The 128,799-nt window shown below is 35.9% G+C and overlaps 7 protein-coding genes across 10 annotated transcripts in view; 3 read left to right on the top strand and 4 right to left on the bottom strand.

Moving 5' to 3' along the window:
• Window positions 1-190, top strand: part of LOC141436576 (E3 UFM1-protein ligase 1 homolog) — a 9,889-nt gene extending 9,699 nt beyond the window's left edge. The window contains 1 exon segment of the mRNA XM_074099579.1: window positions 159-190. Coding sequence (XP_073955680.1) covers window positions 159-190 — 32 coding nt within the window.
• Window positions 191-883: 693 nt separating this feature from the next.
• LOC141436204 (E3 UFM1-protein ligase 1 homolog) lies at window positions 884-5,817 on the top strand. Of its 3 annotated transcripts, none has more exons than XM_074099089.1 (7): window positions 884-940; window positions 1,206-1,306; window positions 1,742-2,727; window positions 3,436-3,877; window positions 3,954-4,412; window positions 4,490-4,701; window positions 5,669-5,817. In XM_074099089.1, exons 1-7 carry the CDS (start codon window positions 899-901, stop codon window positions 5,785-5,787), a joined length of 2,361 nt encoding a protein of 786 aa, XP_073955190.1. In that variant the 5' UTR covers window positions 884-898; the 3' UTR covers window positions 5,788-5,817. The 3 variants fall into 3 exon arrangements, with proteins under 3 accessions (XP_073955190.1, XP_073955192.1, XP_073955191.1); XM_074099091.1 differs by having other exon boundaries at window positions 888-1,030; XM_074099090.1 differs by having other exon boundaries at window positions 888-1,062.
• Window positions 5,818-8,605: 2,788 nt separating this feature from the next.
• mgr (prefoldin subunit mgr) lies at window positions 8,606-11,041 on the bottom strand. The gene is made up of 4 exons (XM_074099628.1): window positions 10,804-11,041; window positions 10,316-10,558; window positions 9,139-9,293; window positions 8,606-8,787 (listed from the first exon to the last, which is right to left on the bottom strand). Exons 1-4 carry the CDS (start codon window positions 10,873-10,875, stop codon window positions 8,700-8,702), a joined length of 558 nt encoding a protein of 185 aa, XP_073955729.1. The 5' UTR covers window positions 10,876-11,041; the 3' UTR covers window positions 8,606-8,699.
• Window positions 11,042-12,016: 975 nt separating this feature from the next.
• Window positions 12,017-12,805, top strand: Ggamma1 (guanine nucleotide-binding protein subunit gamma-1). Its single transcript, XM_074099627.1, has 2 exons — window positions 12,017-12,152; window positions 12,241-12,805. Exon 2 carries the CDS (start codon window positions 12,332-12,334, stop codon window positions 12,542-12,544), a length of 213 nt encoding a protein of 70 aa, XP_073955728.1. The 5' UTR covers window positions 12,017-12,152; window positions 12,241-12,331; the 3' UTR covers window positions 12,545-12,805.
• Window positions 12,806-16,566: 3,761 nt separating this feature from the next.
• Drep1 (DNA fragmentation factor-related protein 1) lies at window positions 16,567-19,519 on the bottom strand. The gene is made up of 2 exons (XM_074099626.1): window positions 18,860-19,519; window positions 16,567-18,235 (listed from the first exon to the last, which is right to left on the bottom strand). The coding sequence occupies exons 1-2, from the start codon at window positions 19,336-19,338 to the stop codon at window positions 18,121-18,123; spliced, it is 594 nt and encodes a 197-aa protein (XP_073955727.1). The 5' UTR covers window positions 19,339-19,519; the 3' UTR covers window positions 16,567-18,120.
• A 24,124-nt stretch (window positions 19,520-43,643) lies between these two features.
• LOC141435964 (D-beta-hydroxybutyrate dehydrogenase, mitochondrial) lies at window positions 43,644-95,518 on the bottom strand. Of its 2 annotated transcripts, none has more exons than XM_074098778.1 (8): window positions 95,411-95,518; window positions 79,318-79,451; window positions 74,914-75,093; window positions 60,210-60,413; window positions 57,755-57,908; window positions 53,145-53,332; window positions 49,460-49,633; window positions 43,644-46,523 (listed from the first exon to the last, which is right to left on the bottom strand). In XM_074098778.1, exons 2-8 carry the CDS (start codon window positions 79,426-79,428, stop codon window positions 46,365-46,367), a joined length of 1,170 nt encoding a protein of 389 aa, XP_073954879.1. In that variant the 5' UTR covers window positions 79,429-79,451; window positions 95,411-95,518; the 3' UTR covers window positions 43,644-46,364. The 2 variants fall into 2 exon arrangements, with proteins under 2 accessions (XP_073954879.1, XP_073954880.1); XM_074098779.1 differs by lacking the exon at window positions 95,411-95,518 and adding an exon at window positions 95,301-95,319.
• A 17,990-nt stretch (window positions 95,519-113,508) lies between these two features.
• Window positions 113,509-114,751, bottom strand: LOC141436123 (phospholipase A1-like). Its single transcript, XM_074098982.1, has 2 exons — window positions 114,531-114,751; window positions 113,509-114,446 (listed from the first exon to the last, which is right to left on the bottom strand). The coding sequence occupies exons 1-2, from the start codon at window positions 114,670-114,672 to the stop codon at window positions 113,509-113,511; spliced, it is 1,080 nt and encodes a 359-aa protein (XP_073955083.1). The 5' UTR covers window positions 114,673-114,751.
• Window positions 114,752-128,799: the final 14,048 nt, after the last annotated feature.

The following is a 128,799-nucleotide window of genomic DNA, read 5'->3' as shown; positions in this document are numbered from 1 at the left end:
CCCTGCAGAGGGACCGCACCGCACCACTGCAGGGCTACTACGAAACTCGAAGTTCATGTCGTGTGGTCCCTCTGACACTTAAACTATTTAATACGAGAGCGAGAGGGACGGTACGATACGAACTTCGAGTTTAGAGTTTCGTAGTAGCCCTGCTGCAGTGCGAGCGCGGCGCGAGTGCCATCCGCTTTAGACACGCGTCTGTGAACTTTTTTGTGCATTAATGAAGCCATAAAAAAATAGTTATTATAACTGTTCAGTGGACGGTTGCTTAAATTAAATAATCGTGAATTTCGCCAATAACGAAATCGTCCCAAGATATTTTTCTGTGTCAAATTTATAATATAACAATGCCATTAAAATTAAAATATGTTAGTTATTAATTTATATTTCCATTCATCCCGTTTCATTCTCAAAAATAAATCAAACAACTAGCTACGAGTGCCACTACCACGATAGTTTTTTGGATCTTAGAGCGACCGCCGAGCGTAGGTATGAAAGTGAAGTACATATAAGAGATTGACTTCGAACTAAGTATCTGTGTTTTGTGGCCCAATGTACATTGAAATAATTTTATTGGTAAATTTAAGAAACAAAACATTGAACAAGCTATCTTAACTTCTGTGTGCTAACAAGTGAGTTTCCAATCAAAAATTTTTTTATTTGCCACCTGTCTTATCCTATTCTTTATTCTCTTTAAAAAAAAAAACAACCAAATAATCCTAACCATAGAAATATTCATCCTCTGACACGATTTTGGCTTTATTACATGCGAATACGATTACGAATGTTCAAAAAATGGTAAGAATAATTCACAGAAAAACAAATATGAATTAAGTACATCCCTAGCAAATCCCTAGATAAAAGAAAAATTGTCCAGTGACAGATATTCAGCTGACAGATGTCATCCTATCCAAGGCCACAAGGCCAGAGAAGGCAAGGGGTACGTGGAAAGTAGAAGAGAAGATCAACATTTCTTTGACTAGTTCAACCTATTCTATTACTCCATATTGTTAATTTAACGAGCAGTCAGGTATATATACTGTTTAGATCTAAACAAGATATGTAAGTACTTGAAGAATGAGTAATGTGATTGTAGCTATCACCTTTTGACTATTTATATGTACATGTTCGTACTTAAACCTGCTCCAAGAAAGCAATACGCAGCTGTGAAGCATACTTCAAGCCCAGTTTTTTCTCTATTTCAGAAAGTTACAGCTCCCATCATGGTACCATCATCAGATTGGGACGAAATTAAACGATTAGCGGCTGATTTCCAAAAGGCTCAGCTGACGTCTACAGCTCAAAGGTAAAGTACAACAACTAAACTGATTTGTTTACAATTCCCTCGTACATACACTACCGTATCACTGCACTGCAGAGCAATCTGTTCCTTTATTACAACAGAAAAGGAGGGGAATGTAACATAAATTTTTTATCGAAAATATAAACTGAAATAAGTATAGATGCATAGAAAAACCTGAAAAATAAGACCAGCACTGGGAATCGAACCCAGGTCCTCGGCATTCCGTGCCACGTGCTGCCGTGCAGTGCTGGTCTTATTTTTCTGGTTTTTCTATGCATCTATATTTCAGTTTATATTTTCCATATGGGTTTTACGGGATGACCGTAAAAGTAACAAAAAAATTGGAATTGAAATAAAAAATACAAAAGATTTGATTTTTAACCAAGTATAATATACTCAAAGATTCTTGCTTAAATAAATCATTAATTTTCTTTGCAGGCTTTCAGAGCGAAACTGCATAGAAATTGTGACCAAACTGATTGAACTGAAGCTAATTGATGTTATTTTCACAAATGATGGCAAGGAATATTTAACCAGTCAGCAGCTTGTGAGAGAAATCAAGGATGAGCTTGATGTGCATGGAGGAAGGATCAACACAGTTGAGCTTGCTAAGGAGCTCAATGTTGATCTCAGCCAGATCAATACTAGCATTGTTGAAATTACTAGAGGTAAAGAAGTGCAGCTAGTTTCTGGCTATCTGATTGCGTCATACTATTTAGAGAAAATTGCAAGAGAAATCAATGAAAAACTCCAACTCCAAGGACAGTTGTCAGTGGGAGAGTTGACTCTGCAGTATGACTTACCAGCCGAACTGCTTCTGCACAGTGTACTGGAGAAGTACTTAGGGAAACTTATATTTGGAAAACAAGATTCTTCTGACCCCAGAACATTTTACACTGAAGAGTATATTTTAAGAACTAAAGCTAAAATAAGAGGGGCATTAATGGGACTTCTAAAACCTACCCCAATTACTGTTATTGTCAATCATTGCAATGTAGCAGAGCGCTTATTCCTGTCATTATTTGACCAGGTCAATGCACCTGGGATGCTGACTGGCCGACAGACTGGGGCTCTCTATGTGCCATCTTCTTACACAAAATCTCAAAATGATTGGGTCATGAGTTTCTTCAGGCAAAACAACTATCTTGAGTATGATGCATTATCTCGCTTAGGTATTTCTGATCCAAAAGGGTATGTTAAAAGGACACTACCAAATGAAGACCTCACATTCCTTAGCAGCTGTGTACTTGGATCGCAGATTAAACAGCAACTTGAAACGGCTCTGGAAGAATGTGTAGCATCTAAAAGCTATCTGGATGTTGTATCCCTACTGCCTTCTGTCTTATCAGTTACTGATATTGAAAATATATTGGATACATTGCTGAAAAACAATGCAAAGTCAACTGTCGTCTTTGAAAATACTGGTAAAATTTTACAACTTGTTTATTTCCGAAATGTTACAATTGTCTCTTGTTTAGGTCAATCAACTTTTTCTTGTTTGTTATTCTGTCCCATTGTCCAAAAACAACAGTGACAGTATTAAAAAAAACTGTTTAGAATAATACTATTATAGTGCATTCGCATTAAGATAATAGTGACTCATCAGTGCACCTGCAGACTAAAGGCGTATTCATGCTGTGGTTCAAAAGGAAACTATTTATTTCATAAAAGCAATACTATTATTTTATTTCACATTATTTTCAAATATAGAATAACATAATTATTTTAAAATTTATTCAGAATCGTCATGTTTCATTCACATTTATATTTAAAGGAGTCTGTTTCGGGAGTTCCGTAACATCGTCTAAGTCCCACACGTTTTTTTCTTTACTAACCATGTGTTCACAGCATTTCTTCCATTTGTTTGTGTTGTTTGTTGTGTCTATTGTTGCTATTGCGTCGTAAAACAGCTTTTCTACATCTTTAAGCTGAAATGTGGAGTTATTGACAGCAATATAATTGATAAAAGACATGTCTGTACTATCTGAAGGGCTTACTTCAACTGGTCAATATGAACACTGCTTTCTAATTTACTATGATCTAATTGGTCTGGTGGGTTAAAAACAGCCAAATTGATTTGATTGATTCATTTTTATTTATATATGTATTTAGATGAATTGTCCTTGTTTCAGTTTTCAGTAGTCATTACATTGATGCTCTAAAACAAGCCTGCATGCCTATGACAGAGAGCAAAGTGGAAGCTATTGTTAAATCAGGAAAGTATCAGCAATTTTTTATAGAAAAGCAACTGTCTAAGGCAAATGAATTAGCACATCAGGGTCACGTAGATCACAAAGCTGAAAGGCGTGATGAAAGAAGAAGGAAAGCAGCATCTGGTAAAGGTGGTGGTGGCACCCAGGGCCGGGAAACCAAAACGAAGGCAGTGAAGAAACACCCGAGGGGTAAACAAGCTGCACATGACTCTGACTCTGATGAGGCTTCTAGCACAACCAAGAAAACTCCCTCTCAATTAGAAATTGTGAGCATTGAGGACATTAAAAAAGGTATTAAAGATGTTTTAGAAAGTGAAGGCCTTGATGACTTAGTGACACAGATTGCAGAGTTTTTGCATAGGTAAGATAGTTATAATATTCATGAAGTAGATAATTTAGAAATACATTATTTTAAAGAAACTGTCTTATATTTTCAGTGGATTAAACCAAACTGCATTAGCTTCGGCGAAAGAAACCGCCGAAAAGCTTCTTCAAGATGCCAGTCAGAGCCGGAAACAAACTCATTCTTCTACACAGGACAAGATAAACATTTTAGTAAATGATATTAAGCTGTATGAAAAGGGTCTCAAGTCATTCCCTGCAGATCAGCAACCTCAGTTCATTAAATACCTTTTGAAGTCTTTGGGAGGCGATGTTTTAACCGAGTTCTGCAAATATGCAGCAAACCAATGCAATCTTTCCAATCAAGTAGATGTGTTAACTCCAGAGCAGAGAAACAAAATAATAAATGACTTGACTGAGGAGTATATGAAACCGTTCCGAGCACTGAATGCTACAATATCAGATCAAAACTTAGAACTATTTTATCAAGCTGTTGATCTGTGCCTGTCAGAATGTGGGATGATACTGAAAAAAGTTGATAAAAAGAAAGATAAGTGAGTTCTCATTTTGTAGCATAAAGATCACGTGTTAAAATATGTAGTAGGATATTAAAACATCTATTATATTTCAGGCTTATGATAACAAATCACAGAGAAAAGTTGATTTCGGAACTTGAAAACTGCGAGGATCCAGCGTTGTCACTACATCTCGCTGTGTTGGCCATATTCACTATCCTCACTCAAAACATGTTGCACGCGTCTGGAAGACTAGTGCCGGTTATCATTGCATACCTGAAGACACAACTTAAAGAAGATTATTTTGACCATCTTCAACAGTACCATGGTAAGACATACGAAACCTGGCACACACTTAAGTCTCATATTTTTCACAAGGCTGCGCGGGTATGGTTAAAGTACGAGCTGTAATTGTCGACCCAAAATAAACAACATTGAACGACCTGACGATAATTCTGGCCACATCACCTGGGCGCAGCGTTGTAACGTGAAACGACGCGGTGCCGGAGTGCGGCACGTTGCCGCATCGTGCATATATACGATGCCGAGCACTTGACAGACCATATAATTTGCTCTTGCAACGCACCGTAACGGCAACGTACCGTAATTCGGCGCCGCGCTGTATACGCTACGACACCGCGCCGTGGTGATGTGACCAGGATTTACAGGTCGTTCAATGTTGTTTATTTCGGGTCGATAATTAGGTACAAGGTGGTATTTAAAATTCGCATGTGGCTGGGCGAGCTTTTGCGCACATGTGTCGTCTTATGTTCGCGAAATGGACCAAACAACCTGCCAGTGAAAAAGCTCACCGTGACCGGGGTACGCGAACTTAGTATGTATACCTCAGTTGTCAGGCCCTTTATAGTACATTGTGTCTTAAGGGCGGTAAATAAGGAATTACGAACGAGAGTATTAGAAGCCCGAAGTCGAAGACTGAGGGCTTTAAAGAGTCGATGTTCGTAATTCTAGTACCGCCCGTGCGACATACAATGTTTTTCATCACATTTGCGAGTAAAATTTTATATTTGTAAAAGAAAAAATATAATTCTTCCAAATATTGGCGATACCTTAGGCTGCGCTCTTGGCAGCGCCGCCCTCCGCCTCCTCCATGTGGTCCTGCAGCAGCACGCGCAGCAGCTTCAGTACGGGCACTGACTCATTTACCGACCACGGGTTTCATGACAAGCACATTAAGGTCGAGGGTTTTATTTGGGGGGTTGCAACCATGGTAGCCTGCATGTTTCGACACTGTTTACGAGCAAGTGTGATGAAATTTTTTATTTATGTTGCAGAACTAGTTACCAAGTATTTAATATCGTCTGACGAAGAGAAACCATTGGCTGAGGACAAACTAAAGGAAGAGATGCAGACTATTAAAAACATCGTTTATGAAATTAAGAAAAACAAGTAATTTGTAACCTAATTAAATAAAAGTTTTATCTTAAAATTGGCATTGTATTATTACGTTTATTAAGTCAGCTTAAGCCCGTGACTTCACTTCTATTGCAGAATTCCCTGTCCTGTGGGAATTGTGGGAAATGAGGACATTCGTTGTCCACAAAATAAAAGGAACTAATGCTTAAATTTTTGCAGCCTTCTAAGTTCAAGGGCTAGGTTTAGGCTAGGTGTTTAAAAGGCGGTTTATGACTTCCTCTTAGGGCCAATACAGGCAAACTACGGTGTATAATTTTAAGGGCTATGTCAGTGTCTGATTTTAGAGTTCTAACCACCCTAGGCTAACTATAAATATACACTTTTCTCGCTCGACTCTATCTACCTATCGCAATCTCACTCATCTGACTGTCAAACGCAACGTACATACGGTACGCAAGTAAGTAATTACCAGATATTATTAAGTTGTTAGTAAATCTCAGCTTCGTGCCAGCCGCCCCCTTGGTCCTTGCGCCCTAGGCTCTAGCCTTATTAGGCAGTGAGTAAATGGGCCTGGGCTGTTCTTTCAACTCCATGGTCCAATTAGTTCAGCGGTTTAGAGGTGATCACGTTGACCGACAAAAGTCATTTTTAACCGACTTCAAAAAGAGGAGGAGGTTCTATATTCCATTTTTTTTTATGTATGTTCACCGATTACTCAGTCAATGAGGGCTATCGCGTATGAATTCGCCGCTAGAGGCGCTAGCGTAGCGTGAGGTCTCCGAAATGTCAAATGTCAAATCTCATAGTTTTTGGGCGAGCTACGCGGGTTAATTTATAATTAGAATAATTTTGTGAATATTTTGCAATATCTGAAATTAATTATGGTAAATATGCGTTCCGGGGCAATGAATGTCTGTGTTTTGAGGCAGTTTTGTCTTTCGGAAACCTTTGTCCTCCCGAACAAAACGGGGACTATGCAACACTGTGGCATGCTCGATATTTTCATGGTACGGTTTTAAGGTGTACCTATTAAATATGATTTTAATCTAAACTTTGTTTTCACGCCCGTAATAACAGACTTTCAAAGCCATACTTACATAAAAACCTCACGCAACAGTGCGCCATCTAGTGAGACAAAAAACGATAGCCCTCATTGTGAACCGATTTTCAAAATTCTTTTTTTATTCGAAAGATTACTCTTCTGAGGTGGTCCCATTGTCACCAAGTCATGATCTGATGATGGAATCCTAGGGAAATCGAGGGCAAACCTCAAAATTTATAGGCACACATTTTAAGCATTAAGATAAGCATTTACATTCAGAAAGTATCATCTGGTAAACTGGACCTGTTAAAGAAGACCGTAGATGACCAATTGAATTCGTCAAAGCTTAGTAATGCTCGCTCGTCATGAGACGAACCGAAACGAACATGATTAATATACCTAGACCTAGATAAGCGACTAAGAAGGAGCTTTAAATTAATAATTTTTTCGAACGGATCTGATGCTGAAGCCAGAAGGTAGGCAACGGAACTCTGTTATAAAACAACGTAACTAAGCCGTGTTTGGGCTTAATGGAATCGTTGTGAGATGCACTTTGGCTAAAAATCACTAAAAAGTAAAAAATAAAGTTTTTTTTTAACAAATAGTAAAACCGACCCCAAACTAATAAAAAATTAACAAAAATGGAACCGACTACCAAAACCCTGGAAATATTTACCTACTAGCTCGAAGTCGGTGACTCAGCACGACCCAGAAGGAGGGAATGAAACTCGAGAGTATGTAGGTGAGGTAGACGACTATTGTTCCACCACTGCTGGCTCGTGCTGAGGCACCGACTTCGAGCTAGTAGATACCAACCTAGAAAAATATTTTCAACAGTTTTGTAGTTGGTGCCATTTTTTTTATTTTTTTGGAGTCGGTTTTACTTTTTGTTAAAAAATTTCTCTAATTAATAATATTAGTAAGGTAAAAATAAAATAATGAACAACTGAACCTATTTATATTCTTTGAGTATTCAAATATTTTGTATGCACTTAGGTACACAATTACTAATTACTCACAGAATTAGATCAGCATATGTTGAAAAAAATTAGGTAATCATTCAACCCGTCTCAGCCCACGGCATGCACCTATATAGTCGGATGTTTCTTCCTTAGGATGACTTTTAATTTACGTATTTTTCCAATAAGCATGAAGCATTGCATCATGCATGTTTTCACTAAAATAAACAACCTTTTTTGTGTAAAAGCAGGCATTTATTAAATTATTTCGTAAAGATAACAACAATTGTAATTAAAACAATGTGTTCAATGTAGTTGTTCAAATTCAAGCTAAATACATAAAGTAATAGTTATGATCAAACAGACCAAGAACCAACTAAAGCATACTACATACAAATAACTTTAGTAAGGTATTTAATTTCTCGTAACAGAGCACCAGGGGATTGTTTAATGAAATAACAGACTGTCTTCCATCTGTATGAAGTTATACAGAGAATCCTTTTCGAATTAAATGCACAGTAATTATTTTAAAATTGTTCTGCTAATAATATCAGAGATCAACGCTAGTTGTTCAAAAATAAATAAAAACTACACATGCCAGTGGTACAGAAGTTATCAGCTCATGCTTCATACTTAATCATAAAGCTAGAAGACAACTAAATTTATTATTTACATTATAACATAAGACATAAAGTAATTTTAAGAAAAGATTCTAAAAAACCACTTCTCGCAGATTATTCTGCTTTTCATTTCATTGTGCTCTTACTCAAACTTTCATGAACTCTGTATATTATTTGTTAGGATTCTGTAAATTAAAGTTATTTTCATCACAAAAATATTTCTAAGGCTGGGTGTTGGTTCAACCTTGCTTTATAATATTATAATAATGTAATTGTTTTATACAATTATTTTATGGATAAGTGCAATGTATATTCGAGTTAATAAAATTTAAGAGGTTGCTTTAGCGGCTTGGCGTTTTTTGACATCCCAGTTGTAAACTCTGGCCATGTTTACTTCTGTTGTTGTCCATTGATCACTGGAAAAAAATAATAAGGAGAATTATAGTGTGATATCATTGGAATAATTCTGTAATTACGTACTATATAGACAAGTTCTACCTAAAACTTTGTAAATTATGTCTTGATTTGTCATATATTATATAACAAGCCACACAATGCAATTGCAAACTACTAGTTTACAAAGTTTCATACTGTTATTTGTAAACTATGTGAGTGAAATAGAAAATTTTCATAATTAAATAGCAGTACTTTGAAAACAACTGTGTTTCTAATAACCAAAACAACCATACTATAGTATGGTCAAACTATTGTATTCCACCCATGTTTTATTTACTATTTAACATATTTTATTAAAAGTGGATAGATACCGTAAGAAGTCTAAGTCATGTTCTACACAAGCTAAGTTTTTCTTTGCTGTGGCCATGTTAGAGGAGAGTAATTTTTCTGCATCTTCTAATGAATATTCCAGCATAACATTCGCTCCAAGCCATAAAAACACTTTCTCAGTTGGTGGTACATGAGCCTGGAAAAATTGAAAAATTCCAATTATTACATAATTTTAGCAAAACATATAGTTTTGCTAATGAAAGCTGAACCCAGCTATTATTTGAGTGGCAACATTATTCAAAAGGCATGGGCAAGCAGACCAAAGAGTATAATGGTGATTTTTCCACCAACGAGGCGAGACAAGAATTGAAATTTGTATGCATTCTCATGTGCCATCCGCAGGCCGCCGCGGGCGCTGCCATACAAATTTAAATTATCGTCTTGCCTCGCCGGTGGAAAACCACCTTAAGAAAACAGACACTTGAGTTTGTACTATTATCTATTCTGTGACTTATTGAGTAAAGTACCTTTGTGTGTTAAAATTGAGTTTTTTGGAAATTTACTGCTGGCTGAAACATGGGCGATACAATCAACACCACAGATTATTTTAACCATGACAAGCAAATTCAAACAAAAACAAGCAGAAAGAGAAGCCTTATTCAAACAGAAAAAAGTGTCTAGATGCGGTGACCGAATTTGTAGGTTAGTAGCCATGGCAAAATATTTTGGTACTAATATCCCTTTCAGAACTGGTCAATACGATTGTGGTTCCTAAGATTCACTTTTTCTCAAAAATATTTGTATTAACCTTTTTATGATCAACATATTATTTGAAATAATTACTTATTTTCCAATAAGCATGCAATAGACAGAGAAGCATAAAGTAGGCACGATTCTTTTGCCTAATCGTCACTTTTGTACAGCAGAGAAGCTTCTGTATTTGTACTATTACTTATTCTATGGTGATACCATCTGCAAATTTTTTCATCTTTCATGAGCCAGACTATCATAATTCTGTTACACAATAGATGACTAAGCTCATCTTAATTTCAAAAATTTCAATACTATGTACTTACCTCTAAAAACATCAATGAGTGATAAAAAAAATCTTAATGATGATGATGAAAAAAGTTTTTTGAGCTTATTTTGAAAAGCTGAAATTTGCATTTAGATCAACATTGTTTTAGAGGCGTGACTAGTTATTTAATAGTGCTGTACCTTAACAAAAACTTGATCACTAAGTAAGAACTGTGTTTCTGTGACTTCTTTTTGTGTTTTTAATTTCTCAATCATTTCCAATGATCTGGCTAGGTCAGGGATTTGTTGCCTCAAGCGTCTCCTCTTAGTAGCTAAAGTATATTCCATGAACTTGTATTTGCCATGTTGTTCATCAAGTTTTCGTAATACTTTATCCACACCATCGGAATTTTCAGGTAAACTCATAAATTCATCAACATTATCCTGGAAACAATTGAAGTAAAATATAAGTAAGCACTACTCAATTTAAAAAAAAACAAGAAATGTTATCAAAAGTTGGGAAATACTACTTTTTGTTACCAGGTGCAATCGCTTCTATGTAACTATAACCTAAAAAATATATTCTAGAAAATAAAAAGCTCTTTCGAAGTTAAAAAAAATCATAATTGCTAAGCTTTCCGTCAAATAATACTTAATTCTGGGCCATCTTTTATTCAATGAATACTTACTACAAATACGGCTTCGGGTATTCCCGAAAAAGATTTCTCATTTGAGGAGGATTCAGCCCCATCGCCTTCCATTTTGCAAAAAGATACCGAATAACTTTCTTGTGTGTGAATAATATTCGGTTTGATTATTAATTGTGTCACAATGTGTTAATTATATCATTAATAATTAAAGCATTTTCTAAATCTTACTTTACTTTTATAGTAATGTAATGTGTCACAATTTTTTTTTTTACCGTCTCGTCTGACGACGGGCTACTACGAAATACGAAAATCAAAGTTCGTGTCGTACCGTCTCTCTCACTCTCGTATTAAACAATATTAGCGTCAGCGGCACGGTACGATACGAACTTCGATTGTCGAATTTCGTATCGTACTAGCCCCTCTGCTCTGCTGTAGGGAGGGGGGACGAACATAGGCAAGACGCAGCAGGGCTACTACGAAACTCGAAATTCGAAGTTCGTGTCGTCGGGTCCCTCTGACACTCATACTATTTAATACAAGAGCAAGAGGGACGGTACGATACGAACTTCGAGTTTCGAGTTTCGTGCTGGGCTACTATTCGAAACTCGAATCGAAGTTCGTATCGTACCGTTTCTATCGCTCTCGTATTAAATAGTATAAGTGTCAGAGAGACCGCACAACAATCGAAGTTCGTGTCGTTCCGTTCCTCTAACGCTTACTTTTTAATGCGAGAGCTGTGGCGAGAGTGAGAGGAACGGTACTATACGAACTTCGAATTTCGGAGTTGGCTCTCAGATTTTCATTGTACGTTTGTTGCTAAATTTTATCCTCTTTTGCTCATTTTTGTGAAAATCCCAACCAAAAAACATTTTGGTTAAAACTAAAAGTACTTACCCTCAATAAAAAGTTGCCAAGCCACCAATTTTTTTTTAGTACTCAGACTGTGATCTCCATCGAAAATCTTGTTGTACTTGGCATCCATATGTATTTATTTATTTCCTGTGACTGAGCTGAGCATCCATACCATAAATTTATTTTACTCTATGATCCATACATATATATTTCCTCTGAGCATCCATACCATAGTGGTGTAGTGTGAAAACTTCAACTGTCAAATCTGCTGAGCTACTCCGAAACTCGAAGCTCGTGTCGTGTGGTCTCTCTCACTTACACTGTTTGATAAGAGAGCGAGAGGGACCGCACGACACGAACTTCGAGTTTCGGAGTAGCCCTGCAGTGTCAAATACGCTCCCCCCCCCTCCTAGTCACGTCATTTTATTTAATAGCGTGCGTAGAAATATCCTATCCTACTATCGCTATCGCCACCATTTTCTTGTTTGCAGAACAAAAAGTTGTTAAAACGCATTAAACCGCAGTCTTGCTGCAGTGTAAGTGATAAACATTTAATCATTGCCGCCAGCTGAAGTAAGCCTTACGTGAGAAATCAGACTTCTAAGTCCCAGTTTTTGATTACAGGTGAATTCATCGCAAGGTGTAAGGCTACGCCCTGTTTCTGTTGTGAGTTGTTAAATTTGCTTCCAACATAGGCCTATCAGATACCGCCGTGATGGATATGATGGTATCGACACTACAGCAGCAGCGGGCAGTGACAGAACAGCTGCGGCGGGAGGCAGCTATAAAACGCATCCCGGTATCGTCGGCGGTAGCAGATATTGTACGCTACATAAACGAACACGAGCATGAAGACTGCCTGCTCGTTGGCTTTTCAAGCCAAAAAGTCAATCCTTTCCGGGAAAAAAGTTCCTGCACTGTTCTTTAAAATATGCTACAATAATTTAATGTTTAATTTCATGTAATGTAAATGTGTTGAGTATTATATTCTATTGAGACTTATTTTAGTTGTTGTTGGTCTAAAAAATTCATACACATTTAAGTATTTACATTCAAGCAGTACTGGTCAGCATTCAGCAATATATTTCTAGAAGGATTTATTATGTGCTAACATACCTGCTTTTGTAAATCCAACAATATTGTATAAGTCACCTCTTTAGCGGTCATAAATATATTTAAAAGTATTTCATTCAGTAGTTTTATTATTACAGTAAATTTGGTAATGAGGTTGGTATGAAAGTGGTTGAAACTATATTTCCTTTTAGGATCCTTGTAGGATCACTTTGTTGACCATCTGTCAAGATTCCTTTTCTCAGAAACATGTTGAGGTAGGTCTTATACACCTTGAAGCAGTGAAAAAAATCAAATTTCTTAGTCAATAGATAGTCATTAAAAAAGGTCTTTTCATACATTTTGCTATAACCAAAAAACCTACAGGGTATTTGTTTTGTCCTAGAAACCAAAGGATTTGGCTGGTGTTCTTTTTACATGATAATATAGTGATAATAAGTAAGGCAAAGTGGGTGTAAACTGTACAGAAGAGTTGCACCTAAAGACATAACTCACGCTTCTCTCATTCTCCGGGTTGCCTATTGAAAATGTTCATACCCCTACCAGTGGAAAAGTTACTTTGACATTTATGTATCTCCCTTTTGTGTACTATGAATAAACTGCCTAACCTTTTAACCATTACATTACTTAGGAGATCATTCATGTACTTACCTAAATGGAAAAAAATCTTCAAGGCACCCTGCTAGTAGCTATTGTAACAATTACTCTATTTTTATTAGAATACCACACATACAACTAACATTCTTCATCTTCATCCCAGCCTATATACGTCCCACTGCTGGGCACAGGCCTCCTCTCAGAACAAGAGGGCTTGGGCCATAGTTCCCACGCGGGCCCAGTGCGGATTGGGAACTTCGCACGCACCATTGAATCGCTTCGCAGGTTTGTGCAGGTTTCCTCACGATGTTTCCTTCACCGCAAAACTCGTGGTAAATTTCAAATGTAATTCCGCACATGAATTTCGAAAAACTCAGAGGTGCGAGCCAGGGTTCGAACCCACGACCCTCTGCTTGAGAGGCGATAGGTCAAACAACTAGGCCACCACGGCTTCAACTAACATTCAAAGGGTCTTAAATAATCTAAGTTCAAAGGTAAAGAAAATCAAAATTAACTAATTTTTTAATTACTTAATTAACTTAATAAAACAATGTCTTAATTTGCTATATGGTTTATTTAGTGCACAGTAAAAAGAATTAACCTACTACTCAATTCCACTCATAGGAATTATTCAAACTCCCAACAATCCCTAATGTTTCATAGTGTATCTCTAGGTCACAGGTAGGTCATATACACATATCACTCAAAACCAAGGAATATAAATAATGATATTTCAACATAGCCTATTTATATAATAATAACACATTCGACTATTATTTAATGCACAAGGCAGCTTCAGATACTAGTGCAAAGACATTAAAGTTTAACAATTTTTTTGGTGATTAATTTTTTCACTAAGTATGTTGAATAGACAAATAACACGGAATAACAACCAAAAATTCCTTTAATTTCCACAGAAACCTATAGTAAGATTACAAGTTCATGTCCACTTGTTCCAGTGTGCAATGGTTGGAATAATTACTTTGATCGTACCTACTGAATAGATACCATACCAACATCAGCAGGGGTACTAGCTACTACGAAATTCGAAAATCGAAGTTGTGTCGTTCGGTCCCTCTGACACTTACTACTATTTAATACGAGAGCGATCGAGAGGGACGGTTCGATACGAACTTCGGAGTAGGCTCTCAGACATGTTTACTTCACACATTAAAGGTCACAGTTCATTAGAGCCACCCGGCAACCCGACCAGCACAGCCTCAACTTTCGGCGTCCACTCGTTATCGACAGGTGGTCCACGGGTGGACGCCGCGTTGACAACGAGTGGACCTCGCGTTGTCAACGAATTTCCGAGTAGTCTATTAAGAAATGAGGGTGGGGAGCGCCGCGCCGACCGCGCGCGGTTTTCGCGAGGCAAGCGTACGAGCAGCGAGCTATCACAGAGTAGGGTCTACTCACCGTCCGCGCGTCGACCTCACAAGCGAGGCGATCCGGTGACGCTACAGGGATTTGATGTAAGGAGCGCATGCCCATACAAATCCATGTACTTAAAGAATACTAACCGCTCGCGGCGAGGCGGTGCTGATCGGGTGCCGGGTGGAGTGGATCTAATGAGCTGCGACCTTACAACAGCCAGAGGCTGTATTGTCTAACGCGCTGATGTTCGCTAACGCATCCACCATCTTTTTCTACCGTCGTTTTCTACCTACCGTGTGACAGAAAGAAAAGGTGAAAACGGTTCTTATTCCAAGTGTGTCAATAAGCAGACAGGTCTGTCTGATTTGGGGACCAGATTAGGTAGTTTATAGATTCTTGCACTGTAGTCATTCGACTTCGCTCCAATTATTATTAATGATGGTTTTACAATAGTTGCACAATTATAACCATTAGAATTTTACATACAATACAAATTATACAATCAACTACATAATTACGTATGGCTGTGTCTGAGTAAAACCACTTAAATGGCTCCACTTATTCTTCATTTCTTGAGTTACCCACAATAACATTCATCCCCAATTTTAAAGATTGACTTCCAACAAAAGCATGAGTTTATGGGGTGATGGTGAAAGCAAATGATAAATTTACCACATCTATTCAGACCATACATTTCCTAAAACTCTACCTTACCACAACATGAGCATACTTTTGACATTTGGCAGTGGAATGAACAAAGGAAAAGATATACAATACAATAGGTATTCGAAATTGTTTGAGCAATTTGGAGTTAAACAAATAAGTCTTATTCTAGGGGTAAAATATAATAGTAAAAAAAATTAACAACTATCAGTCTTTTAAATTGATGTTGATTTATCAACCTTGTGGCAATTTCTCTCAAAAGTTTACAAAAAAAATCTTAACCACCTAGAGGGTATACATGCTTAAGTCCTAGCATATGTATCTATTGTCAGATCCATTATACAGCTACTAAATATCATGACCAGACAGTATATATTGGTTTATCGGTATATTAATGTTGTGAAGATGAAAGACAACAGTAGTATACATAACATTAGAAACAGAAAATCTTATGGTGGAATTCTCATGACAAATATTAAAAGGTCTATTGCTTGCTTTTAAGAACTATAAAATGTTGGTAAGTACACACTAACTACTGTTAAATACTAACAGCCTTATTCATAAAAAATCCTTAATTGAGGTTTGATCGGTCTGTTACTTAGCAGACTGATTAAGCTTGTTAGACGGTTGTCAAGAAGTATGATTCATAAACGCTTGCTAGCAGTCTGCTAGTTGTTGAGCCGCTGATAGACTGATTAGACGCGTTATGTTGGCCACCTTGACAAATCAAAGACAAAAAATGGCCTAATCGATAATTAAAAAAAAAAAAGTTGACAGCAGTGACAGCAAATTAGCAGGAAAAAAAATAAAAAGCGAGAAGTTTGTTTTCCCGCCATTTCCGATCCGCATGTTTATGTTGTGCAAAAAGCCATAATTATGTTAATCATCCTAATATTTTTTTTCATATTTATTGTTAATTTATTGTTGCTAATTTAGAGGATTTTTAAATACAAATTCCTGAAAATATTTTTTCCTGTTTTTTTTTTAATCTTTGCGTAACTTCACCCTTCACTAAAATATCTTCGGTATGGTTTTTTGCTCTTGTCAAAGTCAGCTGTTCAAACTTGTGGCGGCCATTTTGTGACTTAGCAGGGAGATAAAGGAGGGTCTACGGTCCGCTAACTTTAGCAGAGCCTTGATCGACTGATTAGCGCTAACAGACGTTTATGAATCATGTTTTTTAGCATCGGGCCTTCAAGGAGCCTTCAAGGAGGCTCTAACTTTTTATGAATAAGGCTCAGCCTTATTCATAAAAAGTTAGAGCCTCCTTGAAGGCTCCTTGAAGGCCCGATGCTAAAAAACATGATTCATAAACGTCTGTTAGCGCTAATCAGTCGATCAAGGCTCTGCTAAAGTTAGCGGACCGTAGACCCTCCTTTATCTCCCTGCTAAGTCACAAAATGGCCGCCACAAGTTTGAACAGCTGACTTTGACAAGAGCAAAAAACCATACCGAAGATATTTTAGTGAAGGGTGAAGTTACGCAAAGATTAAAAAAAAACCAGGAAAAAATATTTTCAGGAATTTGTATTTAAAAATCCTCTAAATTAGCAGCAATAAATTAACAATAAGTATGAAAAAAAAATAGGATGATTAACACAATTATGGCTTTTTGCACAACATAAACATGCGGATCGGAAATGGCGGGAAAACAAACTTCTCGCTTTTTTTTTTTTCCTGCTAATTTGCTGTCACTGCTGTCAACTTTTTTTTTTTAATTATCGATTAGGCCATTTTTTGTCTTTGATTTGTCAAGGTGGCCAACATAACGAGTCTAATCAGTCTATCAGCGGCTCAACAACTAGCAGACTGCTAGCAAGCGTTTATGAATCATACTTCTTGACAACCGTCTAACAAGCTTAATCAGTCTGCTAAGTAACAGACCGATCAAACCTCAATTAAGGATTTTTTATGAATAAGGCTGTAAAGATATATTTTTATTCTATCAACTTACAACTACTTCATTATTTTTAGACAGTATAATCAATCACGAATGTCCCAAATGCTTTCTGAACATATCAGTGATTATGAATGAAGACAAAATTAGTATTTTACTGTATTAACTAAATTTTAATGTTTGCCATGAGCTTTAACATCTTTATTTATATAATGTTTTTATTACTTAATTGGGATTTGCTAGCAATTTTATATGTTGTAATGCTTAATATATATGTAATATTATATTCTTGAGAAAACAATAAATGACAAATAAATAAATAAATGAATACGAGTACAGTCGCAGTGGTGACAGCAACATTCACAGGTTACACACTAAATACATTAGATAGTAATTACAAAATAATTATTCGTAACTTACCATTCAGTATCAGCTCATATTCATAAGATTAGAGTCTTATAACTATCCCATCCATCTACCTGTATTCCTTACATTTTATCAACAATTTCAGATTTCTGAGTTACTTTTATAAGCAAAATGTTTTACTGTTGAAGCTATCATTTTGACTACTAGCATATAAAAACCAAACAAAGTATAGCATTGAAACTATTTTTAATTTTATTACAAAAAAAGGCCTCATTTATTTGGTGTATCAATAACTTACTCTTCTATCTAAGTTGTTACTTATTTTGGTATTATTATTAAGAAGTTTTCGGTTTAAAGTATTTTTATTGCACTAGCAAATCATTAATTTGTTCTTTCAAGTTAATAAAATGGAATGGTTTTTGGAATTTAAATGAAAAATTTGTAAACTTTTGAGTAGGTATTACCATTTCAAATGCAAATGAAAGGTAGGTTAAACATATGGTGTCTGGGGCAGATGTTCTGGCACGCTGAGCCCTAAACCCTCTCCTGCTTGGGGGGTGACACATCCTCTGATCCATTTGACACACTTTGATGGTACAATTTAAGCAGTTCCATAGCATCCTGTGCTTGACGTTTCTCCAATAAAATCCTGAAATGAGATAGATCCTTTGTTTATTTAAGATCATACAACTTTTTAATAATTATAAGAAAGATTTGAATTCTCCAATTTTCACTTTAGATTTACTAGTAGGTATTGTTGCTTGTAGGTTAAATATATTTTTTAGAATATTCCACATTTCTATGTTGAGTTACAAATTTATACAAATAATTTCTTTAACTTACACTTCATATAAAATATTTTAACTTCTTAAGAACTTTTCAGCAAAAAGACAGGTGAAGATTGTTCACATTGTTATTTATATTACCAAAACAAGAAATACATATAAATAATACAAAGCATAGACCAATTAAATGTCCCCACGCTACACATGTAGGTAATTAATTGTGCTTATCAGATTTGACTACTAGCATTTTGCATTAACTACCAGCAGTTGTGCAGCCAAATTGGTATTTTGGGATTTTACTAAATTCCCATGGCAATGCCCAAACCTAACATCTTAGTCTTTATCTGTTATACAAAGAGCACAGAGCAGTTTCATATTCCTTGACTAGCGTTCGCGGCTAATTAGTAACACTTTCGTTTACCTTCTAACTTAGGGTACTTAAACAAAATGACCCAAAAAATCATTAGTTGTGAGGCAGATTAAGTTACCTTCCAGAAGCTTCCTTGATGTGTTCCAGTATGATTTTGTTGTCGCGGTCGGTGACGATGTCGGCGAGGCTGTCGGGGTCCATGTCGGAGAGCAGCTCGAGGTCCTGGCCGCCGAGCAGCGAGATGTGGCACAGGTTGTGCTGCAGCCGGCCCACCAGGCTCGCCACCTGCCCCTTGCCGCCCAGCGCCACGTCATCCGTCTGGTCCAGAGACACCTGACACTTCGGCATGTTAGGCCCCCACTTTTCACTACCGTGCAGTATCATCAGAGACGTGTCCGGTTCTAAAGTAGAAAAATACTCTTCGTCGTCTACCTCCGTCCCGTCCGATTCCAGCACCACTGTCAAGTTCTCCGACGGCAAACCCAGCTTTTCTGGTACTTTTGTTAGTAAATCTTCTAGTGACGATGCGACTGTACCCTTCTTTTTGTCTCGGTTCACATCGCAAATTTTGTATGGTTTGTTAAAATCGTTCTCCATAGCTACTGCTTGCTTTTTCTTCCCAGTCTAACAAATCATTAACTGAGCACTAATATTTAATTTAAGATCTATTATTAGGTAAGTCGATTTCTTGTTCTAATGAACTAACCTAACCAACCATAACCAAAGAGAATGACTGACGAATGACTAGATAGAACGTATGAAACGAATGAAATGTCAAATAATGAATGAACTAACTATCTAGACTGATGTGACGTTCTCGAAAGTGTTGCTAGGCTGCAATAATATAATTTTACGATTTTGGTAAACAAACTTTGAAGATAAATTTCATTGCAATCGATATAAAATTAAATCTCATCAAGTATTAAGCCGTCGGATTATAACAATAATATTTTTGTGGCCTCTCACAAAGCTTTTTATAAGGAGACGACTGTCGCACGTGCTAGCGCAAACGTGACTCCGGCAAACATTCCCTTCCCGATTCTCGCTCAACCGCCCACCCCGCGCCGCCGCCTCCATCAGAGTCACCTCTATACTGTAAGATCGTACTTAAATGTAGACAGGAGGTGTAGCATGCCGTAGACGTATATATAACTTATAAGCAGACATTATAACGATAAGAAATAGGCGCATAAAATTAGAGGTGTCTACAATGAGCGCGTCGGGCTACCACGAACTTATAATTAAATCCAATGGAATATGATTCCCTTAATAAGCACTTCATTGCGAGATTATCGATGGATTAATTGATACAGCAATATTATTCGACACAAAATCGTTACAGATGCACCTGTAACTTTATGTATGTACCTACCTACTACTTGTTAGCACGAGTCCAGAATATTGCCAATGAAATAGCTAGGTAATCATTCTAAGTAAATATATAATACCTTCTGAATGAACTGAATCTACTAATGTTGACAGGCAGCGCAGAAAAAATTGTACATTGTGCATTAAGGGGCGTAAGAAAGGGAATTCTTAAGAAAGTCTATTAGAAGTGTTTAGTTTAGAAGTCGAATGGTTTTACGGCCAGATTATTCCAACATGCTAAAAAAATATTTACTAAATTAATTGCAAAACAATTTGATATACGAAGTTTCATGAAGCGTGGCAAATTTTTATGGTGTAAAATTAGGTTATAGCTAAATGTTTAAATAAAACGTTGGCTGACTTGAAACCTCTTTAGACTGAAATGATGTACCTACAAAATTTTTAAAACTAAAGTCATAACTCCCTTGGGGAGGAAAATTATACCTATACGTATGGTACTATTCAATGGAAAAAATCAATTGTGTAAACAAATGTGATGACTGACATTGACACTTGACTGACGACTGGCTGACTGACTGACTGACGTTGGCTCTAGTGATGTGAAAGCTCTTTAAGATACTTCAATCAGCAGTAAATAATTATTTTGAATTTACTCATATTTCATTCTTTAATGTAATCCCTAAGTTTAATTTTTAAAAATGGCGAATCACGTATTTCTTATTATATTCTCTTAGTCCTGTTCAAGAGTCATTCACAATGTTTCCATGTCCCTAATAACTTAAAATAATAATAATAATAATTAATATCTACGAATAAATTAATTTGCAGAGCCAGCCATAATTATCGGTAGGTAAGGTTGGTTCAGTCAAATAATTAATTTTGTTGGTACAGCACTAAATTTCCAGAGACTAGACCGACCATAGACCAACTTCGGTGAGGAAAAAATTATCATGTCAATTTGACAAATATAACGGATTTTCGTCTTCCAATTAATTCAATAAAATAAACATATTTACACGATTATTTAATGATAAAATGATTGTTAAAAACAGTGGTGAGCTCATTGAGATGTGAATATGATCGGGATTGGCGTTCAAATGTAAGTAACTATGGAGTAATCGTGAAAAATTGCTTTGTTTACACGATTGATTTTTCCATTGAATAGTATTATAGGTAAATCCATAATTCCCGCGGGAACAATTGAGGCCATTGTCCTTTATTAATTATACAGGCACGGAATAACGTAATTGACGAGCAAGTGTGATGAAAAAACTATTTCCTGCATATTCCGCCATTTGGAACTCTCAGCAGCTCCCAGTCAATAAACCTTAAACAATCAATCGATGTTTGGTCTTAATATCTAAATTTTCAATTTGATTTAAATGTTAGAATTACAAATGTGTTTGTGCAATCTCCAAAATGGAAATGTGGGATCTTTGCTGTGAACTGTGCCACCACGCATCAATTACGCCTATTACGGCATCATTTATTTAGGCTTGAATTGGAAATACAGTTGTGGTAGATGAGAGATTCGCAGTCACACTCACAGGCCGGGCGCGGGCGTACAAAAGCGGCTGACAAAATTTTCCGCGGTTTGTACGTAGTTTTGTTTATCTGAAGTCGCTGGTTGGCCGATTTTGCACTTCGTAAATTGTACAACAGGGCTACTACGAAACCCGAAACTCGAAGTTCGTGTCGTGCGGTCCCTCTGACACTTATACTATTTAAGGGAGCGAGAGGGACGGTACGACACGAATTTCGAGTCTCGAGTTTCGTAGTAGCCCTGCTGTACTATTTACGAAGTGAAAAATTCGAACATCGTATCTTTCCGTCTTGCTGACGCTTAAATACTATTTAATACGAGAGTGAGAGGTACAGTCACCCGCACCAATATCTGACACAACAAGCGTGTTTAAAGATCTGATACGACTCTATTTCTAGGGCCGGAAGGACGTGTCAGATATTTTTGCACGCTCCGCTGTGGCAGATATTAATGTTGGTGACTATACGGCACGACACGAACTTCGATTTTCTTACTATGAGTACAAAATAGGAAATATTGTAAAAAAAATCTTACGGTCAATGAACAAAACAAAATATTAAGTAAATGATGGATTTGTTTTCGGTTATATGGTCCTCTATAGGTGGCTATGGCTAGTCAGCCACCAAAGACGTCGTGCAAAGGAAACAAGGAAGAAAGAACAACAGAAGAAAAAAGGAAGGAAGGAAGGAAGGAATTCGATGTTTTTTTTATTCTTTCCACCGTGTATCGAATGTGTAAATAAATGTTTCTCTCTCTCTCTCTCTCTCTCTCTCTCTCTCTCTTGAAACTCGTCTAGAATAGACGTGTCAGTACTTAATCACGAAAAACTTTTTCACGAAAACTTTTTCACGAACGACTTTATCACGAAAAAACTTCATCACGAATGGACTTTATCACGAAAAGACCATATCACGAAAACTATTTCACGAAAACTTTTTCACGAACGACTTTATCACGAAAACTAAATCACGAATAGACTATATCACGAATAGACTTTATCACGAAAAAACTTTATCACGAAAACTATGCGGTTAGTATTCTTCATATGGATTCGTATGGGTATGCGCTCACTACATTAACTCCGTAGTGTCACCGGATCGCCTCACTCGCGAGGTTGCCACACGCGAACGGCGAGTGGACCACTCGGTGACAGTGACAGCCCGCTGCTCACCGCCATAGTGACTACTAGGAAATTCGTGGACCACGCGAGGTCCACTCGTTGTCAACGCGGCGTCCACCCGCGGACCACCTGTCGATAACGGGTGTACGCCGAAAGTCGAGGCGGTGCTGGTCGGGTGCCGGGTGGCTCTGATGAACTGTGACCTTTACTATGAAAAGGTTGGTTACTGTGTTGGTGTGCAATAAAGAGTTATTGTATTGTATTGTATTGTTGATAGGTTACGGTCCAGTTGGTCTGTACAGTCAAGGGCAAACATATCGACACAGCCAAAGTTGCAAAAATATGTATACACGGTCTTAATGTTAAGTGCATAAAGTCGTGTATACATATTTTTGTAACTTTGGCCGTGTCGATATCTTTGCCCTTGACTGTACACAAAATGGATGTAGTTTCTCTGGAACACAGGAGATTTCTTGCCCCCTACTAAGTATTGCCATAATAGAAGATAAAAAGTAAATTAGGCAAAGAGTATATAATCACTGCGTTTTAAAATTAGGTAGATACACCGTTATCATTGCAGGTTGAAGATTCAACTCCTAGAAAAAATGAGTCTGTGTAAACTCAATTTAAGATTAGCAAGGGATAACAATTTTCCTTTTTTCAAAGGGCCCACGTGCCGTCTCTACCCACAAAGGATTCAACATGCTGATGATGAGGCGAGGCGATATATTCTCAGACCTTAATCTGTCCGGATAGACAAAAATAAAAAGTTATAATCTTCAAAAAGAGGCGGTTGAAACGCTGGGGATCCATCAGACGCGGAGGTCACGAGCGGTCAGAGCGCGGCGCGACGGGTGGGGATCAATAGACCCCTTACCCCCATTCCGCAGCCAGAATGCAATTTGCAACGTACGCCGCACCTGATCTACCTACTTTCACCCGATCATCATTTTATCCTTAAATTTATCTTATCTTATCCTTTTCCTTGGCCGCTTTTATTTTGAACGTTTAGGGCTATGAATAAGTAATGTGTGAGAAAAAGTCGAAGAGCATAAACATAAGCGTAACAATAAAAACCCGGCCAAGAGCGTGTCGGACACGCCCGAAATAGGGTTTCGTAGCCATTACGAAAAAAATAAGTAATATTTTTCTAAGGATTTCGTATTTTGTATACGGAATATTCCAAGTTTAGGTATATTTTATACCTTAGGCTGCTATTTACTCTTAAACTACTAATAATTCTCAAGCAAACTTAGCCGTTATAGTTTTCCTTGTAAGTTTTTTTTTTTTTAATTTTTCCACCCTCCAGTTTAGGGAGGGGGGGGGGGTAGGGACGTTCGATTTTAATGAAAATTTGCACTTTAAAGTTGAATATTTTACAAACAAATCATTGAATCGAAAAATCGTCATAGCAACCCCCTAATGGTTTTAAAAGACCTATCCAACGATACTCCAGACTATAAGGTTGGATGAGAAAAAAATATCACCCCCACTTTACGTCTATGGGAGGAACTCTAAAAAAATTTTTTTATTTTATTTTTTATTGTACCATTTTGTCGGCATACTTTACATATACATATATTCGTGCAAAATTACAGCTTTCTAAAAATTCAAATTCAAAATACAAATGATTTATTCAGTAAAAAGGCCGCAATGGGCACTTTTACACGTCATTTTTTTAAACTACCAGCGCTTTCGGAAAGACCATCATTGCCAAGAAGAATGCGCCGCAAGAAACTTGGCAGAAAGTCATTTTTTCATAAAAATATAATAACAAATAAAATAGGTACTTAAAAACTATATTATACCTACAAGAAAAAAAAATACAAAAAATAATAATAAAAGAAATACAGGGATGTATGGGGTCCCTTAGTTACAATACTGAACACTAACTATATCTAAACTATATCTACGTTCAGTGGAAGTGTAGAATGCTTCCACCGTCATAAATTTTAAAATAAGCATTGATAGTCCCTGAGCAAAGCCGCGGACGGACAGACAGACAGACAGACAGATATGGCGAAACTATAAAGTTTCCGTTTTTGCCATTTTGGCTACGGAACCCTAAAAAACCAGAACATTTCTTTGCATAGTAACATAATTAGTGGCAATAACTCTCTAAATTCTACTAGGCCAATAGGATTGGAATTTTTTGAAGAATTTATTTCCAGAAAGCTGGAAATCGTTTTAATACCTTAATTTGGTCCTTAACACGTGTAATGTAATCCCAGTTTGCAACGGGTCCATATTGACTCATTTAATTCTTATTCCTATTTTTTATTTTATTACTGATTTGTGTTCATAATAACCACTCTTCATATTTTATTTTCCTCATACTTACTTTTTTGTTCATAATTTTTTATTACTAACATCAGAACTCATAACTGACAGTGTTCATATTTTTTTTACTCATTATGTCATTACTAAGAACGCATCTCAACTCATAATGTTGTTTTTCAGAAAATTTTTCTTCATATCATAACAGACGAATGTCATAACTTTCTTATTAATTTGAACTCATAATAGGTATTGTTTTTCATAACGGTAATTACCCATTCAAAATAAGATTTACGTTTATCGTAAATTATGTCCTTGGGCAACATCGGTCATGAAGCACTAGCCATTAAACTCGATTCAGAGGTGCTGAAGCAGGTTGAAAAATTTCGCTACATGGGGAGTAATGTATCTGATAAGTGTGAGCTTGATGCTGAAATTAACTGCAGGATTGCTGCTGCGGCTGCGGCTTTTGGTAAGCTGGATGCCAGGGTTTTCCGCTCGCATGACTTAAAGCTAGCGACAAAAATCTCGGTATATATGGCAGTTGTTCTGCCTGTGTTGTCATCTGCTGTGCTGCGGAGCTGTGGAGCCATCTCAGTGGGAAAAACTGGCGACACGCCGTGGAGAGTGGCGATCTCTTGTGAGTCGTAAGGTTGAGAGTTTTGAAACTCAGCGTCGGTTTGATCTTGATACCAAACGCGGCGCTTTAAAGGCCCGATCATCAGCGGCAATAGCATATAATTATGAAAATGGTATCCTCACGTGCCCGCTGTGTGCGCGTACCTTCCTGAGGAGGTTGTCGGGGGCCACTCTTCTTCGCTGAGCCTGCTAGACCATTTCTCATTTAATAATTCACTACTTTCCATTTCCATTTCTTTGTTACCTCTTCACACCTAAACCGCTGAACCAATTTAGATTACATTTTCGGCAATTTTACTGAAAACCTATTATTGACATAATATATACTGCAGGGTTCTCTAAAGTAAGCTAAAATGTGCTTTGTGTTGATACGCCAAAGACGGAGTTGAAAATTCTGCGAAAACAAGAACTTCTATTCAAAAGCATTGTCCTAAATATTTTACAGCTTATCATGGTACCTTTGTCTTTTTCAAAGGGTGGCGTGGAGGCAACAAAATATTACAATATGCAATGCCGAGGCCTAAAGATACCTAATTTATTGTTGGGGTTTAGGTACTTTGAAACTATTTCAGTAATTTGTCTGGAACTTAAAAGGTTTGTTAAATTTAAATCAACGTTTCATCTATAGGTATATTATAGTGTAAAGAAATTTGTGAATATAGGTACAGTCAAGTGTAAAAATATGAACTTATTTAAAGTTTCAAAAATAAGTACCACAGACCCTTATTCCAACGCAATAACGCCGTAGTGACATATTTTTGAGTGGTTCGAATAGATAATTATTTTTGCACTTGACTGTACATAAAGAAAATACAAAAAATATATACATATCTACAGTTAAACATAGAACCTTATTTAGATGTCGGTTAACAAAACAGTCCGACTTCATAAAAATATAATTACTGTAGAATCCACTTACTTTCTGAAAAGTTTTGTTATTAACTTATTACCCACATGTTCTTGGCGAAGTTTGGATAAAATTATATTTACACCACTCTAACGGTAATATTCACGTAACAAGCTCAAACTTCCATGAAGCATTTGAGTAATTTTTAGTCATAAGCATAAATTAAATAAATAAAATATTTTATTTCCTTTTACAAGTAGGTTTATAAATAACAGTTTCCGGGACCCCCCTTTAGGCTTACAGAGCCTGTGTTAGAACGTCCCGCTTTTCCTTTGCTAGGGTGATAGGTACTTGTAGGAATCCAGAGGTATCCAGTGTGTCAGCCAGGTTCGTTACATAACATAAGAAATCTTACATCTTAAAACTTATCACGTAGTAGTAGTTAAAATAACACAAGTAAAACAATACACATTTAAGTCCTTTAGGTAGGTAAGTAGAAAATAAATGAAGTCCGTGTGTGTGTGTGTGTGTGTGAGTGTGTGTGTGTGATAAGTTTTAAAACATTTGTATTGAAACCAGTCTTTATGATGTGTACATATTAGCGCAACGGCAGTCACACACACAATACTAAATAAAGCTTTAAATTAAAAAGTAAACCTTTATTTTTACGGTGTTTATAAAATAAAATATGTACGCAAGCTATCTTTCATTTACCCCCGTGGCTATCGAAGCCGTAGCACTCATTGCCGTAGCACTCATTGCCGTAGCACTTCCTAGTCTCGTTGCGCTACGAAAGGACTACAGACAACGTGCATTCTTTTGTCTACGGCAAAGCGTAGCCGGTAAATAGAAAAAGTTCTGCTGCAACTGAACTCCGCGTTCTGTAAGGTAGACAGCGAGGAGGATATTGTAATTTCACAGCTTGTGATGAAAACTTTGTTCGGGAAATTAATTTCTTGATTTTTTTTTCATGTATACTATACCTACTTTATCGCGTTTTGGGCGAAACAATGGGGTATAGCTACCGATAATATTAAGCAATTATGCATACAGTACGATTTTACGACAATGATTGAAAGCAAGATTTAGTTATGGGTGGTTATGGCCGCGACAAGACTAATCCGGATTTGTACATTAGATAAGGTAAAAAGCTTGATAGTAAAAAACAAAACAAATAAACATATATTAATAAAATAAAAAATAGTAATAAATAGTAATTTGTTTATATCTTTACGATTTAAACCGAGACATCCCGAGTATCAAAGAGGAAATAATCGTAGTGTACCTAGTAAGGGTTCCGGAGACAAAATGGCAAAAAAGAACCCTTATAGATTCGCCATGTCTGTCCGTCCGCGGTTTTGCTCAGGGACTATCAATGCTTTTTCTCATCAAACCCTATAGTGTGGGGTATCGTTGGATAGGTCTTTTAAAACGATTTTTCGATTCAGTGATCTGTTTGCGAAATATTCAACTTTAAAGTGCAAATTTTCATTAAAATCGAGCGTCCCCCCCCCCTCTAAAATCTAAACCGGTGGGTAGAATTTTAAAAAAAAATCTGGATCCTTGTAAGTATATCAAACTTTCAAGGAAAACTATAACGGCTAAGTTTGCTTGCGAATTATTAGTAGTTTATGAGTAAACAGCAGCCTAAGGTATTAAATATACCTAAACTTGGAAGATTCCGTATAAAATACGAAATCCTTAGAAAAATATTACTTAATTTTTTCGTAATGGCTACGGAACCCTATTTTGGGCGTTATATTATTATTATTTTATTATACAACGAACGAAATGTAATATCTACATATTCCGGCATTTGAGTTTATTGTGCATTAAACATTTGCAGTTCTTGTTAAATTGAGATAAGCTTACGATTATTCACTGATATAATTGGCGTATTCAAAGGAACAACAAATTGGTAAGCAAAACATCACCGCATTGAACTTAATAGCAAATTAAAATAAGAGGAGGTTCTCAATTCAGTCGTGTGAGGTTTTTTTTATATGTGTGATGTTTTTTGTTAGGGTGTTGGTGCTACTTTTGGTTTAATTTAAAATTGATGAAAAAATAAGTAAAAAAAATTAACAGACTTCAAAGACAGGAGGAGTATTTTTTTATGTTGTTACCTCAGAACTCTGTCGTTTATGAATCGCTTTGAAAAATTATTTTTCTTTGGACTGGAAATACTTACCTACCTCCAATTAGGTCCCATAGTCACCAACTCAGGCTCTGATGATCGGATCTTAAGGAAATCGTGGGAATAATTCAAATTTTGTAGGGACCCATGGTGATTTGGATATATTTAGTAGTAACTCGTGCATTTGCTCATGAAAACCACCATCTGGTGAAGTAGAATTGATGATGAAAACCACAGTTGGCCACCGGCTACTCAATAACGAACGTTTCTGCAACGGAAAAAAAAATATTTAAAAAAATTCAACGTAATTGTAGTCACAAAAAACCATGAAAAGAATTTTTACCAGTCTGAAGTCGGTATCTACATATTATACGACTCGTGCTATTAATTTTTTTGTTATATTTTTTTTTTAATAAAAGTTTTTTGCTGGTTGTTCTTTGTGTTAACCGTCTTGTATGCTCATTCCTATCTCCATAATGTAAACCAAACAAGTCACTAAGTACTGGAGGTAACGAGGAGATCATAATTGGTTTGGATAGGTATTTAATTAAATGCAAACCAACTTCAGCTGCCAGATTTGGTACATTCAAGGATTTTATACATTTTACTTAACTATTATTGTAATACAAACTAGACTAGTGTATTTCAATACAGAAATGTAAATGTTTAGATAGTTTAATGGGAGAATTTCAATATTTGAGACACCAATTGACGTTGTTTTGTTTCCATTTAGGTAAATATCTATCCAAACCAAGTATAGTATTAAATACGAACGGAACGTCATAATAATATTATGTACTTAAAAAATAACTACCTATGCTTCAATAAAGTAAACACCAGATCTAGAAAATACCTAGGGGTTCCATTTCCACCGCATATATTGAAAGCCGGTGAACAAGGATAACAAAAATGTTGCCAGCCTCTAGCAAAGTCGAACGAGTGATATATGTATATCTGGCCTTATACTACGAAGTGCAAAATTCAAACTTCGTATCTTGCCGTCCCGCTGACGTTAATATTACTTAATATGAGAGTGAGAGGGATGGTACGACACAAAATTTCTTGGAACCTAAGTGGGACCCGATATCGCATGCTGCCTTGATCCCGTGGAAAAGTGGAAAGTGCTAACGGCTTAGGCTCAACTTGGTCAAAATTAGATGCTAAAATAAAAACAGATTTATGTACGTGCTACCTGGTGCCCGCGACTTCGTCTGCGACGAATTTTGTTTATCGCGTGCCCTCGGGAAGAACTCGTTTTATCGATATAAAAGTTATCCTATTACTCGTATTTATTCCGGTCTTGTAATAAATGTACCATCAGCCAAATAACTGCTATCAATTTTTAAACTAGTTCCTATCATGATTGGTTATTTGGAGTCTTTTGTATTTTTTATTTCAACTCCAAATTGTTACTTTTGTCGCTAGTGCTGCTGCATAAGTAGCGTAGTAGAAATAAGCAACCTGAGATATGTATGCATGGAAAAATTCGTGTCTAAATTCCTGTCCAGCGGTGGTGTAGGGGTTATAGCACGCAGCACGGATGCTGAGGACCTGGGTTCGATTCCAGCGCTGGTCTCTTTTTCTGGTTTTTCTGTGCATCCATGTCTCAGTTTGTATTTTCGATATAGTTCCTATCAAATGAACATCTCTTTAAAGTCGAACTTTCAAGTTGACAGACATGTCTATTGGCATTTCTATTGTTCACCGACTTCAAAAATGGAGGAGGTTCTATGTTCCGATGTTTGTATTTTTTTTATGTATGTTCGCCGATTACTCAGTCAATTGTAAACCGATTTTCAAAATTATTTTTTTAATTGAAAGGGTATTCTTCTGAGGTGGTCCCATTGTCACCGAGTCCAGATCTGATTATGGCATCCTAGGGAAATTGAGGGCGATTTTGACATTTTTAGCATTAAGATGAGCATTTACATTCAGAAAGTATCATTTGGTAACCTGGACCTGATGAAGAAGACCGTGATGACCAATGGAACTCATCAAAGCTAAGTAGTGCTCGCTCGTCTATAAACGATCATGATTAATATATCTAGATAAGCGACTAAGAAGAAGCTTTAAGTTAATGATTCCTTCGAACTGATATGATGCTGAAGCCAGATGGTAGGCAACGGAACTTTGTTATAAAACAAAGCAACTAAGTCGTGTTTGGGCTTAATAGTATCGTTGTGTGATGTACCTACTATTGGCTACGAATCACTAAAAAGAGAGAAATAAAGACAGTTTTTAACAAAAAAAAATTACTGTGGCCGCTATAACAACAAATCCTAAAAAAAAAAAGTAAAAAATTAAAGGGGGTCGTCATACAAGAAACGTGTTTTTTTCAGCGTTTTTTGGTTGCTAGGCGTTGTTTACCTTTAAGTTTGCGATTTTAATGATGTTTTTTAAAAGCTTCGATAATATAATATAGTGACTGTCTGATTGTGTGGTTTATTCGTTTTTGTGCAAAATTAATAAAGCAATTTATGAACCACAAACCTCAATGAAGCCAGCAACTTTGATAAAGCGCTCGCCAAATCCACACCGTATAATCACTGTTTACCTATTGTTTTTTTACACTTAAAAAAATCATACTAAGTATTAAACACTATTTACAAGGTTTATAATACAGTTTAAAAATTATTCGCACTAGTCGAGCTTCTTATTATTTAATTGCACAACATACGATTTGGGATGCACCAAAAAAAATAACCTATAGTTTTTATTTTATTTTTGGAAAGAATAGGATATTTTAAGATACCATTTTCATTGTTTTTGAATTTGGATGAGTATTTAATTTTTTATATTTTTTTTTACGAAATACGCTGGATGACGTCACAGTGATACAGCCACGTTCCATTGCCTTGAAAAATTCAGGTCGTACATAACATAATCTGTGGCATTACAATTTGACAATATAATTCAAGCACGGTTTAGGGTCCTAAATGAACCATGACAAATAGTTTTATTTATTTCTCTTCTTTTAGCTTCGATTATTCCTGTTTGTTTAATGGTGTGATAGTAAATAGATATTTTTTTATTAAAATCTAATATTTAACTTATTTTGTATTTACTTGTAACATAGTAATTTAATAATTTAATTTGTAAAAATACATTGGAAATACTCGTATACATTTCGGACTTTACGATAAATGACAACTGTTTAAGGCCGGGTGCGCATCATGTGATTAAAGTTCTATCTTTGTCACTCTTTGCTATTATAAGCAGGACAGGAACATTTCAAACTGTCAATTTGCTTAAGTGTAGACCTGCTTTATAACTGCCTTTGTGACGACACACCGCAGGGGTCAAATGAGGGTCATTACTTAAATTTTGTTTATTTAATTCAGTTTATCACATTTTTGGAATCTGATTTCTGAAAACGCTTCACAAAGCCTATTTCTCCAAATGGTTTTCGATTTATTATATGTTGTCAAAAATTGGGACATCCCGACAGCAATTTTTTTTGAGCTGCGCGAGGCGTGCGCTGGCAATGGTTTCAGAAGCAAACAGCCAGAACCAAGGAGGATGAGAATTCAAATTGTTTTTTATTCGAAATACTTGCACAAGTGCTTACATTTCCGCGATATTTTGAGAAGGTTTTCTGTAGCTTGCCCTATTTGTTTATTTATTTATATATTGTTTGTTTGGGTCAAATCTTGGAAGCTAAATTTGACCCACTTTCAGTGGTCCGATCAACTTGAAATTTGGTATAATTATGTAAATTTGGTGACAATACAATAATCTGGTAGTGACATCTTGGTGGTCCTGCCAGGATCGTCTCTGCAGGAGGGAACTCCTCAATAGTTGAAATTTGGTACAGATATGTAGTTTAGACGACAATTCAAGTACAGTCAACAAAAAGTACATTCGGCAAAAAAAGCTTGTATTAAAAATTAAATTTTTAACAAAAACTTATTACAAGCATTATATTTATTTGTAGTGTAATGTACCTAACTATGTTTGCTCGGGTGGAATCTTTCAACTCAAAGAGCGTAGCCGTGTTTGCATGGAAAAGCGGCCCTTTCACCAAACTTCACTGTAATTTTTTTAATAAGAGCCCTCATGACAAGTATTATTTCCTGTAAGTTTCAACTTCCTATCTTTGTTATTTTCTGGGATATGTTTATTTTCACAAAAATGATTTTTTTTTCCTCATTGGCTAATGCGAGCTACGTAATATTGTAGTACAGTAATTTATGTATAGAGACTGACATATTCTTTAAATAATATTTTATTATTCCAACAAAAAAAAAAACTTGGATAAATGTAGGAAATAAAACTTCAGTATTTTTTTCTTGCTTTCTAGAAGAGCGACACCAACAGTTTTTTGTTAGGTAATTGGTTATATAAAGGCCTACAATATATATTTAATTCAAAATAATCCAGTTGGTACTTCATACTAAAAAATTGAAAAATAAAGGGCCTCTTTATCATTAACGTTATAGGTACTGGCAGATAACATTCTTAAGGGTGTTACGTATGTCAATGTCAAGCTGTAATAATGAGGGCTATCGCGTATGAATTCGCCACTAGAGGCGCTAGTGTAGCGTGAGGTCTCGGAAATGTCAAATCTCATAGTTTTTGGGTGAGCTACGCGGGTTTATTTAAAATTAGAATAATTTTGTGAATATTTTGCAATATCTCAAATTAATTATAGCAAATATGCGTTCCGGGGCAATGAATGTCTGTGTTTTGAGACAGTTTTGTCTTTTGGAAACCTTTGTCCTCCCTTTTTTCCGAACAAAACGGGGACTATGCAGCACTGTGGCTTGCTCGATATTTTTTTGGTACGGTCACGTACGGTTTTAAGGTGTATTGTTTTGCGCATTATAATATCACAATTAAATTACAAAAAAAGTGCAGGATATGACAAAGTGAGGGCCACGGATATTAAATATGATATTTATTAAATATGATTTTAATCTAAACTTTGTTTTCACGCCCGTAATAACAGACTTTGAAAGCCATACTTAAAAACCTCACGCAACAGTGCGCCATCTAGTGAGACAAAAAACGATAGCCCTCATTGCATTTAATGCGGTTCCGATTACATTACGTATGTCAAAAGCGGTGTTGGTCCATGAATCTGCCAGTATATCTTTAATGATAAAGAGGTTGCAATGTGCATAATCTCTTTTGCGACTAAATTATCTTGTATGGGTACACCATATCCTTTATTTTTCCATTTTCTAGTATGAATATACGATACTTTAAAAATTTATTTAAGTTAATTTTAACAAAAACATGCATGTTTTTAGCCTAAGTATTAAGTGGAGTTCCGAAATATTGATATACTTAACATCGTGTTACACGATGACACTGAATTTTCATTCGCCTATTTTGGCAATATATGATTGATATTTTAAATATGTAGGGCACACGCGCCGTTGTGGTCTTGCTGTGACAGCTATAATACATCTCACGAGAGGGTTACTATTCGTAAAATATTACCATTTATTGTTAGTCATAAGCTTGACACTAGCTTGAAAAATATTTTTGATGAGATCTGAAGTGTTCATTCACAGGATAACGCCTCGACGTGTGCACTAATCAGTTTAGCGAGTACTTACCTACATAGTGTCACTAAAATTATTACCTACCTATAACTATGGAATCTGTTAGGTATATTCTCTAATTATTTATCACATAGAATAATTTTAACTTTCACAAATATACCACTGTTTTTGAGAGAATGTAATATTTCTGTAATTTAGGTAGGTACTTATTTAGTATTTGTATTTATAGTAGAATCTCAAAAATTGGAAAAAATTATGATGTCGTAGCATATTATGAGTTTTTGAATCCCATCGTTTAATGTTATTTTAAAGGCCGCCAGTAAAATGATAAATCCTGCTAGTTCTGACGTCACCTTTTCATCTACTCATGAAACGTACTATAGTAGTTACGGAATGGAGGTGGAACGTTCGCGTGGTATATATGCTTAAATTAACCCCTGCATTATTAAGGGTCGGGGACAGAATAAACGACGCATCTGCAATACCTACTGAAATAAACATCCCGCGAGACCGCAGTACACTCTCTGACATTACCATTGTTCTTTAGATTTATTAATTCTTGAGCTTGATTTAAGTTTCTACCCATTCTAGAAATTATAGATGTCGTGTGTGTGGATCTGCACACAAAGTATGCCACTGAAAAGTGCAAGCGCAATCCTTACTCGCTAGGCTTTATTAGGCTTGTACTGTTGTTTAAGTATTTCCTGTTGTTCGTTGGTGTCGGAAAGATCTAGAGATTCCGGGACAAAAAGTTTTATAGATGCCCTTCTCACGATTACGATATATATCTCCATTCCAAATTACAACAGAGGGGCTACTACAAAATTAGAAAATCGACCCTCGTATCGCACCGTTCCTTTCACTCGCGTATTAAATGACATAAGCGTCAGCAGGACGGCAACATACTGCACTTAGTAGTATATACCTGACCTGATTAGAGATTACAGTATGTATTGCACATCTAAGTTTGTTTAATAGTTTAAGTGTGAAAGAGTAGCAAGCAAACAAATAAACATAAACTCACTATTACTTATAACTAGCCTGTTGCTCGCGACTCCGTCTGCGTAGAATTCGTTTATCGCTATCTCGCGGAAACTAGGCCATTTTTCGGGATAAAATCTAACCTCTCTCCTTTAATTGGACTCGAACCTGCTGATATGCAAATATGCTGATTTTCATCCAAATCGGTTCAGCAGTTTAGACGTGATGAGGTAACAAACAAACAAACAAATTGATTTACAAACTTTACCATTTACAATATTAGTGGGATTAGGGAATGATGACTTGGTGTAAGCTATTTACGTACAAGTGCTATGCTTCGAAACTCTTGAAATAAATAGCCAGATGGGCGATTATTCGAGCATTTTTACCGTATTATTTTTCTGGACACTTTTCTCTTAAAAATGGCTGAATATTCTGATACAGTTTTTTAGTTATCTGGTAGAAATACAGGAACTCTAACAAATAATTGAAAACGACATCAAAATCTACAGCCAATTTGTATAAAATTTAACCAGGGGAATGAGGTGGTTGAAACGCTTGAATAATCGTCTACTAACGGACGCAACGAGGCTGTTAATCCTCGAATGAGGGCTATCGCGAATGAATTCGCCACTAGAGGCGCTAGTGTAGCGTGAGGTCTCCGAAATGTCAAATCTCATAGTTTTTGGGTGAGCTACGCGGGTTTATTTATAATTAGAATAATTTTGTGAATATTTTGCAATATCTCAAATTAATTATGGCAAATATGCGTTCCGGGGCAATGAATGTCTGTGTTTTGAGACATTTTTATCTTTCGGAAACCTTTGTCCTCCCTTTTTTCCGAACAAAACGGGGACTATGCAACACTGTGGCATGCTCGATATTTTTATGGTACGGTTTTAAGGTGTATTAAATATGATTTTAATCTAAACATTGTTTTCACGCCCGTAATAACAGACTTTGAAAGCCATACTTAAAAACCTCACGCAACGGTGCGCCAGCTAGTGAGTCAAAAAACGATAGCCCTCATTCCGCTACGACGAGACCAGAAACATGCATTAAAACTGGAATACTACCTAACCTAACCTCGGCAATTTGTAAAGAGTGATACTTGAATACTGAACGGGGGCTACACGTGCATCGCGCACAAAATACCGCTCACGTACCTACTACCCACCTACTTTAATCTATTAGATACCTTTAAGACACATCAAGGTAAAATTATTCAAGTAGATCCTCCTAGAACCTCGTGTATTGAATTGACACAAAATTTGCAAAAAAATATGATAAATTAACCGTTAATTTGTATTTTAAGTATCATTACCAATTTTTTTTTGCGAGAAAGAAAATAAGGTACTAAACAAACCCTTAAAATAGCTCCTTGATTAACCTGTTTATCCTTTTTCGTTTTTAGGGTTCCGTACCTAAAAAAGGAAAAACGGAACCCTTATTGTCCCCTTATTGGTACCCCTTATTGGTATTGGTATTTGTTGTCTGTATTGTCTGACTTTGTTGACCGTCTGTCTATCGGTCTGTCTATCATGACCTTTTTCTCGAGAACGCGTGGAGGTATCAAGTTGAAATTAACACCTGCTCTACATTAATGCAATCAAAAGATACGACCATTTGAGCTTTATTTTTCATACATTTCGCAGTGAAATCAAAACCTATAGGCTACTTCTGGTAGACCTAGAATCATGAAATTTGTCAAGAAAAAAGGTCAATAGGTCTTACAGCACAAATTAAGGAAAAAAAAGCGAAAATCGCTAATTTGTTGCTGCATCACAAAAAATAATATTTTTTTGATTACAAAGATACTTATTTTAATTGAAAGCGATGGTTTATTTCGACCCTCTGCGTAGATCAATACGCGTCGAATAGTATTTTTTTGTTTGTTTTCGTTTATTTATTTTTCTTTTTCCATTGTGTTCAATATTTTCTAGTTTATATTTTAGAGGAAATTTCTATTTTAGAGGAAAAAACAATCGTATAAAACGAAAAAAATCCTCGAGATTCCATCAACGATCAATTTACATACAAATTTGTACGAAACTCTCGGTTCGCAAGTCCGACTCGAATTTGACCGGTTTTTTTATCAAATAGATATTTAATATCGTGTTTTGAACCTTTAAAAAATAAAAATAATAATAACTAACTAAGTAACTAATTAACTGAGTACAACAATTATATTTTTACCTGATCAAGAAGAAGACGATTTGGCAAATGAAAGCTGAACCCAGCTATTATTTGAGTGACAACATAATTCAAATTATTTCGAATGTCATGGGAAAACAGACCAAAGAGTATAAGGAAACAGATACTTGAGCTTGTACTATTATCTAAAATCATGTGACATTTTGAGTTTAGTACCTTCGTGTGTTAAAATAGAGTTTTTTGGAAATTTACTGCTGAAACATGGGTTAAACAACCAAGAGTGGTGTGCGACAGATTATTTTTACCATGATAGGTAAATTCAAACAAAAACTAGCAGAGAGGGAAGCCTTGTTCAAATAGAAAAAAAGAGTGTTTAAATGCGGTGACCGAATTCGTAGGTTAGTGGCATGGCAAAATATTATTTTGATATTAGTATCAAAGGATATTAGTATCCTTTTCAGAACTGGTGAATACAATTGTGGTTCTTAATCTTAAGATTCTCTTTTTCTAAAAAATATTCGTATTAACATTTTTATGTTCAACATTTTGTTTTAACTAATTACTTATTTTCCAATAGGCATGCGATAGACAGAGAAGCATAAAGTAGGCACGATTCTTATGCCTAAACGTAATTTTTGTACGACAGAGAAGCTTCTGTAGGTTTTTTTAGGTTTAAAGACTTTATTTTCATATAAGACATTAGGTACAGTCACCAGCACCAATATCTGACACAAAAGCATGCATAAATATCTGATACGACTCTATTTCTAAGGCTGGATGGACGTGTCAGATATTTTTGCACGCTCCGCCGTGGCAGATATGAATGCTGGCGACTGTACATAACTTCTTTTTTGTATGCATTAGTTACTTATGATATAAATAAATTATCATAAAATATTCTGTACTTGTACCGTTACTTATTCTGTGGTGTGTGTGTAATTTTTGAATTTGCCGCGTTTTTGCAAGTTCATCTTTCATTAGCCAGACTAGGTTATAAAGTTAAAAAGGAGGGTAGAGAGAAAGAAAGAGAGAGATTTTTGACGTCTTTTTGAAAACAACTTTTGATTGCAGCTCCACTGATACCTTCGTATTGATACCTCCACGCCTTTCTGAGAAAAAGGATATTGACAGACGGATAAATAGACAGACGGACAACATAGTGAGCCTATAAGGGTTCCGTTCCGTTTTTCTCAACTGAGGTAGGAAATCCTAAAAGAACATATTTAACACCTAAAAAGAGTTAAACCAAAATTTGGTTGATATCAGAAATCGGCCTAAATTATAATGGCCGTCGCAAATTGTCGAAGTGAATAGTCGCTGAATTCCCTCCCCCTCCCCTTTCCAAAGTTTAAAACGTGTAGTAAAATATATTAGGTACCTCAGATGTGTAGTTGTGAAGTGGTCGCAAGTGTATCGTGCTAGCGGCCGGCGCTGCGACCTTCGTCTCGGGCACCAGGTCGAGGCCAGCCTTTACAGCCCCCCGCGGGCACACCACGGTCTCACAACACCACATTTTATCTCACCTCCACGAGTATTACACCGTAAAAGAAAAATGGTAAAACTTAGACCATTAAAAATTTAATATAGACTTCACAACAATTTCGGTTGAATACTTGCAAATACTTCTGAGTTAGCGAACTTACCTTTCACAAAATTATTTAAGTAAATGTACCAAAAGTCTCTTCGAAGTTAGAGACCGAAATTAAATGTTTTCTGATCGTAACCATTGTAATTTGTTAAGGTATCTCTTTCATTAAAAAGTTTATCCTCGGGAATATTTTGGTTTAATTTTGTTTAGCAAACCTTGTTGAAAGATCTCGAAGGATTTGAAGATTAAAGGTCATAAGGGGCTTTTAACTATTGTGATTAATATGGAGAAGTAAAAATCTAAAAAATAAAAACTTGAAGTTCCAGGTAGGTTTACTTAAGAAACTAAGCTTAATATACGACGAATTTGCATTGTAGTGACAATAGTTTAGAGTAGACAATAGACAGACATCGCGCATCGGTCAGTCATTAATCTTTCTGCGCTCGAAACCAGAGTTTTCCACCAAGGTAAGTACGTTAGTGGAGCACCCGTATCGCATTACGACTCCCCTTTGTTAGTGTTAGGCGCTAATGCGACGCAAAGTTCCCGGCGTGTAGCGTTACCATGCGTCAAAATTCGTCCTGAGATATCAGGATTTTCGACCTTTTGCCAGGATTGCGGGCCAGACTTGGCAAGTGTCAAGATTTTTAGAAATGATGAGTTTATTACAATGTTTACACAGTTTTATTGAACGAAATGATAAATGCAAGTAACTATTCAACAAAACCAATAATATTTCTTTCAAAACAAATTAAAATAGGATATAAACAGCTAATAATATATATTTTTTTACTAAATTAAAACTCAAGTGCGTCGTTTTGGTCTAGAATCGGAACTTGACTGTTCTTCACCTGTCTGATAACAGAATGAAACCTACTTTATTATAAATTTAGTACCAAGTATATTAGAAAATATATTAGAAATGGATTTGCTAAAAAAAAACCAGGACAGGCTATTTTTAATTAATAATAAAATATATTTTTTATAAATTTTTGTTTCATCATCGAGATAGGTAATAGGTAAACCTGGGCGAACTACTGAGATAATAGAACAAATTGTATATCAATGAAAACGCTGTTTTATTGTGAACACGTTGATATAGGGTTGTGTGTTGTAGAAAAAAAAATAGCCCGTCCAGGATTTTTTTAGCAAAACTATTTTACAATATAATACAATACAATAACTCTTTATAACACACCAACACAGTAAGCAGTATAGAAAACACAAGTATATACATAGAGATTTTCTAAGGTAAGCAATAGGCGGCCTTATCGCTTCAGAGCGATCTCTTTCAGGCAACCTTTACAATGGACAGAAATAAGGAATACATTTTAGCAGGTGGTGCAATTTACAGTAGATTAGAGCAGTATCAAGAATATATAAAACTAACACATGCAATACACATACACAACAAATTAAACAGACAGATAGGTAGATAGATACCATAACAACATATAAATAAGCTAACTATAACATTCATACGCAAGATGACAGATAGTGCTCTCTATTAAGCATAGACTTAAAGATAGGCAAGGACTTTGCGTGCTTAAAGTCTATCGGTAGGGAGTTCCACAACCGAGTGGCCTGGACAGTGTATTTTAATATACCTTTTATGTAATATACTAAATTTATTATAAAATTCATTTCATTCTATTATCAGACCGGTGAAGATCGATGTAGGCTTGTTTCTTCAACTATTTAAGCTACGCCAAATCACTCTTAAAGAAGTTACAGATATGGCAGGACTTTTTGGGAGATATTAGGATTTTAATCAGGACAGTTTTTTTTCCATATTATTATGACAACCCTACCGGCGTGTAAGTTATTTCCGTACCACAGCGGCTGAAAAAGAACCGCTTCCATAAGTTGGCGTCTTCTTTCGCTTTACGAGTATTATAGGCATCAGGAGAGGTAATAGTACATTGTGTCTTAAGGGCGGTAAATAAGCAATTACGAACGAGAGTCTATTAGAAGCCCGAAGTCGCAGACTGAGGGCTTTAATGAGTCGATGTTCGTAATTCTAGTACCGCCCGTGCGACATATAATGCTTTTCATCACATTTGCGAGTAAAATTGTATATTTGTAAAAGCAAAAAAAATTTTTATCAAAAATTGCCGATACCGCTGATTGCGCTCTTGACAATCCGCAGCATGTGCATGGCGTGCGTGTGCAGCGCGCGCACGGAGCAGCAGCACACCATGCAGTAACAAACTCACTTACCGACCTTGGGCTTCATGGCATGACAATTAATACAGGCAATGACTCATTTACCGACCACGGGTTTCATGACAAGCAAAGCACATTAAGGTCGAGGGTTTTATTTGGGGGGTTGCAACCAAGGTAGCCTGCATGTTACGACACTGTTTACGAGCAAGTGTGATGAAAAAGAAATTTAAGTAATATGTTAAAATAATAACCCGTACTGCTACTTTGAAAGTTATTGTCAGTGCATGGGCATGTCGATCACGTCGTCCGTAAACAACAACAATTAGGTACCTTTCTAAGTAGGTATATTACAACATCGCACGTTTCAGCCATTTCTTGGTATCTACTTTATTATAATTATTAACATTTTATACTTACTTCATTACAGTATTTTTTTTTTATTCGACTGGTTGGCAAACGAGCAAGTGGGTCGCCTGATGGTAAGAAATCACCACCGCCCATAGACACCTGCAACACCAGGGGGATTGCAGATGCGTTGCCGACCTAGAGGCCTGGATATCCCACCTTAAGTGCCAGTCACCGGCTGTCTTACTCTCCACGCCGAAATACAACAGTGCAAGCACTGCTGCTTCACGGCAGGATTAGCGAGCAAGATGGTGGTAGCAATCCGGGCGGACCTTGCACAAGGTCCTATCACCAGCAAAATAAAAAAAACTGAACGAAACTGCTAAAATAGTTGTCAGAATGTAGGTACTTTATAATAGTTGTGATTTAGGGGCTGTTTCACCATCCATTGATTAGTGTTAACCGACGGTTAAATGTGATGCCGTCTCCGTCTATTCGAACAAAACAAATAGAGACGGCATCACATTTAACCGTCAATTAACACTAATCAATGGATGGTGAAACAGCCCCTTAATCTATTAAATTAAGAGACAATTAAAACTGCAATTTAAAAAAAATGTTTGGTTTTGGGCAACAAATACACTGATTGTCTAGGTAGGCCATAAGTGTTTCAGGGGTTTTTTAACTGCTTTGAAATGGCGGCATTCTATAAACTGATATGTTAAACATATGTTCAACGGTTGGCTAAGGTTTTGTAATAGATAACGCGCTGAGTAAGTAAAGCTGTCTTGTCTAGACAGATTTTTGATGTAATTGGTAACCGTTAATTGCATGTCGGATGTGCCTTGTCTATTCAGGCTTAGTATGCAAACTAATTCAACAAACATTAATTGCGACCTTGAAATTCAAGTAATTCAAGATTTAATTCGTAAAGGCTGAACTAAGGTCGAAAATATAAAGTTTCGAAGTCATTAGCGAACCGCGGTTGCCACTCCGGTGAAGTTTGGATAGGTTGCTAGTGAAGCCGTGTAGGTAGGCATACTAATATAGATATGTTATACTTACAATACATGAGTTTGGCTTGTCGGAGTCACCCGAGGCCAACGGTAAATACCTGTCGTATTCAGTAGACGGTAAAGGAGAATTGGCAGATTTGTATGGACTCTGGCCTAGGAACCAAGAACGACAAGCCGTACAACATTCTGTATGGTGGGAAATCTCGAATCGCTGTGTAAAAAAAAGTTATGGCAAAATAAAAAAAATCCACCAATGAGCTTATTGTCATTGTTAAATATATTGATTTTAGTTCTTTACAAGTTTCAAAACCATTTTATCATATAAGTAAATACACAGAAGAAAATAACCAAATATCAAAAAATAAGTAAATGACAAATGACAAAGCCAAAGAACAACAAGAAGTTGCAAGAAAGTACCTAACCAGCGACAGTTTGCAGAAACCGATAAGAAAACCAGAATATTAGCAAAGACGTAAAAGTGAAAACTAGGCACAAAAAAAAACATGCAAACGCGTAAAAACTAAATCATCAAAACGCAGGAAATTATAGTATCGAAAAAACCTAGGTACTTTTATGCAGCGATAACTTTTTCACACTAAAATTTGGGGGGATTTACCTGCCATAGTAAAAGTTTTAGAACTTAGAATAAGCTATCCAGTGACATATCGTTTGTCCTTATTACTCATATAGGCCAAGTAGCCCACTCTCCTTTGTCCGAAAATAAAAAATAGGCCATGGATTCACACACACTATTTATATTATTAGTATTAGTCGTACCTAGGTAGGTAATCTTAATCAAAGAGTGCCAAAACTATTGTAAAAAAATCAGAGTTCAAAACAAAAATAATTTGAAAACTGCTTATACGCAAATAACGTACCTAATTTTGCAATACAAAATATATATAACTTAGGTAGGTAGCTAAGTATATTATAGTGATTGCGTGTGGACTATTTTCTTCCGCGAAGATGGTAGCACCAGTCAATTCTTTTTATTTTCCCGCGTAATTATTTATGGATGGAACGTAATAAAAACGCGTCGAAGTGTTTTAAATAGCGGACCAAAAAGAAATGTTTTTCTTTTCTGTGCTTAAAATTCTATCACAATGGGTTTAGGAACGTCCAAAACCGTATTTCAGTGGCGGGTGGTCTTTGTTGGCGTCTGTTGATTCGGGATTATAAAGGTTATGAGAAATTTGAGGTTTTATTGTGGGTATAATCAAGGTGTACGCAATTGGGTATTTAAAATCAGGTTTTGTTTTAATGTTTATTTAAATATACAAACACAATAATACAAATTTATTCACTCTTTTAATTAATAACAATTGTTGCACTCTCGTAATTAAATGCCTGTAGTCATCCAAAATGACGTTGGATGACTAATTCTCTTGTTCTCTATCTAAGGAAAACTCATCAGTTTCAATACCTAACACTTCGTGCATAATAATAAATTCATATTCGTAAATAAGTAAAGGAACGTATTCAATTTAAGCAAATTTTAATAATTATTGGTACCTTGTAAGGCAAGGTATAAAAACTTGATAAAATTGATGACTTCAAAATAATCAAGTGTGATTGCACGAAGAAAGAATATCTAAACTTATATTTGACTACAGCATTCACGTTATGCTGGCACTTTAGTTGGATATTCACCAATAACTTACTACTACATTCTAGCATGAGCGATGGAGATGTCAATAGCGCAACGCGAATACACAACGTCAACTGAAGTGTCACCATTACATAGTTATAAAAAACGGCAATTTTTAATGAACTGTCGAAAACATTTATTTACTGATTTATCAATAATATAAAGATATAATAGGTAATATGAAAAAATATACAGCTGTTCATTTTAGACAGTCGGTAATACATTCCCGTAATAATAAAACACGCAGTCACTCAAACAAAATACAACGATATAAAATTTCATGGTCGCGTAAAACTGAATACTACCTAACGAAATTGGTTTTTCTACGTATTTGATGTATTTACATGTGGGCGACGGTCAGCATTTAGCGTGAAGAGGTAAATTTACATAAATTCAATTTCGTGTTATTTATGGGGCGCCCGCAGGTACAGTGTATTTTACATACGTTTGTTTCACGGTCACGTATTGATTATGCTTGTGATGTTGATAAAGTCGCTAGCGAAAAATTTGATATATCTTATACTGACTAAATGTATTATTATTTGGTGGATGATCTCTTGTAGATGAAAAATTGTTTTGAAATAATTCTTCGGTGCTACTGACTTTACGTAGACATCCTTGACTATTACTAGTTCTCTATAATGCTACATTTAAAAAAGAATAAATACGAATATAAACTTTTAATAATGATAATTATAAACAAGTGAATATTGTTCAATAGGTAAACCCTTAAAAGGTAAAGTTCATTGTACATGAAAACATGCGCTAGTGTGATCAAAACTTTGTAAACTATGTAAGAAGCTTGTTTTATTTCAGACGCGCATCTGTGACTACAAAGTGGTTTTAAACGTCTTTGAATTTTATGACGTGGAATAATTAACGTGTTACGAGTAGTTCGTTGTCGCCTTGAATATTTTAAAATCTCATGAACGCGGAGGTAGAGCGACATAAAAATTCAAAGCTTTTTGAATGCGAAAATGAATGAATAGGCACGTGCCGCTGACACGTTTGATGGGAGTTAATTGAAAAGCAAGTCGAGCTGCGAGCCATGTTTGCAGTATGCGATTCATCATCGAACTTTGAAGCGATATTGCAATTACATACCCCGTACTTAGGTACCGACTACCAAACCAATAATTCACAATATTGAAACAGTCAACAAAAAAGTTGCGATCACTTGATATGAACGTTTTGTTTACCTTGACGTTTAAACAACATGGCGTCTAATGCATTATGCTTGCATTCTGGTCTGTACATATATGATGGCGTGGCAGCGGCCGCAGCACTAGAAATTCTAGTTTTACCACACAAATACGAGTGGAAGTTGCAAAAGTACTGGTGATGTTTAAATGTCACAAGTACTTAAAATGCATAGTGTGTAGTAACTAATTGAATTGTAGCAAAAGTGATTGAACAACTAAATATAATAAATAATATTTAGTTTAGTTGCGAACTCGCGGGAAAATCACTATAAAGTTATTTAAAGAGAACTTACTTAGCAAAGATATGAATAGGTGAAGTATCTCCGCAGTCCTTTGATAATAGTGTTTCACCGCGGGCAGAAGTTGTATTTTCAATCTCAACTTTATTCAATTCTCTGGTCGTAATAGGGAGAGTAATATATACCATACAAAATTATAGCAACAGTAAAACATTACAGCTCTCTGTAATCGGAACCTGTCAGCAACAGTTAGTTGAGCTTTTGTCATAAGATATAGCTCTGACGAGGGTATTTTACTTACTTATTTAAGTGATTTACTAAAAAGATTATTTTTTCCACTAGGTACTGTCTTATGTTGTTGAAGTCAGAAATAGATTGTTTAACACACACTCTACACATGTTTTTTGATACTGTTAATTATCAGAAAGCATACGTAGGAGCTTTTCAAATACAATTACATGGGTTAAAATTTTAATGTAAGAAAGTGTATTTTACTCGCGTTCAGGGTACGTGTTTAAGTGGAAAGTGGATTCTGGCTGAATGATCAGCGAAGTTGCTCAAACTTTAGAGCTTATGCAAGCTTGCGGTTCGCCCGGTCGCGTGCCGTGGCCTCATTTGGCATGGCCCGGCCAACTTCACCTAATTTAATTTCCAGGGCTAATGGACCTTATGTGCATCAATAATTGCCTCGGTTGTTTACGAGTTCCTTATTCAGCCGCAAATTAAACGTACCTTTCATAATCGATGGATGATTTTGTTATTACGAGCTCCATTTTAATCAGGAGATAGCGCGAGGCTGCGCTGGTCCTGTTTTAAATTTTATACATATGAAACGAGTGGTGTTTTAAATCAGAGACCGATTAAAGTGTGGCTGGTCCCAGCTTAGTCGGTGTAAAGTCCTTCGTAGAGTGAGCGAGGGAGGTGTTCAGCCAGGATAGACTTAAGCTTCTCGCGTGGCGAGACCGGAGTGTAGCGAGACAGGGGGAAGGTGCGGGTCACACCGTCACTCAGGGCACGGGTCACCGCCGTCAGGTCCGCATCCTAAAACATAAACAGAATTTTCAAATTAAGAACTTTTTCTGCTTTTAAAATTCTATTAAGGTGATCATGATCATGTTTCATGTTATACCTCGGAGTAGATAAGGGTGTAAAATCCGTGAGCTCTTAGAAAAACCTTCGGGTTCTGGTGAAATCGGAAGGATTCGTGTAGTACAAAATGACAATTGTCTTTTTGACTTGCAATCCATCACGCGAAGAGTGCAGTCGTTGTGTTTTCATTGATTTATACAGAGCAGTTAAAACCACCACTTACTTATTTATTTAGTTTGTTATTTTTCGGTAATTGATTTCCATGGGGATCACAACAAAGCAATCACGGTAAATTATTTATAATAATATATATTTATATATTTTAAAAGAAGCTGAAAGTTTCAAAGAATGTGTTGATTGTGAATATTTTAATAAGGTTCAAGACCGAGTTATAGAAGCAAAGGGGATTTCGAAAAGTACATTAACGTGGTTCTGTTCAAAATTACAATATTACTTTTTAAAAACGTATGCTTACTACGTAACTCGGTCTTGAACCTTATTAAAATATTCACAATCAACACATTCTTTGAAACTTTCAGCTTCTTTTAAAATATATAAATATATATTATTATAAATAATTTCCCGTGATTGCTTTGTTGTGATCCCCATGGAAATCAATTACCGAAAAATAACAAACTAAATAAATAAGTAAGTGGTGGTTTTAATTGCTCTGTATAAATCAATGAGTCAGAATGATCAGTCGTATTCGACTAATGGAATGTCCATGGAATGTTCAAAATTCAAATAGAATAAATAATATTTAGTTTAGTTGTAAACTCGCTTTAAATGCTATAAATTTATTTAACGGAACTTACTTAAAAAGTACCAACAGATTTGAATAGGTGAAGTATCAATGCAGTCCTTTGATAATAGTGTTTCACCGCGGGCTGAAGTTGTGTTTTCAATTCAACTTTATTCAATTTCTGGTCGTAATAAGAGTAATATTACCATACAAAATTATAGCAAATTAAAACATTACAGTCTGTAATCGGAACCTGTCACAACAGTTAAAGCTTTTTTAAGATATAGCGCTGACCTGGGTATTTTACTTATACACAAGTGATTTAAAAAAGATTATTTTTCCACTAGGTACTGTCTTATGTTTTGAAGTCAAAGTAATTGTTTAACACACACTCTACAGAGTTTTTTGATACTGTTAATTATCAGAAAGCATACGTAGGAACTTTTAATACAATTACAGGGTTAAAATTTTAATGTAAGAAAGTGTATTTTACTACTTTTTACGTGTTTAAGTGAAAAGTGGATTCTGGCTGAATGATCAGCGAAGTTGCTCAAACTTTAGATGCTTATGCAAGCTTGCGGTTCGCCCGGTCGCGTGCCGTGGCCTATTTGGCATGGCCCGGCCAACTTCACCTAATTTAATTTCCAGGGCTAATGGACCTTATGTGCATCAATAATTGCCTCGGTGTTTACGAGTTCCTTATTGAGCCGCAAATTAATTATTTCATAATCGTGGATGATTTTTTATTACGAGCTCATTTTAATGAGGAATAGCGCGAGGCTGCGCTGGTCCTATTAATTTTTATACATATGAAACGAGTTTGTTTAAATCAGAGGATTAAATGGGCTGGTCCCATGCTTAGTCGGTATAAAGTCCTTCGTAGAGTGAGCGAGGGAGGTATTCAGCCAGGATAGACATTAGCTTCTCGCGTGCGATACGGAGTGTAGCGAGACAGGGGAAGTTGCAAATCACACCGTTACTCAGGGCACGGGTCACCGCCGTCAGGTCCGCATCCTAAAACATAAACAGAATTTTAAGATTAATGAACTTTTTCTGTATTTTAAAATATTAAGGTGATCATGATCATTTTCAACGTTATACCTGGACGTAGATAAGGGTGTAAAAGCCGTGAGCTCTTAGTAAAAACCTTCGGGTTCTGGTGAAATCGGAAGGATTCGTGTAGTACAAAATGACAATTGTCTTTTTGACTTGCAATCCATCACGCGAAGAGTGCACTCGTTGTGTTTTCATTGATTTATACAGAGCAGTTAAAACCACCACTTACTTATTTATTTAGTTTGTTATTTTTCGGTAATTGATTTCCATGGGGATCACAACAAAGCAATCACGGTAAATTATTTATAATAATATATATTTATATATTTTAAAAGAAGCTGAAAGTTTCAAAGAATGTGTTGATTGTGAATATTTTAATAAGGTTCAAGACCGAGTTATAGAAGCAAAGGGGATTTCGAAAAGTACATTAACGTGGTTCTGTTCAAAATTACAATATTACTTTTTAAAAACGTAGTAAGCATACGTTTTTAAAAAGTAATATTGTAATTTTGAACAGAACCACGTTAATGTACTTTTCGAAATCCCCTTTGCTTCTATAACTCGGTCTTGAACCTTATTAAAATATTCACAATCAACACATTCTTTGAAACTTTCAGCTTCTTTTAAAATATATAAATATATATTATTATAGTAGAGTAAAAGTAATTTGGAGCCTATATTACCTACATCTTCCCGACAAAATAACAATCATATATGTCCCAGATATAATTTTATCCATAAGATAGCATTTAACTTGGAGAGGTGGAAGAGGCCGTCCGTCAGACAGCCAATTTGAAGCGTTGTTCATAATTTAATTACCGAAGCTTTTGGAACAAAGTCACAAGCAAACAGCTCGTAAGTTAATCAGTTCCTTCCAAGTATTTTGGGCTGAATATAAAGTTGTTCTGGAGTTATCTTATGTTGATTTAGACTTTACACCAATATGAAAACGCATAAGAAATTTGTGTAATTTTAATGATTAGATAAATTTCACACAGCTAAAAAAATACCTACTTTTAGTTCAACTTTCGGTCATCTATACTGTTGGCAGGCAGCGGTAATAAACTAATTTAGACTAATTAGGACTTACAGCACTCTTGGTGTATTTCTCGAGGCTGCGCAGAGCTGTTTCGAAATAGTCTTCGCCGTAGGATCCCTTTTGTTCGTCACTAAGTCTCTTCCACATATCTCGCGCTTGCTCTAAGAGTTTTTCTTCCGAAAGCCAAGCACTGCCTGTTGTGTATTCCCCAGCAGCCACGACCACCTTTAGAAAATACAAAATTTACACTTAATAATTAATATAATGTACTAAATGCCAATTTAGTTTGCTATAATTATAAACGAATGTTAATATAATAAATACGTAATCCAATAATGGAGCTGAGACAGCTGTCTAGCCGTTTAATTGCCTTTCCCACGCCCCCGAAAAGTTATATTGAAAGACCAGCTAAAGCTCGTGGACTATAGGGTCAAGTCGACCTGTCTTTTCTAATTTAAATGAATGATATATTATTCGATAATTTTCGTTATTTTCATGGTTTGTTTGGGGCCGATATTTTTTTTTATAATTAATTAATTAATTTATTATTATTTATTCATTTTAAGAACACAAACAGTCATACATTAATGAGTATAGGTACAGGTAAACCAAAAACAATATAAAGACCTCGAGGTTGTTATAAAAAACTAATGTGTGTAATTAAATAGATAAAAAAATCAACAAAACTAGGTTTGGTGAAAGATAAATGTTGATAAAAACACTATACAAAATGTTGCCTGACTAATTTTTTGAGAGTTACAAGCGAACTCGCAAATGAGTCAATATCATACAATTGTTTGCAGCGCTGGTTTTCAGTATGACCCTTTAGTATCACATTTAATAAATAATTATCTCTTAAGCCAAGGGAATGCTTCATGTTTTCAGGTATTTTATTGCTGAATACTCTCAAGGTTAATGAATATACTATGGAACAATAGAATCAAGGAAAGTCAAATTAAGAAGGTACCTACTCAATCCGCGAGTGGTTTTAATTTAATCAGAAACCGATAAACAACAAGAGCAAACAAACAGTGGTCCAAAGATTTTTGGTAAAATTATTGATCCCACACTTTCTTGGTAGGTATATACCTACCTACTTCTTACTATTTAGTTCTAAGGAAGTATAAAGTTTAATCTCAGCGGGCCTACAAGTAAAGAACGTAGGAGTAAGTATTATGTGCTTCCGACTTGACAAAGAGAATGGCTCTTCAATACGTCGATTCTTGTGAACGTTAGACTATGTACTTTGCAAAATCGACGTTTTATTGACAGGGATACAAACAACACGTCAGAATAAAAAGGTATTGGTATTTCTCTGCACAAGGTATTTTTAGGGAGTTATTTTATATGTGTTTAAGCCGGTAAAAAATGGCTGGAGATTTTCTTGCGGGGTTTTCATTCGGTTAATGGAATACTGATTAAAATAAAATAAATCGTCCCATACCTACTACATACTGGGTCGCACAAGAATTCAATAGTGGTTACCTAATTGTAATACTTAGTAGTCTTAATGGATACACAATGCCTTAATGAAAACAGTTTGAGTTTGGTTGAATTTGGGTTGAATGGAATGTACTCGGAGTAACATTGTCAGCACGAAAACACCAAAACCTAACTGACATTGCAAGTTTATTTAACTTGCCGGGCAGTATGAGCCAATACTTGAAAGTCAAATTCAGTATTCGTATTCAGAAGTCGCATTGACTTGAAATTTGGAATACGCAATGTAAGTTGAATGATGCAAGTAGTCAACAAAAAACGTAATAAGCAAAAAAAGCTTGTATTAAAAATGGATTTGTATAGTTTTATTTTTTGGTTCTTATATTATTAGTTTCTATTCGTTACGATAAATTCATTTTTAGGCTATTTTTGGAAGCATTGTGCTGAGATGGGATTGTGTGTACTTCCCAAATAAATGTTTCAGAACAGAGTGGAAACGATGTAACTGGTTCCCACAAATACAAACTCATACATTTACGAAACTGTATTATGCCAACACTGTGGAATCAATTAAATGATCTAACGAAAATACAAACTGAAACATGGATGCACAGAAAAAACCCAGAAAAAGAGACCAGCGCTGGGAATCGAACCCAGGTTCTCAGCATTCCGTGCTGCGTGCCATACCCCTACACCACCACTAGACAGGAGTCTAGACACAAATTTCTCCCATGCACCACACATTTCAGTCTGCTTTTTTCCTTTATTAGTCACTTAAGCAGCGATACTAGCGACATCTATGTTTTAGCTCAAATCGAGAAACGTCAACACTCCTTCGGAACTAACCGCTCACCCGGACAAGAGATATCGCTACTAGGCAATCAAATTAAGATTGGCTTTTGGAGTATTTTTGTATTTTTTATTTCAACTCCAATTTTGTTACTTTTACGGTCATCCCGTGAAATCAAACGAAAATACAAACTGAAACATGAAATTACAGAAAAAAACCCAGAAAAAGAAACCAGCGCTGGGAATCGAAACCAGGCAAAAAAAAGCAGGCTGAAATGTGTGGTGCATGGGAGAAATTTGTGTCTAGACTCCTGTCCAGTGGTGGTGTAGGGGGTATGGCACGCAGCACGAAATGCTGAGGACCTGGGTTCGATTCCCAGCTGCAAACTGGTCTCTGTTTCTGGGTTATTTCTGTGCATACATGTTCCAGTGTGTACTTATTTTCGTTGGATTTCACGAGATGACCGTAAAAGTAACGAATTTGGAGTTGAAATTGAAAAAAAAAACACAAAAAGACTCCAAATTGCAATCTCAATTAAATGATATACCTATCAAGTCAAAAGTTCTCAAAGTAACTTTCATTAGATATTTCGATAACACTGTAATCATCAAGATATTTTTTGTCTAATGTCCTCAAATATTTCGTATTTTTTGTTTATTTTTGGATACTTTAAAAAAGTATGTTAAGTCTCAAGCACACCTTCCCGGTTTCAGTGTTCGAATACTGTTGAATGGGATACGTATCTTATTTTATGTAAGATTCAATCGATTGAATGGCCAAGTTAATTTAGCTTTATAATGGTACAAGATTTGACATATTGTTATTCTTAATGATGAATAGGCAACAACTTTGCTATTTTATCATCTCCCACACACACGTCTACGTCTATATTCGACGTGGGTAGATTATTGGCTAGTTGGGGTTTACTTTCTTACTTCTCATACTTTTTAACCACCGGCGCTAAAAGAGGGGTATTATAGGTTTAAACTGTTTATCTGTGTGTCTGTCTGTGACATCGTAGCTTCTATAGAGATGAATCGATTTGGATGGGATTTTTAACTTTTAATTTCTGGAGGGAAAAAGAGATTTCATACCGTGTGTCCCTAATATCCCAGAGTCCTAGCTGTTTAGGCACTAATGATAGCTAAAGGCGTCATAATTAACGACAAACATAACCAATGGCTCCCAACATAAGAAATCTCTTTTTCCTCCAGAAATTAAAAGTTAAAAATAGTTTTTATTCCAGAAAATTGAATTGTTTCCGCGGAACAGCAATAAACGAAGCCGAATAGGGCCTCCCACCCCTATCGACGCAAAATCGGCTTCAGCCGTTCAAAAAACGTTTTATGTCCATGCAATAAGAGTAAAAAAATGTTCTGCCATCTATACACGCCGTTTCGCGTCAGTCGAGCCGATCGAAGTCTTTTATCCTGAATGCGCGGACATAAAGCGTTTTTTGTTCCGCGTCGATAGATGTGGGGAGACTTAGCCAAGGGGTGTACTGACCACATCGACGCCGCGCGGTCTGAGCTCGCGTCGCAGACAGGCGGCGAGCGCGTCGAGCGCGGCGAGCGAGGCTGCGTGCACGCCGCGCACCGGCGCCGCCGCGTGCGTGAGGATCGACGACGCGAGCACCACGCGCCCGCGCGCGCGTCGCACCAGCGGCAGCATTACTTGGACCAGTCGAGACGGTCCTGTGCATCATATTAAAATTTACCAAAAAAAAGGAGAACTTACTTAGTTTATTTAACATTTTATTAACATTGCCTTAGATATATTTGTAACGGCATGTAGACCGTGATTGTCCATGATAATTTGAAGACGCGTGAATCTTTAAGATCTTTTTTTAAGGAAACAGATATCCTAACACTGCCGTCGCTTTATGTTTTTGAAATAATCATGTATGTTAGGAAGAACATATGTGATTTTCCCACTAACGTCGATAAGCCAAAGGCTACTAGAAACACAGGGAAGCTTAAAGTTCCATCTTACAGACTGGCTAAAACCAAAAAGTCTTTTCTGGGAAATTGCATACGTTTTTATAATAAAATTCCAAAAAATATTATAAATGAAACGGATACAAAATTCAGTTCTATTGTCAAGAAGACATTAATATCAAAGGCGTATTATAAAGTTAATGATTATATCATGGACAGGGATATTTGGAAATAATTCCGATCCGCATTAGCGATTCCTTCAAATAGCGAACTTACTGTGTTAAAAATAAAGTTGTGTTAAATACTTGTGATGTATACATATCATTTAATAATATTGTAAATCTGTTTAAAAAAAATATATATACCTCGTTGAGTTTCTTGCCGGATTCTTCTCAGCAGAGGTTTTTCCGAACCGGTGGTAGATTTTTTTGACATTCATAAGTGCTTGTTATAGCCTAAATTGAATAAAGATATTTTGACTTTGACTTTGACTTTGACATCGGGAACTCATTAAAGATAATCATATAATCAAGGTTTCTATCTAGCTAATGTTATTAACCGCGAATCATTAAAAACTGTGAACGTTGCCTTTTAGATCAATTAAAATGTTACAATTGAGTTTGGTGAATGACAAACTGAGGCTCCTAAGACTATTCACCAGAGTTGTTCACGCGCGCGGAGTGGTTTTAACGCTAATTGGTATCTGTCCTCTATCTTTAGTGCCCCCGAATTCATACTGACATCTCTATAATCACAATAAAGTCATAAACATTTATCGAATACAGGAGGTACTGTACTGACTTAATATTTAATTTTATTTTATATCTTGCAAATCAATATTGTCTTTGCAAAAGTACCTACCCAATTTTATTTATGAAAAAAAGAACGATTTTATACCATGTTATGTAAACACGTTATCATGTAGGTACAAAATTACCGATTTAACCCGACTTAAAACAGTTCACTATAAAATGTTGACCTTTCGTCGCCCACGTTCGGAGTTACATGCTTATTCAGTATAACATCATGATAAATAAATGAACTTTGTAATAAATGCAAAATAAATAAATGCACTTCATAATGCACTGATTATCACGTTATTTTTATTTAAATCAACAAGGGATTTCTTAATATTATTAATCTTACTCATCCTACTAATATTGAGTGAGTGAGTGTTTGTGAGTGAGTGAGTACCTATGTTTGTTACTCCTTCACGCTGAAACGGCTAGACGGATTTGGATTAAATTTGGTATGTAGATAGCTGGACATCTAATAATAACAATAATAAATATCATGGGACACTTGACACCAATTGACCTAGCCCCAATCTAAGCAAAGCTTGTACTATGGATACTAGGTAACGGATAATCATACTTATATAGATAAATACATACTTAAATACATATTAAACACCCAAGACCCGAGAACAGACATTCGTATTACTAGGTATAAACTTATAATTATATATATTACTTATTAGGTATAAACGCTCTTAACACATGATAGAGGATTTAATATATGGATGTAGATAAAATATTGTATGAAACTGTACGAAATTAGGCCTAAAAACACTCGTGTGACCCTTTTATGAAACCACATTCGTGTTTTAAGGGCCCCTATTACGATTCAGTTGCATAAACAGCTATTTGACTTTGACTTTATGATTTTTGACAATTTTCATGGTAAAATCTGGGTGGAATCTGTATGCCTCGTGCGACAATTTTATTCACGTAGACATAGCCTGACATAAATTTATAGGTAGTGTTAAATCCAGATGTTTTTAAATCTTGGCTACGATTCTATAATAACAAGCGTGTGTTGTCAACAATGTAGGTTAGGAAATTAGAACGAAAATTAGAACAGTTTGACATATGGGTGTTGTCTGATCCAAATAGTTTAAATTCGTAGGTTAAATTATGAAATTATAAGTAGGTGTGTGTTATCCTCCTCTAATATTAAAAACATTTTCATACTGATGGAAAAATTACCAAGAATAGGTATTCTTGGGCATTTATTGCTTAAAGAAAGCACAGGTTTTTGCTTTCTTTTAGCAATAACTACTAATACCTATAAATAAAAAATAAAAATAATAAATAAAAATTGAATATTAAAAAAATCTTAGATAAAATGAGTAAGTTGCATTATAATAATTAATTTGTTTAGGTAATTACTAAGTGTTCAACAGTGATACCTACTTTCTGCTCCATTTGCAACTGATTCAAAATTGAATATTCTACAGAAGAGGGCAGTCCGGTCTATCTACAACCTTGGCTCCCGAGATTCACTAAGAGAACGCTTTAAGGAGATAAACATTCTCACAGTAGCTTCACAGAACATACATGCTATGATATTGTATACACCCAAGAATATCGAGTCGTCCTTTAACAAAAGTGTCAGGTGTACATGATATCAACACTCGGAATAAGCACAAGCTTGCCGTTCCTAAATTCTGTTTACGGAAAGTAAGCAAATCTTGTATGGGAAACTGCGTGAGATTTTACAATAAAGTTCCTGTAGAAGCATGGAGGTTGCCACACAACACGACGCTCGATTTGAATGAAATTTGCACTTTAAAGTTGAATATTTCGCAAACATATCGCTGAATCGAAAAATCGTCTTAGCAAACCCCTACTGGTTTCAAAAGACCTATCTAACGATACCACACACTATAGGGTTGGATGAGAAAAAAAAACACCCCCACTTTACGTCTATGGGAGGTACCCTAAAAAAATTTTTTTTTCAATTTTTAATTGTAAGTACCATTTTGTCGGCATAGTCTACCTACACATATATCCGTGCAAAATTACAGCTATCTAGCATTGATAGTCCCCGAGCAAAGCCTCGGACGGATGGACAGACAGACAGACATGGCGAAACTATAAGGGTTCCGTTTTTGTCATTTTGGCTCCGGAACCCTAATACATAAAGAGTGCACTTCTGAAGAAAGCTTACTATAAAGTTGAGGAGTACTTATGTGATGATGCCATGGCCTAAACTGAAAGCCGGTGAAAATTAGGATGTGGATGTGTGTGTGTGTGTGTGTGTGTGTGTGTGTGTGTTTATGTCGGTGTATTTGTATTGTATAGTGTTGTGAAGTGTGAGTTGGTCGCATTTCGTGTCTAGTTTCTGGTTCTGTTGCCGTTGTCTGCGTTGCAGAATTTAATTTAAAAATATTTATTATAAAAAACTTCGAACACCTACTAAAATAAATTGAAGTATGTGAAAACAATGCATTTTATTCATTTTAGACATATTTTTTCTTGAACACATTTACTTCTTAAGACATACACAATCGATATAAATAATAAATAATAAATAATAAATATCACGGGACAATTCACACCAATTGACCTAGTCCCAAAGTAAGCTTAGCAAAGCTTGTGTTATGGGTACTAAGCAACGGATAAATATAATTATATACATATAGATACATACTTAAATACATATTAAACACCCAAGACCCGAGAACAAACATTCGTATTTTTCATACAAATATCTGCCCCGACACGGGAATCGAACCCGGGACCTCAAGCTTCGTAGTCAGGTTCTCTAACCACTAGGCCATCTGGTCGATATGTGATATCTAAATAGAAATAGTGTAAGTTTTTTTTTTTCAAAACAACCGGGTTCGATTCCCGAGCTGAGTACAGGTTTTTTTAAATGCATGAAAGCAGTTTTTCTTGTTATTAAAATCGATGTCATGGTTCCTAAGAAGAAATTTTCGTATGTCGTATAGTTTCAGACTTTCCCATACTGACCGATATAAATGGGCCAGCCTGTATATCTGTGCAAAATTACAGCTTTCTAGCATTGATAGTCCCTGAGCAAAGTCGCGGACGGACGGACAGATAGACAGACAGAGAGACATGGCGAAACTATAAGGGTTCCGTTTTTGCCATTTTGGCTCCAGAACCCTAAAAATGACGTGTGAAAGTGCCTATTTACTGAATAAATGATTGAAAATTGCGGTCTTTTTACTGAGTAAATGATTTGTATTGAATTTGAATTTGAATACCTATGAAGATAAACTCTATCTCAAAATGGAACGCAATGATGTTCAACTTTAGTTTTCGATATTAATTTGCTGATGAAAACAGTGGAAAAATCCACCACTGGCGCCATCTCTGTAAGCTGACGTGGAACTGTTTGTTTTACAGGGCCCGACGCAAGCTAGCTTACCGAGAAGGTTGACCTCCATCGCGCGGCGGATGACGGAGAAAGGCACCCATTCTAGTTCGCCGAGGGCGCACCACGATTCGCAGTTAACAATTGCCCACAGGCCTTGCGCGCCCTCTGGCAGGTGGTCCACGATATAGAGAGAGGCAGAGAGGATCTGGGGAAAAAAGTAATTCCAGGTGACAAAATGTTCCAAAGGCTATGCGATGGGATTTTTTAGAGAGAGAGCATTATTGTAGTTGACGATAGCAATTGGTTAAAACAGTTTTGTTATTTTGCAATACAATAGGTACAAATATTTTATGATTTGATTTTATCATTGAAATTTTTAAAGAAATATTGCACATAAATAGCTTTCGGGTAACCGATAATGCAGTTACCTAATTTACGAGTCAAAAGAAGTAATTAAGTTATATATAGATTACTTTTTGCATTATGTTATTTCTCGAGTAAATCAGTTTAAATGCTTTGCAATTTGGAATTATAATTTATATCTAACAATCAAATAAAAATACACAAAGTACCTATCTAAGAAATACTCCTAAATTATATTATTTGACATTTGCATAAACCAGTGAAGTATCACAGAAGTTCAAAGCCATTGTAAAAGGGCTTTAATGTTTTTATTACGTACAATAAAGTTTAATACCCAGAAGGTCTCAAATCAAATTTTTTCGTTGTGCTTTCGGCAACATTATTATGATCAAAGAATTACTTTTGTAGAAAATACGTTCAACTTTTGACCTTTTTATCAGGTTCTTTGAATATATTTGCGTAGAGAAGTTTTATTCAAGGTGTTTCGAGTCATAAGTGAAATACGTTGTACTAGACTAAATATTGTGTAGTATAGTCTTGATCGATTTCTTTTTAGGTTTTAAAGTAATAATAATAACTTATAATTCATTGAATCAGACGTTAATTTGCGAAGGCCATTAAAAATAATTACTTTGCCCGCACGCAACCTTTATGATAGCTACGTCTCTGCAACAAATGTGTGTTCATGCAGGTCGTCCACCTCCACACTGTAAGAACACACACAAATCACACAAACCCAATTATCACCACCACCATACCACTGACGCGTTTCGAACTCAACCAGAGCTCTTCCTCAGAGCAAAACAACCGTTCACCTTGTTACCAGATGTTAAATGTGTTGTTGACGTTGTTGTTATTGTGTCATACATTTTGTAGCATGGTGAACGGTAGTATTGCTGTGAGCATGAGCTCTGGTTGAGTTCGAAACGCGTCATTGTATTAGAACGATAGTTGAGTTTTGGTGCTCTGCATGTATTTTACATCATGGAGGTGTAGGAGCTGCATGAACACAAATTTATTGCGTAGGCTTTAGCTAACATAAGGTCGCGGGTGAGCAAAGTTATTGTTTTTAGTTCGCTTTAAACTTTGTTTTTCTAAATCTTGGTAGAAAAGTCTTACCATGGATAGCGTAAACATGAAGTAGAGCAAACACAAGAACAACCTTTGAGAAAAGATTTTACACTGCGTGGCTTTATTATAGCCATTGGTTTGATGTACTAATTGATAGTAATTGAATTAAGATTCATCGTCATAAGAAGGAAGAATATATATTTTTTCTTTTCATGTAATTTTTATAATTATAAAATATTTTCATGATACATTTTTGTGATTGGAACCAAATTTATCCGTTAAAACATTTTCAGATTTTGGTACACTAATAAAATAATTATATTTAAATCATGAAGGATATGAGTATACCTATCAATTTGCTCACTGGTAATAAAAGGCCTGGTAATATTAGGTACGCGTGACTGTACTGTACTGTAATCTTCCTATTACTATTTCATTCCAATGTTACATAAACAGCGGATGAGTTAAATTTCCTCTTCAAATTAATAGGTAATTAACTCTAGATTTTTCGCAGCCAGAGTCTCGACTAAAGGCGTGTGAGATAACAGCTAATCCGATATGTTTCATGTAAATTCATCATTATTAGCCTCAAACGAGGTGCAAATAAATCTGTAACTAACGAACCATTAACTCTCGCTCGATGGGGTAATCCAATGGATTTCACGTATTAATTAGTCTATGTTATTACGAGTAAGATGAGCTTCTGCTACGATATTATGATCTTCCGGGAGTTTGCCAGTAAGTAGTAGGTACAATCGCGTAATGCAAAATGAATTAATGATTTATCCATTGGGACAGATATTAGGTAAGTCGTCGTCGTAAACGTCCATTACAGCATTAGCCTATCAAATGGTTCATTCAACTTTATTTGAGCTCTGTGAAGGAGATTTTTAATAATAGCTTTTGAAATTACAATACAGTAGGTATTCTTAATAAAGATCCCTAATTGATTTTTCTGTAAACTTTGCACTAAAAGTGCATTAAATTATAGCACCCCTTTTATTAATCAAAACAAAATAAAAATGTACTTATCTATTTTATGTTTATACCTACGTAATTTTATCGCATTCACCTGTGTCTCAGAAGTAATGTCGAGCTGCAAAGTGTGGAGTCTGCCAGAGCAATCTTCTTTCAGCATGTCAGCGTCAATGTTGCCACTCTTGTTCTGGAACCCCGCGAACACATGGTACCCGAGGTCGTCCAGGCGTCTTGCCAGTGCGTTTCCTAGGACATTGTCGCAGCCTGTCACTAAGACGGCCTTTCCTGCCGCTGTCACCTGCGTAATACATATTTTGAGTAATTCTTATCGTGAACCCGGGAATAATCCTGTGAAATATTGCCTCGGACCCCGCATTCGTGACAAACCTTCAAATTAATTGGTAATACTAACAAATATAACACAAGTGAAATTACTGGCACTTGAGGTATCCCATCTTAGGCCTCTAGGTTGGCTACACATCTGTAATACCCCTGGTGTTGCAGATGTTTATGGGCGGTGGTGATCTCTTACCATCAGGAGACCCACTTGCTCGTTTGCCATCCAGCCGAATAAAAAAAAAGTTAACTTAATTTTATAAAATTAAAAGGTCCTGCAAATAGTAGGTAGGTAAGATGTAACTAAGTAATCTTTGACACTTAATTAAACAAAAAACGCCGACAAAAAAACGCCGCAAAAAAGACAACTAAAAAGTAAAAAATAATTATGCACTATTGAGCTGTTGCCCGCGACTTCATCTGCGAAGAATTCGTTTATCCCTATCCCGCGGGGACTATGCTGATTTCCCACAAAATTATCCTAAGTTAATTTACTTTAAGTACCTAATAATATGTTTTTATCTAAGCGTCGTCGGTGTCGGGGGGCGAAGGAGTACCACTACCATGAGTTTACAGTGACCGTACCTACTCGATAGCGACGGCGTAAATTATTTGTATGGCGAATGGTACAGCGCCTCTGCAAATAATTTACGCCGTCGCTATCGAGTACGGTCACTGTAAACTCATGGTTGTGGTACAGGAAACTAAAGTATTTTTTAAAGTTTTAACCTCGTCGGCGTTTTTTTCGGGCGTTTTTTTATGTCGGGGTTTTTAACATTTTTAATTTAAGTTTTTTTAGTTCATGTTTTTTAAACTTTGGTATATTATTTTTTAAAAGTGTAGGTACTAGTGTGTTGGATATCCTGGCTACAGCATCAGCTCATCTTGTTGCCACCATTGCATTGTATGTAGAATCAAATACTGATCGAAAGGAATCAAACACGACATATCTGCTATTATTTTTTCAAGAGTATACTGGTATGCTGGATATCCTGGCTGCAGCATCAACTCGTCTTTGTGCCACCACTGCATTGTATGTAGAATCAAATACTGATCGAAACGAATCCAAACACAATATATCTGCTATAGTTTAATCAAAAGTTTACCTACTAGCGTTCTGGATATCCTGGCTGCAGCATCAGGGCGAGAGTTCCATAATCTTGCATAGTTATATAGCATATATGGGTATTTCAAATTTTAGGTCCCAAATATGTTTGGAAGTAAATTAAATACCCGTTATGCGTCTAAGATTCCTACCGCAGCGAACAAAAGAGCTGATGATCTTGAAACGGTTGAACTGATTTTGATAAAACATGTCTTAGAACCATCGCTAGAAAACCTGCTTTCAAATAAAAAAAAACCGCATGTAAATCGGTCCACCCGTTTAAGAGCTACGGTGCCACAGACAGACACACAGCCGTCAATCTTATAACACCCCTCTTTTTGCGCCGGGGGTTAAAAACAAGATTACACAGGCACATAATCTCACCTCTTTCAAGGTTCAAGAGTGTATTAATAAAAAGTAAACATTTAATAGGGGCGTCACTTTTGAATAAACTGTCACATTTTTGTCAGAAAATGCTTGAACAAGGACACATTTTTTAATGAATACTCCTTCGTCATCCATTTTCTACTTTTCATCGTCGGACTCTTAGCCACATTGCAATGACCAAGGTCAAGGTAAATACTATACATAAAATATAGATTTTTTTAGGCACGACGCTAAACCATTATTGTGAAAGAGAATTTCAATATGTATAATTAGAGTACCCAGAGTAATTATCATTATCTATCACACTACTTGTCGCAAATCTTTCTCGTAACAATTAGCAGCCAATTCAATTAAAACGTGTCAGTGAACCATTACCTCAGTTGATTCATTCAAAATAAATAAATTATACCAGTTTATATGTTTACGCAAAAATATTACAATGAAAAAAACTTAGTCGTTCAAAATAGATGCCGACAGGTTGATTGATGTCCGTTATGGTAACAATTGAATGAATATTTTATCACAGCTGTTGATGGCATGCGTGACGCGGGGACGTTCGAGGTTAACTATTTTAGGGTCTGATCGTTAATTCTTAATCTTTTGCTGCACTCACCGTTTCAAGTCACGCACTAATCACAGCGCCTTTATACACAACCTCCGATTACATAAGACAAAGCAATTGTTTTAAACTCAACCCTAAATAGTACTCATTTGTTATTAATATTTTCACAAACAAATTTTTTGCTGGTGTCATTGTCCAAATGTCCAACGTACCAATGTCGCAATCGGAATCACCACTTCTATCCGTCAAATGGCATAAGACGGCAGTAGAAAGTGATATTGAATGAGATTGTGATCTCAAAACATAAAAACGAATTATATTCCCAAATACAAAAGAGAAAATAAAAGCAACTGAAGTGGATTCGTGGTTTGATTTATAATAGTGAGATCTGTAGGTAAAAACAAAATCGTTAACCTATTTTAAATCGGAGTTCTGAGCGGGTGTACGCTCTACATTATATTGCTCCATATGTTAGAATCCTGGGGGGTCGATTTTTAAACCACATCAGTTAAAATACCATTCGAAAATATGAATTTGAAATACAACTAGAGTACAACCACAAAATAGCTATATATTTTTTTTTTCAACAAATTGAACATTTTACTTGAGCCATGGTTTTGCAGCAATACACATTATTTTAATTATTTATACCACTTTCGAAAGGTATTTTCACTGATAAGATGTTAAAAATCGCTCCCCGGCCTGCCTTCTTAACAAAACAAGATGACCTAAATCTTGAACAAAACTTGCCATTGGTTTATGATGTATGGACCCGTTCGTGGGCAGATATTATTGCAAAATGTGAGGAACTTGGTGGAAATTTCGCAGTCTTAAGTAGAGGTGTTTTGCTAACGTTTTATTTAATTTAATTTAATAATTTCCCATTACAGTATACTTATTATCTTACAGCCGTGGGTGTTCTGAAATTAGATCTCAGCCGTGGGATTCAGGGAATGTGTTACATGAACCGCATATTGTAATGAATGAATATACATCTCCTTATCTACATGTACTCGTAGGCTCGTAGGTAGGTACGTTAAAACATCATGACGCATGTAACTGAACATTACCACAAACATGTTGCGGCGGATTGCATTTGATCGATAAATAGGTGTGTAACATTTACATTTACATGTTACATTTGTCAACTGGGTACACGACCGTTAAATTAGAGCCTTGCTATTCTGTTCTTTTTATCCGTCAATGTACTATCTAAAACTGAAATTGTGAAATTGTTTGTCATTATGACTGACTGATATTAACGCATAGTCTAAATAACTACCTAGGTCTATAAAATAATCATATTTTTATTCCAGAACTTGACGCTATAAGAAAGTTAATAAAAAGTGGAGGGTTCTATGAAACTTCTTTAAGTAATTTTAAAGCCAAGAAATGCGAAACTTCTACCTGCGTAGTGCAAATAAAAAAAAACTGCAAGTTTGTACAGGAGCTTCGTCACTTATGTGGTACAGTCGAATGCAAAAATATATATACAGCCATAGCGTCAAAATATGTATACATCGACCTTATGTTTAGTGACATATAAATAGATGTATAGATATTTTTGACCAAGGTAACCGTACGTATATATTTATGCCCTTGATCGTACCTACTAATATGAAAAATAAAATAGTATTTAGATAAACACTTGAAAATAAAGGATACTTGTTTGAAAGGTTTTCAGGTAACTAAAGCAATCAATTAAAGGATGAATACGAGTTTCATAAGTTTTAAAATTAAGGCGTAAAATTTTTACTACAAGATTAAAAAAAACTTTTATGGAAAAAAATAAAATGCAGGATTAACTGTATTTTTTTTTTCATTTTAAAGTCAGTTTTCATTTTAGACTCGACACTGTGTATGCAACCAGTTAAATGCAAATAATGTGTCATTTCTTTATTGCAATAGTCGATGGGGCTAAAACAGGATGTCATTTTGACTAGGAATTTTGCTATTAATAGACAAAAACACGTACAAACGTACATAAATATCTAGGGAAAAATACATAACTCAATTACAGTCACGAGCACCAATATCTGACACAACAAAGCGTGTATACATTTTTGATACGACTCTATTTCTAAGACCGGTAGGACGTGTCAAATATTTTTGCACGCTCCACTGTGATAGATATTAATGCAGGTGACTGTACAGACGTTTGACGGAACTGTCAGCTACATAGTCGGGGTCACTAGCGATTCTTTCCAACAGAGGTTTTTCCGAAACAGGCTAAAAATACTAATTTAATGATGGCTATTTTTAACCCCCGACGCAAAAACGGGGTGTTATAAGTTTGACCGCTATGTGTGTCTGTATGTCTGCCTGTGGCACCGTAGCTCTTAAACGGGTGAACCGATTTGAATGCGGTTTTTCTATTTTAAAGCAGGGTTTCTAGCGATGGTTCTTAGACATGTTTTATCAAAATCAGTTTAGCCGTTTTTGGGATATTGAACTTTGAAGTGACAATGTCGGGGGTTTCCAAATTTTTGTTGGTTATTTTATTAGTTATAAATGGTTGTTAAGTGTCTGAGACTAACGCATACAAGAGAAACAGGCTACCGTTGTAACATGATTAGCCCGTCCCAGCTGCCGTATGGTGCAATGAATTTAATATACTTAAGGCATTCACTGCCACCTGACTTCCACAGGTGCCACCGATGCATATGTGCGTTCAAAATGTATGAATAATTATGACAGCGGCACTGGACGAAGTTCCGAAATCGCATATATACTTTAGTAACAACTCTTTGAAATATTTGACAAAAAAACTTTAATCTTTCGACGAGTTCCCGTATCATATGTAAATAATTTGGGAATCATAAACATTAGCTTACTGATTTGTGGTGTGCAATAAAGAATATTTTTATTGTATTGTATTGTATTAGCACTTTCTTTAAATATTAGAAAACGAAATTACATCCACGGTAGTAACATCCATGGAAGTCATTGTGTGCACAAAAATAAGAAATACCCAAACACTTGCAATATTCGTATACTCGTATTTGTAACTTTGTAAGTCCTGGTTTCAAAATTTGCAGACCATTATTCTACCACTTTCTCCGATTAAACTGAAATTTGGTATATTCATTATAAAATTCTGGGGATCGGCCAGGCATGTCTCCACGGGGGTGAGTTCTTCAAAGGTTAATGGTATCTACCTGAAATTTGGTACGGAAATGTAGTTTAGATGACAAAACAAGCGCAGCTAACAAAATGAACAGTGAACAAATAAAAACTTGATAAAAAGGGGTAGGTAGGTATGCTCTACTACTCTATAGAGGTGTAGGTACTCTTGAGGTGATCTCGCATATATTTTATCAAAATCGTTTCAGTCATTCTCGTTCGGAGTCAATAATATTACCTACTTTCAAGAAAGAAGTTATAATATATCTTATTTTAAAAATCAATTTCAACACACACGGAAATGCTGTCGTTAATAGTTAAAAAACAATTTCATTACATTGTGGCAGTAAGGTGAGCTACGTAAATTTAGTCTTTGCTATTTAGAAATAATGAATGAAGGCACCGAAGTCGGTCCCCGCTCGCGGTCCCAGTTGGGGTTGTAATCTCGTTCTCAATGTTCCGCTTAGGTAATCACTCGCATCACTCGTGTCGTGTAAATACGCTATGTATGTACCATCAGCCAAGTATGTGGTCTACCACCCTAACGCTGTTAATCGTTTTCATGTCAAAAAACAATAATGCCAATAGACGTGTCTGTCAACTTGAAAGTTCGACTTTAGCGACATATTCATTTGATAGGAACTTGTTTAAAAATGGATAGACCACTTATTTGAGTGATGGTACCTACAGTAGCACAGGTTGTTGCTATGTGCTTTTTCTCAATAATTCCGTTGAGAAAGACACAACCTAGCAAATGAGACGCGTGCTAACAGCTTATATTTTTGGTAGTCAGCAACTATCCGGCCGCATTTGTAGTCGGCGACTAGTCGACAAAAGATACCGATTAATCGTTCCTTTATGATTTGTTGGAAAGGCCGTTGTATCAAGTCAACGAAACAAACTTGTCATACCATGAACATAATATGACGAGTGGCGCAACTAGCAGATCGAAACGAACGTTCCCGACTATACCCGAACTCAGATGAAACTAAAACGGCAAAATCCATAGTCGGCCCATTTAGTCCATAATTCATTAAAAAAATATAATAATTGAACCGACTACAAAAGACTATGAAAATAATTTTCTGCCACAGTGCCCCAACACGAGCCAGCAGGCGTGGACCTAGAGTCATCTACCTTACCTACATACGAGTATTTATATATTGGGCTTCAATCACTCCTGCTGGCTCGTGCTGAAGCACCGACTTCAGACTAGTAGAAAATTATTTTCATGCTTTTTTGTATTCTGTTAAATTTTTTGTTATATTTTTTTGGACGCTTTTTAGTATTTAAGATACAATAGTTTAATGTCAGCTGCTCGACACCTTTTAAGAAAGATTGCTTTTTCCGATGCAGAGACGTTCATTATTGAGGAGTCGTGGTGCTTCACCACCCCTTCCATTTCACCATATGCATTACGACGAGCATAAATTGTTTAGCAACTGTGTTAAAGTAATTGAAATTCAACCCGTGAAGTACGTTATTCAGTGTGGCTCCGTTGGTCAAATGTGGTCTTTATCATCAGTTCTCCAAACACTTCACCAAATATGATTTTCAAGAGCAAATGCACGAGTTACTACTAAATATATCCAAATTACCGTAGGCGTCCCTACAATATTTGAAGAGTTCTCTCGATTTCCTTAGGATCCAATCATGATCCTGATATGGTGCTTATGGGACCTAATTGAAGGCTTTTTTTTTACTTAAGAGCGTTTATACCTGCTAAGCTGGCAATGTTGCATTTTTGTTCGTTTTTCTCGATTATTCCATAATGAATGTAAATGCTCATCTTTATGCTAAAAATATCAAAATCGTCATAGGTGTGCCTATAAAATTTGAGGTTTGCCTTTGATTTCCCTAGGATCCCATCAGCAGATCTTGACTTGGTGACAATGGGACCACCTCAAAAGAATACTCTTTCGAATAAATAAAAAAATTTTGAATATCGGTCCACAATTGACTGAGTAACCGGCGAACATACATAAAAAAATACAAACTTTGGAACATAGAACCTCCTCCTTTTTTGAAGTCGGTTAAAAATTAGAGATAAGCAAAATTAGTCTTATTGCTGTTTTAGTAGCTTCTGTACTTTCATAAAACTAAAATGATAGAACAGCCTCTTGGCGTCTCATCTGTACGTAAAAGGTTACAACGCTCGCCGCTGACTTCAGTAGGTAGGTAACGGAGTAAAACTATTATAAAATTATTAGTGTTCATCATATCATATCTAAAATATCACGGGCATTCTCCCTCTGAACCGACCGCCTCACGTACTAACCGGGACATACTTGCATACGTTGCTATTTAGAGAAGGATTTAAACTAGTCGCAGCACTCGCACCTAGAGAAGTACCTAATGCTACGGAGCTAGGCTGGACTTGGTGGCCAGGTTCAGTTGCGCTCGTAGAATGCCATCAATCGCGCTCCGTTTTCTTGCGTTAATGTCAATACAAACTCAGAATAATGCCAATGATTTGCACCTACGACAATATTTTCACAATTTGTCTAAGGCACGATGGAAATCCTTTTCACCGTTTTTGTGCTATTTCGCGGTTGGCTAGCGACAATCCTGCATTTTCCCCTTCGAACTATGTCAGTAGGTACGAGTAAATATCCTATCTGAATAAATAAAGCTTCTGGGATCAAAGAAGGCGCAATCAACTTAATACCATTGCGATATGTGTTTCATTCATTTAAAATAAGTTTTATCCGAATAAGGCTAATCCATACTTCCATACTTATATACTTATTAATAATATTATAAATGCGAAAGTAACTCTGTCTGTCTGTCTGTCTGTCCGTCTGTCTGTCCGTCTCTCTGTCCGTCTGTCTGTTACGCTTTCACGCCAAAACCGCTGAACCGATTTGGAAGAATTTTGGTACAGAGATAGAATAGACCTTGGGAAAGAACATAGGCTATCTTTTATCGCGAAAAAGAGGCTTTAAGGGGTGAAATAGGGGATGAAAGTTTATATGATGGAAGTTCGTCGCTGTCGAAGATAAAACCATGAAACTTGCCATTTCAGCACGTGATTAAGAGATAAATAGACATTTGTTCACGCGTTTTTTTTATTCTTTCTGTGAGGGGGTAAAATAGGGGATGAAAGTTTATATATAAAGATTGTCATTGTCGAAGATAAATCGATGGTTCTTTATGAAACTTGGCATTTGGGCACGTGATAAGAGATAAATAGATATCTGTTCGCGCGTTTTTTAAAATTCTTCCTGTGTGGGGTGAAATAGGGGATGAAAGTGTACATGTAGGTCGTCATTGTCGAAGATAAATCGATGGTTCTTTATGAAACTTGGCATTTGGGCACTTATAAAAAAATAAATAGATATTTGTTCATGCGTGTTTCAAAATTTTACCTGCGAGGGGATGAAATAGGGGATGAAAGTTTACATGTAGGTCGTCATTGTCGAAGATAAATCGATGGTTCTTTATGAAACTTGGCATTTGGGCACTTATAAAAAAATAAATAGATATTTGTTCATGCGTGTTTCAAAATTTGACCTGCGAGGGGATGAAATAGGGGATGAAAATTTATATGGAACGTCGTCATTATCACAGATAAATCAAAGAATCTTTGTGTTTAAGTTTTCGATAAGAACTAAAAAAAATCGGTTCAATTCGACTTGGACTCGTGCATCAAGGGTTCCGTACGTAGGTATTTATGAATATGCAGTGTTAGTAGAGCCTATTTTAAGCTTATAAGAAAAATGTACGCAACGTGGGGTAATTTTAGATCGCTTATTGACATAGACAGTCAGAAATGTAAAATTATGATTTTCAGATTTATCTTATTTATTTTGCTATAAGGGGAAAAAAATTGCTAATAGAGCTACTTTTATACAAAATTCCAAGTTTCTAGGACAGCCGGGAGTACCCTATAACTTTTTCTGTTAAGGCGATTTGTATGGAAACACCTTTTTAATGACTGTAGCTTTTGATGACGTTAACTTAGAAGTTCAATTTTTTCACAGCTTCCGGGACTATTGACCTGAGTTTAGGGTTTTAATTTCAACTCGATACATACTCCGCGCGTTTACGGGATAAAGGGTCTTGACAGACAGACGGATGGACGGACAGCAAAGTTCCTTTTGAGGTACGGAACCCTAAAAAACATTTGTTCCGGCTCTTTTCACATTTCGACATTTTTCATACTTGAAAATATGGGGATGAAAGTTCGTCCAAACAAATTTACTATAAGTATATTTATCGGAAATATGTGTAGCTATGCTTAGTAAGAATGCCGTCTTAATTATAATCCTACCCTCCTAACTTACAATAAAGGACGTAAGATGTCAAGAGTTCACTATGAAGAATTAGTCCTTTTGTGTTGGCAGGGTAGAATACACGTCGTATTGCTAAAATGTGGCTACCCGCAAAATATTTATGTTTTACCAAAAAATGGAAGAACAAAAAAAAATTAGTTGAGATATAAAGCAATGTATTAAAATATGTTATTTTTTCATAAACCGTAGAAGTTTCTATGTTCTATTATTGGCAGAATAGGTACCCTAAATAAATTAAAAACTTTCCAAAGTTACTATTCCACGCGGACGAAGTCGCGTGCAAAAGCTTGTAATAATATAATGTCTTTATATTGATAGCTTAGATTCATAATGAGTTAATAATATGGGTATTTATGCCATTTTAAGTACTATCAATGAAACAAAAAAAAATAGGATACAAATTATTATTGTTTTTACAACATTTATTAGTATTTAGTTAATACAGTATTTATGCATAATCTTTGTTTCTTTAAGCCACAGAGTACACCTTTATTAATGTAAAGTGAAAATAGTAATTAATTTCTTAAATATAAAATATTATTAATTCTTGACATTTCCAAAAATTACACTCTTATAACGCGATTGACGATGTGGTTAAATGTTATTACGTTACCTCAATATATTTATTGCTTATCCATGCATTTGATAATGAAAATGATCCTTCCCAATAGGGATATAAAGTTGTTTATAGTCTTATAATGAAACATTTTATATACGAAAGCAAGTTAATTACCTGAGAAAACGCCTTTTATGCCCTTTGAGATAAAAGAGTTCATGATTTATATCAGCTCTTATGTACGCTTAATTAAAAACAATTAAGCCTCTGGAGAATTAAATTAGGTTTCAGGGCGTAAATATAACTTAACTTCTGACGTCCTTACTTGTAGAGTAATTTTTTTTATAGGCTTTCATGCAAATATAGTTGTCCACTAAAGGTCTTTGGGTGGCTTAATGTAAAATTAGAAAATTAAATCGAACGGTATTTGACTTTCTGCACAAGAACATAGACTTAGTATATCGTTTCACAGTCGAGGAAATAATATAACAGTGTACCTCTATCTCTATGAAACCTTTATTACACGTTGTGTTTTTTGGAAGAATAAAATAAGAAGAAAGAGTTGTATGACATGACATGTCTTCAAATACCGATAAAGTCGTAGTTTTAATTCATAATTCAATGTTACACTATGACGAATATTTTACTTCTTTTTTCGTTCATGATTTGTTACCTTTCGTATATACTAAAATGAAATGTTTATCTCAACGCAATTGGGATGTCCCAATTTTCGACAACATATAATAAATCGAAAACCGTTTGGAGAAATGGGTAGGCTTTGTGAAGCGTTTTCAGAAATCAGATTCCAAAAATGTGATAAACTGAATTAAATAAACAACATTTAAGTAATGACCCCTCATTTGACCCCTGCAGTATCCCGTCACAAAAGCAGTTATAAAGCAGGTCTACACTCTTAAGCAAATTGACAGTTTGAAATGTTGCTGTCCTGCTTATAATAGCAAAGAGTGACAAAGATAGAACTTTAATCACATGATGCGCACCCGGCTTTAAACAGTTGTCACATTTATCGTAAAGTCCGAAATGTATACGAGTATTTCCAAAGTATTTTTACAAACTAAATTATTAAATTACTACGTTACAAGTTAAAAAAAAAAGAATTGAAATATCTGATTTTAATAAAAAAATATCTATTTACTATCACACCATTAAATAAATATGGAAATAATCGAAGCTAAAAGGAGAGAAATAAATAAAACTATTTGCCATGGTTCATTTAGGACCCTAAGCCGTGCTCGATTGGCTTGAATTATTGTCAAATTGTAATGCCACAGATTATGTTATGCACGACCTGAATTTTTCTAGGCAATGGAACGTGGCTGTCTCGCTGTGACGTCATCCAGTGTATTTCGTAAAAAAATATAAAAAACGAAATACTCATGCAAATTCAAAATCAATGAAAATGGTATCTTAAAATACCTTTCCAAAAATAAAATAACAACTATAGGTTATTTTTTTTGGTGCATCCCAATTAACGTAACAAAAACTAGGTAACGAGTAGTAGTATAATTTTTTGAATACGCTTTCCAATGAAAAAATAATTATCAAAATCGGACTACTCTGTAAAAAGTTATGCGTGGTCATACTTAAAAAAGAAGAAAAATATATACGCGTCGATTTAAGATCCTCCTCCGTTTTTTTCGTCGGTTAAAAAATTAGGATAGTCTTCCTAATCTACATCTAACTTCCATTAACTCTGTGGAATACTTTCCCGAAAAATTGCATATCATAGCTGCTGGATCAAAATTTATTCGTTTCTATCGAGGACACTGACGTTCAGGAAAACTGTTAATCTAATAAAGAAAATGTTAAATACAAAAAAATACAACCGAATTGATAACCTCCTCCTTTTTTGATGTCGGTTAAAAATATACAGAAACCGTCCGGACTTGGAACATAGAAAAAACTCGTACACAATCTTTTTATTGGTATAGTCCGGAAAATAGAATTGAAGCTTCACTAAGTATACAAAAGATGTGCAAACCATATGGTTACCATTATGAGTTACCATTAACAGCAAATAAAACAAAAAAACTAACGAAAGTCCAAATTTTTTATCTTTAAAGTCTAACGATCACGTAGTTACTAATTCTCAGTTAGAATGTGTTGTTTTTCGATATTAATATAAGCGTGGTTATTCTTGTAAGGTTTCCATGCAAGAGTTCAGCTCCGCCATTTGACGCCAGGCGTGGGCGTTTGGGCGTCTTCCAAGCCCGTAGGAACATTGTAACTCACCCCGCTATTACTCAGTTATCATATACCTACCTAAATGTTTCGCTTATAATAAAGCAATTAATCACTACAGTGGGCCTAGTACGACAGTTTTTATCGCAGCGATATTACCAGCTAATAAAATGCTAAGCGGTGACCAACTAGTTTGTGTGATAGGGACGCATACGGCATGCTTCATGTCTGTCATAAGCGCAGGCATCTTAGAGCCTGTGGCTGTTGTTGTATACGCACTCGTTTTTTCATTATTTGGAGTTATTGTGTTATCTTTTAATAATATATATACATATCATTTATTGAATGCAGAAATTGACAACAACGTTTTCAAAGTTGACTTAGTTTCTTTGGTTTCTTGTTAACAAAAAAATAAAATAAAACGGATCACTATTTTACAGTCACAAGATTCAGGTACGTATTCATAAGGTCACAAATAGGGATCACAATCATGAATAAATTTGATCATAGTGTGTGCTCAAGAAGTGATTCTAGTTAATTAGACCATTATTTCCGTTATAGGTACATCTAGTGTTGATGACGAATATATATATATTATTGTCTAGAAACTTTTGATTTCGCCGATCTTCGGCAAAGTTCCAACAATAAGACGCGTGGGCACGCAAAAATGCTGAGTAACCTATTGTCTGGAAGTATGTCAAATAAAAAACACGTCATAATGTTCGAAATGTGGGTGTTTCCTTTAGAATTTAACTTCGCCTTGTGACTTCATCAGGCGCCGTGAAACAAACTTGCAAGATAACTATTATCTATCACATCAAACTATATAAATTTATTTTCTTTGTTTGAAAATAAAAACATGTGTACATAGGTATAGCGATACAGAAAACATGTACACAGAGAGAAAATTACAAGGAAAGCAATAGGCGCGCGGCCTTGTCGCAAAATTAGTGTTTGGTATAAACTAACTAATTAAAGAAATTTTAGTTGTAGAAAGCTGGACTGGACTGGCCTAACCTTACTCTGCGTATGCGTATGGTAAGTATACCAAATAACTCAAGGTCTAAAGTCCCTACAGAGTACATATTACAATACAGTAACTCAAAGTGGTAAGACCTTGAGCAACGCTGGCTTCCTACGAAAGGGTTTGTGATAAAATGTACGACTTTGTTGTTTAAATGTAATTAAATAGCAATATTACGATAACAATTTACTTACATGTGAAATGTAACACCATCTTTTTGCAAGCTTGATGTCCCAGATCTCTTATTACAGCAGAAAACTGAACAATTCAGCATTTTTAGCACTGCCGCGTTCACTCGCGCGACTCGATTCGGTCTAGTTTGAAATCCGAGCGCGCCTTGTTTTATAAAATTCGTAAGCCCAGTTGGGCTTGTACTTTGACAGAGGGGAACGTGGCGAATGGCTACTCCCATCCGTAGAAAGCCCGCGTTGCTCTAAGGTCAGACAGAACAGATACATCATACTTTCCATTGAATCCCAAACAACACAACAGATATCCTTGTTATATAACTTCAACTTTTTCCTTTTGACTTCACTCCTGGGAGAGTTTTGGAGCTTCTACGGCATGTTTGTATAAAGCTACTCGTACATATTCTTCAAAAGGTTCCGCGTCTTCAATCTTTCAATACCGGTTGTTAAATATTGTGTAAATAAGCCCATTATAATTCTTTGACGAATTTGAGGAAATAAATCTAAATGGAAACCTAAAATGTACAATCCGTGAGATTCGGTTTAAATAAATTGAATCCTTTGAAAGTCTTAGTAATTTGACTGACGTTCGACCGAACTTAGTTCCTCTTTACTACTATTTAAAATGTTAATTAAAAACGGTTTTATTATACAGTAAACAACCTTGTTAATTATTTTTGAAGTATGTATAAGACGACTCAAAAATAAAATAATATTTTATAATACTTGTGTTACGGAATGAATACACATGCTCATTTCAGTCGGAAAAACTATTATATTATTTATTTAAGGTAACTTCAAATGTGTTCAACAGTTAATTTGAACAAAAAACTCAATAACTGCTCTAGAAAGTTACCAACTAAGGCAGGTCCCTTTAATTCAGCAGATGTAATTTCTTATCCGCTTGGTAGTCCCGTTTTAATTTACGTGTGAGCTCCCCACCAGCGGTAAATTTGGATGGAACATAATTAAATCTGAGCTTTAATCCTTTAAGCTCGTGTTTAAAGTAAATTGACTCACCTGTAAATTGTGGTAGAACCAGAGGGAACCGACGACGGAGATGGCGAACCATAAAAAGAGCGTGAAGACTGAGATGCTGCTGAGGTGGAGCGCGTTGAGGACGGTGGACAGCACGACTGCTAGGGCGTGGCACAGCACGACGGGCAGCGCGCAGCGGTCAATGATGTCCCACGGGATTTCCTACAGCACAAATTTGGTTTTTCTAAAAAAAAAATTGCCTACGGATGTATTGTTGACTGTACTTGCGTTGTCCATGTACATGGACATATACTGAATTTCAATCCACCCGTTGGGAATGGGTGAAAGGGTCTGGCACGCTAAGCTAACAAGAGTGGCACCCGCAAGGGATTTGGTTGTAATTTGAGGTGCAGTAGTGGCAGGACCTATGAACACTGTATGCGTAATATCAGCTTTCGATCTTGTTTTGTTTCAGACTTATTCACGAAAATGTCAATAAATCAAGGTAATTATTAAACTGTTATTTTAGCTAAGCCAAGCAAGCGAGAGTAACCAAATAAATTCCAAATTAAGGAGCATAAAATGGGGTTCATAATGCATAGTTTTACAGACATTCATATCCTTTAACTTGGATGAAAAAAAATGAAGTTTTTTTTCGCTTCAATTTTTTGCCACTTCTCGCGGAAACCCAACTATCAAATCCCAAACTAACCAAAACTTTTGTTAGCTTAGCCTGCTAGACCCTTTAAGTTGCAAGAATTGATCCTTGGCATTATATATACAGTCAGTAGCTAGTAGTGTACACAAATAAACTAATTAAGACATCCACAGAATCTTATTAGTTTGGTTCAGCTGTTTATCTACTTCTGCAGCAGCAGCTGTGTATAGTTAGTTAACAAAAAATCTCTTATCACTCTTTCCGTTTCTACCACCTCTCGAAATATAAAAAATAAAATAGGAAAGACTTATGTCAACTCAATTGATGTTTTACATAAATATCTGGCATGGGAACCTGTTGTTTTTTATTTTTCATTTTTCATCAGCAAAAACCAATTACGAACATGGGTGTTCCTCATTCCAATTTTTCAAAGTTTCATTTCGATCTGACACGCCGGTTCTAAATTAAAACGAAAGTACGTCGTATGAAAAGAGGTTTTGGTGACTAAGGCACAACCAGTAACGAATAATGTTAAATTGAAAGCATATAACTTAAGCAGGTAGCTTAATAATACTTTAAAATTGAATATACTGTCCATGATTCTGAATGTATTTTATTTTAATTACCTTTTACAATATAACTGTGAGCGACATTTAAATTAAATATTTAAGAACAATTAAGTACAATTATTGATGTAAACCCTTTAAGAAGAGAACTTTAAAATCCAAGATCTTACGCATCATTAGTTTCAAAGATACGTTTGTATTAATAATAATTTTAATAATTTATAACAAATTGATAGGTAGGTACAATATCTTGAGTATGTTCGCAGAGAGCTTATTAAATCAGGGGTTCTTAACTCGTCACAAATACCTACATTCTAATTATTATTCTGATGATAGTAAAAGGTTATTGGGAAAATCGATGTTTTTGCTTAGAAATTATTATTATTGAACAGACGCTGATATAATATGTGTCCGTCTGCCACCTAAAAGCCTTTCCACAACACCAAGTCTTTCATCCCAGTATTGTGTGCACCAAAAGGGATACAAAAAACTTATACCAATATATTTATGTTACGTATTGACCTTTATGAGTAAAATGTCGATGTAGACTAAGAAACATTTTAACCGAGCGGGCGCGAAACCGCCTGCGCGTCCACGTACTTGACAACAACCGAGTACCTGGTACCACGAAACTCAGTGCGCACAATAATAAGCGACGTCCGCTCCGATCAACGGTAGGTACTAATCGTTGATCGGAGGACGTCCGTCATACAATTTGCGATAATTAAGCGCAAGCCGTTATAATGAGATGTTCTCATAATATTTATTTATCAACTTTCTGATGATGGATTTTATAAATTGTATTTTACTCGTATCATCACGACTAAAAAAATCATGACTGATAATGATGTAGGTACAGTCGCCATCATAAAAATATAGTCTGTAAGGTATTTATTGTATGGGCCAAGTTGCCCGAAATAAATGGATTCATTATTATTACCAAACATGAGATGCTTAAATAAACATCGACTATACTGAAATTATCTGATTATCTGATGATTTTTACTCAATTTCATACGAATGGGTAAGAAATAGGTGCATAAAATTAATGAACGTTTTACGCGAGTCCTCGCCTCCCCTCAAAAACTAAACTTTTTCTTGGCAAAATCAGGATGATGCCCTCCGCTGATCATAATATTATTTAAGACAAGTTTACGTGATGGAAAATGTCGATAAAACGAAGAACGCAGACGCAGCAACTGCCTTACTCACTCTTGTCTAAAATATTGACAGGACCCTACACGTTTATGCAGTCAATGATAGTCTTGACTTGTATAAAAAAAATAACTTTTTTTCTTCACAAGAACTGTTATTACTCTCTGAAGGAATTCTTGGATAATGTGTCAATCACTACGAGTAAATAATAAGTCATGAAGCGTAACTCAGAACAAATTCCACAGAAAAAGTGGTCATACCTAAAACCAAAACGACTTGATTGAAATACGAATCAATTTCAAGATTGCACATAGACGTGCTTGTTAATTGGTTAAAATTCAGAAACAAAGCAGGAATCGGTTGGCTCGCGTGATGCAAGTCAGATGCACAAACTAATAGACAAATGGCGATCAGACAGATCACTTATTACATCTAACGTTTCAATGACGTGTCATATATTGATAATGACAGCTTGATTTTAAGCGACTTAAAGGAAACGGAGGAGGTAATCAATTCGGTTGTATTTTTTTGGCTAATTAGTATTTTTTTTTGTTTGTATTGGAATATCTCTAATTAAGTCCCATAGGCACAAAATGAGAATCTGATGATTGAATCCTAAGGAAATCGAGGGAACTTTAAATATTGTTGTGTATGGTAATTTGGATATATTTAGTAGTAACTCGTGCATTTGCTCTTGAACATCATCATTTGATGAAGTGAAACTAATGATAAAGACAAGTGAAGTTCACAGTTGGCCACCGGAGTTAGGTAATACTCAATAACAAGTATTTCATGGGTTTAATTTTAACTATTTTAACACAGTTGCTAAGCAATTTATGCTCCTCGTAATGCATATGGTGAATATGGAACGGGTGGTGAAGCATGAGGACTCTTGAATAATGAACGTCTCTGCATCGGAAAAAGCAATCTTTCGTAAAAGATGATGAGCAGTTGACATTAAACTATTGTATTTTGGATATATTATTCACACTAAAAATCGTGAAAAATATAAAAACTGTTTACCTATTGCTGGGGCGAGACAGGAAAGAAGAAAGTATGAATAGGGGTGAGGAAACTGTCATTTACATTATATGAGCCATAGACCACCGACTTGATTTTGCATAATACTGACCATCTCCAACTGATAATGTATTTGAACATTTTTGAATATAAATCTAATTTTACGACTACTTACTAGTGGAAAGTGATCCCTGGACATTTTAATTTTGCATTGTTCCTGCACCACTTCATAACACACGTTGGCATGATAATTTATAGCTGTTCACAATCAAAAATGCGTAAATTTGACGTGAGCTCACTAAACTTGCAAAATAAATGTCAGTCAAAATTAAATGATGCGCATGCGCACCTTAGCGCAGTTACAATTCCTGACTTATTTTTTGTTCGTAGGTAATCATTAATAAACTAATAATTGAAAATGTAATAATTACTTAATAATTTAATAATTGACAATTCAATAATTAATAATTTAATAATAGTATTTTTTATCAAACAGACATTTTTGTTGCAAAAGGTCCTTATAATAGATGGAACTAAATAAATGGATATATGCGTATATTAGAGTATTTTTGTTATTAGTATTATTAAATGTAATGAAGTTTGAATGTATGAGACTCATAATAATTGAACATCATGTAATGTACTACATTTAAAGCAAATTAACAAATTTCATTTCAATACGACCTGGTTCCTCACAGAATATAGTTTTTCCTGTCATTAAAATCGACGGTACTGTACCTTAGAACCGATCTTTCTATGACTTTAATTTCAAAGTTATCCATAGCGACCCATCTAAAGGGGCCACCCGGTATAGTGTATAGCCCGGAGATAATTTTGATGTATGATGGCATGATGTAGAATGGATCCACTCAATAGCTTAAAGCCCCATTTAGACGGTGCGAGGGCTTGCATGCGAGTTTCACTACATTGCAGTATTTGTTTGATCAACTGAATTCACTGTCCCTCAATACTCCGCAATGTAACACAACTCGCATGCGAGTTCTAGCGTCGTCTAAATAGGGCTTTAATATTGCCAAGTGCGTGTACCTGGGACTGGGTCTGAGGGTTCTTGATAAGGGAGCCGCGCCGCGCCGACGGCCGCCGATGCATGGACGGCGCCGTGAGCGACGCGCGCCGAGTCACGTCTCCCGCTACCATGGCTGCGATGCACTCTTATCCCTCTGGCCAAACAAAATTATAAAGTTTATACTGGGCTCACATTTGTAACATTTTAGTATTTATAACCATCTTGTCTCCCATGGGGGAGGCCTATGTCCAACAGTGGACGTCCTACGGCTGATATGATGATGATGATGATTGTATCTCCGTCGTGTAGCACTGACGAGGACGAGTACTATAGCCGTTAGCTTAGATACTTGGAGCTTAGAGACGTTAGAGACTTTAGACGCTCGTGTTGCAGGTTCTGGTGGTGGTGCAAGATGTGGTTGCTTTTCACGTGCAAACAAAAGACTATGATACTCGTCGGTGTTAAGCGACACGACACTTTTAGTATGGAATTGTAAGCTGATGATGGAAGGTTAAACTCCTTAAAGGTTAGGAGTTAAAGGAAGTTTCTTTTAATATTATGATATGCACCTTTAGCTGTATTATTTTTGGTTATTTAGGTGAGCTGATGCTGAAAGGTATAACTCCTTAACGGTTAGGACATATTAAGTACCTACGCCAAACCAATTAACTCATTACGTAACAAAATTTATCCAGACCTATAAAACAGTATACCTTGCTACGAAATACCGTGACTGGCTGACTGACTGACAAACAAAACGTAACTTAAACTACTGATTTTAAAAACCTGAATTTGGCACACATGTATCTAAGTGAGTGGAGAAAGGATCATAGAAGTGCACTAAGTAAGGATTTTTTGTCTTTTTAAACTTTGTCTGTTTCTTTGTTTATTGGAGGTAATCTCTGAAACAAGTGAGCTGATTAAAAATATATACCCTAAATAATAGAAGCCTGTTTCATTTCGAGCGAAGCCGCGGGCAAAAGCTTGTAAATAATATTAATTTAAAATAGTATGGATGTATAAATTTATTTAGGTACATGCTTAAGTCCAACTATGTAGGTAGGTATCAAGAAATATAATAAAAACCGGCCAGGAGCGTGTCGGATACGCCTCAGATAGGGTTCCGTAGCCATTACGAAAAAAAAAACAAGTATCAATATGTGCGTTATAAACACAATTAAAACTCTTACTACAGTCTTAAAATCTATTACCAGAAAAAGAGCGTATCTTCACGGCCTTTTGTTGAGAAGCGCAGTTTTTCGGCAATAACTCAAAAACGGTATATCCGATCATGTTGAAACCAATTTTCGTTGTAATTATTTATTAAGCGTTACCTTTCCATATTTTTCGCATATTTTTTGGACAAACGATTTGGGAAATCTTCAGTAAATCAAAAAAGTTTTTGAGAAACCTTATTATCTTTTCAAAAGAGCTGTCGAACTATGTGCCACACGTTGATGCGAGTTAAAATTTTTTTTTTCAATTTCTGTTACGTGTATGGAGTGCCCACTATAAATATTATTTTTTGTAATTTAACTACAAAACCAGATAGCAGCTTTAATATGACATCTGTACTGTAAATTTCATTGATATACACATCTTGTAGTTTTCGAGTAAAATGCCTGTGACTGTGACATACGGACGGACCGACAGACAGACAGACAGACAGACAGACAGACAGACAGACAGACGGACGGACTTGACGAAACTATAAGGGTTCCTTTTTTGCCATTTTGGCTCCGGAACCCTAAAAATAAAAATGTATAGTATAGTATAGTATAGTATTTATTTATTTGCCAGAATTATGGTACATGAAGATGATAGTACAAAAAATATAAATACAGAGCAGCATAATTCACCATTAATAGGCATGCAAAAATTAGATTCTTAATTACATTAACTAGATACAATATGTTCATGTCAGCTTTACATTAGTTACTATGTCAAAAATTCCTTAATACTATAAAAACATTTTTCCTTTAGCCAGGATTTAAGTTTAAACAGAAACCTTTTACACGGCAGAGCTCTCAACTCCACGGGAATATTATTATAAATTTTTCCGGACATAATAAAACAGTTCTTCTTGTGTAACGTTGTTTTGGAACTAGGCATCTTAATACGAAACACATCTCTTTCACGTAGGATCGGATTCCGTACAGGTTTATCAAACATCCCCAGATTGCTTCTAACAAATTTTGCATGCTCGTAAATGTAAATGCTTGTCAGAGTTAGGATGTTGAGCTTTTTAAACAGTGGCCTACATGGGACCCATGGGCCGACCCCACCTAACGCACGAACACATCTTTTTTGAGCCAGAAATATTTTGCTGATATCTGTAGAGTTTCCCCAGATGATAATTCCATATCGAAGAAGAGATGCGACGTAGCCATGATAGGCAGTCAAAGCAGCAGATTCTCCTGCTATACTCCGTAACCTTTTTAAAGCAAAAACAAACTTATGGAGTTTATGGCATAAATCATTAATTTGGGGCTTCCAGCTACAGAACCTATCAAGTGTCATACCCAGGAATTTAACTTCATCACTGTTATTTATAATTTGTCTCTTGTAGTTTACATTCAGCGAAATACGTTTTGTTCTAATATTTGAAAATTGTACGAGGTTAGTTTTCTCTATATTCAACTTCAATTTATTAACATCAATCCAATGAGTTATGTCATTGATTGCATTTTTTGTCAAGTGTTCTAATGTCATCGACTTGTTATTGTTTGCAATCATTAAAGACAAATCATCTGCAAACATAATAATTTGATGCTTTGAAGATAGAGGGATATCGTTAATATACAATACAAAAAGCAACGGTCCCAAAATACTCCCTTGAGGTACTCCCCGCGGATTCAATTTAAAGATTGATCTATATTGAACAAATTCCTTACATTCATTAAGCTCTCCAACCTCAACACACTGTGTAGTGCATTCAACTCAACGACGACGCTCGATATTTATCGTCACTGACTGATTAATATCATTTCAAAATCAAACATTCAACTAATAATTGGAAACATTTCACGAAGAAAAAATCTTTATATAGATGATTTATATATAAATACTGGCTTTTTACTTAATTTCAAGCCCTTAAATCTCAGGGCTGGTATTGTTGGGTGGAATTATTGGGGGATTAGGATGCACTCGTTCAAGCTAGCACAATGCAGTTTGTATATCTACGTAGGAGAATAACCGTAAGAAAGTAAGGCAGGGTCACGGTATATACCTAACCTAAGTAATGTTTATTTATAACTAAACACAACGGTTTCAATTAGTCGTTCAGGTATCAACGTTATCTTAAAATTGTTAAATTATTTAAATCACTTGCATCTCTGCCGTCCCCAAGTTTCCTATTGTGCCTCGTGACACTTGTTTATGTAGATCTTTACTACGTTGTAGGAGTAGGTACACGAGTATCCTATGAACCATAAACTTGACATCATTTAATTTATTTTACTGAAAAGAGACTCAATGAAAATTTGTTTTTTAAAGTTGAATATTTCGCAAACAAATCACTGAATCGAAAAATCGTTTTAGCAACGCCCTAATGGTTTTAAAAGACCTATTGTTGTTAGATAAGAAAAAAAAAATCACCCCCACTTTACGTCTATGGGAGGTAAAGTAAAAAAAAAAAAATTTTTGAATTCTTTATTGAACCATTTTTTAGTGAGCAAAGCCGCGGACAGACAGACAGACATGGCGAAACTATAAGGGTTCCGTTTTTGCCATTTTGGCTCCGGAACCCTAAAACCGGTTTGCACGTACTAGACGAGAGTACCTAATGTTATTTGAGGGATCCCTTTGTTTCCCATAAATTTTTTGTTCCGAATTTCGATGGTCAGAAATTGATATCCATATAATTTATAAACATAAACATCACTAGTCATACTTTTTGTTCTGTATAATGCTTATTAGCTCAAATACTAATGGCATATAATATTAAATTCTATAATCACCAAAGTCATACATTTTTAACTATAACGTTCAAAAATCTAACGATTATTATTCAGAAATAGTTTAAGCCATATATTTCACCGTACTAATGATTATTAGTCATATCGTTTTAATGCCTAAAGTGTCTAGGTCTAAGAAACCAAATCCATAATATTGATAGGCATATAGATAATTACTCAGAAACATTTCCAGGCATACATTTGAAAGTGCTAATTCTTTAACTACGACTTTAGACAATAGGTATGACTAATAGAAATTATGTTGAAAACAATTTGATTTGTGCGAGCGAGCGAAGCGAGCGAGCAAGACGGTTCGGAGCAGAAGCGACTCGGATAGGTTAGGTTTAGAAGGCTTCGATGTTAGGTATTTTTTTTATAGCAGCCCGGATAATATTGCTTCACAAATGATTTTTGATCCTCGATGTTCCTATAAAAATTGTTTGTTATGAACTTTGATTATTATGCATACAACTACAGTTAGGCATACATTCGGTAGTTAAAATATTATGTATTTCATTTTTCTGATAAATAATTGAATTCATTCTTATAATTATTATGAGTGTTTTTATTGAATTTAACATTATGACGTTTAATGTTATGACTAACTTATCAGGTGACTACCAATCATTATGACCTGCGAAAAAAGACCTTATAACAATTATTATAAACTAGTTTATTGCCTTTAATATTATGGAATGGCATACTATATGGACATCGAATGTTTTGACCAACCAATTTTATGACTTGCAATAATGATGACCTGCGAAAATCGGAACTTCACTTTATAATGTTTAATGTTATGACTTAAGATAATATGACTTGCAAAAATTATGATGAATAACGTTATGGATTGTTAAAATCGGAGTTTAAATTTTATGGGAAACAATAGAGACCCGTTATTTGAACCAGATTCATAAATAATGTTGAAAAATCCCTGGAGCACTTTAGTTTCAATGGATATCAAATTTTTGTTAGAATGTGTGCATGTATGTTTTGCTAATTGAATAAATTTAGCTTCGAAAGTGTAATCTTTACTGAAAAGAATAGAATAGGGAAATCGGCATAACGGCATATAGGCGAAGATTTAGAGTAACCAATCAGTTTGGACTCGGCGGCGAAGTATCGCACGAACAGGGTAGTTTTATTAAGGGCATTGGAAGCAGCTGAATAAGACATCGTGCTCATTTACTCTTGAGGCTAAATGAGGCATTGTATTAGGAAAATACGAACAAAGTTACGCAAATAATGTGCAAGGAAAATAAGTAAACCTGCTCAGACTCACATGAAACCAATGCTAACAAGATAGCTTCTTAGGCGTAGGTAGTGTTTGTATAATATAAATGTATACCTAAATCGCTTCATAAGATAAATTGTGTAAAAGAATATAACTATAAGTGCTCGTTTCTAAATTGAATTGGGTTCGGTGAAATGACGATCCGTCAAGTGTCTTTGTAAACACTAGAAATTTCCGAGGAATGTCTGCGCCTGAAGATTTACTTACTCGTGTGCTCTACCTCGTCCCGCGTAACCATTTCTTTTATTCCCCGTAGGTAACGTTTAAGTTACTCTAACGACTACAGCAATCAACACACGTGTTGAAGTTGAACTTTGACCCATAGGAAGGCGCGTAAATAACTTTTTCTCACAACGCCAGTTCGTTCCTATAAAAATGCATGACTGATTGTGAATTACGATGAGCAGGATCGCACACGTCGCAATTTAATGGGAGTGGATCCCTCGGGAGCCCTGGTGCGGCGTCGCAAATAGAAAGTGCAGCGATGAAAATGTCGCGCCGTGCCGCGTGCCGCCGAGCCGCTGACCGCCCGGACGCGGTTATTTTTACACGACACTGTGCCGACCCAAAAATGCTCTCGGCACAGATTTATTATGATTCCTGATAGACATACTATAAATAAATAATGTGCGGTAATTTTGTTTACGACTCAAGATATTCTGGCGGCCGTTTCCTACGCGTTTTCGCGGTAAAAAATAATACATTGTTTATGTGAATTACGTAATACCTACCTACATTTTAATGACAACTACATATATCCTCAGATCATTACTTGTCTCATTTGAGTGAAGAACTAAACGATACTTAGCTGGTTGATGTTTATTTATTATACTGAAGATTGTCTGTGGCACGGAATATTTGTTAATATTAATTCAGTTTATATTCGCATCGGAAAAATAAAACAAAAATGATCACATTTCTATGAGTATTCTCCATAGGAAAAATTGTAAGACGTCAGTTAAATGGTGCCTGCATTTTCTATTGCATTAGTAAGCGTTTTCTAAGTTTAGCTCCAAACGCAGGTTTGTTGGTCAATAGTAGAAACCTGTCAGATTTAAAACAAACAGTACCGATGGAAGCCGGCATCACTTCGTAGTCCGACTCGCACTTGACCAATTTTTTATACGATGTAGGAACTGTTAAAAAATGATAAAGCACTTATTTTACCCACTACACAATCGAATCAAGTGAATCGTGACTCGTGACCCGCACCGGTACCTTTTCACGAAAAGTTATAGTGACAAGATAGTGACATTGCAATGCTTGAGATAGGAATGCGTTATAAAATTTACCTATCACTGTGAGAACGTTTAACGGTTGGGTTAGGAACTAAATGGTAAGCGCTGGTCAATGTAAGCCATTCAAGGACATCTATAGTATAAATATTTACGTTTTCCTAACATTTTATTTTTTAAATATTCTCTCGAAGATAAACGAAAACGATTCCGGTTTAACTTTTGCAACGAGGCGACAACTTACTGTGTCATTTATTTGTGAATAAGACACTTTTCCAATAATACTTATAAACTTTTCGGTCCATCCCATTTACAGCGAATAAAAAGATGAACCCCTTTCATGTTTGTTGTCAGTGAACAAATTTCCGGGTTATTCCATTTGTATTCATGTTCTCAGAAACAAGCGGTGGCATTATATTGACGTAATGTGGGTTTCACGAGTGAGTGCATCATTCAAACCAGCGCCAAAGTCCGGGCCCTTGAAGAAAGGACGTGATCCATCTATGTCACTCCTTTTTGTTCAACCTCAACGGCGCTCGGGTTTTTGTTATTTGCAGATTTATTGCAGTTATTTGTCTTAAAATGACATCTGGTTGTTTTGAATAATATTATCAAGGTTTTAGCGATCTTTTTGCCATGTCAGTAATGAAATTAAAAAGATGAAGTTAATATATTTTTTTATAATTAAAACTTAGAATCTCGATAGCAAGAAAAACTTATTCTAAGAAAATCTTCACTAGACTACCATTATGATTCCTCTACAACTCGAATTATTTATTTATAGCTATAACACAAAATAATGGTCTTGACTCCATAAATGTTTAAATCTAAAGAAATCGACAGGCGTATCGAAAATGACAGACAAAGTCCTTGATCCATGAAGACGTTAGTGAATGACAACCTTCCTTTCATACTAAAGCATAAACTCGTCGACATGATATTTCTCCTATCCTAACTTAGTCATTAACTAAGGTTTGAAATCTCCAAGCCGAAGCAAGGTTTGCCATGCGCAACGGAGCGTACTATTTTGAGTGTTTTGGTTCCACTCGAAATTTATAAATAAATTGTCTTCTAATATTGGTAACTTCTGCATGATCTTGTTTAAAATTTAACTAAGCTATTGAATATGGTCCCCAGTCCTGTACTCAACAAAGGAAGCCAAGTTTCAGCGGAGCTAAATAAAATACGCCCACTCTGTACTGTGTTGTAATTGTTGTAATCGAAGTAAGTTTTTAAACTCACGCGTAAAATATGAAAGTGAATCTACATAACTTAGGTAGGTACATTATTTGTACATACAAGGTGATTCAGGGGACATGAGCAGCACCAACCCTACCGGATTCAGTTTGGTAAGACTCATCCACTCGTCCACTGTTGGACATAGGCCTCCCCACAGACCTCCAGTTGCTTCGGTTGGCAGCAGCCTGCATCCACCGAGAACCCGCGGCTTTAATCAGGTCAGCCGTCCACCTTGTTGGTGGACGTCCTACGCTGCGCTTGCCGATCCGCGGCTTCTACTCGAGAACTTTTCGGCCCCAACGGCCATCCGCTCTCCGTGCGTTCGTAAGACTATTATACCTCTGTATTAGTGAGATTAACTTTTTTCTTCTAAGGGGCTGTTTCACCATCCATTGATTAGCGTTAACCGACGGTTAAATATGATGTCGTTTCCGTCTATTCGAACAAAACAAATAGAGACGGCATCACACCTAACCGCCAGTTAACACTAATCAATGGATGGTGAAACAGCCCCTAAATGTTGCAAATAAAAAAAGTATTCAATTATTTTCTAAGTGCATGGTCACTCCGCAATTAAAAGAGTGGGGGTTTTACTTAATTACTGAGGGTAATTAAGTAAAACCCCTTGGGGTTGGTCCTGCTCAGGTTTCCCGAATGTCCCTGTATACTATATAAAAATTATTTTTGTTTTTATTAGCAGTTAATCTCTTTTAATTTTAAAAATCTATATAATCCGTTGAAAGTGTGCCTACTACATAAAACCCTTATTTATTTCAGTCGCCCTTTAAATTCGTTTCATTGAAAGGCAATTTTCATTCCATTCGATAATTAGCTTATATTCAAACTAAGCAAGCTTATACGCTTAACAAGTTATGGATAGCATTTGTTTCTAAGTTTCAAGTTTAGGTTAAAAAATTTCGTTTGCCTACCGCTTTAACTTTATGTATTGACAATTTATTCGTTACCAAATATATTTGTTAGTTTATAGTAATAAATAAAAAGTTAATAAGTTTAGAAGTTTAAGTTTTTATGACGTGTGGTGTATTTTAAGGACAAGAATAATTTTGTTTTGTTCTTTAGATTAGTTCAAAGCAATCGTGAACAGAAACGGTAAGAGGAGAGACGTCTCGTATGTCCATATACTCAAGCTTTTTTTTACATAAAATTGACCTTTATTGACCTCTAGCTCACCTGATGTTAAGTGCAGACGAGGCCATAGGCTAACGAAGAAAAGCTGGCAGTTAAGATTACTTATAGTTTTTTTATTTCATTATGTTCAAGATCCTAAAGAAAGTTAGGACGAAAATGTGATTTACCCCAAGGCGTTTCGCGGCCTCATTTATGGCGGCCCACGCTGCCTGTTGTGCTCTGCCGATGTTCAAGTTGCTTTTTGCCTTTCTATCTTTCCTTGAATTACCTTATTTAAACAAATAATAATTTCCTAGTCCCTAAATATTGGAAATCTAATACCTTTAAACGAGCAATTCTTGTATATATATGTATGCATGAAAACTCTTTATTGTACAAAATAAGTTTGACAAACACAATTGACAAACAATGAGATATATCGAAAATGTAAACTGAGACATGGATGCAGAGAAAAACCAGAAAAAGAGACCAGCGCTGGGAATCGAACCCAGGTCTTCAGCAATCCGTGCTGCGTGCTATAACCCCTACACCATCGCTGGACAGGAGTCTAGACACAAATTTCTCCTATGCACACATATCTCAGGTTGCTTTTTTTTCTACTACGCTATTTAAGCAGCAGCACTAGCGACATCTATGTTTCACTCTCATAGAGAGACGTCACATTCTTTCGGAACTAACCGCTCACCCAGACAAGTGATGTCGCTACTAAGCAATCAAATTATGATTGGTTTTTTGAAGTTTTTTGTATTTTTTATTTAAACTCCAAATTTTTTACTTTTACGGGTATTCCGTGAAAGCCATATCGAAAGTACAAATTGAGACATGGATGCACAGAAAAATCAGAAAAAGAGACCAGAGCTGGAAATCGAACCCAGTAATACCCGTAAAAGTAACAAATTTGGAGTTGAAATAAAAAAATAAAAATACAAAAATACTCCAAAAACCCAATCATAATGAGATATATGTACAAAGGCCAATATATCCCTATATATTTCGGGGATCTCGGAAACGGCTCCAACGATTTATTAAATTTGGTATGTAGGGGTTTTCGAGGATGACAAATCGATCTAGCGTGGTCTTACCTCTGGTAAAACGCTTGTTACCAAGTTTTAGCCCGAGTAAAGCTCGGTCGCCCAGGTACTAATAATAAGTCAACTGAAGAAATGTACCGTAATTTCAGTTGGCGAATGTTGACTGAGAGAATGCTGGCAGAGGTGGGTTTTTTGTTTTTGAACATATTTAACTTATAGTCCGTTCAGGATAGCATTGGATACATTTAAACAATTTTTGTGAAGTCGTAATAATCATGATGATGAGGATGAATAAAATAAATAGGTAATAAGATGAAGTCATAATTTTGTTTACTTTGTAAGTAGGTTAATATGTAGGTACTAACAAGTATTTAATACTTACAAAATAACACTATATTAGTACGTAATTTGCTACATAACCTTCATTCGATTAATATTATACAAAATTTAATAACTGTGTTTCGTGGACTCATCCGCTTTCATTCCCTGTTTAAAAATATTCTACTCGTAGTTTCTGTTATGAAGCTTTAGCTTTGTTCAATTCCACATCAAATTCGGTGCAGTGCTTTAGTTGTGAAAAGTTAACTATTCGTATATTATTAAATAAAGGTCATCTTATTTTGATCCAAACTGGTGATTAAAAAACTATAACTAAATAATGTACAGAATATTTCTTGAGTTAACAGTATTATAAACGTTTTGTTTCTTGCAGAATGTTCTTTATCTCTGCCTCTTTAGGTATTTTATAGGAAGCGTTTCTATTTTTAACAAAAAAGGAATCTTTTTTTTAATTGTTTTTAAATTATGATATGAAAAATAGCAAAGTTAATCTCACTAATATTAATTGTAATTGCGAAAGTTTGTAAGTCTGTATATTTGTTTGTTCCCTACCAATACACATGTTAACCGCTGAACCGATTTAAGTGAAATTCGGTATACCAATAGTACAAGTCCTGGGGAAGGACATAGAATAGTTTTTATCCCGGAAAATTCCATAGTTCCTGCGGGATAGCAATAAAAGGATTCTTCGTGAACGGAGTCGCGGGCAACCGTTAGTTAATTAATAATGAAGTCTTCGATATTTTAATTAGAATTAAGTTTAGACTGTACACTAAAAAAATGCAATTTATGAAATGAATTCCTAAAGCGTGCATTATAAAGAACCTATTTTCCTTCTGTCCATTCGTATATTGAACAGACTGTAGCAATTTTAAATTCGACAGCTGTACTCGTAAGTAAAGTTGTTATTCAAGTTACAGGTTGTAGGCTTTAATCCTGTTCAAAGAAAAATATGATAAATAAGTGTTCGCAAGTTGATGTTAAAATTTTATTGAGTATAAATTATGTAGCTATCCATAATTGAGTACATCCCTGGGTAAATAAAAACAATATTTTTATTCTGTTTGTTAGATTATCAGAAAATGTTGGACACAAAAATAACAAAGATGAAGCGCGTCAAAGTTCGTGAGTGGGGGCCAGTGACGTCACTCCTTAGTAAAAAGTGTACATAGATGTGACGTCACCCTGTAACATGGCAAACCTCCGCGCTGCGCAACTGGCCGCTTACAAAAGAATAAAATTCAAAATTCAAAATTATTGATACTTACTCTTTTGTTTTTTTCCCGTCATTGGCTCTACTATTTGGCAAGGCGTCAGCCGAAATTTAATTTCTTTAATAGATATAAATAATACTTTTACTCGGTGATACTTCAACTACTTTTTCGTAGTAGGCCTGCTGAAGGCGTACTCCGAAGTTCAAAAATCGAAGTTCGTATCGTATGTACCGTCCCTCTCGCTCTCGTATTAAATAGTATAAGTGTCAGAGGGACCGCACGACACAAACTTCGAGTTTCGAGTTTCTTAGTAGCTCTGCAGTGCGCCGGCGCTACAACTGGACGCTCCGAGGCCCTGAGTCCCTCCTACCTGTCCTACAAGTTTCAGGCCTGGGGGCCTACCATGATCTTTTCATAAACGATCCAAACGCAGAGCAGTTCAATTTAGGCACCTAAACTGAATCGTCGTAATTGGTACCACGACGTTTATTTCTCAGAGCTGAGTCTCAATGGTTTACAAGTGAATGAAAGACCGATATTGTCTCTGGTCCGAAACTGAAACGCTAAGTCGCGAAAGGGATGCCGCTATATGCAAACCAAATATTGTATACTATAACCTCTTTATTTTGGAAAACCACTCTATAGATGTCATTCCGTGTTCTTAGCAACCGTTGTGTTGATTACAAATAAAATATTTACGCTGTCACTAATCCATGAGTCTCTTTTCTCATTGAAATAGTACATTGTTTCTTAAGGGCGGTAAATAAGGAATTACGAACGAGAGTCTATTAGAAGCCCGAAGTCGAAGACTGAGGGCTTTAATGAGTCGATGTTCGTAATTCTAGTACCGCCCGTGCGACATACAATGTTTTTCATCACATTTGCAAGTAAAATTTTATATTTGTAAAAGAAAAAATATAATTGTTCCAAATATTGGCGATACCTTAGGCTGTGCTCTTGGCAGCGTCGCCCTCTACCTCCCCCTCCCGCAGCATGCGCCGCAACGTGCGTGTGCATGTGGTGGTCCATGTAGTCCTGCTGCAGCGCGCGCAGCACCATCAGTACGGGCACGGACTCATTTACCGACCTTGGGCTTCATGACAAGACAATGTGTACGCGCAATGACTCATTTACTGACCACGGGTTTCATGACAAGCACATTAAGGTCGAGGGTTTTATTTGGGGGGTTGCAACTAAGGTAGCCTGCACGTTACGACACTGTTTACGAGCAAGTGTGATGAAAAATTAGTTTTATTCTTAGATGAATGTTTGTTCTCGCGCGCTCGCTCGACTAGATACCGCGCTATTTTAAAACAAAAGGTTCGTGAATGCGGCAACTCAATATTGTAGTGTGCGTAAGGACGGTGTAAGACAATTTGCAAGGATGCTGATGTGCGTGACGAATTGTGTTGCCAGCTGCTCCACTGTTACCCGAATTATTGGGAAAATAAATTATTCTGTGGTCTATTATTAAGTTACTGGTTACAAAATGTATCTTTGGAAATACTTAGAAATTAAGAAGTAATTAAGAGTGAATGTATTAATATGTTTGTGTATAGGTTAGGCGTAGGTTTATTCTTTAAAAAAATGGTACCTATAGCTAAACCTAATATAATGTACAGGTTAATTAAGATTAAAATAAAATAAAAATTGTTTACAAAATATACATACTTACATACATACGCTTGAAAAATATAACCCTCTTTCGGGCAGTCGGATAAAAAGTTAACATTTCAGGAAAATGGGTAGAAATACGAAAAAAAAAAATTTTTCGTTTCCGTTAATACCTAATTAAATCAGCTGATTGGGCTTTTTGAATGGGAAGACGAAAAACATTTTTAATTTTAAGACACATTCACCCCTTAATTAAATAGTGTCGGGTAACAATTAACAATTTATACACCTTCAGTGTACCTATATATCACAAAGATAAACATTAAATAATATAGAACTAGGTTATGTATATATAATAATTACGTTAGATACTTAAATAAAATAAGTTATTAAAATTTATCATCATTTAATGATGATAACAATAAAATTCAATTTATTAAAATTTCAACCACGGGGAATTTGATTCTTGTGTACGCGGCAACACAGAATGGCGTTTAGGGTTCATGTTATTTTATTTTGTAATTCCGAAATTATACGATATTTACTGATGGTATGTGATCCCAGTGTCCTTCTTATTTCTTGTAGTATTATTTTTACACAGTTTCACTGCAAAAACTGGCAATTAACTTCGGTTTATGACCAAAATTTAACAAAAAAATCGGTACATGCACTTTACGCACAGTTTGCAACGCGACTGACTCGCCTCGGGCTCGGGTACGCCGAATTCGGCGTACTATTTGTTGCCGCATTTGACAAGTACGCCGGCGGTATCTAGTCGAGCGAGCGCGCGAGACCAATCATTCATCTAAGGTTTTATCAATGTCGTTGTTAAGAAGCACAATGTCGTGAGTACATATGAAAAGTTATAAAACTTGAATAAAAGTTTAAAAGTTCTTGAAATTTAAAAATATTTCCAAAAGAATTGACAGAATGAGTAACTTATACTGAATCGCTAAATTTGACACTGAAGCGATTCAATTCCCACTCAAGTTAAGCGTCATGGTACGAAAACCGCTTGAAGTGAGTGAATGAAAATGTCTGTATCGCTGTCGCTGAACCGTGCTTGAACTGAATCGCAAAAGTAACGTCGTGGTACGAAATAGCGATGCAGTTCAGTTTAGAGCCTAAACTGAATCGTATTAAGAGAGCGTGGTAAGCCCATTGTTTTAACCTATCTACAAGAGCAGTGATGACTGAAATAATTGTATATATTTTCTATTGTATTATATTTTTATTTTGTAACCACACGCCTTTTATTTCTCCGACCGGCTAGCCGGTTACAACACGGAACTTTAATCGGCCATATCTTCATAATTTTTTGTTTATTTGATGAAAAAAAAGTAGCTATCCGATATGTTTTCAAAATCTAACCGAAATACTTTATATAATAACAAACTTGTTTATATTAACAAGATTTTATTTATTTATGTATTTTTAGGAATATAGCCTACCACCACCCCACTAAATATGCTTGTCAGTTCATTTGTTTAGGATTTTTTGTAGTAGAGTTAACCGTACACATAAATACATAAATAGTATAAGTACATAAATAGTAGGCATATGTATATGTAGGAATGTAATTTTTCCATGTACCAAAATGTAGGTACACTTCACAATTTCACTTTTCTTTTTTTTTGTTATGATCCTTCTACTTGGGCCTAAAAAGGAATTCAGAAAATGAAATAAACAATGTTGTTATCGACCTGTTTACAGACAAATTAATCTCGAAAACATTCCATGCATATATCAGAAACACCATAAAATCTCTCGCAAGGTTTTCTTGGCTGAAACATCGGTCGTATAAATCGATACTAATTTTATCAACGTTCCTAAATAAACCAGTTTGATGGGTTTTCGTTTATATGAATTGAACTTACGTTTATGTTTTGACTTGCGCTTCACGTCAGTAATTACAACCAAACCTAGCATGATTAACAACCTTATGTTGGAGTTCATAATTAATTTAATTATGTTTTTGAGCACCTTGTTAGAACGGATATCTAGGGTATGGTTGATGGCAAAAGTTTTGTTCAGATGTTAAAACAAAAAGGCCCGACGCTTCAAAATTACATAGGTAGGTATGTCAAAATATGTACCAACCGGTTTGATTATTAGGCAGTAGATTTTTCTCATCGTGACATTTACTTTGTACAATAAGTATTGTTACTTATAGAAAAATGTGTAGCCCACAAAAGTTCCACGTTGTCCAGGTTTTAAATTGGTTTTACTGACCGTCACACGGCAGGAAATAGTCTGTATTCTATTTCACTCCACGTTAGAGCATCTACTTCATCAGACATTTATGAAAACCGGTACTCAATAAATCAACCCTTAATAGGTAGGTACATTTTCTGTTTTCAAAGACCTAAGAACAAATATTGATGTTTAAAATAATAATGTTTCACTTATAGGTTTCGGTCGACTGAGAATAGGTAAACGAGTTATTTTTATGTGGATTTGATTTGATATGATCTAATCTACTTGCCGCTTTACGTTCCGATGTTTGTGCTAACAAATATGAAAAAAAAATAATGTAAAAACAGATTGTGAGCTACTGATAAAGCATGTTTATTAAAATTATTAAACTAATAATACATCATCCCAGCCTATATACGTCCCACTGCTGGGCACAGGCCTCCTCTCAGATCAAGAGGGCTTGGGCCATAGTTCCCACGCGGGCCCAGTGCGGATTGGGAACTTCGCACGCACCATTGAATCGCTTTGCAGGTTTGTGCAGGTTTCCTCACGATGTTTTCCTTCACCGCAAAGCTCGTGGTAAATTTCAAATGTAATTCCGCACATGAATTTCGAAAAACTCTGAGGTGCGAGATGAATCTAAACTGACTGACTTTCATGCAAGCGTAAAGTAAATATTCACTGGCACACTATATTGATATAATCATTCACATACACACAGACAGGCTTATATTACATTTATTTGCTGCCGCACTTAGAGACAGTTAAAAGGCATTCAGATGTTCTTTGTATCAACTTGTCAATGTAATCTATCAGAATATAAGACAGTAAGTGTAATGCACGTACATTTGAGTTAGGTAGAATTGGAAACGCGTCTGCGGCAAAGGGCTGCGCGAGAGGCGACGTGGTCGCGGGCCGAGGCGGGCGCGCACTGTAGCTCTTCGCCGCGCCCGCGCATCATCGCCCGCTCCCAATTTAAACGCCAACGCATTATTATTTATTACCCCATTTTCGCTTAGATTGTAAAATCAGATAGGTACTCCGAGTGGCAGACTGGAATGTTTTTTGGCAAAACATCGAAGCTTTGAATCAATGTCGTCGGTTTCATAATATTTATAAAAAAATGAGAAGAAAAACTTTTTCTTTACAAAAATAACACGAGTACATTGTAAGTATTGTTGTTCTCAAGCTTTTGTAACAGCACAGTACAAAATTAAAAGATCAACTGAGCGGTAAGACAATTTATAACATAAATTGTATTCAGCCTGTTTTGCAAAACACTGTTAGCGATTTGAACAATTTTCGCTGTAATCTATACTCATATTATAAAGAGAAGGGCTTTGGATTTTTGGATGTTTGTTACGAACAAACTCAAAAACTACTGGACCGATTTTAAAAGTTCTTTTGCCATAGATTCGAATGCTAAATTATTCCAAAGTCCCATAGGCTATATTTATTACCAGAAAAAAATAGGGCTCCGTGCTAAAACTTCAATAATGTAACTCAAAGTGTAAAAAAACCGGCCAAGAGCGTGTCGGATACGCCCACAATAGGGTTCCGTAGCCATTACGAAAAAATTAAGTACCTAATATTTTTCTAAGGATTTCGTATTTTCTACGGAATCTTTCAAGTTTAGGTATATTTTATACCTTAGGCTGCTTTTTACTCATAACCTACTAATAATTCTCAAGCAAACTTAGCCGTTAAAATTTTCTTTGAAAGTTTGATATACTTACTACTACCCTGAATTTTTTCAAATTTTTCCACCCACCGGTTTAGATTTTAGAGGGGGGGGACGCTCGATTTTAATGAAAATTTGCACTTTAAAGTTAAATATTTCGCAAACGAATCACTGAATCGAAAAATTGTATTAGCAAACCCCTGATGGTTTTAAAAGACCTATCCAACGATACCTCACACTATGGGGTTGGATGAGAAAAAAAAATCACCCCCACTTTACGTCTATGGGAGATACCCTAAAAAAAATATTTTTTATTTTTAATTGTACCATTTTGTCGGCATAGTTATCCTTGCAAAATAACAGCTTTCTAGCATTGATAGTCCCTGAGCAAAGCCGCGGACGGACGGACAGACAGACAGACAGACATGGCGAAACTATAAGGGTTCCGTTTTTGTCATTTTGGCTCCGGATTTTCGGTCAATTTTTCGATTCAGTGATATGTTTGCGAAATATTCAATTTTAAAGTGCAAATTTTCTTGAAAATCGAGCGTCCCCCCCCTCTAAAATCTAAGCCGATGAGAGGAAAAATTTGAAAAAATTCAGGATGTTAGCAAGTATATCAAACTTTCAAGGAAAACTATAGCGGCTGAGTTTGCTTGAGAATTATTAGTAGTTTAAGAGCAAATACCTAAGGCCTAAGCTATAAAATATACCTAAACTTGGAAGATTCCCTATACAATTCGAAATCCTTAGATAAATATTACTTATTTTTTCGTAATGGCTATAGAACCATTTTTTTAGGCGTGTCCGACACGCTCTTGGCCGGTTTTTATTTTATGTATGTTCACCGATTACTCAGTCAATTTTGGACCGATTTTCAAAATTCATTTTTATTCGAAAGAGTACTCTTCTGAGGTGGTCCCATTGTCACCAAGTCAAGATCTGATAATGGGATCCTAGGGAAATCGAGGGCAAACCTCAAAATTTATAAGCACACCTATGGCGATTTTGCCATTTTTAGCATTAAGGCAAGCATTTACATTCAGAAAGTATCAGGTAAACTGGACCTGATGAAGAAGACCGTAGATGGCCAATGGAACTCGTCAAAGCTAAGTAATGCTTGCGCGTCTATAAACGATCATGATTACTAAACCTAGATAAGCGACTAAGAAGAAGCTTTAAGTTAATGATCCTTTCGAATTGATCTGATGCTGAAGCCAGAAGGTAGGCAACGGAACTCTGTTATAAAACAACGTATTTGGACTTAATGGAATCGTTTTGAGATGTACTTTGGCTACAAATCACTAAAAAAGTGAGAAATTAAGATTTTTTAACAAAAAAGTAAAACGGACTCCAAAAAAATAAATAAATAACAATTTATTTTTTTTACTCTTAAACTCACTCTTTGCCGGACCCTAACTGCTTACTCCTCTCATCTACTGAAAGGTTGACTGGTAGAGATCCCTTAAAGGGATAAGTCCGCCTTTGTACAAGTATCTCAAAGTTTGTCAATTGTGTTTGTTTTCTTTTCTTTTGTACAATAAAGAGTTTACATAATAATAATAATAATAATAAAATAAGATTGTTTTTTTTGTTTTTATTTCAATTCCAAATTTTTACTTTTACGGTCATCCCGTAAAACCAAAATTGAAAATACAAACTGAAATACGGATAATGTCATTGAGCGCAGAGTGTCTAGAATGCGTTGCGCAAACTGCTACTCCCAGTCGCAGACAGACTGAAATTCTGAGTGTCTTTCTCTAGAAAAGCGACAGTTTTAGCTGATGGAAAGGCGTGTAACCAGCACCCGGGTTTTTTTTCTACCTGCAGCCAAGAGTCTGGCACGATCAGAGCCCGTGCTACGGCTCAGGAGTGAATCATAATGTCAAATTTGATTTAACTGAAATTTTAAATTTTCTGGCAAATCCTTTCCCGGACAGGCAATAGATCAGGTTTTTTTTAAGTTAAAACAGTTTTTTCTCGATGTGTTGAAAACGCACCCGTAATTTAACATATGTAATAGGTGACCATGGGCAGCAGTGGTAGCTACCCGTCTTCTCGTTTTCCCCTAATCATATAAAAATGCCCATGGGCTTTATGCACAGCCGAGCAAACCAACTCAAACAAATCTTCTCTGTCTGTGTCTTCATTTATGTACGATACCTCCCTAACGTTCAGGAGATTGGAGATCTTTCTCTTGAGTAAACCCTTGCAAAACAAAGTCTTCAATAAGAAATCTTTATGCTACCAAGGTCATCGCAGCGTCATCTTGTACAGATTAAAAGTCATCTCAACAATCTCTCAATTAATTTAACAGTATCAGCTATTTAATCAGTTTAATTTACTTGTCTGTCTGATTTTTGACCTTTTCCATATTAAATGGCTCGTTTTGTAGATTTTTGTGATGAGGAACTTAAGTATTTTATTTAAATACTTAATGTTGACTTACATAAGTGCCTAACTTAGTCAAATTTATAAAAAAAACAATGTAAATAACAAACAAAGTGCAAAGTAGATTATCAGATTATTTTTTATATCTCATCTCATTTAATTATCCATATTATTTTGCTCATATAGCTTCGCCCTCTGTAAACATATGAAAGACTCCGAAAATTAAAGCTGTTTGTTAATTTTACGTTACATAGAAGTATTTTGATTATTAAAAAGTAATTATTTTCTTTTATGGCCCCCAGCCAAACACTGACGCATAAATTTAAATTAAAGACTAAGGGGCTGTTTCACCATCCATTGACCAGTGTTAACTGACGGTTAAATGTGATGTCGTCTCCGTCTAATCGATTAAAACAAATAGAGACGGTATCAACTTTAACCGTCAGTTAACGCTAATCAATGGATGGCGAAACAGCCCCTAAGAGTTTTATAGTTTTTGGTTGGAGTGGTTGGAGTTTTTTTTTGAGTATTTTTAAAGTATTTTGTTTTTTTTTTGCTCTAAATGGGGCTTTTTTTTACTAGCTTTTATTAACTTGTGCTGTATGTTGTTGTGTTTTTTTTGGGTCCAATTTGGTAATGACTCGCACTTCCAGTAGTCGGATTGACTTGAAATTTGATTTGGTGTACAGTACACATGTATGTTCAATGACAATACAAGTACAGTTAACAAAAAGTACAATCAGCGAGAAAAGCTTGTATTAAAAATGTTTTTTTAACAGAAACTCATCATGACATGTAATGGTCATGGCCTATGAGAAACGGGTCACCTAGTGCTTACTTGAACTACTACCCACTAGACACCCGCACCACCAGAGGTTGCAGATGTTTTGCTAGTTTAAGGGGCTGTTTCACCATCCATTGATTAGTGTTAAGTGGCGGTTAGGTGTGATGCCGTCTATTTGTTTTGTTCGAATAGACGGAGACGGCATCACATTTAACCGTCGGTTAACGCTAATCAATGGATGGTGAAACAGCCCCTAAATGTTTACATGCGGCAGTAGTTTCTCGGGTTGTCTTACTCTCCACGCTGGAACGCAGCACAAGCACTGCTGCTTGAGGGCAGGATTAGTGAAGAAGATGATGGTAGTGGTCCTAGAGGGCTTAGTCCAACCACCCTCAAACATCTATGCACGTGGCACACGTGGCAGCTGTGGAGGTACCTAAGATAATGTATATGATACCGTAAAATTCAAACCAAGTAATAATCGCCTTTAGGGACAGGATTTTACGTTCTACGATACGACGTAAACGTGCAGTAAAACTGCACTCTCCGTCTGTTGCTTTATGTAATTTCATAAAATCTTAACTTTTATGATCTATATCTAAGAAAATTGCTTGAATATGGGATTAACGTTATTAGTTTCATACATTTATATTTTTTTGATGGAATTATTAATTAGACGAACTTTACAGATTGGTTTGGTTTACCTTAGGTTAGCTATATTATTGTAACAACCCTGTAAAATTGTCAATTATTGACCAAATTGCACATTGTTATCTACATTGCCTTGCATAATGAATTAATATTAATTCAACAGTGCGTGAGAGACTTTAATTTTGGCTAATCTAACTATCTATCTATCTCTATATCTATATCTAATACCAAGCAATTCTTGTGTATATATAATTAGAATTTCGGAAACGGCTCCAACGATTACGACGAAATTTAGTGTGTAGGGGTTACAAATCAATCTAGCTTGGTCGTATCTGTGGAAAAACGCTTCTATACGAGTTATTATTACTAGTCGTAATTAATCGTATATATTTACAGCAAAAATATGTACTCACGACTCTTTTGCATATAAATATAATGGTCAAGTTTGGCCAACTTAATTGTAAGGCTATATAGAATTTCAATATATCTGACTTGTATATGCATTGGGCATGCCGCCTGTAGGTAATGATAGATTTAAGTTTTGCAAATTATAAATAAAAATAAATAAATAGCTTTTTCTTCGACTACTGTGACCGAAATTATACTTAAGAATTTTGAGATAAACAAATGCACGATGGGTTTTAATAAAACAGTGATTATTTATAATCGCACGTTTTATTACTCGACTAACGTGAACTATTAATAAACAAAACTCCACTAATCAGTGGACATTACGAGAGTGCTGACAACCAGTAATAAAAAAACAAAAGTCAACAAGAGCATCGTACTTTATGAAGATTAGTTGACAATTGACATGCAGCGTCCACGCAAGTCCCAATTTTTGGTGCTTCGAGATATACTACTAGCAACTACGCTCTAGACACTATGAACTTCTGAGAATTGGGGCCCTGGCTGAATACCGTCCTATTTGTAACTTCTGTCTTTGTCACTGCATTTTATTGGAGTCACATGCATGTGGAATTATTTAGTTTTACGACAGTGTTTACATGCCAGTTGGATGACGCACTACATCTAATAATTTGTTAGTTTTTTTAGTGGTTCTGTCCATCGGAGGGCAATTTTGTCAATGTCAAGTAAAAGACATTCAAAACATGTCGGACCAATGGGTCAGTAAAAGAATTCCACTCGCGCCCTTGGCCGATGGCAATAATAATAATAATAATAATTCATTTTATAAAATTACCATTCATACATGTTCATCTATAATATCAGATCAACCCTTGCAGACCCCATGTAAATGTTCTCCAATAGATCAAACTGACACTATTAAATACTAGAAAAAATACTTAGGCATCCAATTTGATAGACACCTCTCATTCAAAGAACAAGTCTCTTGCCTTTCGAAAAAGATTAGAAAAGCTATATTTTTAATGAAGTCACTACAAAATCGGCACCAAAAGACATTTTAATATTGGTTTACAAGGCATTCTGTCAATCGGCATTACTGTATTGTCTTTCAGCTTGGGGTGGTACCTATAGTAAAATCCAACATAAAAAGTTTAGAGATCGCTCAACGTGCTGTATTGAAAGTTATGCTCAGGGAGCCTTATAGGTTTCCCACTGATGACCTGTACAAGGAATGTAAGGTGTTAAGGGTCAGACAATTATATATTACAAAAGTAGCCGTGACTACTCATCGGAAAGTAATTGTAAGACAGTCATGACTTTCCTACCCTCTCCTCTCGCGGCGTATATAGCATACCTCTGCCATCAATCAAATCTAGTTTCGCCAGACATCTGCCTGCAGCATATCTTTTGTAGCAAAATAATTACAAAGTAGTTGAGAAATAAGAAACATTTATTTTTATGAACCGTATACAATTGCGGTAAGATTTATAATTCTAAGAGTTTTCCCATTTCAGAGGAATAATACATTATATTAAATTTAATGTTTTTACAATAGTATTCATTTAAGTTATAAAAAGCTCTGCTGTGCCAAGAGTAAGCGACTGAGAAGAAGAGAGTAGTTATAAAAGCACTCAAACATTAAAAATTGTTCAAGTTTATTTTCGAATTTGATGCGATATAGTGATTTTAAATACTCAGGTACCTAAATGGTTATTAACTTTCGGCCTTTTACTATTAGTGCTCTGTTTTAGCATGTCACTAGAGGGCTGCCACTGTGTATGTCTCTTGTATGTCATATTTAAACTATAATTGTAGATTTCTCTGTAAGTCGTTTACTCTGATAAAATGATCATAGTTTTCTTCATCAAATAAACAAAGCTCCAATACAATTAAGCACATCAAAGTTTATATATTATTATTTATCCATTCAAATGCTCCATAAAGAGCCCATATTTTGAATTTATAATTTGTACACATTTTTTTGCAAAATAAATGTAGATTGATCATTTACTGATCTAACCAAACCCAAAATATTACGTCATTGGCAGGATAGGATAATATTATTATAGTACCTATGCCCTTTTTGCTACCTCTATTAAAGTTATATTAGACAATATAGGTATATAATGTTTTGAACTTTCGCGATTCTCACTCATAACTAAATCACCTGGACCCACAGATTCTCGTGACCACGGCCGCTACGATGTGGTCGAAACGTTGAGATAATTTTGGCAATACACCTACGAGATAGTCGTAGTTTATAAAGTCTTGGGTGATGTTATAGTTATTATATTGGACAATATTAAAATAATATAAAATCTTTTGGATAGTTTTTTTGATTTTTATTTATTTTCTTAATATGCGACTTCTTGTTTTTTTTTCAATTTATTTAAATAAAAAATACAAATACATTGTACCTTAAATTAAATGTTCGCCAAACTGTGAGACAGTTTGTTGGCGTTGCGCTCAATCAAATCTTAAACTACGACAAGTTAGGTACTTTACACTAAGATAACAAAAAATAATACCAATACGACATCCGATAACTACAAACTTTTATGTATATTTTGGTTCAATAGAAATTGCAAACAAGACAAACCCATTATACCTTCATTCATTATTTCTACCATTGGACAAGTAGTAAAATCAGAAGTTAGGTACACTCTTTAAATTTATCCAGTAATAAGTACTTGCTTAAATTTAGTTTTCAGACTACCTATCCATACCTAGCAAATTTCGGTGTTTCAAGTAAAAGAGGGTATTCATTATAAATTTTAGGAATCAAGTATTGCTTTGTTCTTCGTCCATAGTAGTTATTTGCTGTTGGTTGGACCAATTTTCTTGTTTTACTAGACCTCGTGACACGTTTACGTATCACAATTTTTTTAAAACAATGTGTGTAATAGCTATGCAATACATTTAGGTATACAAAGAAGTTGAAGTTGGTATATTTATTTATTAACTTGTTTAATATTTTTACTATCAATTCAACTCCACAATATTAGAAACTTCCGGTTTGTCTTCGGGTATAAATACCTACTGTAACATGTTTTCAATCATAACACACAAGTGATCAATCACTAAAGGGATAACTCTTTGACATAAACTAGGAACAGCCGTGCCACCAGAATGCTGCCTTGGGGTTGGAATATACCTTGTACAGCCATTTCGTAGCTTGACTGTGCTTTTATTAAGAATATGCATCTAATGCTGTAGCTTAAAATCTACTTGAAAGATTCGTTCTAAGATGAGATCCACGAATATATACGACATGCTCATATCAGTCTTGATTAAAGATAAATTATCCTAGTTTTAATTCATATTTTTATCGATCGAAGGAGGGAAACGAACAAGAGTATCACCTGATAGTACGCAATCACTGCCATTACCAACGACCCAAAGAGATTCACTAAGCTGTCTTTCCGAGAACAGCCGGTGTTTAAGAGAAAAAACTCTTATCTTGAAGGCTCCGATATCATAGTTAGTGAGATCATCCTTGGTAGAAGTTTATGCCATAATCTCACTGTACGTGGCAGGAATTGCTAAAGGAAACCTGCATGATTAGAATACCGAAAAGCATTGATGGACGTGATGAACTCTGATTAAACAAAAGTTCAAAGATCAACTGTAAAATACACATTATGTTATGTTACGTATTTACAGTACCCCAATGTTGTTAGGCAGTCCTGGTTGATCAACGTTCAAATAAACTCCTACGTGCCTTCTGTGAGGTTGAAATACATCCTATACATCGTTATTTGCACAAAAGGATCGTGTAGGTATTGCGTTTCTTCACTTAATCAGAGGGCGGATCACTGTTATCATTTTCGGTTAAGAATATTGATTAATGGTTACTTAACATAATAAGTTTGTAGTCAAAGTGAAGTGCCCTTTTAGTGTAAGTTTTCGGTTACAAAATACGTCTCGATCGCGTTCGCGTTAAAATCTCAATTTATATGGAAACACGAACATCGTCTCTAGCGGTACGTTTGGGACGTATTTTGTAACCGAAAACTTACACTAAGGGTACAGTATTCAGGCGTTTTGTTAGGAAAAGCGAGTTATTTATGATCCAATCATAGAGGAATGACAAGCATGAATCGGCGTTGTTATGCAACTGTTCACGATTCGTGTATATTGTGGTTGTCCACACAGCTCGATGAATCAATAGCGTCAAATGCATGTAATGGCTTGACCTTTTGCAAAGTGACAGCGAAATTTGCTTCGTAATAAGTTTACTCCCGCAACTTCCATAAATGTCCGAGCACACACAACACAACCCCTATTTGAATATATTTACTTGCATACATGTGAAGTTTCTGATCTGAAGTGGTCTGAGTGAAGGTGCTGATCAAAATAGATCACAAAATATTCGATTGCGTGCATTAGTTTTGAGTTTGGGGCAGTAAATTTTTCTTTCTCAGATAAAAGAAGCAAATATTTAACACGTTTATATTTATAAACGGAGCAAAAGCTCGTTACAAAATGTTACAGTGGCTCATACTTATTATCTGTAAGCTGGCTGTGCTGTGTGTGTAACTGGATTTTAAAGGTATTAGAATGCAACATTTTCAAGAGCTAATGAATACCTAACTTATAATAACAGTCGGTTTTTAATCTAAAACGGATACTATTAAATTGGAGACCATAATCACTCTCCTTGCATAGTTGGTATCTACTCAGGGGCTGCGGTGATCATTTGCCATCAGATGACCCGCTTGCTCGTTTTCCACCCTCTCATAATAAAAAAGATACTTTTTGAAGAATATTGCTATGTACGTTCTGGATCAATATTCAACATTTTTACGCCTTTTGGCCATTACCGTCTTGGCAAATGTTGTTAAAAGCTAGTTTTAATAAAAGACACAATTTTTAGTTTGATCAAAGTTGCTACGACTTGTCTTCCCGCTGTGGTTAATAATAATGACTCATTTTCTGGTATCCGATTTGACATACTTATGAAGTTCAATAAAAGTAGATACTATAATCTGGTAGTAAAATTCAGGTGATTTAGCCAGGATCGTCTCCGCTGGATGTAACTATTCAACGTGTAATGGCGACAGCTTGAAATTTGGTAAACCCGGATAAGATGACAATATAAGTACCTATAGCCAATCAAATTTACAGTCAGAAAACATCATCCCAGCCTACATACGTTCCACTGCTGGGCACAGGCCTCCTCTCAGAACAAGAGGGCTTGGGCCATAGTTCCCACGCGGGCCCAGTGCGGATTGGGATCTTCACATACACCATTGCATTGCTTCGCAGGTTTGTGCAGGTTTCCTCACGATGTTTTCCTTCACCGCATTAATTTAGTAATAATAAGTGGGTTATTCATATATAGTATTAAGTCGGCAACAGTGGGAAAAAGCAGACGGTAAGCGTAGGCGCCGCGACGCACGGCGGCGTGCGCCAGTCTAAATCCGCTAGCGGTCGATTGAAAGCGTGCCAGACATAACCCTACCAAAATAATACTCTTTGTACTGATTAGACTGTCTCTACTGTTATAACGCTTATAGAACGGCAGTGTAGGGCGTAGTTAACTACATTTTGAAATCTGATTACAGATTACGATTACATGTAGTTAACTTCGTGTAACCTAACTACATTAAACAGGTTACATAAGTTTCGCGTCTGTGTTTATCAATGCGAAATTTTCGCGTCTGTGATGACATAATATCCTCTCTTATTATCAATGCGAAATTAATTATGTTGGTTTGTTTGTTATGCTTTCATGCTTAAAATAAAATCCTTAATCTCTTTCTCTCAATATTTTTTTTAATATTTTCGTTTTATTGTTTTATCTATATTATTTGCCTGTGTCCCGAATAAACTTTTTCATTTTATTTTCATTTCATTTCAATCGATCGAAAATCGAATCGAGATAGTTTGAGATCCTGAGTAGGACATATAGCGTCACTGCCATGAGAAAAACTCGTAAGTAACAAAAAAATATAAAATTCGTTTTACTTAATAAGTATAATATACTTCTACTCATAAGAAAATCTTGTAATCTACGTCCGCATTTAACAAAAATTTCATTATGCAATTTTTTTTACCTACCTACGACGTGCGTTTTCACATAGCAGTGACGACAGATAGTTTTTTTTAACCCCCGACGCAAAAAGAGGGGTGTTATAAGTTTGACCGCTATGTGTGTCTGTATGTCTGTGTGTCTGTCTGTGGCACCGTATCTCTTAAACGGGTGGACCGATTTGAATGCGTTTTTTTTATTTGAAAGCAGGTTTTCCAGCGATGGATCTTAAACATGTTTTATCAAAATCGGTTCAGCCGTTTCAAGATTATCAGCTCTTTTGTTCGCTGCAGTTGGAATCTTTGACGCATATTGTTATTTACTTTACTTTCAAACATATGTGGGACCTGAAATTTGAAACAGCCATGTATGCTGTATAACTATGCAAGATTTTGGAATTCTCGGCCTGATGCTACAGCCAGGATATCCAGAACAATAGTAGGTACACTCTTGATAAAACCATAGCAGATATATCGTGTTTGGATTCGTTTCGATCAGTATTTAATTCTACAGAAAATGCAATGGCGGCAACAGGATGAGCTGACGCTGCAACCAGGATATCCAGCACAATAGTACACTCTATAAAAAATAATAGCACATAAGTGGTGTTTGTATTCGTTTTGATCAGTATTTGATTCTACATACAATGCAGTGGTGGCAACTCGACGAGCTGATGCTGCAGCCAGGATATCCAGCACACCAGTATACTCTTGAAAAAATAATAGCAGTATGTCGTGTTTGATTCATTTTGATCAGTATTTTATTCTACATACAATGCAATGGTGGCAACACGACGAGCTGATGCTGCAGCCAGGCTATCCAACACACTAGTACACTTAAAAAAAATAATTTGCTTACTAAAGTTTAAAAAACATAAAATAAAAAAACTTAAATTAAAAATTAAAAAAACCCCCGACACACAGTAACGCCAGCAAAAATAAAAAAAAAACACCCGAAAAAAAAACGCCGCCAAAAAGACAACTAAAAAGTAAAAAATAATTAAGCACTACCTAGCTTTTGCCCGCGACTTCATCTGCGAATAATTCGTTTACCCCAATCCCGCGGGGACTATTGCTGATTTCCCGCAGAATTAGCCTAAGTTAATTTAGTATAAGTACCTAGTAATATTTTTTTATCTAAGCGTCGTCGGTGTCGGGGAACCGCCTAAAGTTAATACTTTAAAAAATAGAACATAAGCATGTACTTTAGTTTCCTGTTAACCTTAGCGGTCCCCCGACACCGACAACGCTTAGATAAAAAAAAACTACACTAACTTTAGTATAAGTAACTAACTAGGTACTTATACTAAATTAACTTAGGCTAATTTTGCGGGAAATCAGCATAGTCCCCGCAGGATAGGGATAAAAAGAATTATTACAATACTGTAATGAAGTTTAATTACATAAAATAAAATACAAAATATCCATAGGACTAAAATACTACGAAAATAAAACAACTAAAACTAAAACTTTATTTAAAAAAGAGAGGTGGGCCTCTTGGCATGGTGCCCATCACGCAGGCAGCATTCCCGCGTTGAACTGCGATTGAGATTCTTTGCGCAAGAAAGCTACCGGCGCGAGGGTTGCCTGTTGCCTCCCTTAACCTATTGCTGAGCTCCTTGTGTAGCTCCAGCGCACCCCAAGGACCTAGAGTCTCGACGCCGAAAGCAAAGAAATGATTGGTAGTTGCTGGTAGGTAGGACGCCGCCAGGGTATCTGTACAGGTAGCGTCCCACACCAGCGCTCGGCCAGTCTTCCAGGGTATCAACGGCATTCCGTCAGGGCGCTTACCGTCGCTCCGTACAATCTGGGGCTCCAGAGCAGCGGGAACATTGGCACTAACGAGCGCCCTTCTGTGAATGTCGTTGAGAGCGGCGTGTCGGGACAGGCGGCCGGCGCCCGAGGAGCAGGAGAGGCCATGGTGGCCAAGATGGTCCACTGGAGTCCCACAAGACACACAATTGTGATTTGCGCAGATCCCAACTCCCAGCCGGAGACCAACAGGTATGCGTAGAGTGTCTGGGTCGATAAAAGTTCCAGTGTTGGGCGAGGGGTAAGCATGGAGCCAGTAACCAGATTCTGGCTTGGACACAGCTAACAGTCTGGCCCGGTCCCTGCCTGTTGAAGGTTCTTTTTAGTTGTCTTTTTCTTGGGTGTTTTTATTTTATTTTTGCTGGCGTTATTTTATACCAGAAATTTTATAGTTCCCCGCGGGCGCGCGATAAATGAATTATTCGCAGGCGAAGTTGCTGGCAAAAGTTAGTGTTTATAAATATGAAGTTTAAATATATGGATATTAACACGCAAAAACGGTTGGAATGAATTTTGTCACGCAGATACTTTATTACCTGGATTAACTTATAAATAGGATACATTTTATTCCGGAAAATTACATAGCGCCCGTGGGATAGCGACTTCCGAATTTTTCGTAAACGAACTGTCTATAAAGAGTCCAATACCTACACTGTTGTTGAATTTATGTTTCATGAAATTACACAAAAATGCTTTTAGTTTGAAACGCTAAGCAAACATTTCAGAGTTTGTCTCAACGGGATACAAAGGGGTTAAGATAAATAAGTGTATCTTAATTTCATCCGAGCAAGAGACTTATTCTTACAGCTTGGGGATTTGGATACTTTAGTTCAACGCTACCAATCCACGCAAAGAAGAAATAACAAAAAAGTGCACCATGTTTTTTTGAAGTAGAAACCTATTGCTATCCCTCACGTCTCCGTCGGTCTGTCCGTCTGTCACACCGGTTTCACAACTAAACGGTTGCTTTATTAACCCAAAGCGATACAAAATGTCAAAAAATAGTTATAAGGGGTACGCTACGCAGTTAGGTAAAGATAACGTGAAAAAAATTTGCCCTTCCCCATCGAGGCTTAGAGCGTGCTGAGTAGATAACAAAATACTATATTTTGCGTTTTTTAAGATATTGAAAAACAAAGAAATGAGAGGCTACCGAACTTTTCACACTAAATAAGTCTTTTTTTTTACAAAATATTGTTCCGGAGCTTTCTTTAACTTCCCATTGAAGCATAGGCATAAGCTTGAAATTTAGTAATAACGTTTATTATTTCGTATATTTTACTAAAAAATACCAATATATATTAATGAACCAATATTTTTTTTTATTTTTAAAAAGGCCCCCACTGTTCGTACATTTTGTTTAGAAGCAAGCTTGCTAACACTGAATATTTATAGAATTATACTATTTAGACGTACCAAAAATTGTTCGGAACCCTCGGTGCGTGAGTCCAACTCGCACTTGGCCGGTTTTTTAATAGGTGAGGAAATTTTTAATAGTCAATTAAGAGAGGGGAATAAACATAAAGTTGTAAATTACCTTATTCCAAACATGCTGTACTCGTATCTACATGTTTCATACTATAACGCCCGTCACACGCACGTAACAGGATGTACATACAAACCTTTGATCTTAATCACTATAGAAGCAAGTTGAAGGGTAATAGAATTTGTTATTAATTTTATAATCCACAAGTTGCCGGTTAAGCTCATTACATGCGGCGTCGAGGTCGCGGTCGTCGTAAGCACGGGTCGTAAGCAGCGCGACTGATTGTTGGCATACATCTAATCACCGACTACACGATTACTCATGAATAAGTTATTTATTTGCGATGCGTTGTGCGTAACGAAGACGCTAACAGTTTAAATTAATTTGGTGTCAACCTCGTCGGAAACAGGATCTGAATTAAGAACATAAATAAGATATCAGTATTAAACAGGAAGGGCTTAGATTCGACATACTTTTAGAGAATTCCGTAGGCGTTGTTAATTGGGACGACCGGATAGCCAAGTGGTTAGAAAACTTGACTATGAAGCTTGAGGTCCTGGGTTCGATTCCTGGCCGGGGCAGATATATTTGTATGAATAATACGAATGTTTGTTCCCGGGTCTTGGATGTTTAATATGTATTTAAGTATGTATTTATCTATATAAGTATGTTTATCAGTTGTCTAAATAGTATCTTCGTTGCTTAATTTGGGACTAGGTCATCATCATCATCATCAGCCTATGTTCGTCCACTGCTGGACATAGGCCTCTCCCATGGCACGCCACTGAGCACGATCCTCGGCCACTATCATCCAGCCCTTGCCAGCCGCCCTGCGAAGATCATCGCTACACCGAGTCTGAGGACGTCCTACGCTACGTATGCCGATCCGTGGTCTCCACTCAAGAACTCGTCTACCCCAACGGTTATCGGTTCTTTGGGTTATATGGCCGGCCCATTGCCACTTCAGCGTGCGGCAGCTGGGCTATGTCGATAACTTTGGTTCTCTGTCGGATCACTTCGTTACGAATTCTATCTTTCAGAGAAACTCCGTGCAGTAGGACAATTGAGGGACTAGGTCAAGTGTCCCATGATATTAAAAAGAAAGTCAACGGCACATATCCGAGTGACTGATACACACTCAACTCTCTATCTCAAAATAGAAAACTAATTTTGATAAAACTTACACTGTTCCCTGATTTAGACTACTCCTAATCCAACTAAAGCAAAATTCTTGCTATCCAACTTAAACTCGTATATTTTGAGATTGAGCGGACAAACGTAAAAGTATACATACATACACCTATGAAATTTGGCACACGTGTAGTATAGAAGCTAGTATAGACTATAACATTGATATAGGTACAAAGATGTTACTTCTTTTTACTTGAATGTGGGACGAATTGATAACACCCCTTTTTAAAGTCGATTACAAAGAGGCATAATCGAATTTTGTATAAGGCAATCTAGAATTTAGCTATTTTAATAAAATGTTTTCGTTGTGCCACCCACACGACGCTCGTCGAATGATGCAGCAGGGCGAGTGAAGTCTTTGTTTAGACATGGCACAAAGCTCATGTCCGCGTTAATAATGACTAAAATTCTATCTTGGAACATATATGTTATGTTATGAGGTAAGTAGTCTAAATGTCACCCTCGTTAAGAAAAGGTTGTTTCTGCGGCGCACAGGTAGCTAGTGAAACAGCGAATAAGCGAGTAGTCGACAACGAGCGAAATTGAAATTGAGCCGTTGACGTGGATTGGAGCCGAGGGGCGCTCATTAGAGCGTGTTGAGCAGGAAAATATGAAACAAAATTGGGATTTCAGTTTACAAGTCCCATAAGGATTGCCGGTTTCACAATCAGCGATTGGAGTTGTTTGCGTTAGCTGTTTATTTATAATTTACCCACCGAAGTAATTTAATACGCATTCGACCTCAAGTTAGAAAACTTTGTTATACAGTTATTTTTGTAAAGAATTATTATTATTAGCAGTGGGCCGCGACTTTGTCTCCGAAGAATTCGTTCATCGTTATTTAAAAATATTAGTTAGTGAGTTTTTGTGGTGTTCATATTCGAAACATTTATCATGGATCGTAATTAGAGAAGATCGTATGGTAATATGTAGATGATATAATTCACAGTTTCATAAGAGACCTGCTTAACTAAAATAGCCCACTTCGAAGAATTTCCTTAGAGGCAGTAGTACTTCATCCGATTTAAATGGAACAAACAAAGTACTTATGCTCTGCCAAACAAAGGAGAATTTTCTAAATCAGTTCATTAAAGGACAGAGTTCTAAGTCTGACAATAACAGGAAAGGAAATTAAACCTGAAAACCTCCTTCTTTTTTGAAGTTGATTGAAAACAACTATTTTCCACGTTTGTTGTCGTCGTTGTCGTAGAATAGCAAAGTAGGTATGTAGTTCATTGCCATGATCTTAACTAAGTAGCACCTGATTAGGTAAGGCACTCAGTAATGAATCACATCGGCTAGAGCACTGTCTGTTCTTTCAACAAAGGCCGCAGCAGCTGGCGACCCCTGCGGCCGGTGACAGCGCCCTTCCACTGCGTTACTGTTACGGCGTTGTAATTGCTCTACCTCGACTCCCGTAGCGAAATTATTTGTCTACTCCCTAACAAGTATCTTGCAGAAATAAAATAAATAAGCTGAAAATTTCATTTGGGCGCCTTATTTCGCTTGAACATTAAAGAGCACTATAAAAAACTAAATAGCAAAGTTTTAAAAGGACAAGTATTAAGTTAAGTACATTGAAGAATTTATCTGGGATGTTTGCATCATTCGAGTTCAGGTGTTCTCACTTAAACTTAGGTATTTGTAATATTTACAATAATAATATTTAAGTGCCGTTGGGACTTCTGTCCAGTTACTGTTACCACCTGTTACGTAATTTCGCTACTTAGTTGTGCGGTAATATATTTACATTTATTAACTAATCTTAGTTACAAGAACACGCAAAATTTTACTTACCAACTTTAAAAACGAACACACCAATTTAAATGTTAAAAGCTGGAATACAATTTTATTATCATCGAGTCCAGGATATTTAACACAATCAATTGATTAACAGTAATATCAGCCACTTGGCTTGCAAATGCAATGAAATTTTAACAGTAAGGTTTTATTGAAGTTATGCAAATAAGATATAAAAGTATAGAGAGGTATGGCATAAAACAATGTAGCTATTCTTCGTTATGGACTTGCAGTCATGAGCAATTTATGATCTTAACATCACAAATTAATTCATCGCTGTTGTAACTTCTTACAAAGCAATGTCAGATCTTTCCTGAGTTACCAATAGCCCTCATTCGTCACGGTACGATTAGTTCCGAAATTACGAAATGGTGTCGTAAAAACCAAATCACATTCTCCGTACCTATTTGCAGGCACTTACTTAATTGAGTTACACTATCGACATCAAAACATTTCAATGGGGATTCAGGATTGTGTCGTTTGGTTTTTTGCCTTGAAAATTGGTTCAATTCAGTACCTTAATAATATAATACCTTAATAATTTTATTTATTGCTGGTTACGGAAAATTACTAAAATGTTAAGATAGAATTTTGCTTCATACCTAATTAAATTATGCAACGTCTGTCGAGACAAAGCAATCTGATTATGCCTACCAGACTGTCTTTGAACCAAATTAATACGAGTTAATAATATGGCAACAATTTATTTGGATTCAACAATAGTAATTAATCTAGTTAAGCACTGATCAAGTTAGATTTAAAGTTCTTAACCATTTATCTGAATTGACATATTTTGTACCCTTCATTCCTAATCCAAAGGGAGCACTTGCGGAAGTTCGCATGTAGTACAAACCGCGAGTGGAGGAAGACGAGCCGTAGCCCAACACTGCCATTTCATCGGCGCATTTATTAGCAATAAAATTTTGCCAGCTATCACAACGAACACCAACGAAAGACTTCGGTGATCTTATGCTCTCTATATACACTTGAGCTGCACGCAAATGACTGCACGAAGGTGAGAAGCAGCCAGGCTGGTTTGGTCCACCGCCATTAACGTAAAAGTCGGCATGGCCTAATGGTTCGATAACACCTTGCACTAATCTGTTTGAGTGAACTACGTCCACATAATTAGCGTCCATTTTGTCCAGTCGCTGATCGCTGTAGGCGTACGAGAAGCATGGCCCGGCGGGATCCAGCCCGGTAATGCGGCCCAAATTGCGGCCTTTGTATCTTCGAAAATATTTTCCGGCCCACCCGGCAATGTGCGCTCCGAGACTTATGCCGAGAAGATGAAAATCCTCTGCATTAGCTCCAAATTTTTCTAAATTGGCCAGAAGATTAGCTAGCCGTTTTCCAGCTAAGCGAGAGTTATGGACGGATAAAATGTACCACTTATTAATCATTTGTTCCGCGTCGACCATTAGCACATTAAACAAGGCTTTCTCATTGTAAGCGGTGGCCGTGTCTAGCGGCACCGCTGACTGGGAGTTGTCTTTATATCCATGGATAATGACTTTGGTTTGTTTAGTGATGTCGAACATCGTACCCTGTGTTAGAGCTGTGTAAGCCTCATCAATAGGAAATGTTTTCATCATATTTCCTTTCATCCAGACTATTTTCATTGTTTTTACCAAATCATTGTTCGTGTTCATCGAACTAAACTGGAGATCCATGATTGCTCTACCTGCAAGAGACAGGTGATATGAGTGTAATGCACTGACAGGAAATTAGATAACATAATTGATTTCGAATATGATCACGAACTCACATGCACCAGATAGTTTAACATAGACGTTTTCGGCGAAGGTCAGGTCGAAGCCGTCCGCACGAGCCGTTTGCGCGGCAGCCGGCGACGACGCTGTGAGATAAGACACGGCCAGCAGCGGCAGCACAGCACTATAGTGGCGCATGGCATAGGCCCTGCGGTAACACGGTCACTGTGTCACTGGCTGGCCGAGCGGAGAAAGGTCTGTCTTGGCGCGAGCTTGAGCCAACATCGAGGGGGGGTTAATCTAGAGCGGTTACACGCACCGCCACACTCGTATTCGGACACTGACCGTTTCTCAATTACGTAAATGAATCACAATACATATATTTTTTATCACTAAATGCAACGTTATTAAATTTTGTAACGTGACACCTACTTTGTGGAATGGCTTACATGGCTCAATGTGTCGACGGCTTTTGCATTACACTGAAGTGTTTGTTTAAAATTTCGTTACTCCTAGCCTTGCAGAATTATAAAGATTTGTTAAGTTTGAGAGAAATATAAAGGAAAAGTGAATTGCCCTTAATATATTTTATTTAATAATGTCAACATTTCTGCTTTTTGGAAAGGTTATGAATCGAGGAATAAAGGTTTAGGTTAGATAGATAGATATACCCAACTAACAATTTGGCGATAAAATAAGTTCTATAACCGCCGTTTATTATTGGTTCTGCTTAAATCCTATAGCTCTAGCACGACCTAAAAATTAGCGATATAGCACGCTATAACTCTCTTATAGTCCGATTTTGATACAGACGTTATCACTTAGAGGCTCTTTATAGTAGCTCAAATTAACTCCAATAGTGGTAAACAAGTGGTATAATAGTACTACAGCATATTACCAAAGGAGATAATAAAGAGTCACAGTAGCCGTAACTTGTGCCAAAAGTTCTATGAAACCTGTAGAATGTTTTCTTATATCACTTAAAGCGTTACAAAAAACCTACAGTGTTGAAAACCAACTCTTTGCGTGATAGTGTAATCTTTTGTATGCAATTTTATAGAAATATTATATTTGGAAATTAACATGTGTCATTATAATAATAAAACGCGAGTGTTGTGTGCTGTAATATTGTAATGGCGACGGGAAAGACATTAAAATCAATGATTTTAATATCAATTATTTTTATGTAGATACGTAAAAATGGGCACATATTTGAAAATCGAAATTTAAAATATCTAAAGTTAAAACGTTTACGGTCAAAATATCGAAAATCAAAATATCGAATGATCTCAATATCTACTATCATTATATCGACGTCTGGAATTCCTAAAACCGAAATATTGAACGGTTAAAATATCGAAAGTTGAAAATACCTACAACCGAATGATCGATATATGTTAATATCGAAACACAAAATATCAACTGTCAAAAAACCAAATATTAAAATATCGAAAATTGTAATAACGAAGTATCTTAATATCAAGAAAAATGCATAGAACTCGATTCTGGCACTCGACGGCCGCTGCCGTGGCACGCTCGCTTCGCTCGCTCGGCTCGTGCTTGTTTTAGTCACGGTTGAACCTAACCGCTCCTCCTCGCTGCGCTTGTCGTCGCACCTAATTTTTAGATTAGATTACTTAGTACCTAAAATTTAAAACGGAAGTCTTATTAATTTAACCGAAAAGTTTAGGTGCGACGACGAGCGCAGCGAGGAGGAGCGTGTTAGATTCAACTGTGGCCAAAACAAGCACGAGCCGAGCGAGCGAAGCGAGCGTGCCGCCGGAGCGGCCGGCGAGTGCCACGGTTAATTTTCTTATCAGTAATCGACTATTGTACCCTTCGGTATTATAGACATTCGATATTTAGAATTTCGACCTTAGAATCGTTCGAAATTTCAATTTTTGATATTTTATCCGTCGATATTAGGATTTTCGAAATTTTAGCATTCGATAATTGTACCGTTCGATAATTTATACTTTCGACATTTTGAATTTCGACCTTATGATCGTTCGACATTCTGATTTTCGATATTTTGACCGTCGACGTTTTAACTTTAGATATTTTAAATTTCGATATTCAAATACGTGCCCGTAAAAATCTATTGCGGTTGTTAGTTTTCTATTATTATATATGATATTTTACATTTCAATTTTCAAGCGCCTTAGAAATATATACGTTTCGATTAAAATTTTAAACAGTAAAAATACTACGGCCCATTTTTTTTCGAACAGTTATTTTAACGGGTTAGGTTTTCAAATGGGAGTACTAAACTCACTAGATCGTTTATTTTTGAAGACTGTATGAAAGTAAATTGAACTTAATTTCCATAATATGTCTGGCATTTTAAGGTTATTATTTGTGAAAAAAAATGGCGTTATTATCCTGTAGTTCTAAATCATTCCGATATCTCTATTGCATCGATATAATATGGATATACCCACTAAGCACAAACCTTATTAAACATCGCTGCAATGTTGATCTAGCTCACAATATCAACAAAACCTTTTGCCAAAACATACATTATCAAGGAGTTTGAATGCCACATATGGTTGCCGCATCTTGCAGCAACTTGCAAATAAAACGTTCAAATAAACGTGCTTAAAAGTGCCATAAAACTTACTGTAATTATTTTTATAACGTTATTGTAAAACAGCTTAACAATTTGAAAGTTAACGCAATCTTACTCACTGTTCAAGCGTAACGTTATAATAGAAACGTTTTTGTACGTTTCATCATAGTTATTTAATATATGTGCAACTTTGCACAAGGTTAGTTTACTACATTACTTCTGTTAAGTTGTCTTAAGCTTAAAATGAAACATTTTAAACGTTACAACGTAAAGTTCCTGCAGCTTACAATCTGTCGTTAAATCAACGTTGCCAAGGAAACTTCAAGTAAGCTACCACAACTTAAAATTGAAACGTTTTTGAACATTACTGAGCAATTTTTGCAAAGTAGCGTGACAAATGTACTATAAGTGTACTTGCGCAATATTGTTGTACCTTTCATGTTTATTTTGAAAGTTCCAACCCAATCATGCAGCAACGATTTAACCCTCAATGTTATATTCAAAGTTACAGTAACCTACCGCCAAATAGTTAGTTAAATTTACTACAACTTTGCTGCAAAGTTAGTTTTGTTACATTATTCATGTTAAGTTGCCCTAAGCTTTAAATTGCAACCTTTTAAAACGTTACAACGATGATGTTCCTGCAACGCGAAACTCTGGCGTTTAATGTACGGTGCCAAAAAAGACGTAGCTATCATAAGTTAGTAATTTTTTCAGTAGCATTTATGAACCTATAAGTTACCTGTCAATATTGTAGGTAATTTACATGTTTTTACTTAAAGTTAACGGCAATCATCAGCAAAGTGATAAGAATGCTAATGTTATTTCAGTAAGATACATGTGTCATACCATTTCTGAATCTGCATACATGCAATTTATGACTGTTTGTTTCGTTTTAGTAATTTTTTTTCATGGCAGATGGTTAAAGTTGAAATTTTTATTTTTGAGACAACTTAAATCAAGATTAATTAAGTTTTTTTCAGCATTTTACGGTAGTTACTGACAAAATAACTTCTGAAGTAACTATTCACGATTCGATACACATAAAAAACTGTTATTAAAAGCTTGCCAAGTCGATGCTGGTACTAAAAATGTCAAGACAAAGGGGAGTATCCCCAAAAATCTTTATTTCGGTAATAACTCGAAAACCGTGCAACTTTTACTGGGGTCATGTTAGGTGGTTAGGTTCCTCTTGAGCTGGCCTACCTCTGGTGTCACTGTGACGTGGTACTTCTGGGACACCCTGTATTTTTCTAATTTCTATTAAATCACTAAAAAACCAAAACTAAACTCAAAACTATTACTGTAGACCTTATAAAGCTAATTATAAGACTCAAAGCTACTATTTGCTCTGTATTTATCTCCAAATTGTTTGTTGGGTACCTACATCATGTTTTTTTATTTAATTTTCAAGCCAACAGCTCGCTCGATTTTAACCCTCAAAGATCTATCCAACGATACCCCACACTTATTTCCTATCGGGTTAGACGAAAAAAAAAACACCATTTTTTACCATTTTGTTGGCATAGTTGCTACATACAGCCGTAGCTTTCTAGCACTGAAGCCGCGGACGGACGGACGGGTTCTGTTTAAAAAACTCTAAGTTACTCGTAAGTATATCATTTTTATAAACTCAACTCGTTATTATGATAGAATGTTATTTTATTTACACAACGCCTGAAATTAGTAGAGTACCTGCATACGTTTCCTTCAGTACTTTCTGCCACCTACAGTGGAATTGTGGAATCAATTTCAGTCCGCAGTTTTTCCAGAAAACTAGGACATCGAGGCTTTTCAAGAAAAGGGCTTATATTTACTCTCTATTATACTTACTCTCTTTAAAGGCCGACAACAGGAACAGACTAGTGACTCCTTGAGTTATTGGTACTCATGAGAGTTCGTTTCCCATCAAATGACCCACAAGCTCGTTAGCCTCCCTCCCTCTCATAACAATAAAAAAAACATTAAAGTAGATAGATATCAAATTGTATTGCACACACAAGGCCTACGGAAATTATTATTTACTCTGCAACTAATTAATAAGTTATATACGCATTACAAGTTATCCAAAGATTAGTCAGGTATACGGAGCGAGCGAACCATTAGCGAATATACCCCAAGAACTTAATAATAGACCCCGGTCTGAAGTATCTCTTAACTACCGCCTCCCGGTTCCCATTGTGCCCGGCTGCAGTAGGTAGGTCTACCTACTACCTATTCATAATCATAATCGTTATAATCAGCCTCTTATAACAACGGGTATATGACTTACCTACAAAATACCAAAATGAATACAAACGAGCCTCGAAATAAACAATGAAGAGACTAAAATCTGTGAGTGCACAGTAGGTAGAGCCTATTTAAAAAACTTTTTCACCTCAGCACCTCAAACAGGCAGGTTTTGCTATGAGAAATCAGTGAGCAAAATCGCATTTTGCTCACTCCGTGAAACAAAGTATCTTTATTTTTTTTTTAAATGTTGAGTACAGTGTTGGGTCTACTCACTGAATTCCAAATATTTGAACTTTACTTTGATCTGTCATTTCACTTCAATACGAAAAAAGCGAGACATAAGATCAAATGTGTTGATTACAATCTTAATAAAAAATTTGATATTAAAAATATATCGATAGATACCTAATAAATTACATGACAACGAAATATTTACAAAATGAAAATTTTCCCGATCTTTTAATAAAGTATGCAACCTCGTTGCACGAAAGCCGCTTCCCTTGTTTTTTTTTATAAAATAATTCCGTTACCTCTACAGTTGGAATAAATAGTTGTTAAATTGAATAAATTTTTAACAAATCTATTTATGTTTAGGTAATAGAAATCTTAATAAAATTCATATTTAAAGGTATAGGTATAACATTTATAATAAATTATACGTTCATTATTGTTCAACCTTTTTAATGACCCCAAGATGAGGCTTTTTGCAGTATTAAAAAATAAGTGTGACATACCTAGCACAAGAAGTTTTAAGTTCAAATTACAATGCATGTTATGAGTATGAGATTTGTATTGTATCTACTGGACACTTTTTTATGGTTTTAAATGTGATTATTATATTTGTTTCTTAATAATCGGATTACATTTAATAAAATTGTGTTTGTTTTGTAAACAGGTAGGTATATTTGTGGTTTTATTCTTATTTTACATTTAAATTATGTTCTCGCTGCTGAGATGAAAAATTGTATGTGTCACACGAGACCAAAGTTTTTTGCATCTCGTGTGTTTGAATCCCTTGCTGCTCTCAGGGTTCTAAACTAGAATCACTCGCTACGCTCGTGATTCAATTATAGACTCCTTCGCTTGCTCGGGATTCAAAATCAACACTTGCAACAAAAAACAACTTTGCTCTCTTGTTGCACAAATAACTATTATCTACAACCATATAGTAAATCTTCAATTATGCGTTCAAAAACCATAGGTAATGACCAGGGGTCGGACAAAAAGTGCGGATGACGTAAAAATAACGTAATCTTGCACACAAGATGATGTTTTTATTTAAACTTCCGTGTGACATGTAGTAACAAAGTAGCATTAATGAAGTAACAAAATAATCCTAATTAAATCAAATAATTCAAATTCAAAATTCAATGAAATAAATTTCATATCGTTTAATAAAGAGGTTGATAAATATGTGATATTTTTTTATGAAAATCAAAAATACTATTTGAAATCATCCTATAAGTGGTTTGACGTCATCGTCACTTTTTGTCCGACCCCTGGTGACCAGCATTACGACATTGGATTCTATTATGAACACGGCTGTAATGTAGAAATCTGTATCGTAATGACATTTCATACATCATTACAGCACGGGGGGGAGGGGAGTCGTGGAGCAGACATACCTACCTTGTTCTCGTTAATGCAGGTCATTCTCAATGGTTATTGAACACATAATAGAGGATTTAATATATGGATATACTTAGATAAAATATTGTATGCAACTGTACGTAATTAGCCTTAAAACACTCATGTGACCCTATTATTTATTATAATTCCACACTCGTGTTTTAAGGACCCCTATTACGAAACAGTTGCATAAAATACTATATCCGCACAATAAAACTATAATCTGGAAGTACCCGATCGGCTCATCACTGCCAATCACTGCCTTGTGGCGAGGAGTAGGTAAATATTCACGGTAATTCTTCAGATTTTGTTCTTCGTCTCAATAACGCGTCGCTTTTTTCCACCTGCTTTTCGACAATGGAAATATAAATAAGTAATGGGCACTTATATATTATAAGTGGTTTAAGAAATATAAGGCGTTAAATATTTGCGCGACGCGCGATTGAGAATAATGACGCCTTACTTAGATTTAGCGACGCGTTAATTAGATTTATTTGCTCGTCATTTATGATTTTATATAAATAAAGACAATAGTACATTGTTGTAGAGGCACGAAAGTAAGCGTAGTTAAGTTAGTTTGAAGGCTGACCCGAAGGGGAGACCTTCGATAATACGAGTTCATCTACCGTGTGTGGCTTGTAACACGGGCAAATAATTAAAATGTAGATCGTTCTCGTCAAACTGAGCAACATTAGTTCATCTACCGTGTGTGGCTTGTAACACGGGCAAATAATTAAAATGTAGATCGTACTCGTCAAACTGAGCAACATTAGTTCATCTACCGTGTGTGGCTTGTAACACGGGCAAATAATTAAAATGTAGATCGTAGGTACTCGTCAAACTGAGCAACATTAGTTCATCTACCGTGTGTGGCTTGTAACACGGGCAAATAATTAAAATGTAGATCGTACTCGTCAAACTGAGCAATATTAGTTCATCTACGGTGTGTGGCTTGTAACACGGGCAAATAATTAAAATGTAGATCGTTCTCGTCAAACTGAGCATTTGAGCAACATTAGTTCATCTACCGTGTGTGGCTTGTAACACGGGCAAATAATAAAATGTAGATCGTTCTCGTCAAACTGAGCATTTGAGCAACATTAGTTCATCTACCGTGTGTGGCTTGTAACACGGGCAAATAATTAAAATGTAGATCGTTCTCGTCAACTGAGCAACATTAGTTCATCTACCGTGTGTGGCTTGTAACACGGGCAAATAATTAAAATGTAGATCGTTCTCGTCAAACTGAGCAACATTAGTTCATCTACCGTGTGTGGCTTGTAACACGAGCAAATAATTAAAATGTAGATCGTTCTCGTCAAACTGAGCAACATTAGTTCATCTACCGTGTGTGGCTTGTAACACGGGCAAATAATAAAATGTAGATCGTTCTCGTCAAACTGAGCAACATTAGTTCATCTACCGTGTGTGGCTTGTAACACGGGCAAATAATTAAAATGTAGATCGTTCTCGTCAAACTGAGCAACATTAGTTCATCTACCGTGTGTGGCTTGTAACACGGGCAAATAATTAAAATGTAGATCGTTCTCGTCAAACTGAGCAACATTAGTTCATCTACCGTGTGTGGCTTGTAACACGAGCAAATAATTAAAATGTAGATCGTTCTCGTCAAACTGAGCAACATTAGTTCATCTACCGTGTGTAGCTTGTAACACGGGCAAATAATTAAAATGTAGATCGTTCTCGTCAAACTGAGCAACATTAGTTCATCTACCGTGTGTGGCTTGTAACACGGGCAAATAATTAAAATGTAGATCGTTCTCGTCAAACTGAGCAACATTAGTTCATCTACCGTGTGTGGCTTGTAACACGGGCAAATAATTAAAATGTAGATCGTTCTCGTCAAACTGAGCAACATTAGTTCATCTACCGTGTGTGGCTTGTAACACGAGCAAATAATTAAAATGTAGATCGTTCTCGTCAAACTGAGCAACATTAGTTCATCTACCGTGTGTGGCTTGTAACACGGGCAAATAATGAAAATGTAGATCGTACTCGTCAAACTGAGCAACATTAGTTCATCTACCGTGTGTGGCTTGTAACACGGGCAAATAATTAAAATGTAGATCGTTCTCGTCAAACTGAGCAACATTAGTTCATCTACCGTGTGTGGCTTGTAACACGGGCAAATAATTAAAATGTAGATCGTTCTCGTCAAACTGAGCAACATTAGTTCATCTACCGTGTGTGGCTTGTAACACGAGCAAATAATTAAAATGTAGATCGTTTTCGTCAAACTGAGCAACATTAGTTCATCTACCGTGTGTGGCTTGTAACACGGGCAAATAATTAAAATGTAGATCGTTCTCGTCAAACTGAGCAACATTAGTTCATCTACCGTGTGTGGCTTGTAACACGGGCAAATAATTAAAATGTAGATCGTTCTCGTCAAACTGAGCAACATTAGTTCATCTACCGTGTGTGGCTTGTAACACGGGCAAATAATTAAAATGTAGATCGTTCTCGTCAAACTGAGCAACATTAGTTCATCTACCGTGTGTGGCTTGTTAACACGGGCAAATAATTAAAATGTAGATCGTTCTCGTCAAACTGAGCAACATTAGTTCATCTACCGTGTGTGGCTTGTAACACGGGCAAATAATTAAAATGTAGATCGTACTCGTCAAACTGGGTCATGGTGGATCTCAAATGGGACATGAATAAGTTGTAAAACAAAAAGTCTTCTCAGATTTAAGTATTACAAACAAAGACAAAAAAAAGACACAAATGAAGATAATATATTATGAATACACAAAACTACTTAAAATATGTATTAATAAAGCACAAGAATTGAAAAACAGTAAGTTCATAGTTAACAATAAAAGAAATGTAAAGCCTCTTGGGAAATAATAAAAATAGAAACGGAAAATATAAGTGTCAAACAATAATATATTAATCAAATATGCATAAACAATAAGGAAATCAATGATCCCCTTGAAATAGCATCACATTTAATAATTATTTTGTTGAATCAACGAAAGACAAGAGACCGGAAAGAAAGTGAACGCCCTAGTTTCATAAATAAAAATAGCATGTTTTAAAGCCATTTTCCGAAAATGAAATAGATAATGACATTATGTCATTAAAAACACCTATGCGGTAGGGTTGATGAACTATGTACAAATATTATAAAATTAATCTGAATTAAGTCCAGTTATTACGTATCTGGTAAATTTTTCTTTCGAGAGTGGCTCCTTTCCTGAATTGCTAAAAACTTCTATAGTAAAACCATTGTTCAAAAATATATATAAAAATGATATGGGAAACTACCGCCCAATAACCTTAATTCCAATCTTAGCAAAATATTTGAGAAGTGTATGTTTAACGCCTTATGGACTTTTTCATAAATTCAAAATTATGAAAATGGAGCTGGATTTCAATAAAATAAATCTACAACCCTGGCTAGTTTCGACATTGTTCATCACATAGTTACAAGTCTAATTGAAAGAAAAAAAAACACACACACACACACTACAGCTGTATTTTTGGACATGTCAAAGGTCTTTGATTGTGTTGATCATTTCTTGCTTTTCATAAATTGGAAAGATATGACATAAGGGACTTAAAGAACAGAAACCAGTGGGTTGAAATTACAAAACTAATGATAAAAATGTCGAAACTTGCTCAGATCTGACTTAAAATACAGAAATGGCTAATTTAACAAAAATAATAAATTAATGAATATTTTGATAAAGTATATAATTAATTTAATGAAGTATTGCTTTTTAAATGAGATTATTAATTTGCGATTAGGTTAAGATTTTGCATGCCAAATTGGGATGTCCCAATTTTGACAACATATAATAAATCGAAAACCGTTTGGAGAAATAGGCTTTGTGAAGCGTTTTCAGAAATCAGATTCCAAAAATGTGATAAACTGAATTAAATAAACAAAATTTATGTAATGCCCTTCATTTCACCCCTGCAGTGTCGTCACAAAGCAGTTATAAAGCAGGTCTACACTCTAAAGCAAATTGAGAGTTTGAAATGTTGCTGTCCTGCTTATAATAGCAAAGAGTGACATAGAACTTTAATCACATGATAACAAATTGATTGACACTATTTATTAAAATCGGATGAGTAGTCTAGACGCTACGTTGGAACATACGCAACATACTTCGAAAAAGTGAGCTTATTTTTGGGTGTTTACAGCAATTGGGATGTCCCAATTTTCGACAACGTATAATAAATCGAAACCCGTTTGGAGAAATAGGCTTTGTGAATCGTTTCAGAAATCCGATTCCAAAAATATGATTAACTGAATTAAATAAACAAAATTAAGTAATGACCTTCATTTGATCCCTGCAGTGTCGGGTCACAAAGGCAGTTATAAAGCAGGCTTACACTCGTAAGCAAATTGACAGCTTGAATATTGCGGTCCTGCTTATAATAGCAAAGAGTGACAAAGATAGACTTTAATCGCATGATGCGCACCCGGCTTTAAACAGTTGTCATTTATCGTAAAGTACGAAATGTATAAGAGTATTTCCAATGTATTTTTACAAATTAAAATATTAAATTACGACGTTACAAGTAAATATAAAAGAATTTAAATATCAGATTTTAATAAAAATTATCTATTTACTATCACACCATTAAACAAACATAGGAATAATCGAAGCTAAGAGAAGAGAAATAAATAAAACTATTTGTCATGGCTCATTTAGGACCCTAAGGGCCTGTTTCACCAATTGTCGACTTACTTTAAGTGACGGATATCAGTGATGCCGTCTCTGTTTGTTTTGTCCGAATAAACAAAGACGGCATTACTTTTATCTGACACTTAAAGTTAGTCGACAAGTGGTGAAACAGGCCCTAAACCGTGCTTGTATTATTGTCACATTGTAATGCCACAGATTATGTCATGTACGACCTGAATTTTTCTAGGCAATGGAACGTGGCTGTCTCACTCACACGCAAAAAAATATAAAAAATTTCATACTCATCCAAATTCAAAATTGATGAAAATGGTATCTTTAAATATCCTATTCTTTCCAAAAATAAAATAAAAGCTATAGGTTTTTTTTTGGTGCATCCCAATTACCTACATGTAGAATCGTCAGAGAAATACATTCGTATTAAAACGCTATTCAGTTTTTCTAAGCGTCGCAGAGCTATAAACCCAGACCCTTCGACGCAGAAAAACTCGCTGATTTAGTATATGCAAAAAAATTTGGTCAGGTGGCGCTTACTACTTTTCCGTTTTTTGCCTTTGAAAATGTAATTGCTTTTGAAATTTCTATTAATTCACAAAAGCTCTTTTGAAATTCTATACGTCATTGTGTTGTAAACCTTTTGCGAAAAACAAAACACGTGTTCTAATTATGAGAGTTGAAAAAGAGTAAGCATTCTTAAAGTTTACAATTGTTTTAAAGAAAATATTGTGTAGGTACGTTCCAAAGGAAGACGTAGATTGGTTTGCCATTCCTTTAAGTGCTTCTTAATGTATAACGACGAAAAACAAAACAAAAACGAACTTTTGTGCGTATAAAAGGCTACATTCGATATTTTCACGACACTGCTCGAAAATGTGGCCATAGATAACCTAAATCCAAACTGCCTATATAATTATGTAAATTTAACAGCTGGCTCATTTATGGCTCGCAAAACACGACAACATATAACACATTACGCAAACGGGTCGTATCAATATATGTATTTCATAATACGATACGACTTTTTAGAATATAATTTCTAAATTTCATTCCCAGCGTGCCGAAACGACCATTGGACCAATCAAAGTAATCGTCTCCTGCATGTAAAATAAATTGACCAATGAGAATGCGTCATTCATGACTTTTATGAGGTGTTTTTTTTTCTTAAACGCATAATATGTACAAAATGCTTTAATTTTTTTAAGTATGAAAAAACGCCACAGCATCGCAGCAGGTCGGACATGACGAGGATGATGTTTTGATTTTTTAAATATGTGGTTGCGTACTGGCCACTAAGAACGGACTAGAGTAGTTTAAATGAATATAATTATGCAAGTACGTCAACGGTGTCAGTTATATTTAAATTCGTTAAATTTAATTACGGATAAATAAATATTTTATGTAAATTTATGCGATCTACGGATGAGCGAGCGAAGTTTTACTTCGCTTCGTCATCCATGAGCCTAAGTAGCGTGGTAGAGGTTGAGGTATCTCAACGTAACTTCAATGATGATGAGTTTCTAAGCCATATTCTGGGGCATCGAGAATCAGCCGAAGATCTATAGCGGGCAAGTGAATCACGACAACGATGAGGATGAGGGGTTCACGACTGTTGCGCGCAAGAGACCTCGAACACCCAATAGCAAAATGTCTATGATGGATGTCGTAGAAGGTATTGAGGTGTATTTATCGGCCCAAGCAGCGTTACCGAAGCAACTAGCGTTAGCAAAACTGTTGAGAGCAGAGGCCATTGGCGGTATTCTTAAGATTAAATATAAAGCTCTCTCAAAGTTTTGTTGGTCTTCGATTGCAAAGAGAATGCCCAAAAGCTGATTGATTCAGAAAAAATGACTGAACTGGGATACAGATGTGAATTTACCGAAGAGAGAAGTGCTTTGGCATCCTCAAACAGATTGATTTAGATGTTGATGTCAAAGACATTCCATCTATTTTGACGGAGATGCTGCCATTATATCGGCGATACGTTTACGACGGTTGTCTGAAGATGGAAAATGGGTGGATTGCGAGACAATTCGTCTTTGTTTTAAAAGTCTTTTCTACCTTCATATGTTTTACGGCTATGGATGTAGTTCAAAGTTGAACCCTATACATTCCCAGTATCGCAGTGTTCGGGCTGCTGGAAATTTGGACATTTAATTAAATTTTGTCTCACAAAGAAGATTATTTGCCCTAATGTGGGGCTGGGACATAGAAATTGCGGAAATTAACATTTAAAATGTGTAAATTGTAAGGGGACCCATATGGCCCTAGATAAATCTTGTCCTATATTCATTAAAGAGAAAGAAGTAAGACAAATAATGTCAAGAATGAACTGCACTTATAAGAAGGCTGTTTTTTTACACAGTGAAAAGAAGAATGAGCAGAATTATGTTAAAATGACCACTCTTATAGCAAACCTGAATGTTCCAGCCGCATAAGAATAGGAACAGGTTTATACTCTTACAAGCGATGCATTAATAAGCACTAATAAGTCTACAGTAACTGAGACTCCGATTCCCCTAGGACAGGTGAGTCTTTCCTTGAATAGAAACAGAAGATCAATTTAAGCAAGTAGCATCTGACTCTTCAATTTCAATCTCAAGACAAAGCCAGATAAGAAAAAGACGTAAAAAAACAGCGAAGAGAAGGCAGTCAAACGTGAAATCTTCGAATAATGCAAAGGATACTATAGAGATTTAGATTTTAATTCGGGGAAAAGAGCAGGACACACGTAATAAAAAGTTTTCATTTCAATATTTTTTCAGGAAGGTTAGGGATATTTTAAACTCGGAGGGAAATTGGAAGATAAGGTTAAAGTTTTATGCAAAATTTGTTGAAGAATTATGTGTTTATGTTTTTAAGATGTTGAGAGATGGAGATATGCTAAAGAACTTGTTATTCTGATTTACTATGGCCGTAAGTTCGCAAAGAATATCTATGCCTGACCTGAGCAAGTACCTATGACACAGGAATGTTTGTGGGTATTTTAGCTCAGCCGGCTTCAGACATGACGTTAATGCTTTCCAGGTTGGCTGATGTGATAAGATATGTTAGTTAATCGTCAATTGTGAGATGTACATAATTTGTTTTCTTGTTATTTAATGTTTTGGCCTATGGGATGTGACAAATTGTACGATGCCCGTTTCAAAATAAAATTAAAAAAAAAAATATAATATAATTATGTCACAAAAGAAAAACTAAAATCGGCGAGAGGGGTGA

The sequence above is a fragment of the Choristoneura fumiferana genome, chromosome 16, assembly GCF_025370935.1.
Source record: "Choristoneura fumiferana chromosome 16, NRCan_CFum_1, whole genome shotgun sequence".
Classification (NCBI taxonomy): Eukaryota; Metazoa; Arthropoda; class Insecta; order Lepidoptera; family Tortricidae; genus Choristoneura; species Choristoneura fumiferana.
This window is presented reverse-complemented; position numbering and strand designations above follow the sequence as displayed.

Excerpts from the sequence above, each read along its gene's own strand:
- LOC141436204 (XM_074099089.1), top strand. The coding sequence starts at position 899 with ATGTCATCCTATCCAAGGCCACAAGGCCAGAGAAGGCAAGGG. Across the intron at positions 2,728-3,435 it reads TGTCGTCTTTGAAAATACTG|TTTTCAGTAGTCATTACATT; the intron begins GTAAAATTTTAC and ends TCCTTGTTTCAG. Across the intron at positions 3,878-3,953 it reads ATTGCAGAGTTTTTGCATAG|TGGATTAAACCAAACTGCAT; the intron begins GTAAGATAGTTA and ends TTATATTTTCAG.
- mgr (XM_074099628.1), bottom strand. The coding sequence starts at position 10,875 with ATGGAAGGCGATGGGGCTGAATCCTCCTCAAATGAGAAATCTTTTTCG. Across the intron at positions 10,559-10,803 it reads TACCCGAAGCCGTATTTGTA|GATAATGTTGATGAATTTAT; the intron begins GTAAGTATTCAT and ends AATTGTTTCCAG. Across the intron at positions 8,788-9,138 it reads CATGACTTAGACTTCTTACG|TGATCAATGGACAACAACAG; the intron begins GTATCTATCCAC and ends ATTTTTTTCCAG.
- Ggamma1 (XM_074099627.1), top strand. The coding sequence starts at position 12,332 with ATGGATATGATGGTATCGACACTACAGCAGCAGCGGGCAGTGACAGAA.
- Drep1 (XM_074099626.1), bottom strand. The coding sequence starts at position 19,338 with ATGGAGAACGATTTTAACAAACCATACAAAATTTGCGATGTGAACCGA. Across the intron at positions 18,236-18,859 it reads ATCAAGGAAGCTTCTGGAAG|GATTTTATTGGAGAAACGTC; the intron begins GTAACTTAATCT and ends ATCTCATTTCAG.
- LOC141435964 (XM_074098778.1), bottom strand. The coding sequence starts at position 79,428 with ATGGTAGCGGGAGACGTGACTCGGCGCGCGTCGCTCACGGCGCCGTCC. Across the intron at positions 60,414-74,913 it reads GGTTCTACCACAATTTACAG|GTGACAGCGGCAGGAAAGGC; the intron begins GTGAGTCAATTT and ends TGTATTACGCAG. Across the intron at positions 53,333-57,754 it reads GATGGAGGTCAACCTTCTCG|GACCGTCTCGACTGGTCCAA; the intron begins GTAAGCTAGCTT and ends TATGATGCACAG.
- LOC141436123 (XM_074098982.1), bottom strand. The coding sequence starts at position 114,672 with ATGCGCCACTATAGTGCTGTGCTGCCGCTGCTGGCCGTGTCTTATCTC. Across the intron at positions 114,447-114,530 it reads TGTTAAACTATCTGGTGCAT|GTAGAGCAATCATGGATCTC; the intron begins GTGAGTTCGTGA and ends TGTCTCTTGCAG.